Source organism: Dromiciops gliroides, chromosome 6, assembly GCF_019393635.1.
Source record: "Dromiciops gliroides isolate mDroGli1 chromosome 6, mDroGli1.pri, whole genome shotgun sequence".
NCBI lineage: Eukaryota > Metazoa > Chordata > Mammalia > Microbiotheria > Microbiotheriidae > Dromiciops > Dromiciops gliroides.
The window spans coordinates 278,864,210-279,008,388 of record NC_057866.1 but is presented as its reverse complement, the minus strand read 5'-3'; the positions used below and the strand labels follow the sequence as shown (position 1 = coordinate 279,008,388).

General features: G+C 39.5%; 1 protein-coding gene across 1 annotated transcript; it reads right to left on the bottom strand.

Annotated features, from left to right (window-relative positions):
* Window positions 1-39,995: 39,995 nt before the first annotated feature.
* Window positions 39,996-128,280, bottom strand: MSR1 (macrophage scavenger receptor 1). Its single transcript, XM_043969639.1, is given in 11 exon segments — window positions 39,996-40,162; window positions 51,050-51,244; window positions 76,695-76,748; window positions 77,124-77,136; window positions 77,138-77,212; window positions 82,509-82,591; window positions 84,878-85,064; window positions 98,060-98,445; window positions 101,506-101,619; window positions 101,973-102,086; window positions 128,231-128,280. Coding segments are annotated over 10 exon segments (1,353 nt in total). The 5' UTR covers window positions 102,085-102,086; window positions 128,231-128,280; the 3' UTR covers window positions 39,996-40,028.
* Between the last annotated feature and the right edge of the window lie 15,899 nt (window positions 128,281-144,179).

Below are 144,179 nucleotides of genomic sequence, written 5' to 3'. Positions count from 1 at the left end.
TGCACACAAAAACAGTTAGAATAAGATAGTAATTTATTTAGGGCAGGGAAACCACAAGAGAAATCCTTGGACTTCTCATGGGGAGAAGGCATGGCACAGAGTGTGGCTCTGAGATAACAATCTCCTCCAGCAGGAGACAGGCAAGGAGAGGCCCATGGGGGTGATCATCTAAGTGAGGGAGGACCAGTCTCCACTGGTGGTGGCTGGAAGAATTGAGTGAGGGGTGGCTGTAAATCTCTCAAGCCATCTCTCTCCTCAGGACACAAAGGCTGCAGCCACACCTAATCTTATCTCCCCTGGGGTGGAGGAAACTGCAAAGAAGGGTGGGGGTCCTGGAGTTTGCTCTGCTGCAATCCGGTTCTACTTCTCTCTTTAGGTGCTTCTGTCCTCTGGTTTAGTTTCTCAAGGAGAAGGTCCTTTGATGTACCCCAGAGGACTTCTGGGGTGCTCTGGGCCAATAACATATCAATACTTGTAGAAACATTAATGAGAACACTAGGTTTGTGTTTTTACCCAGTAACCTAGAGGGTATTGTCCCTATCAATCCTCAGCATACAACAGAGAAAGTAACCAGGGGCATTAACCATTAATAGCCTTAATATACTATATGATAGGATACCTAGAAACCAGATCTTTTCTTTCTTTCTTTTTTCTTTTTTTGTGGGCAATTGGGGTTAAGTGACTTGCTTAGGGTCACATAGCTAGTAAAGTGTCAAGGGTCTGAGGCGGATTTGAATCAGGTCCTTTCTGGAATCCAGGGCCGGTGCTCTATCCACTGAACACCTAGCTGCCCCTAGAACCCAGATCTTAAGTAAGAGATACCACAAACACATAGACTTTGAGTCTGACAAGTTAAAGCATATCTTTAGGAACATGCACAGGAAATGCCAAATGTGTTCTTAGGTTCATATGTAAACCCCAAAAACACACCTTCAAGCAAAAAGGTACCCACTTCCTGGGTTGTCCAAATTAGGATAAGACCTCCCATGAACCTCCCACAAGGAGGAGATTAAGATAATGAGGAGATAATCAATTTTTTTCTTACTATAAATACAATGTAACCATTTTCCTCTTCCAATTGGAGACCCCTTTCTCCTTTGGGTGCTCTCCCTGTGGTCACTCACAGTGATGTGGGATGGAATTTGGGGCCAAATTGATTGTGAGTTGTCCCAAAAGAATAACAAGACTCAGTGACACAGTTTCCCAAGTTTTATTGCAATACTGTGAGTGACCACAGGGAGAGAACCAGAATAGTGGAAAGGTATCTCTCTCAAATAAGGAAAGGAAAAACAGTTATATTTATAGTATGGATAAATTGATTTATCAGTCTCATTATAATAATCTCCATCTTGGGGAGGTACAAGGGAAGGCCTGTCCTACTCATTATAATATTCTCCACCTAGGGGTGTTACAAGGGAGGGCATACCTAATTTGGTGTTCTAGGGTCCTAAACCAACTCCGAGGTGGGTACCTTTTTCAGTTTGAGGTGTGTTTTGGGGGTTTATATGTCATAAAGTGAATCAGGGGACATATTTGGCCTTTTCTGAACATGTCTCTTTCTGTTTCCCATGGCTAGCTTCAAAACATAATCATTTTTCTTTTATTTCTGGTCTAAATTTCTATAGGTTGTCATTTAATCTAAGGTCATCATGGCTTCTCTCCCTCTGTTCCTGCTATGGGCACTGATTTCTGTGGGTAAGAGAACCTAGCATAAGTTATCCATTAACTGGGGTCTGACTCCCTTTTGGAGCTAATATCTGAATTAAAGCTTGGGTCTTAGGTTTTTCTATTAACCCCTTTTTGCCTCCTACACTAATAGTATTTCAATAAAACTTGGGAAACTGAGTCACTGAGTCTTGTAATTCTTTGGGATGCTTCACAATCAATCTGATCAATTAAATCCACCCCCACTACAGAAGGGATGGGGCTCCAATGACTTTTTCCTTGTTTATTTTTGGACACATTCCTATGTGCTATCAGTGTTCCCTTTATGTGTCTTCTATGCTGGACTGTGCTGACATAGCACCTGAAGTCTTGAAAAGGAGGATCCAAGGGGCATGGCAGTAATGGATCTCTCCCCAGGCCATGATAGCTATATCTGAACCTATTCCTCTTAGGCTTTGCCTGTGTCAGTGCTGGAGGCTGGGGGACCTTGAGAGTCAGAAGCCAGGAAATTATGGGTCCTTTAAGGCATCTGGGCAATGGATCTTAGGGACTGGATAAATCCTTTGGAAGGCATAACCCAGCACTGAATTCAGGATGATTACAACCCCCCCCCCCCCCCCACCCCTCCAACCCTCCCAGCCCCCCCCCCCCTTCTTGAAAGCTTTGTCAGTAAAGTACAATTCAATTCAGCCCCAACTATATGCAAACCACTGCTCTAGGTCCAATGTTTTCAAATTTACCTCTGCCTTCCTTAAGTCTTCAGCTCTGGTGAGGAGGGAGGGCTTTGAGAGCATGGGGTCAGCCTGGAAAAGGATGGATGTGATAAAACCCCATTTAAAATTTCTGGGAATCAGGGTTGGAAAAGTATCAGAGGTCTTTATTTACATACTTGCAAGAATGGGCCATTCCCTAATAGAATGACTTCGACATGCCCGCCCCCCCCCCTTTATCCTTTAACAAGCTGGCCCCTCCCTTCTTCCCCAGTTACAATTTGCATGCCAAGACACAGGTGACAAAAAACTAGCATCAGAAACGCAGTATAGCCAATGGGGGGATGACACCGAGACAGCCCTCTAAGCTCCTCCCCCATGGGACCATCCTTGGGTCTCCCTCATTCTGTGATTCAGTTTACTGGGGAGGGGGAGGGGAGGCAGCCCTTTCTTAGACTGGGAAGAGCCCAGCCTGTTTGTGGACATTAGCATTTTTAACTTTTATGGGGGGGGCACATTTTTCCACAATGGAGATGTTGAATTTGGGGAGCAGGGTGCAGGGCAGTTTGGCTGAACTGTACTCTATGGGAAGTGGAGTAGTACTAAGAAACCAGGGACAAAAGACCTAGGTTTCCAGCTGAAGTAGGTGACCCTTCAGCTGCTGTACTGGGAGCCTCCTCATTGGAAGAGAGGCATTACTTTGTTTGAGAAAAGGCTGAAGCAGCTTCTAGAATTCCACTGACTAGTGGAGTGAGCTGTTGGTGTTACTGCTCTCTAGTGCCATCAGTAGCTGAGAAAAGGGAAAGCAGGGATGTCTGGGTTGTCTTCTACCACTCTGTTTTGAGAAGGAGAAACAGAAGGGGAAAACCAAACTTCATCTATTGTGAAATGTGAGAAGAAGCTTGGAGCAAGTGGACAAAGCAGAATCCCCTGTTACTTTTGGATCTCAGGAACTTGACACTTCTCCAACTTAAGAGAACTTCTTGTTGTTGAAAGAACATAACATTTTCTTGGTGCCTTGTCTAGGATGTCCCTACTTTATCAATACCAGAACAGAAACATTGAGTGGTGGAGCCAAAAGGATGAGATAAAAAGTGATTTTGTATCATGCACATTGATCCAAAGGAACCAAGAGAACATCAAGGCTTAGTTGTGAGTTGTGGGTGAGGCATAGTTGTGAGTTGCCTCAGGCACATAAGTTTTCCCACTCCTGTATCTCACAAATAGGTTTTTAAGAGGGTGTACTCACTTTCCACCGTGGACAGTGTGTGTAATGATGGGAGATAATGACCTAGGTTAGGAGGCAGAAAATGATATTTTGATTATTCTGAATTTTGTCTTCTAAGTAACTGTGATTTAAAAATTTTGCACAAATGTTACAAATATTTCTGTTTTCTTTCTCTTAATGAGTAAATGTTATGAGATTTTTATTTGACCTTATTATTAAGTAAATGTATATTTAAGAGTTCATGGTGTCATGTTTGTTGATATTTTTTTTTGTAAATGGGGATCCTACCAGTTGGGGTTCAATTCTGAGTAATAGGTGTGGATTACCCCCTCTGAAACCCTATACTAGGATTTGTCTCTGCATCTTTAGAGTGGTGAGTTATAGCAGCATAATGTGTCCTTTTCTGGTACCCCCAGGTAACCCCAAAGGTACCTGGTAACCCCAGGATTTCCAATATAAGTATAGGTTCAGTGAGCCAAACCAGACAGGAAAGTAAGGATTCATACCATGGCCTGGGATATATGGGTATTCTTTAATCTTTCATTGAATAGTAGTACGTTCATTCAGAAAACATTTATTAACCTACCCTGTTGTGTAGAGCACTATATTCAGAACTGGCAGAGATAAAAAAGTTTATAGTGTGATAGGAAATTAAAACCCAAATATAAATAATGCAATGTATAATATTTTAAGATTAGGGCATTTGAGAAGGGCAAAACATCAATGGATGAGAGCTTGGGGTACTGGGACAATCCAGAAGGGTTTATAGAAAGAGGTGGCATTTGAGTTGATTGTAAAGGCTGAGTCAGACTTTAAAAGAGCAGCTAGGTGGTGTGCTAGATAGAGGACTGGGCTTGAAATCAGGTAAACATCTTCATGAAGTCAAATCCAGCCTCAAACATTGATTAACTGGGTGAACCTGCGCAAGTCACTTGACCTTGTTTGCCTCAGTTCTTCATCTATAAAATGAGCTAGAGAAAGAAATGGAAAGCCACTCCAGCATTTTTGTTGTTGTGCAGCCATTTTTTAGTCATGTCCAAGTTTTCATGACCCCTTTCTTTGTCAAGATAACCTCAAATTGTTCACAAAGAGTAAAAACCAACTGAACAACAGCAACAAAGAGTTCAATAGTTGAAAAGGGGTGGGGGGGTTAGTTCCATTTTTTTTATTTGGTAAGGAAGTCTAGAAAAATTTTCTAGGCCAGGAGAAAGTGTTAGGCATATTCTATTAGATAAATTGAAATCTTTGCGTGGCCAAATGTAGCCTTGCTTTTTTGGATTTTGGAAATGATTTTCCTTCAGATTTTTTAAATGCTTGACTGTTCCAGTCTTTGTCTGCTCATTTCTTTCCTTGGCAGTTATCTCCCTAAACACTCATTTGCCTAAATAAAAATGATTTGTTTGCACAATGGGCTTTATTTCCTTCAGAGATTTCATGCTGCAGGGTTTGGGAAAATAGATGGTGAACATGCAAATACAAATATACCTAAAGGCCATTGTGTCACTATGTCTCCTGCAGTGATGATTATGACAATTCTACATATTTTAAAGTTGAACTTATGTCCCAAATTGGTTCTGACATTTACTAGGTGGGTGACTGGGATGACACAGCATCAAAGTTTTAGAACTGGAATGGTTTTTCCATTTCCTTCTCCAGCTCATTTTATAGATAAAGAAACTAAGTTTAACAAGATCCAGTGACTTGCCCAGGGTCACACAGCTAGTAAGTGTCTAAAATCACATTTGAACTCAGGAAGATGAAGGTCATATATTTTATTTGAGGGCCATGATATTAAATGGATTGGTACATATACATGCTAATTAGAGGAGAGAGGTGGTGACCCTTAATTACCCATGGACTTAGAAGATGATTTTTGTAGGATGTGGCACTTAGACTAAGTCTTCATAGAAGTTAAAGATTCTAATAGAAGTAATTCAGAAGAGACTGCATTCTAGGCAGGAGCCAGCCTAGGCAAAGGCTTAGAGGCTAGAGTTGGAGAACTGAGGAAGGGGAGGAACAAATAGGGCAATTTGACTAGAACTCAGAGTATGGCAAAGAGATTAATGTGCATTAAGGCAGGTATATCAGAGAAAAAAAGGAAGGACAGTTCTACAGCTTAGAGTTGATGGGGTGATAATAATTGATAATGGAGAAAAAGTAAGACCTCCATTTTTTTCTTCCATTTTTCCAGCAAATTGTCAGACATTCTACTTTGCTTTGTAACCTCTCAGGAAGAGAATAGTTGGGTGGTGAGAGTAAAGAAAGTGATAATAAAGCCAGTTTAGCCCCACAGGAAGAAAAATGTAGGTTAACAGGCTTTACAGGCTCACCACAGGGGGTGTAAGGAGCATCAGAGCAAACTGGGAGGCAGGTGTTTGGGAGAACAGCAGGGACCCTGAGGAAACTGCCAGCTCTTAATTGGCAATCTAAGAGTTCTGCTCATTGGTTTCCACTCTCTCTGCTGTCTTGGATAGCTTTTTTTGCCCAAGGCAGGAGAAGGGAAAAAAATCTTTGGGCAGGCAACGCAACACATCTCAACTCTCAAAGCAAAGGAAGCTGCTACTTGCAAAAGTGACTTTTGTTCCTTAAAAATAAGCTCACAGGGCAGCTAGGTGGCTCAGTGGATAGAGCACTGGCCCTGGAGTCAGGAGTACCTGAGTTCAAATCCAGCCTCAGACACATAACACTTACTAGCTGTGTGACCCTGGGCAAGTCACTTAACCCCAATTTCCTCACTAAAAAAAAAAAAAAGCTCACAAAAAGGGACCAGAATCTTCCCAAGATGATAGAGTTTGTCTTAAAATGTTCTTGACAGTCAGGTTACTGTATTATTCATGTCCACCTTTACCAGAACTGAGCAGTTACAAGGTGAAGTGTAGAGGATGTGTTAAGACAACTAACATGTGTGAAGGCTGAGAATGAGCAATCTCATGACTGTACACACCCCTTCTATGCAGGGAAGAACTCAGAACTCTCTTTACAGCCCCTCAGTTTTAAAGTAGTTAGGCTTTTGATAGTTTTAAGAGCTAATTGAAATTGTCCGTGGCCTTTTCTTTACCTCAGGTATAGTGAGAATGAAGACCTTTCCCACCTTGGTTAATGGACCCACTGGGGGAATGCTGGAGTTTTTAGCATAGACATTTTGTGAAGCAGTTCAGAACATTTGAATAACCCCTTCCAGCTGCCACAGGGAATCTCAGTGCATGCATGGAGAGAAAATGTAGTAGAGCTTGGGAGCTCCTCTGAGCATTGGAGAGAAGGTCCATAGGTAGTAGAAGGAGAACGCCCCACCCCTGCCCCCACTTTGTCAAAGACAAGGGAATCCAGTACTTCTAGGTCTGTGGAATACTTGGCATATTGGGCAGGGGAGAGCAGGCACCACAATGCATGAGCAGTTTAGAAGAATTACAACTATGTCTTAAGATGTAATCAGGGAGGAAGAAATCTTGGAGAAGACCTGGTGCTTTGGGCAGGTGGCTGAGAAGAGAAGGATTTCCAGCCCAGCACCAACAGCCATCATCCAGTGAATGAGCCCTTATGGAAATAGAACTTGGTCATTCCCCTGCAGGTGCTGGACAGTTCCTGGAGATCCAGAAAAGACAGTTCTAGCCACCATATTCCTACACATGGTGCAGCATCAGATACTGACATCATTTTATCAGTGGAGATGGAAGTAAAGAAGACACATTGCCCTCTGCTTTGCTGACATGCCCTGAGGAACTTGGGACTTTTCCATTTGACTTGGAGCTGAAACTTTCCCTAGGTGGTGTCTCTCCTATTAGAATGTGAAGGTTTTATTTTAGAGAAGGGATTGATGGTCTTACTTTTATATTTATATTATTAATGCATAGTAACAAATGCTTTAGAGGTGTTCATTCAAGGACCTAATTTATTGCTTCAGGTATGTACTGGTGTTGACTTTAGCAAATCCAAGGCAACCTCTCTTACATAACAATGTCAATTTTGGTTGCTTGGGGGCAGTCTTGTATCAGAAGAATAGTGGCTATTAGAAACATCACCATTTAGAGACTCATTCATAATAAGATTCAGTAACATCTACAAGTTAAAGTCATTTTCTGAGTTTTCTACTCAAGGTTACTGAGTGAAGGAGTGACTGAATCTCAACTATGTATGAGGAAGATTATCAATGGTTATAATGGAAAATCCTCATGCACAAAATGAAAATGACCAAATTAGTCAGAATATGAAACAGAATTTCCCCCTAAATCTGGTTTGTATGTAACTTGATTTAAAGCTAGAATATGTTTTATCTTTATGTACCTATTTTTTTTTCTTTTGAAGATTTTTTTTTGTGGGGCAATGAGGGTTAAGTGACTTGCCCAGGGTCACACAGCTAGTATGTGTCAAGTGTCTGAGGCTGGATTTGAACTCAGGTCCTCCTGACTCCAGGGCTGGTGCTTTATTCACTGCGCCACCCAGCTGCCCCCGAAGATATCTTAATTTAGGAAAGTAATCTATATTTGGGGGCAGCCTATATTTGGACCAATCACAAAATGAATTTGTTATAGTTCATTGAAATAATTTAAAATCTAATTATCTATAGGAGTTGGCTAAGTGATATATTAAGGGATGATTATCCAAAGATCAACAGTTATGGGGCTAGAATTTATAAGTTCATTAAAAAAAAAAAACTAGATTTGGCACAGCTAGGTGGTGCAGTGGATAAAGTACCAGCCCTGGAGTCAGGAGGACCTGAGTTCAAATCTGACCTCAGACACTTAATACTTACTAGCTGTGTGACCCTGGGCAAGTCACTTAACCCCAATTGCCTCACAAAAAAAATAAATAAAAACAAACAAAAACAAAAACAAATCTGACTTCAGACACTTGACACTTACTAGCTGTGTGACCCTGGGCAAGTCATTTAACTGCAATTGCCTTCCCCCCAAAACAACAGCAAACAAACAAAAAAATCTAGACTTTAATAGCCTATATAAATGATGCTGGTATGCTTTCAACTTTCTTTTTTTTTAAAAATTCATTATTTATTTATTTTTAGCATTAAAATTTTTTTGATCTCCAAATTCCCTCCCTCTTTCCTATCCATTCCCCTCCTACTGAGAAGCCAAGCAACATAATACTCATTGCACATTTGAAATGATGTAAAACATTTCAACTTTAGCCATGTTGCAAAAACAAAAGCAAGAAAAATAAAGAAAGTGAGAAAATTATACTTCAATTTGCACTTAGTATTCATCAACTCACTCTCTCTCTGGAGGTAAATAGCTACTTTCATCATGAGTCCTTCTGAATTGCCTTGGATTATTTTTTTTTAATTTTTTTTTTTTTTTTTGCGGGGCAATGGGGCTTAAGTGACTTGCCCAAGGTCACACGGCTAGTAAGTGTCAAGTGTCTGAGGCCGGATTTGAACTCAGGAACTCCTGAATCCAGGGCCGGTGCTTTATCCACTGCGCCACCTAGCCGCCCCTGCCTTGGATTATTGTATTGCTCAGAGAAGCTACATCTTTTGCAGACTATAAGCATTACTGCATTGCTATTACTGTGTATGGTGATCTCTTGGTTCTGCTCACTTCACTCTGCAATAGTTTATATAGGTTCCCAGGTTTTTTCTGAATCCATCCCCCTCATCATTTCTTATAGCACAATAGCATTCTATCACAATCATAAAGCAGGGCTTGTTCAGACATTCCCTAATTGATGTACATCCCCTCAATTGCCAGTTTTTTGCAACCAGAAAAGAGTTGCTATGATGATTTTTTGCAAATTTGTGTCCTTTTTCTTTGATCTCAAGACATAACAGTGGTACTGCTGGGTATACAGGGTTTTATAGCCCTTTTGGTATTCTTCCATAACTTTCCAGAATGGTTGGACCAGTTCACAACTCTACCAATAGCTCATTGGTGTACCTATTTTCCTTTATTCCCTCCAGCATTTGTCATTTCTGATAGGTGTGAGGTGGTACCTCAGAGTTGTTTTAATTTGCATTTTTCTAGTCAATAATTATTCAGTGTGTTTTTTAAAAATTATTACAGGTAGTTTTGATTTCTTTTTCTGAAAACTACCTGTTTATGCCCCTTGATCATTTATCAATTGGAAGATGACTCTTATTTATTTTTTTTTAAATTTGAGTCAGTTACCTACATATTTGAGAGATAAAGCTTTTACTTAGAAACTTGCTATATATTTTTTATACCTTTAAGCAAAACATAGTTTCCCTGATTGTCTCTATTAATTAGGTCTATTTTAGCCTTTTTCTTTGTCCTAGATCATCTTTGCTACCGCTGCTTTTTCTTTTTACTTCAGCTGAAACATCATAGATTATGCTTTAGACCCTTATTTTAACTCTGTGTGTGTTTCTGTTACATGCATATCTCTTGTAAACAACATAATGTTGGATTCTGGTTTATAATCTATCCTGCTCTCTGCTTCCATTTTACGGGTGAGTTTATATCACTCACATTCACAGTTATGATTACTAACCATGCATTTTCCTCCTTTGTATTTCTTTCTGTTTATCCTTCCCTCTCTTTTTAGCCTGTCAATCTTCGGGTGTCTGTTTTACTTCTGACCCCTGCCTCCTTAAATCATCCTCCCTTAACCCCTCTTTCTTTTAACCCCTTTCCCTCTTATTTTCCTGTTGGGAAAGATAGATGTCTATATCCAACTGAGTGTGTGTGTGTGTGTGTGTGTGTGTGTGTGTGTGTGCACATGCAGGTATTCTTCCCTTTTTGAACCAATTCTAATAAGAGTGAGATTGAAGCTTTCCCCTCCTTCCCCTTACTTTCCTTCTCCTTTCTCTTCTCTTTCCTAATCTCCTCCACTTCCCTCTAGAATTCACCCAACATACTGGAGGCTGTTTCTCCATCATAGGATCAGAGTTCTAGAGCTGGAAGGGGACTTAGAGGACATCCAATTTGATCCCTACATTCTAAAATGAGGAAACTCAGGCAGACAAAAGATAAGTGAGCTGTCCAGGGTCCCACAGCTAGTAAATCTCAAATGCAAAATTTGAATTCAGGTCTTCTTGGTCCAAGTCCAGTGCTCTGTTCTTTGCAGATTATTCAGGGGCCAGTGAGTGCTTGGGGGCTTTTGCTACGTGAGAAACTCACATCCTTTTTGAGTCCTACATGTCTCTGATCAAGTCTCTAGTGCATTCTGTGTGCGTTTTGTCATTGTGGAATGTTATGGTTATTTCTACCAGTGTTTCTTTCCCTCAGTATCTCGGCCACTTTTGATGGCTTGGTCAGAAGTTGGGGAGGTCTCACTCACACCACAGAGATAGCTTGCTACACAATAGATGGTGTCCTCCCCATCACACATTTGACTGAAAGATGCAAGGAATAAGAAATCTCACTGTGTTTGTTGGTCATAAAATAAACAGCATTTGATTCACTTGTGGAAAGTGTGGCCTCAGGCATATCTCCAAGAAGGGATCTCTTTCACACATGTTAAGGTCCTAGAATGTTCCTTGATAAATGTGGCTGCAGAGGCCACTCTGCTCAAAGACCTTCTGATACTTAACGTCAAATAAGGCATTAGTCAGGAAGTTATCTTCCTACCAAAAGGAATTGCTATAGTCCTGAAGGATTGACAGTGTGAGGTCCACCTGAATGATGGATTCCCCATGGATGGTGGGTGAGTTCTTCCATCTAGATACTGCTCTTTGTGGGTGACATTGCTGATTCCTTCCTCAATGAAGCTGGTGATGAGTCAACAGACAATGACCTAATAGTCCCTACAGGAAAATAAAAAGCCAGAAAGTTGGAAAATGTCTCATGTCCAGGCTATGACATGCACTTGGATGTACAGTTACCAGTGGTTATGGAAATGGAGTTGGTCTATCAGTACATGGCTCTAGGACAGTCACTGAAGGTTGGAAATGAGTGGGCTGAAGAAACTAGAGGAAATGGGCTCATTATATTTCTTTTGGAAAATGAGTCTATATGATCTCAAGGTACTTCCTGTCATACAAACCCATCTTTTCTTTTCTTTTTCTTTGTTCTTTTCTCTCTTTTTTTCTTTCTTTTTTTGTGGGGCAATGTGGGTTAAGTGACTTGCCCAGGGTCACACAGTTAGTGTCAAGTGTCTGAGGCTGGATTTGAACTCAGGTCCTCCTGAATCCAGGGCTGGCGCTCTATCCACTGTGCCACCTAGCTGCCCCAAACCCACCTCTTCTAACCAAACATTCTCCCAGTGATTCTGTCTGGTTGTGATTGCTATTCTTGGAACACTATTTCCAAAGCAAAGAAACTTGGATCCATCATATGACTATTTAGGCCACTTGGTGGCATAGCAGAGAAAGACCTGGAAGTCTTTCCAAGTAAATCCCTTCAAGTCAGGAAGATCTGGGTTCAAATCCCACCTCAATTATTTACTAGTTGTGTGGATTAACTAAGATAATAAATATAAATACTAGTCATTATCACTATTATCTTATGTGTCTAAACATCTAGAATTGCAAACCCATTCAGAAAATATTTTCCTTGTGTAGGGACTAAATCTGAAAGCAGAAGTCATCCTGTTTGAAGTTCTTTTAAAAAGGACCTTCCTAAATGCAAAGAAGCTTGAGAGTTTCAAAAGTAATTGAGTTGATAAGAAAAATTAATTTCCTGAGTTTAAAAGCTGTTAGTTTAATAATAGTTCCTATATACTAGGACAATTGTTTTGGAGGCATTTGGTTTTTATTAGTTTCATTTATTTAATAAAACCTTATTAAATTATAAATTAATTCAATTTTTAAAACTTTATTATTAAAAATTCATTAAATGTGGTCTTCATATGCCTCAAGGAGGTTATTGGCAAAGGAAAAGATAGGAAGATAAAGCATTTACTAAGTTCTTTCTATGTGTCAGGCACTGTGCTAAGTATTGGGGATACAAGCATAAGCCAAAAAGATAGGTCCTGCCCTCAAAAAGATAGTTCCTCCCCATTCTAATGGGGAAGTCAACTGAGAAAGGGAGGTTGTAAAGGGTCTAAAGTATAAATATAGTAGCAGGGTTTAGGGCTAGCAGTCTCTAAGTGAGATGGAGTCTATATTAGAACCTATTAGAACCCAGGGGCACAGAGGTAAGGTCTGGGTTAACAGGGGGAGGAGGCAGAAATAAGGGTCTCATTTGAAAAACCATGATGTGGACCTTGTTGGGAAGTAAATGAAGTATAATACATGGCTCTGGCCCTGGCTCCGCAATCCAAATTGCTATATCTACCCCTTGGGTTTCTAGGGCACCTTGTGATCTTTGAAGGGATTTACTTTTTTCTACTTTTATAAATTTGAGGCCCCAACAGCTGTGCCCCCTCTCCATTGCTGGGGGCCAATGGCTATCACCCCCAGTTACACATAACTACTTAATAGAGAATGGAATAAGCATTTTTACAGCATAGACTATGTGTCAGGTACAATTATGCTAAGCACTTTTTTACAAATATTATCTCATTTGATTTTTCCAGTAGCCTTGAGATATGTACTATTATTTCCATTTTACATTTGAGGAAACTGAGGCAAACAAAGGTTAAGTGATCTGCCCATGGTCACAAAACTAGGAAGTATCTTCAGGTCTTCCTCACTCTCCAGGCCCAGCACTCTATCCACTAATACCACCAGATACCTCAATCAATTCACTTTATTAATTAATATGGATTTAATATTCATTAGCTTGTTTTTGTTTTTGTTTTGTTTTGTCATTAGCTTTTACATAGAGATATTTACTTCAAATATATAACAAGAACCAATGCACAAAGATTTCCCTAGTACCACATGGGTATCCTACCAATTTATACCACATGGATCTCTGAAGGGAGTAGGCTCAATTTAGGTCATCTTCTTGGACCCACAATCAGCCTGACTGAAAAATTTAGTCTTTATCTCAACCACCACTGGGCTAAGATCCTGATGGTCACTTCTTGCTCCTCAATCACCAATGCTGCAATATCTCTGGAGTGCAGCCTCTGCAATGCTGGGATGTTAATGGGACTCTGTTGACCTTTGGAAACTCACAAAGCCGGAAACTTGACTCCCTTACTGTAGAAGAGGAAAAACAACCACAACAAGGCCAGGGCCAAAGCTTGAGGCCCAAGGCTTATTTCACGACCTGAGAGGGCCCTTACAGCCCTTCTAAGATGCTGCTGGGAGTTAAGGAGTCCCACCCCAAGGTCAGAACAGCCTAAAGGACTAAGGCAAAAGAAATGTGGCAAAACCATTCCAAAGCTTTCCAAATGTTTCCATAGCCAAAGGGTCTATCATTTGTCACCTGGTTGGTGGATGAAACCAGTTACAAAATACTGACATGTACATGGTCCTCAGTTTCCTTGAAGCAACCTCTGTTAAACCTGATTGCAACTCTCCTGGAAGCAAGTTCTCCTGCACCTTTGGAGGAGGCATTCTGCACATGGGCCAGGCCCCCATTACATGTGCAGTAACAGACATGAGGGAGATCTGGTCAATAAGTCATCATGCATTTATTAAGAGATCATCATAATCAAAATGAAATCATCCTGGTAAGAAATAGAAATGTATGTCAATACAATAGAGGAGACATAAAATTGACAGCAGCAATTAACAAAATAACCTTGCATTTGACAAGTGTAAAGACAACATTTGGGGATAAGAATTCATCATTTGGCAAAAATTGCTGGGAAAACTGGAGAGCAGTATCACAGAAACTGGGCATAGACTAATATCTTACATCACTTACCAAGATAAGGTCAAAATGGATATATGACCTAGATATAAAGAGAGAGATTACAAGAAAATTAGGAGAACATGGAGCATGTTACTTATCAGAACCATGAATAGGTGAAGAATTCATGAATAAACAAGAGATAGAGCAAAGTAAGGTATGAAATGGATAATTTTGATTACATTAAATTAAAAAAGGTTTTGTAAAAATAAAACAAATTCAGCCAATATTATAAGAATAGCAGAAAATTTTGGGAAAAATTATAGACAGATTATCAGATAAATATCTCATATCTAAAATAAATAAAAAACTTTGTCAAATCTTTAGGAATATGAGTCTTTCCCCAGCTGGTAAGTGGTCAAAGGATATCAATGGGCAGTTTTTCAATGAAGAAATCAAAACAATTTATCATCATATAAAAAAATGGTCTAAATCATTATTGATTAGAGAAATGCAAATTAAAGTAACCTTGAGATATCATTTTAACTACCAGATTGGCTAAAATGATTGAAAGGGAAAGTGACAAATGTTGGAGGAGATGTGGGAAAATTGGGACACTAATTCATTGTGAACTGATCCAACCATTTTTGGAGAACAAACTGGAATTATGCCCACAGAGTTATTAAACTACCTATACTCTGACCCAGCAATACTACTACTAGGTCTATTTTCAAAGATCATTAGTGAAAAAGATAAAGAACCTATATGTTCTTAAATGTTTATAGCAGTTCCCTTTGTGGTAACAAAGAACTGGAAATTTCAGAGATGCTCATTAATTGGGAAATAGCTGAACAAGTGGTATATGATTGTTATGGAATACTACTGTGCTATAAGAAATGATGAGCTCAATGATCTTAGAAAAACATGGATACACTTGCACAAAATAATGAAAAATGAAATGAACAGAACCAAGAGAACATTTTATCCAGTAGCAGCAATATTGTTGGTTTTTTAAAAATAATAAACATTTTTATTTATAATTTGGGGTTCCAATTTTTATCACTCTTTCCCTTCCTCCCTTCCCCCTTCTTGAGGCAGCAAACAATCATATATGTGTTATACATGTGGGATTATGTAAAACATGATATTTGTCATTTTGTAAAAGAAAACTTGATTGAAAAAATGAAAAAAAGTAAAATATAGAATGCTTCAGTCCATTCTATCCATATCAGTTCTTCCTTTGAAGTTGGATAGTATGCTTCATGATATTCCTTTGGATCACTGTATTGTTGTAAATAGTCAAATTATTCACAGTTCTTCATCAAACAATATTGCTGTCTCTGTTCACAATGTTCTCTTGGGTCAGCTCACTTCATTATACAACAGTTCATACATGTCTTTCCAGGTCTTCCCAAAGTCATCCTGCTTGTCATTTTTTATAGCACAATAATATTCCATCACCATCATATACCACAGTTTGTTTAGACATTCCCTAATTGATGGGCATTCCTTTGATTTCCAATTCTTAACCACCACAAAAAGAGCTGCTATAAATATTTTTGTACAAATAGGTCTTTTTCTCTTTTTGGGGATGTCTCTGGGATAAAAACCTAGCAATATTGTTTTAAGAACAACTTTGAATGAATAAATTATTTTGACTATTATAGATACCCAAATTAACCATACACAGGACATAGGAAGAAAGATACTCTCTACATCCAGAGAAAGAACTGATAAATAGAAGTACGTACAGAATGATTTTACATATATATGTATATGTGTATATATACATATGTATTTATGTTTATACACACACACACACCTATTTGTATCTAATGGTAGCCATCTCTAAGATGGGGGGCAAGGAAGAAAAGAAGGGGGAAATTATATGATAATTTGGTTGTATATTTGAAAGGAAGAGCAAGTTGTGCACAGTAGACTTGTAGTTACATGTGCTAGCATCTTTTTATTGTACTTTTGTGGAAATGCTCATTTTATTCCATAAATTAAAAACAAAATAAAAAATTTTAAAAAGAGATTATTACATGCTAGGCACCCTGCTAAGTAAGGGGGGTTACAAACACAAGGAGAAAGTAAAACAGGCCCTACTCTCAAGGAGTTTACATTAAAATGGAGGAAGGCAACCTATGAAAGGGAGTTGAAAGTGTGTGTGTGTGTGTGTGTGTGTGTGTGTGTGTTTGTGTGTGTGAAGGTCCCCAGCATGGGAGCATGGCAGAGAATGTCAGAAGAATCTCAGTACAGCTTGCAGAGAAATGAAGACATGGTTGGCCTGTGCTTTCTCCTTATAATGGATATTCCAATAGGACCCAGCCCATCAGAGGGAGAAGATCCAGGGCAGGGCCAGTGGATTCACAAGGACAGGGACTGAGCCTGCAATTTCACTGGTATAGGGAATGTCCAAGTGAGGAAATGTCCTCTATTCCTCATTGTTGGAAAGTTAGGTAGAGTGCTGGTTCTGGAGTCAGGAAGACCTGAATTCAAACCTGGCCTCAGACACTTACTAACTGTGTTACCCTGGGTAAGTCATTGCCCCTCTGTTTCCATCAGTTTCCTCATCTATAAAATGAGGATCATGCCCTCTCTCCCAGGACTGTTGTGCCAAATGAGATAATAATTGTACAGAACAACACCAGGCACACAGTGGGTACTCTATAAATGTTAGCCATTATTTTCTATGAGGGAGCCTCTGAGCGATGCTCTACCAGGCAGCCTCCAGAGGTTACATGCTTTGCCCAATCAGGAGGATGACTTCCTGGCTCTCTGTTCCCTTTCTTTCACTCTCTTTTTGTTGTCACCAAGAGATGGAAAATACAACATCTGCCCAGCAAATGGGATGTTGCTGAACAGATTGTTGTAGGTGTATGTAAATGAATAGTGCTGCGAAGTAAACAATAGTGGCTGTGAGGATGCAAGGAAGCCTGAGAGTGCTCACAGATGCTGCACAGGGTGAGGAGTGGAGCCCTCTCACATGGCGACATCCACAGCCTAGAGGAAGAAAAACCACCCCCAGAAGGATGGAACATAAAAGCTCCAATGTCAGAATGGCCACACTGGGCCCCAGCACCTCCCCTGGCTTCTTTGTCTGGCCAGGCCTGCGGGGGGGGGGGGGGGGGGGGGGACTACAAAGAACCAATTCTTCCCCTATGTTGGTTATTTTTGCTGACCTTTTTTTAACCCTTCTTTTTTCTAAAGACTTTCTTTCTGGGAGGGCCCAGAGAACAGACACATGGGGAAATACAGGTGATGTAAAGACAAAAATCAATAAAATGTATTTTTTAAATGAATAAAAGTGTCCTTGAAGAAATCATTCTTCTTCAAGGGCTATGTGAAGTGTTTTCTGTGCCCACACAGGCCCCAGGGGTTGGTTGTTACATGGGCCAGCTTCTAAGTCAGCCAAGTGAGAGCAGGGGCTCTCTTCACAGTTCTCCTTCAGGACCCAATACAAATGTGGATCAAGCCAATTCTTTCAGTAATCAGAGTAATATGTTAATTTTTCTCCATGGAAGGAGAGAACAAAGATGGGGGGGGGGGGGAGAAAACCCTTTCTTTTCTTTGAATCCCAGATGGAAAGTGGCTGAAACTCAGATTAAACACATCTGCCAGCAGCCAGCCCAGCAGGTGAGGCAAGTTATAAATCAGAACAGGAAAGAGTTGGTGTACAGGAAATAGAAATCAGAAAGCCTATAGAAATCTATCATGGGTAATGGCAGGCTTTCTGAGAAGCACCAGAAACCACTTTGGAGGGACCCTGCTGGAAAGCTGTGCGTCGGGACAATGAAGGCCACCTGACTCCTTGGAGACAGGCATGGGGAATGCTTTACCAAAGCCGGGCTTCTGCAAGACCTTGGCCAGGACAGTGGCGTCTTGAGTTGTGCTGCCTCAAATGAAGAGGCACAATTGGGGGGGCTGGTCCTTGTCCTTCTGACCCCTCCAAAGCTGCCTGAGACATACCAATTGCAGGGTGTCAGTGATCACCCCTCAGGGTCCCTTGGCATTTGGAGACCTCCTCTGACACAATAACAAATCTATATGAAGTGTTGGCTGTGTGCAGACATATTGGGAATCATACAGAAAATGAAATTAAATTCATTGTCCCTTCTCTCATTGAATTTACAGTTCAGGAGAGAGATGGCACACAGAGATAGCAATAATCTACAACTGCACATAGCTGAGGCACTGGAAATATGAGAGAAAGACGTGTCATGGGAAGTCCTAGGGAGGACGTCATTACTTAGCAGAAGGACCAGGGAAGGCCTTCCCAGGAACCGGGTGGCATGTGAGGGAATTAATAATTAGAGTAATTATAATAATGAGGCAGCTAGGAGGTGCCATGGTGCACGGAGCTCTGGGCCTGAAGTCAGGAAGATGTCTCTCTGAGTTTGAATCTGGCCTCTGATGTTTACTAGCTGTGTGACCCTGGGCAAGTCAGTTCACCCTGTTTGTCTCAATTTCCTTATTTATAACATGAGCTGGAGAAGGAAATGACAAACTGCTCCAGTATCTCTGCCAAGCAAACCTCAAATGTGGTCATAAAGAGTCAGATGGTTGGGGGGGGGGGGGCAACTAGGTGGTACAGTGGATAAAGCACGGGCCCTGGATTCCAGAGGATCTGAGTTCAAATCCGGCCTCAGACCCTTGACACTTACTAGCTGTGTGGCCTTGGGCAAGTCACTTAACCCTCATTGCCCCACAAAAAAAACAAACCAAATAAACAAAAAAAGAGTCAGACAGGACTGAAACAACTGAGCAACAACCACTCCTAATATGAAGAGAACAGTAGTTGTTTCTACATCTATAACACTACAATATGGTGTGACCAAGTCAGGCACCATTTCTTCCAAGGAATTGATCTATGATGATAGTATTCAGCAAATCAATAATTTTAAATTAAGTGATAGAAATACAGCATAGCTTTCAGACTCATTTCTTTATAAGTCTAGTCCTCAAAGTTGAAAAGAAAAATGCTTGAGGTGCAATTTCAACATATATGTAGTCTGGAAACATATTAATAACACAAACACATAGTCATGACATGACTGCTGCTTCCTTCAATCTGAGTGGGGGTAGAGGAAACAAAAATTTCATTCCCCATTGTATGAGGCTTCCTCTCTTTCAGTCCGACTCCATGTAATCAATTAGACAAAATCATGTCTGGTGGCCATCTAATTTCTTTGTAGAGGTAGTTATGGTGGTCTGCAAGTTTTTTCGAGCTTCCAAGGTGGTGTGATCATGGGAGTGGTGTGGTCAGTGCTCTCCTCGGTCTGCACTATGGTCTTAACCAGGGGAAAGACTCCTACTCTCATGCAGATGCAAGTGCTAGTGTTCCTATCTGGGCTGTGGAACCCATGGACCAATGCCTCTGGTCTCTGCTAACCACAAGTGCTAGCCACTTTTCTCTGCCTTGGAAATGACCAGGGCACCTGCTCCCTTGTGAGTGACCACAAGCCACACCTCTCTGTCTGGAACTGTGACCCAGAATGCTTGTGGGCCCATATATTTTGTCAATCAGCTCCAGCTGCACCCAGTGCCAGCAAAGGGAACCCTATAATCTCTTTCTGACCAGTTGTCCAACTCCCTTACCCATATCTGTGCTGAAAGCTCTTAAAGCTGCTGCCACCACTATCTTGGCACAGCCGCTACTGGTGCTACTGCCACTACATGTGCTCTACCCCAATGTCATAGACCTCTCCTGCTTAACTTCTAAGTTGTCTTAGGCTGGAAAAATGTCTCACCCAGACCTTCTGTTGTTTCTGCTGCTCCAAAATTTGATTTGAGGCTTTATTTTAAAGTTGTTTGGAAGAGAATATTGGGAAAGCTTGGCTCGAATGCTGCCTCTAATCCCCAATCTTGACTAAAACATTCCATTTTTATTGATGAATTTAACCCATTAAAATTCAAGTGAAGTGAAGACAATGGAAAGATATTTGGCCTTGAAGTTGTAGCAATCTGGATCAAACCCTGCTTCTGACACATACTGTCTATAGGATGCAGGACAAGTCATTTCAGCTCTCAGTCCCCTAGGAAACTTTTAAGGTGATTAGTTTCAGGGCAGTTGCTGATTTGCAAGGTGTTTCTTCATGGGGACCTAACTGTATAAATGAAATCATAAGTCTAGGTACAAAAATAAAATCAAGTTACAATTTAAAGTTTGATTTCCCCTTTACTAGATTTGATTTTATATATCTGTATGTATATCTACATCTCTACATATGTGTGTGTATCTGTAGCTATATATGTAGGTATAGGTACATATATACATAAATATACAGGTGTATGTGTATGTATTGGTTTTTTTGGGGGGGGGGTTGGCACCACAAGATAGGCAATTTCATGTTTTGTATTTAACAGACAAGAGTTGTTCCCTGGGCTAATACACAATCCTTCCTACAACCATCTGTACACAAAACATAGTTAAAACTTGCATTGTTTTGTAACAACCAAATCTTAATCACTTTCTAAAACTATCACTTATATTATAAATATACTTTTACTGATATATTATTTCTATAAAGCTTTCTTTTTCTTCCCATTTTACCCCAAATAAAAACGTGATCATCCTCTCTTACTCACTACCCACCTCCTAGCTTTCACATATGACTTTTAATTTAAGGAAGTAATGTTTTGGTTTTCCTCTTACTATTTTCCTTCAGTCCAGATAATTTGCATGCCTATTTGTTCTTTTCAAAGGTCAATTCTTTCTTATTAGCTATGTGACCCTGGACAAGTCAGTTAATGCTTATTGCCCTGGAAAAAAAAAAAAGTCCATTCCCAGCCTTTAAAATAAAATATCCTTATGCTATTCAATTTTTTTTTTTGGCTGGGCAAAGAGGGTTAAATAACTTAACCAGGGTCACACAACTAGTAAGTGTCAATTGTCTGAGGCCGGATTTGAAATCAGGTACTCCTGAATCCAGGGCCGGTGCTTTATTCATTGCATCACTTAGCTGCCCCTGCTATTCAAGATTTAAAAGCCACAAAAGACTTACCATTTCTTTCTAGCATGTTAACATTGAAAAAGCTTTTACTCCTCATTTGCATTCAGTTCAGGATTATCATGTTCACGATTCCTCTATTCAATTGGTATATTGAAGGCCCTCACTTTCACATAAGGAAGCAGTTAAAGTTACTGATTTTTGGAAAATATTGAAAAATAATCTTTTCCTATGGTATTATGTCCTCAATTATAGAGGTAATCTGAAAATGGAGGCTGATTTCTCTTGCTTTTTAGTATATTCTATACCAGTCTCTTTTTAAATTTATAATCATTATTGCCTAGACTTGTACAATTCAGATTGGTGCTTTGGAGTATGTAAATTGTTCTCTCCTTGACTATGGGGCATATCAAGTTGGCATTTCACTTCTGAGTGACTTACATGCTTGGTTCTTCCCTGCTGTCATCCTGTGAATTATTATTATTTTGTATTCTGCTATCTATTTCCAATACTTCCAGGCAATTTATTGTATCATATCCTTGACTACATTATTAAAACTATTTTCTTGTTTATAATTTTTTTCCTATGGGGGAACTCTTTTTTCTTTAGTTTTTCATGATTGAATTCCATTGCTCTGTTATTTGATATATGGAAATTTGAGTTATCTCAGTTTCATAAAATGTTTTTTGCTGTATATGTTTCTTCTTCTATATCTATTTTTTCCCATTCTGCCCAAAGCCCTTTGCTCCTCAGAAAGAACTACTTCATTGAAATTTTCTTGTAACTTTTCTGTGTTGTCATTTCTCATGTTCATGTTTTTGAATTCTCCCTTTAGCTACCTTATTTCCTAGGTTACACATACCAAAGCTTCCTTTTTATCTCTCAGTATCACTGTAAGACCCTCTCAATTTTTCAGTACATATAATCTCTCTTAGAGGTATTTGTCTTACTGTACTTTCATCATTTTCTCCTGGATATAACTTTTCACTTGTAGTATTTTTCATTATCATAAACTTTATTTTGCTTAGCCTCTCTTTTAGTTTCTCGTAAGTTGCTTCTTCTCACACTTTAAAAAACTGTCTTTATTTTTCCCTTTTCTTTTTTTGGAGGTAATTAGGGTTAAGTGACTTACCCAGGGTCACATAGCTAGTAAATGGTTGAGGCTGAATTTGAACTCAGGTGTTCCTGACTCCAGGGCCAGTGTTCAGTCCATAAAAGTGTTTTTCCATTCTCCTCTTTTCTTTTTTCTTGCTCTTTCATTTTGTTTTGTTTGTTAGTGTTTTGAGGTTGTTCAGGTGAGCATAGATTAAGTCCTGGAAGGGACTTCTGATGCCATCAAATCCAATGTCCAAACTTTAATCTGAGGTGCTTAAACACAACCATTACCTCCACAATCTTACCAGGAGATTAGTGTACCTCACAGGGTGGTACTTTATTCGGCTTGTCAATTTAGATTATTCTTGGGACAAATGCATGCCCCTGCCCTGCTCTGTCTAGCAATGGGAAGAGCATAGGAAGACCATCCTTGAGATGGGAACTAGAGATGAAGCCAAGAGCACTTGTCACCTCCATCCTTCTAATGCTGTCTCAGCCTTCCAAAGGTTCATGTCTATTGGTGTCTGTCCAGGTGTGCATGCAAAGGAGAATCTGTGAGAAAAGTCTTTCTATGTGGTGATCTACACTAGACTCCCTTTTGGTGTTTGGGTTTAAATATATATATATTTATATATATATATTTAATTCATATATATATATTTATATATTATATGTTATTTCATATATATATATATATATATATATATATATATATATATATATATATATATATATATATATATATATATATATATATGAAATAACACATTCACTTCCCCACACCTTCCCTGCCCCTTTAGTTGAGGAGTGAATTCAGGAGGGAGCCCCCCCAAGGAGGGGCAGAGAATCTTTCCACTTTCCAGAGGTTATTTATGGTATTTATGGATGAGGTTTTAATTGAATAGAGGAGTGGCGTCCATTTTTCTCCTCTCTGCTGAGATAGAGGAAATTCTGTTTACTTGCAGCCCTTAAAAAGTTACTGAATGTGCCAGGCCCTCATTTTCCTTTTAGTTACAGAACATAATTGGGTGGCTGAGCTGCTCTTCTCCTCATCTACCTTCCACTTAGCAGGTAAATTGCTTTACATCAGATTTCATTAGCTCAAGCACTATGTGAGGAATCCAAGCATGTTCAGAGAGCCCTGCTCATCTGTCCTGGCACCAGCCCTCGGGAGAAGTTCTGATGACCTCAACAATGCAAATGCTTAAAAATGCAATAAAGAAGGCTGATGCCCAGCTTGAGCTAAGGGCCCTTAACTATTTTAATGGTCTAAGTAAAAATTGATGAGGGCCACAAGGACATAGAGATTCCAGAGGAAAAAGAGCTCATGCTTAGAAAGAACATGTGCCAAAGGGATAACTCATGTCTCCTTGTTGAACAGATATCCTTTTTTTTCTGATAAAAGTATTTTATTTTTTTCCAGTTACATGTAAAAATAGTTCTCACATGTGTTTATACAAGCTTTCCCATTTCAAGATTTTTTCCTCCTCCCTCCCCCCTCCCCCTCCCTAGACAGCAGGTAATCTCATAGAGGTATATATATATATATATAATACCATTAAACATATTTCTGCATTAGGTCATATTATGAGAAGAATCAGAGCAATGAGGGAAAAACCTCAAAATAGAAAAACAACAGTACCAAAAGCAAAGAAATAGTATGGTTCATCAGCATCTCTACTCCACATTCTTTCTTTTTTTTTTTTCTGGATTTGGAGATCCCTTTCTATCATGGTCCCCGGAACTCTTCTGTACCATTGCATTGGTAGAAGAATATAGTCCATCACAGTAGATCAATGCATATGTTGATGATACTGTGTACAATGTTCTTCTGGTTCTGTCTCATCTCACTCATATCAGTTCATGTAAGTCCTTCAGGTTTCTCTGAACTCTCCTGCTCATTGTTTCTTACAGCACAAAGAATTCCATTACATTCATTTACCACAACTTGCTCAGCCATTCCCCAATTGATGGGCAACCCCTCAATTTCCAATTCCTTGCCACCACAAAAAGAGACAGTTATAAATATTTTTGTACATGTGGGTCCTTATCCCTTTTTATGATCTCTGGGGAAAGACCCAAAAGTGGTATTGCTGGGTCCAAAGGGTATGCACAGCTTTTATAGCCCTTTGGGCATAATTCCAGATTGCTCTCCAGAATGGTTAGATCAGTTCACAGCTCCCCAACAATGCATTAGTGTTCCAATTTTCCCACAGCTTCTCCAGCAATTGTTATTTTCCTTTTTTTGTCATATTAGCCAATCTGATAGGTGTCAGGTGGTATCTCAGAGTTGTTTTAATTTGCATCTCTCTAATAGTGATTTAGAGCATTTTTTTTTCATATGGGACTAGATAGTTTTGATTTCTTCATCAGAAAACTGCCCTGTTCATATCCTTTGACCATTTTCTCAATTGGGAATGACTTGGATTCATATAAATTTGATTTAGTTCCCAATATATTTTAGAAATGAGCCCTTTATCAGAAGTACTGGTTATAAAAATTGTTTCGCAGTTTTCTGTTCTCCCTCTAATTTTTGATGCATTGCTTCTGTTTGCACAAAACTTTTAATTTAGTGTAATCAAAATTCTTCTATTTCACATTTCATAATATTCTCTATCTCTTGTTTGGGTCATAAATTGTTCTCCTTTCCAAAGATCTGAAAGGTAGACTATTCCTTCCTCTCCTAATTTACCCTATGGTATCACCTCTTATGTCTAAATCATGTATCCATTTTGACATTATTTTGGTATAATGTGTAAGATGTTGGTCTATTTCTAATTTCTGCCATACTATCTTCCAGTTTTCCCAGTAGTTTTTGTCAAATACTGAGTTCCTATCCCAGAAGCTGGGGTCTCTGGGTTTATCAAACACTGCACTACTAATGTCATTTGCTACTGTGTCTCCTGTGCCTAGCCTATTCCATTGATCCTCCACTCTATTTCTTAGTCAGTACCAGATAGTTTTGACCACCTGCCGCTTTATAGTAAAGATGTAGCACAGCTAACCCACCTTCCTGTGGATTTTTTTTTGTATTCCCTTGATATTCTTGACTTTTTGTTTTCCAGATGAATTTGTTATTACTTTTTCTAGCTCTATTAATAATTTTAGGTAGTCTCGATTGGTATGGTGTTGAATAGGAAATTAATTTAGGTAAAATGCCATTTACAGACATCTATTTTATCCCTTTTTATGGTGTCCTCATGAAGTTTTACCTTCTGCTGGCACCCTTGTTAGATTCTTTATATATGCTTCACTGCAATGTATTAGTTTGTTCTTAACTTCCGATTGCACTAAACCTGCCATCAGTATTTAGAACATCTCCAACATTGATCATGGGAAGTCCAAACTCTTTTGACCTTTCAAAGTTGATGATGTCATTCAGTGGTTGAGTGGGGATGGGAGATAGAACTGTTTTCTTCCCCCAATACATTCACTTTCAGGGACCTGGATAGATCTGTTCTCTCCTCTCTGGCCAGGCCCTTGGGTTCCTGGGTTCTGAAATGTCTCCCTATTTACCACAAGCCCAACACAGGAAGACAGAGTCTGTTCTGTCAATCCCAATCTATTTTCCCTATTTCTCTCTTTCCCAGTCATGTAGGAATTTTTGCACATAGTTTGATGGATTTGATTCATTGATTCAATAGGTGTTCTCAGCTGATCAAGGTATTGAAGAGTAAGATCTCGTTTAGTTTCTTTAAGGTGAGGTATGTGGGTGTATGGATTGATTCAATTGATCCTTACCCTTGCACTTCTCACATTATTTTATATTGGTGTTTAGTGGACCATTTTCCAAGGGGAAAAAGGTGACTGAAGAAAATGAAGGCAAGTAGGGGTTGCCACAGTGGATAGAATGCTGGCCCGGAGTCAGAAAGAACTAAGTTTAAATCTATCCTCAGACACTAGTGTGGGAGCCTGGGCAAATTGCTCAATCTCCCTTTACCTAAGTAAAATGTAAAATAAGGATAATAAAGCCCGCCATGATCATCGCCACCATCATCAGCATCACGACCACAATCACCACCATTATCATATTGTCATGGGGCCCAGAGTTCCCCAGAAGTTCTCTGGGGAACATCAAGGAATCTTCTCCTTGAGAAACTAAACCAGAGGACAGATAGCCTAGAGAGATAAGCGGAACCAGATCGGACATCTGTTAGCTTATAAAGGCTATGGAGTTTCTTGTGAATAATTCTGACCAGCAGATTATCTTTCTCATGTTTGGCAAGTGCTACATTTTGCTGAACATTTCTATGGAAATGTTGCACAGTTTCTAGCATTTCCTTGCACAAATCAGTAAACCCAGGTTCCTTAAGGATGACCTTTCCTTAGTTTCTGGTGGCAATGACTTGGTGCTCTCTCACTATCATCAAACACTTCATTTCCATAAACAAAGCCTCATGACAGCCTGGAGCACAATGCTCAATTCATGATAGTTATTCAATGAAGACTGGGGATTAACAGACAAAGGGATTAATGATTTGAGTGAGGAGGTTGGCTGGAATGATCAAGCAGTGGCCAACTTTGAGTTAATCAAACCTGATCTCTTTCTGAGATAGAGTGAGAGTGTGATAGGAGGAAAAACTCAGAGGAATATAGTTAGAAAGCCACAGACATTAAAGGTGAAAGGACAAATGGGGCCCGAGACAATATTCTTCCATTTTTCAAAATGTTTCATCTCTTTTCATCTTACCTGACCTCATCCCATTCCATCCCATTCTATCCCACATCATTGCATCCCAACCCATCCCATCTCATCCCATCCCATCCCATCCTACCCCACCTCATTATATCCCAATCCTGTTTCAGAAACTTTTGAAAATGCAACTTTTGTAGACAGAACTGTGTTAAGTACTAAGGAGATATGAATTTAGGTAAGGCAGAGGCCTCTCCCTTATGAAGTCTTATAGATGATATGCCATATACACAAAAGATCACAATACAAAATCAAATATCATAATGAATGAAGTACAAGAAGTCATTTAATTGAAAACATGTATGTGAAGTGCATTTGCTGTTGTAATTAATAGATTAATTTGAGGTCCAAGGATGTGCCCTTCAAAATGTCATGGGGTGCAGACAACCCCAGATGTTTTCTGGGGAACATCAAGGAATCTTCTCCTTGAGAAACTAAACCAGAGGACAGATACACCTAGAGAGATAAGAGGAACCAGTTTGGACTGAGCTAGCTTCGACCTCCACCCTTCATTCTGACCTCCCTTACCCCTGAGGAGATAAACTTGGGTGTGGCTTTGGCCTTTGTGTCCTGAAGAGTGACACTCCTCACCCAATTCCTCCAGTCACTGCCAGTGGGGGATGGTCCTCCCTCACTAAAGGAACTTTCCACAGGCAGATGGTCCACCCCCATCAGTCTTCTATAAAAGTACCTGCCATTCTCCTGCTCATGGAGATTGGTACCTCTGAGCCACATGCTTTGTGCCTATCTCCCCATGAGAAGTCCAAGGATTTCTTTCATGGTTTCCTTCCCCCCCCCTTCCCTTCCCTTCCCCCTAAATAAACTACCATTTTATTCTAACTGCTTTTGTGTGCAAGAGGATGTAATTCTTTAAAGAGAAATTCCTAAGAACCCCAACTCCTAACCAACCCATACCCCATTTTCCCCCATTACAAAAATGATTGATTAATTTAATTATTTATTAAGATAAGGCTTTTTTTTTTTTGTCTTTACTTCAGTTATCTCCTAGTGGTAGGGGATGAAAACCCCTTACTCTACCTTCCAAAATGAATCCTACATTATAACAAAGTGACTATCTGATAGTGCATATGCCATTCTACACTAGGAGTTGCTATCCTCTCTCCAATGAGGAACAAGTTGTATATATTCCATTATCATTTCTTTGAGACCATCATTACTTTTTAATTCACTCAAAATTCAACCTTCCTTCAGTAATCTTTTCCCCAACATTGCTGCATCAAGTGCACATATTTCTTTTCAGCACTGATTAGTGATGATGATAATAATAATAATCACATTTATAAAGTGCCTACTATGTGCCAGGCACTGTGCTAACCACTTTATAAATATTCTCTTATTTCTTCTTCACAACTACCCTGGGAGGTAGGTCCTATTATTATTATCCCCATTTTACAGTTGAAGAAACTGAGGCAGACAGAGGTGAAGTGAATTGCTTAGGTTCACACAGATAGTGTCTGAGGTGGGATGTGAGCTCTGATCTTTCTGTCTCCAGGCCCAGTGCTTCTTCCACTGTGGTACTGCCTAGCTTCCCTTAGCAATTGTATAGCACTTGAAGATTTGCAAAGAACATTACTTGTGTTAATGCCTTTGGTCCTCCCAATAGATTCTGCCTATTTTACTCTGAATCAAGTGAAGCCAGTATAGAATCTGTAGATGTTGCTATTGTTGCCTCCCCTCTGACACAGATTATTTAACTTCCCTGCTACATTATTGCCGCAGCATTTCTATAATTATGTTCAAAATAAAGGTGACAATGGGCAGGACAGTTGCATTACCCTTATTCTTACTGGGAGATATTTGAAGATTTCTTTACTAAAAGTCATTCCACTAGGCTCCTTGCCTGCTGCCCACATATGTTTCCATCATATTTAAAAAACAAACAAAACCCCCTCATTTGATCTAATCACTGCTTCCAGACATTGTCCTCCCTTCCATGGCTAATCTCCAGAAGCCTCTTGTCCTCCCTTGCTTCCACCACTTCTCTCACTTTATTCCAACCCCTCTGCTGTCTTATTTCTGACCTTATCATTCAATTCTATATATCCTTTACATTATTTATACATGAAGGATGACACCATAAGCAAATTAAGAGAGCATGGAATCATTTATCTGTCAGATTTATAGGCAGAGGAAGAATTTAGGACCAAAGAAGATATAGAGAGTAAAACGAAATGTAAAATAGGTTATTTTGATTATATAAAGTTTAAAAGTTTTTGCACAAACAAAACTAATGTAACCAAGATTACAAACAAGTAAAGTAGAAAACTTGGAAAGAATCTTTGAAATAAATATCTCTGATAAAAGCGTCATTTCTCTCTTTTTTCCCCTCATTTCTCAATTGCATAGGGAACTAAGTCAAATTTTAAAAAATATGTCATTCTCCAATTGATCAATGGTCAAAGGATATTAACAAGCAGTTTTCAGAAAAAGAAATCAAAGCTATATATAATCATATGAAAAAATGCTCTAGGTCACTATTGATCAGAGAAATGCAAATTAAAACAACTCTGAGGTATCACCTCACACCTATCAGCATGGCAAATATAACAAAAACAGAAAATATTGGATGTTGGAGGGGATATGGGTAAGCTGGAATACTAATTCACTGTTGCTGGAGTTGTGAAAAGATCCATCTATTCTCTAGAGCAATTTGGAACTATGCCCAAAGGTCTATAGAACTGTGCATACCTCTTGATCTGGCAATACCACTGCTAGGTTTGTAGACCAAAGGCATCCCCAAAAAGAGAAAAGGACTTGTTTGTGCAAAAAAAAAATATCTATAACAGCTCTTTTCATGGTGACTAAGAATAGGAAATCAAAGGAATGCCCATGAATTGGGGAATGGCTAAGCAAGCTGTGGTATATGATGGTGATAGAATATTATTGTGTTATAAGACAAACAGAATGATTTCAGAATGTCCTGAAAGACTTGTATGAACTGATATATAGTGAAATGAGAAGAGCCAAGAGAACATTGTGCAGAGAGACAGCAATATTGTTTGATGCAGAACTGTGAATGACTTAACTATTATCAACAATACAATGCTTCAAGACAATCCCAAAGGACTAATGATGAAACATAATATCCACCTCCAAAGAAAGAACTGATATTGATAGAGCAGAGACTGGAGCATGCTATTTTTTTTTCCTTTTATTAACATTTTCTTGTACAAAATGACTAATCTGGTAATATTTTACATAACTATACATGTATAACCCATATTTGATTGCTTACTTCCTCAGGGAGGTGGGAGTGGAGGGTAGGAAGGAGGGATAAAAATGGAATAAAAAACTATAAATAAAAATGTTTATTACTTAAGAAACTATCTACCCTCTTCAAAGTCACTAATAGTTCCTTCCTTAATGATGAATCTAATGACTGTCAATACTAATCCTTTTTTACTTCTGTGAGTCTGACATTATTTACCACCTTCTTCTCCTAGATATTCTTTCCTCTCTAGGTTTTCACAACACTGCTTTCTCCTGTTTCTTCTCCGACTTCTCTGATTGACTTCTTCTCTGTCTCCTTTGCTGCACATTCACCTAGATCATGCCCATTACGGTGGTTATCTCTTCTCTATACTATCTTGTTTGGTGATCTCATCAGCTCTCATGGGTTCTATTGTCATCTCTATACTGATGACTCTCTGATCTACTTAGCCAACCTTAACTTTTTCCTGAGCTCCAGTCTCACATTGTCAACTGCCCACTGAACATCTTGCTGTTCTAGAACCATCTCAAACTCAGTATGAGCAGAATCAAATTTATTATTGGCTCCTCTCCCTAGTGTTCCCTTATTCCCAACTTCCCACCACCACCATCCTCCTAGTTATGCAGGCTCAATATCTCAATGTGGTCCTTAACTCCTCATTTGTATTCATCCACACATAGAATCTATTTAAATTTAAATAATATCTCTTATCTTTGTCTTCTTCCAATCACTCACATAATCTCTGCCTAGTGGTCAGAGTATCATGTCTGGCCTGGACTATTGCAATAGCTGCTGGCAGGTTTGCCTGCCTCAGCTCCCTCCTCACTCCAGTCTATCTTTCCGTCAGTCACCGAAGTGATTTTGCTAACGGGCATGTCAGGCCCTAATACTCCACCCACCACCCCATTCAGTCAACTCAGTGGCTCCCTGTTTGACTCCAGGATCAAAAGAAGAGCCTTTTTGGTGTTCAAAGCCCTTCATTATCTGCCCTTCTCCCTCCTCTCCTACCTTTTCAGTCTTCTTACAACTTACTTGCCTCCACATACTCTGATCCAGTGACACTGATATCTTTGCTGTTTCTCAAGTGACATCTCTCAGCTCTGGGCATTTCCTATGGCTAGCCCCCATGCCTGGAATGTGGTCCCTCTTTAGGCTGCACTGTCTTCCTTCAAATCCCAGCCCAAATCCCACCTGCAAGAAGCCTTTTCTGGTCTCCTTTGCTCTCAGTGCTTCCCCTCTGAGATTTCTCCAGTCTATCCTGCATATGTATCTTGTTTGTACTCAGCTGTGTGCATGTTGTCTTTCTCATCTGACTATGGCCAACCTGTCTATATATTGTTTATACATAATTGTTTACATGTTTCCTTACCATTAGACTGTGAAGTCCCTGGGGGCAGCCACCATCTTTTCCCTGTGTGTGTGTGTGTGTGTGTGTGTGTGTGTGTGTGTGTGTGTGTGTGTGTGAACTCAATACTTTGCATATCTCTTGACAGGGATTATTTTTGCCTTTCTTGGTGTCTCCAGAGTTTAGCACAGTGCTTAGCACATATTAAGCACTCAATAAGCACACAGCAAGTGATTAGCTCTTCATCTTCACTTTTTAATAAATTAAGGATAATTTTTTTTTTCCTATACCTATAATTGTGTGACCTAAATATCTGGGGGAACTTTTTAAGTGAAGGCTTTTTGCATCTCTGATATAGTCATATTACTTTTCTGTTTAGATGATCTGTTCTCTTAATAGTTTTCCTAAGGTTAAGCCTGCTTGCACTTCAGTTACAAATCCAAATTGGTAAAAATTTATGCTTTGTATTAGATGTGCTATTGGCCAGTATCTTAGTGAATATTCATCTCTAGTACTAGCCCAGAGTCATCTTTGTCTGTTGCTCTCTCTTTGCCTACAGTGACAAAAACACACAGGATTTGTCTCATAGAAAGAGGGACAATCTGGTATTGCTCTTAATCCTGAAAATAATTTATCTAGTAGAAAAAGAGATCATTTTTTAAAAAATTACTTGATAGAATTCACTTGGAAATCTTGTTGACCATGATAATCTTTTTTCTTTATAGATTCTTTATGAGGTTTTCAATTTATCTTTCCGAAATAGTTCATTGATGTTATCTCTTTCCTGTTTTGAGTATTTATATTTTTTGTAGCTATTCAATCTTATTTCATTTAGATTTTCAGTTTTTCTGGATTTCAACTCTGTGCAATAATAGCTCTCGATAATTTTCTGTTTCCTTTTAAGTCACTGTCATTTCCCCTTTTTCTCATTTAAAAATGATTTATTATTAAGTTAATATTAAACATTTATATTAACAGTAATTTCATCTTAATATTAATGCTGATATGATGTTAATATCAAACACTTAGTTTTAAACATTTATATAACCAATTGAAATTGCTTTGCATCTACTTATATTCAAACTATGAATTTTCATGCAAAAAAAGTCATAAAACCCATTAATCACCCACTTCCCCAAGTATTCATTAGGATTTCTTGTGTGCCTGTTTATGCCTAATTGTTTCCTTTTTCTTAACATAGAAAAAACCCAACATTTTAAATAACACTTTAAGGTTTGCAATACACACATACATTTACATATACACATATATGTGTATGTATGTATGTGTATATATATATATATATATATATATATACACATACACATATACATATGTGTGTCTTTCTATCTGTCTCTTCATTTGATCCTCACAACAGCTCTGGGAGGTAGGTGCTGTTATCTCTGTTTTACAGATGTGGAAAGATTCCATAATATCCATGGTCACATACCGTGTAAGATTGTGAGGCAAGTTTAAACTCATCTTTCTTCCCCCAAGGCAAGCATTTTTTCCTCACTTCACCACCTGGTTTCCTATAGGTTATGGCAATCCTTTGTGAGTATTTGATCCTTCTGTTTCTACTTTTTATGTCTGAGTATTTCAGAAGATCCTATCACTTTTTAATAGTCATTTTATTAGTCAGTTTAAATCACATTGCAGGATTCCATTACATAAATGGAACACAATTTATTTAACTATTCCCTTATTGTTGCACATTTAGAGGGATGACAGATTTTTTGTAATTACAAACAAATAATACTAGGGAGATCTCATTTTTTATTTTGTTAATTTGGATTTCTCATCTCCAATTTCAATTATCCAATGGTTCATCAACTTTATTGTCTTTTCCTTGTGTTTATTGAAATATTTTAATTTGACACAAGAGATACCTCCCAACAAACATCCAAAAGAATATTCCCCCCAAATACATCCTCTGAAAAGAGTGAAACCAAAGAGCCTAATGGTGTGATTGTGTTAGTTGGTCATTCCTCATGAAAAGGAAGGATGGGGGATATAAATGGGATTATTAGGTACAAGCATCATCTCAGCTTTCATCAAACCTGAGTGTTGTTCTATGTTGACTTTAATAATTTGGCTGTAATCAGTTTATGTCTTGTCCTATTAACTCTACTTTCTTCACTTGGCATCACTTCATAGATCTCTTCCCTTATGTCTCTGAATTCCTTATGGCACAACAATATTCTATTATATTTGTACATTACAATTTTTCTATCCATTCCTCAATCATCAGGTATGTATTTGGTTTCCAGCTTTCTGTTATTGCCATACGCTATTATTATAATATTGCAAATAATAGTAATGTATGTTTTTTTTCTACATGCATCTTTCTTTGTTGTAATTAACCTTAGTATATAATCCTATTAGTGGGTCAATGGGCATGAACAATTTTATATTTTTCCCTCCAGAATTAGAAATTGTTTTCAGGAAACTTTGGACCAATTCATAGCTCCATGAAATAAATTAGTATGTCTGACTTCACAGCCTCACAGACATTTAAGTTTTCCATGTTGTCCTAACTGTCCCAATTTGATTGATATGAGGCAAAACCAAAGAGTTATTATACTTTGGATTTCTCTGATTATTGGCAAATTTGACCAAATTTCCACATGATTACTGAGTTTGCATCATACCCTTTGTTCATGTTCTTAGACTACTTTCTATTTGGAAATGACTTTTAATGTTACAGATTTTTTCCTCTTTCCCTATACATTTATGATATCAAATTTTTACAAGCAAAGTTTAATGCAAATATTTTTTCCAACTAATTCCTTTTCTTTTAATTTCTAGATTTATTAATTTAATTTATATAAAAAATTAATTCTGTATAATTGAGATTTTTTCACACATTATTTGGAATTTCTTCTTTTCTATGTCTGGCTAGAAATTCTTCCTAGAAGAAATTCTGGTTAGAAAGTAATGAACTTCCATTATTTTCCATTTTTTAATAATCGCTTTTAGGGTTTAGGTTATTTCATCCAGTATTTTATTGGAATTCATATATCATGATATGTCTGATCATATTTTTAACTAAATTGTTTTCCATATTTCCTAGCATTTCTTTTTGGTTTTTCTTTTTAAAATATTTCCTTTTCATTTTCATTCAGAATTATCTCCACATTTTCTTTGCTCTTCATTCTAATTCTTACCTCTAAGTCCAATGTGGGCTTTGTCCAGAGGATTTCTGTAATGGGCAGACGGGACTCAGGCTTATGCCCTGCTAGTTTTAGTTTGAATATAGATACCCCCTTTGTCATTCAGCAGGTAACAGAAGCAGGTTCACTTAGCCCTAGAATAGAAAAATGAGGCAGCTCTCTGGACCAATTGAATTTCGCAGACAGATTTGTTGTCTTCTAAGAAAAGCAAAAAAAAACTAGCCTAATCCACAGAACAGAGGGAGAGGAAATCCTGGTACCCTGGAATATAGTGATACTATTACATTTGTTATTCTCCTTTGTGACCAGGAGATCCTACATTAATAACAGGCAACTTAGGCAAAATCCATCATCATATAATTTGGTCAGTCAGAATAATGATGATAATAATAGTAGCATTTATATATCACTTTAAGATTTGTACATCACTATATATGATGTATGAGTGTATCTATCTATGTATATATAACATATGTGCATAGAAACACATATAGATATAGATAAAATTTTGTCCTCACAACAACCCTGTGAGGATAATACCATTATTATCCTCATTTTACAGACAAGGAAACTGAAACTGAGAGGTTCACTGATTTGCCCAGGATTGCATAGCTTATAAGTGTCTTAGCACTCAATCATCAAACTTCCATCATTACTCACAGTTTAGGTCCCCAAAGGTATGCATTGAGAAAGGCAGATAGTCAGGACTTGAACTCAGGTGCTCTGACTCCAAATCTAATACTCTGATTTTTTGGGGGGGAAATTTCCAAAATGCTGATATTGTATAGACTTATTTTGCATCCTGTTGCTTTGCTAAGCTGTTGTTTGTGTTTATTACTCTTCTAAAGATTATCCAAGATTCTCTAATTAAATCATCCAATGAAGTGCAGGTAATTTTATTTTCAAATGCAGGCAATTTCATTTCCTCTTTGCCTGTGCTCATCCTCCTAAATTATTTTTCTTGACTTTTGACCATAGTTAGTCCTTAGGGCACTAAATAAGATAACAGTAGAGGCAGTGATTATGCCTTTATTACCCTTGATTTCACTGGAAAAGCCTCCAATGTTTTCCCAATGCACATAATGCTAATTCTAGCTTTTCAAGAAGCCTTTGACTGTATCCATTAGTTGTTATCATGGAATTTACATAGTAGAATGATTGCTTTTTTAAACTCTTCTATCCTAATATGGACAATGGGGAGGGGATCCTAATTGTTCCAGACCAAGCTATTGGACTCTTGGGAGTGTGTGTGGGGGTAGCCTTTCCTTTTGTCACTACTTCTTCCCTGTCCCTTTCACTTCAGGTCAAGGCTGGAGACTCCTGCTTTCTGATAATCCACAACATCGATAGCAATGATGATCTTGTTTCTAATCTAGGGGCAGATGGATTTGTGCAACTGGGTCACTTTCTCTGCTATTGCAGAGAATTTCATTTAGGACAAAAATATTAATAAAATGATATCACTTGGAGGCCCCATTTAGCAAAAGTTCCTAATGATTAGTCAGAGATTTAAATCTGGTTCTATATAAATTCTGTGTATTTCCAGCCACCAATTTTCTTCTTCCATTTCTGTTTTGTGGAGCACCGACCTCACTATATTGGACAAGCAATACACATTCTTCAAATTGATTATAGATTTTGGGTAATGGGAAAGTTCTTTACATATACAGACTAAATCTGGAGTCATAAAAAGGCTTAAAGGAGAATGAGAAATGAAGGGGCTGGGAGGGAGAGAATCTGAGAGGAGGGAATCTGAGGAGCAAAATTCCCACCAGTTGCATTGGGCATAAAACATAGAGAAAGGGTAATTTTAATCATGTCATCCTGTTCCAGCTAACTCCTCTGTAGGATTCGTTCAAAGGCAAAAGTGGCAACCAGGGCAAATTCCAGTCATATCAACATCCATTACCCATCCCAATGCAAAGTATTTAAAGTGCTACTTTCTGAGTTGTCAGTATCCTGTAAGTCTCTTGCAAATGCTGCAATCTCTCTTTTCCCCATTCTTCTCCCAACTCCAGATAGGTCCCTACCCTTTCCTCTCAATGTGGAGTAATTTCAAAGTGCTCCAATTTCACAGGAATATATTTTCTCCCCCTGAATCCACACCTGCCTCAAAGGCTCTGTTAGCCCCAGACTCCACTAGGCTGTGAAAATCATAATTCTCATGATACCATCTTGATGAGTCAATCCCTAATACCCATGAAAGGTGATCCAAGCATACTTCTACATGGTCATATTAAATTAATATTTTCATTGCTAGGTGTGGTGTTTTTGCTTTTTAGTATTTTTCAATAGATAACCACTATACTTGGTTGAAGGCATTTAGAATATAATCAGATAGGTTTTTTAAATATTATTTATCTAAATTATATTCAATTTTTCCTAATGCTCCCAAGACCTTGTAAACAGAAAGCAGACAGATGGCAGAAGACCCTATGTAAATTGCTTTTCTTTCAATTTTTTAAACAGTAAATTTATTTTTATTTGTTTTTAATATTTTTTACTTTTTAAATTTTAAGTTTTAAATTCTTTCCCTCCCCAACATCCCTTCCCTTCCCAATGAGGAAGCAAATAAAAGTATATCATATGCATGTTAAATCATGAAAAACAAATTTCCAATTTAGCCATATTACCAAAAAAGGCAACAACAACAACAAAGTGAGAGTTATAGTACAATTTTCACTTTGAGTTCATCAGTTCCCTCTTTCAAGAGGATAGCATTTTTCATCATGAGTCTTTTGGGATTGTCTTGGGTCATTGTATTGATCAGAGTAACCAAGTCCTTCAAAACCGATCATCATTACAACATTGCTGTTATTGTGCACAGTATTGGTATGTACAGTTTTATGGTCCTTTGGACATAGTTCCAACTTGTTCTCTAGAATCAATGGGCTAGTTCATATAAGTGTATTAATGCACCAATTTTCCCTCACCTCTTCTGGCATTTGTCCCTTCTGGTAGGTGTGTTGTGGCACCCCAGAGTTGTCTTAATCTTCATTTTTCTAATCAACAGTTATTTGGAACATTTTTTTAATATGACTATAGATGGCTTTGATTTCTTCTTCTAAAAGTTCCCTGTTCAAATCCTTTACTTATATATTAATTGAGGAATTCCTCTTGTTTTTTATAAATTTAACCCAGTTTCCTATATATTTGAAAAATGGGGCCTTTAACAGAGAAATGTGTAAAAAATTATGATATTACTTCAAAGGTACAGTGATACCTTTTAGCAAAATGTAGTTTCCCTGATTATAATTCTAATTTTTAAGGAATTAGTTTCTTCAGTAAGTTTTTATACCTCTTTTTTCTAATTGATCAGATTCTGCTTTTAAAGGAATTCTTTGCTTCAGTGAATTTTTATGCCTCTTTTACCTTTAGGTCAAGTCTCTTATTTTTTGTTGTTTGTTTGTTTGTTTTTTTCATGTTGTTAGTTTCTTTTGTGTGTGTGCGCCTCTTTTTCCTAGCTATTTATTCTCTTTTCATGATTTTCTTGCAACACTCTCATATCTTTCCCCAATTTTTCTACACTACCCAATCTCTAAACATCTCTAGGATTCTTGTTGGGCTTGGGTCCAATTATTATTTTTCTTTGAGGCTTTGATTATAGCTGTTTTCATGTTGTTTTTGCTTTTGCATTTGTGTCTTGGTCTTCCTTGTCACATAGTAGTTTTTATGATAAAATTATCCTCTCTCTCTCTCCTCAGACGATTTCTTGATTTTGAACTACTTGTTAAAATTGGGTTCTGCCTCACCTGGAGGTGGGGAGCCCTATGCCAAGCTTTATGCTTTTCCATGCCACTGTTTTCAGAGCTACTTCTATAAGTCTGCAAGTTTTTGGTGTTTCAGGATGGTGTTCTCCTGGTCTGTGCTCTTATCTTTGTCCAAAAAGGGCTCACAAGCACTAACATTCCTTTGGGCTCTGAACTATGACTAGGTCCCTTGCTCTCCTGCAACTGCAAGTTCTAGTGCTTCTATACATGGAACTATTACCAGGGCTCCTGCTCCCTTGTGACTTATCATAAGTGATTCTCTCTATCCTAGAATTATGACCCCAAACTGCTTATGGGCAATAGATTTTCCAATCAGTAACTGCTATACCCAGAGCCAACAAAGGGTCACCCATAATCTCTTTCTGAGCACTTGTCCAACTCCCTTACCATCTCTGGGCTGAAATCTCCCCAAAGGACCTGCTGCTACATCCAAGGCCTGGTGCTGGTACTGTCACCTTTTACATCTAATCTGGACAGGCTCAAACCCAGCACCACAGGAACTCTCCTGCTAACCTCCTAGGCTACCTTAGGTTGCAAAAATGTCTCTCTTTGATCTTTTGTTGGTTCTGCTACTCCAAACTTTGATTTGAAAATTTATTTTAAAGTCATTTGGAGAGAAATGTTGGAAGAATTCAACTGGGTTGATGCCTGTACTCCATCTTGCCTCTACCCCTTTTCTTTTTAAGATGCATGACTGGGAAGATTTAGTGGAATGGGAATGACCAAAGCTCATCCCAATCTCTTGACTATTCAGGTTAGCAAAACCAGGATAGTGGCTTTGAAGAAGGGCCACAGGATAGTGGCTTTGAAGAAGTGTATGATGCAATGAAAAGATATTTAGAAATGTAGTCCAAGGTCTTGAGTGACAGTCCTACACCTGACACTTACTTGATGTTTTCATGGATGAATCAGTTGCTCTCTTTGTGCCTTGTTTTCCTTAATTATGATATGGAGACAACAATTCTCACAACACCCATTGTGAACAAAGCTCTTTTCCAATGGCCAACAGTGCTAGAGAAATGATAAGGACTCTTTATAAACTAGAGTCTGGTGATGATTTCTATCAGCTCTACTAGTTAGTCAGTTCATCAGTTAATCACCTAATGTTTTCTAAGTACCTACTATGTGCCAAGCACTATGCTAAATGATGAGGATACAAAGAAAGGCTAGAAACAGTCCTCCCCCAGAGGAGTTCATATTTACTGAATGTCTGCAATTTGCAGAGTCCTGTCTTTGGTAGTAGGATAAGAAAGGCAAAACCAAATGAGACCCTGTCCTTAAGGAACTTCCATTCACCATTCCACCAGAAGAGTCAAATTGGCATACCCTTCAAAAAAGAGATGATTCCATTTAAATAATTTTGTCATAGAGTAGTACCAGGGATGTTAAAAGGAGCCAGTGGGCAAAACCATCCACCAGCAGTCTCTAGGGAAAATTTCTTCCGTCAATGTCTTGCACCTCTATGAAATGTGGCTCTGGTGAGACAGATTTTCATACCCAATTGGAAAAAAAAGGAGTGCCTTTGAAGGAGGTCCTTGTGCTCAACTTAGGAGAAAGAGGATCATGTCACACCTTGCAGGTAACCCCAGCATCCTCACTGTGATTGCAGTTGGTCTCACCCCAACCTTTGAACAAGCATTGTTCTAGGGACAGTTCTTTTCCAAAGCAGAGGACTTCATTCATCCATATGACACCAGTACCTGCAATGGCCCAAAACAATGAAATCAGAATAAAATAAATCAGCAGGTCATCCCTGAAAGAAACAAAAGCAGCCAAATGTGTTTATGCCAAGAGGCACCAACTCGCTGTGTGTGTGTGTGTGTGTGTGTGTGTGTGTGTGTGTGTGTGTGCACATGCGCATGCATGCATGCTAGCATGACGGAGACAGTGATGGAAATAGAGACAGAGAGACCAAGAGACAGAAAAATTTGTGGTATATATTCAACTTAATTATAGTGAATAATTAGGTGTATTAATGTACTTTTGGGGAGAGAGGGACAGGGTTTTATTTTATATTTTGGACAAATATTCATTAGCAATACTGATCTATAATTATCTTTCTTTGCTTTATCTTTCCCAGGTTAAGAAGGAAGAAAGGAAAAAAATCTTTTTTAAGTGCTTATTACATGCCAGGCATTGTGCTAAGTTCTAGGGATACAAATACAAATAGGCAAAAAGAGGAACAGTCCTTGTCTTCAAGAAGCTTACAATGTGGGGCGGCTAGGTGGCGCAGTGGATAATGTACCGGCCCTGGAGTCAGGAGTACCTGAGTTCAAATCTGGGCTCAGACACTTGACACTTACTGTGTGACCCTGGGCAAGTCACTCAACCCCCATTGCCCCACAAAAAACAAACAAACAAAGAAGCTTACAATGTAATGGGGGGAAGACAACATTTAAAAGAGAGCTGAAAGGTGGAGTGGGGTTAGGGATAAAGGCAAGTGGCATGAGGGCATTGTTTTTAAATTTGTAATCCTGGAGCAGGGTCCAAAAGAGAATGAAAGCATGCCAGCCTGGGCCCCTTCACAACATGGAGGCCCCAGGAGCACCCTACTGTGATGTTTAAAATCTAAATTGTGGTCGCCTTAAATCAGAAGCTTCAGCACCAGTCTAGCCTAGAGTTCCAGCCTGGTTGGGGGTTCTTCTGAAGGCCTCCTCCAAGAGGCTGCTTTTAATCAGGAACTCTCTAGCAAGCTGATTGTGGAAGCTTTTTATAGGTCTGGAACAGAGGCGGTCCCTTACACACTGCTTCAAGCTGATTGGGTGGCGTCATCCAAATCCATTGGTTTTTGAATGTGTTCTCAAGTTGAGTTCACAGTCTAGCTTCTGAGAAACAATACTTCTTAAGGGAGATCCAGCTGTGATTACAATCCAATTAACTTGAAGTAGGCTGAATCAGCAGTCAATCACTCTCACTTGATTCCAATCAGTATAGATTAATCTCCAGCTGGGTCTTTGAGTATCTGCTAATCCCATTATTTCATCACACTACCAGGGGAGCCAGAGCAGAGGGATATTCTGGGTGATCGTATGTTCCTGGGTGGCTGCTGAGGTATTAGAATGACAGTTATCCCTTCTATATATCCAACTTTCCCCATCACAGTTTTGATATATTGTGGGATGGGTAAGAAAGTTAAAGAGGAGAGACAGCTAGGTGGTGCAGTGGATAAAGCACCAGCCCTGGATTCAGGGAGAACCCTGAGTTCAAATCTGGCCTTAGACACTTGACCTCACTCACCCTGTGTGACCCTTGCCAGTCATTTAATCTTCATTGCCACTCCCCCCCGCCAAAAAATTAATGGGGAATATTGGGGGAAAGTTTTACAAAAACAGAAGACAATGGAGAAAGGCCAGCAGGTGACATAGAAAAAGTTTAGAAGCTCAAAAATTGTAAAATAATTGCTTCTGGTATAAAAGGGAGGGCCATAAAACTTTGACGTGAATTTTCTAGGTTGTGGGGGTGTTGTGCTCCTATCTCCTTAAAGAATTATTGTTATTTGAGATTTTTATACTCCCATGGTGTGGAAGAGATACTGTATATTTATCTTACAAAACAAATTCAGTAGAATATTTTTCTCTCTAACTTTGAGCACAGTTTGCATAGTATAACCACTAACTATTTTTAAAAGTTTTCTATAATTAACATGTAAACCCTTTTGGACAGGGTGTTGCTCTCCTTTATAATTCCTTTATAGCTAACAGGATGTCTTTTTGGTGTAATTCAATAGTTTTCTCAAATTTCATATATCATATTCTGTTAACTTGTGCACTTTATATTTTATACCTATTTTTCCATTTCTTTCAAATCTTTTTTTGATGAATATTAGGTTCTGACAATTATTTTTATTTCATCTCTATTGTGACTTTCTTTGCCCATTTAAAATTTGTTTCTAGAATTTGATTTTTTCTGTTTAATTATGGCTTTATCAATATTTTTAGTCTTTTTCGAAGAAATAGCTTTTAATTTTTACCAGTTCTATAGTATTTTTGTTTTAATTTATCTATTCTCTAATGTTCAACATTTCCTTATCTGTGATTATTTTAAACTTGTCATTTTCAGAATTATAAATTGCATACATAGTGCTTAATCCTTTTTCTTTTATTTTTTAATTTTATTTATTTTATTCTGAACTTGAGATAAAACAGCATTTTCATGACAGAACAAATAGAACAATAGATTTTTGTACATGAAACTAAAAATCTATTATGTATGTATCCTTTTAAATACTAAAAAAGTTATGTATTTGATTTTATTTCTTTCTCCCCCCCCAAGATTGAATGCCATTAGAAACAAATATGTGTGTATACATATATGTACACACACATAAACAATTCTATACATACGTCCATTTGTCTCTTCTTTCTCTCTGGGTACAGATAGTGTCTTCCTTCATATGTCCTTTGTAGTTAATTTGGGTGTTTAAAATAGTCAAAATGACTTAGTCACTCAAAGTTGTTCTTAAAACAATATTATTGTTACTGTATATACAATTCTCTTGGTTCTGCTAATTTCACTCTTTATTATTTCATGCAAGCCTATTCATGCTTTTCTAAGATCATCAAGCTCAGCATTTCTTTTAGCACAGTAGTATTGCATCACGATCATGTGCCACAGCTTGGTTACCCATTCTTCTACAGCCTCACCTACCACCTTGCTGCCCTGAAACTTGCCCCCCACCCCCACTGGGGTCATGTTGTCCTTATTGCCCCTCCCATACCAGTGTTTCAGGAAGACCTCAACCATCAGGCTTTAAACATTCACCTACTTTTCTATTCCTCACAGCTTTACCAATCTCATTGCATGGGGACCCTTCTACCCCTTTGCTGTTCTAGGTTTTCTCTTTCTCTTGGTTCTCCTATCTGCCAAAGCACTCCATCTCAGTCCTCTTTACTAGATCCCATGTAACTTTGTCAGGTAGCCTAAAACAGGATGGCCTCTAAGGCTCTGCTCTAGGACTTCTCTCTGGTCCATTTCCTTTGATAATCTCATCAGTTCCCATGGGCATAGTTATCATCTCCTTGAAGGAAATCCCAGATCTGTACAGCCAACTCTAGTTTGCCTTTGGAGACCCAACCCTATATCTCCAAATGCTTATTGGGCATTTGGACCTGGATGTCCCCCAAGTATCTGAACTCCAAGTGTCCAAAGTGAAATGCTTGATCTTACCCCCAAGTCCTCCCTCTTCCATACTTCTCTATAACTGATGACCTCAGGATTCTTTTGGACTTCTCACTCTCTCACTCCATTTATCTAATGAGTTACTTAATATCATTATTTCTACTTTCCCAACATCTCTCCCAAACAAAGATTTTTCTCCACCTGCATGTTCAAATTCTCATCTTCTCTTACCTAGGTCATATAACTAGGTCTTATCATACCTATATACCTAGCTCTTATCATAACTCCTCCTTGCCTCAAGCCTTGCCCCACCTACTTCCCACTTCAATCCATTCTCAAACAGCTGGCAAAACACTTTTTGTAAAATGTGGGATTAACCACATCACCCTTTTGTTCAATACACTTCAATGGCTGCCCATTACTTATAGAATCAAATATATAGTCCACCTGTTGGCATTTAAGACTATTCCTAACCTGGCCTCTTTCCTACCTTTTCATTCTTTTCACAAGTTAAACTTTTTTATAGAATCTATGGAAGGGAGGAAAGAAACTATGTGCCAGGAACATTACAAATATTATCTCATTTGATCTTTAAAACCACCCTTAGAAGTAGGTGCTATTATTATTCTCATTTGACAGATGAGGAAACTGAACTAATTCAGAGGTTAAGTGACTTCCCAGAGACCAACAACTAATAAGTGTCTGAAGGCCAAATTTGAACTCAGGTCTTTCTGACTTTAAGCCCAGCTCTCTAGCCACTAAGCTACCTAGCTGCTAGTTATATGGAGACTGTATTGGAGAAGAGAGAGCCTGGAATCAAGATGAGCAATTGAGAAGCTATTTTAATATTTCAGGGGAAAGGTGTCAATGACATAAAGTATGACATAGTAGGACATAATAGCCCTGTGTGAATCAAGAGGAAGGAGCCAAACCAAGGAATGCCTTGGAGGTCCAATTAACAAGACGTGGTGACTCATTGAATATGGAGATCATGGGAACATTCCAAATGAAGAAGGCACAGAATGAAGTGAGAAAGCTTAGGTCAGGATCAGACTGGTCCAGCAGCCCAACCAGCTGCTCCACTTTGTAAAGAATAATTGTTATTGAGGGTTTTTATGCCTCAGCTGCACTGGTCTGGGCTCTGCAAACTGCATGGTGCTCCACACCACTGGTTGGTAGCCATAGCCTGGCACTGGCACCTCATGTCATCAGCACTCGGCCATGCCCACCTGGGCCTGGCAAAATTATAATGTTGGAAGCCTAGTGAGGGGCAGTTCATGTGACTGTCAGAGCGGCCAGACAATTGACTGGGGCTGTGTGGGATTTCAGGAAATGGGGGAGAAGTAGCCAGTCTAGCTGGAAAGCTGGAAGCTGGAAGGGGACAGGAGCGGGGCTGTGTATTCTCAGCTGATTCCTGGTCGGTGGTATTTTTTCAGGTTGTATAATTTCCCTTTCCCCATTTTATTTCCTTCCCTTGATCCTACTGACCTGTTTGTGTTTTTTTTTTTAAGTTCGTTCTTGTTAAAATAAATCCTGTTCTGTTTTGAGGGAGGCTGCCGGTCTCTTTCCTTGCCCCAATATTGCAGCGAGCCGCTTAGCTAACATTCCCCAATTAAAAATTGGTCCCCACAACTGCCCTTATCTTGGTCATCTTGTATGAGAATGTGCCAAACTCTGCCAGCTTCCTTCTGACAGAATCCACAATTTGTTGGGTATGTATGAGCTCAGAGATGGTGTGGACTCCATCCAGAAGGAGTCTTGCGATGTGATTAAGAGATCATTGTATGGAGCAAACTGCTTCAGTTTATCCAAATAACTCGAGGAGACCACCAAGCCAAGCAGAGACAGATTTATTACATCCTCATGAGGATGGGCAAAACACAATTACACATTGAAGTCTTGCAAAGATATGCCCAATCCTCTAGGTTTTTATAGTAATCTTGAAAAGGACTGTCCCCAGCTACACCTAGGGTGGATGGAGCTCACAATCTAACATCTAATCCTGTCTCACCCAGGGTGCGTGTTCAGCTCATGATCAATGTATGGAGACATGCATACGTGTGTCCAGGAACAGGGGGAAAAGGGAGGGGGAACAAGGTCAAACAAAGGAAGAGGAAACAGGGGGAGTGACAGTCAGATGTTTCAGATCTCACAGTTCCACTGACTCCCCCTCTCCAGGCCCCTGTCTCTAAAGATATTCAACCTGAATAACAGGAAGAGTTCACTCAGGTGCTTCAGCATTGTTAGGATGACAGGGTTAAAATTTATCTTTGGTTATGTTGGGAAGAAAAGAATAATCCATTGTTGGGACCCCAGGGCCAAGGGGATTCTGCTCTGAGAAAAGAGACAATGTCACTTAACATCTGGGTCTCAACTCAATTGCTGCATCCTGTGCCGAGTCCCGTACCTTCCTTCTTGAGATCCCGAGTATTGAATTGGTGGGCTAACTCCCTGACCCCCTGACTGGGGTTCTGACACATGATGGATTGCAGACAAAACTAATATGTATTGACAAATGGGGAGACTGAGCAGAAGTAAAAATACTGTTAATTGGCAATAAAACTTAAAGGAGACAGTGAGAATTTGACAAGCAATAAACTTCTAAACGAACTATACTGGGGCAGGGCTGGGTACCTTCCAGACCCCATCCTCAGAGTTTAATCTGACTCAAATCCATAGTCATATCATACATCATCTTTCTCTTTTCTCCTGTAAGGCCACTAAATTGGGGTCCCTTTGGGAATCCATGAGAATCTTCATCTTGTCCACAGGACAGTGGTAAATAGGACAAGTAGGGAAGAGTATAGTGTGAGGCCTTATGCCTAAACTTTCAAATGCAACTTTGTCTTCTCTCTCTATTGTAACAGCTTTTCCTGGCCTGAGAAAAGCCACCTTCCCCCCCCCACCCCCCAAGCAAAATTCTGTTTTTGTAAGAAGATGTGTCTGAATCAACCCTCACTGCCTCCCAGATTTGGAGAAATGGAAGAGGGATTTGTATTTCCATGACCTTGGCTGCTGGGGAATTAGGCAAGGTTGGATGTGAACCAGCCAGGGTATAAACCAGAAGTAATCCTGGGACCACCTATTTCTTCCTTCAAGTTCCACCTTCTATAGAAAGCCTTTTCTGGGACAGGTAGGTGGCACAGTAGATAAATCACTGCCCTTGGATTCAGAAGGACCTGAGTTCAAATTCAGCCTCAGGCACTTGACACTTACTAGCTGTGTGACCTTGGGCAAGTCACTTAACCCTCATTGCCCCAGAAGGGAAAAAAAGCCTTTTCTGCTCCCCCTGAATGCAAATGCCTCCCCCTTTACTGATTGGCTCCATTTTATTCTCTGCATGTCTCATTTGTACATGACTGTTTGCATGTTGTCTCTAGCATTAGACTGTGAGCTCGTTGAGAGCAGAGACTGTCGTGTGTGTGTGTGTGTGTGTGTGTGTGTGTGTGTGTATGTGTATCCCTAGCTCCTATCACAGTGCCTGACACAGAATAAGCACTTGTGGACTAATGAATGACATTTTAGTCCAAAGTTTAATATTCTAGAGGAAATTTCTGCCCCAAAGTAAAATGTCATTCCTCCACCTTGAATGCCATCCACTACAGCCCAAGAAGCAATCAGAAACAGGACCCAGGGCAGGGGATAATCCCTAAACTAGATAAACAGGCCTTGCAAATCACTGAGTTGGCAGTGTGGTTTATTTATTCAATTTGGGCTTTCACTGCCCATTTCAGTCTATTTGTTATTCTTGAATCTATGCCCTTGAGCTTGGTTAATTATGCACAACAACCTATTGGAAGAAGCCCCCAGCTTAGAACACTATTTCTTATTTGCATATTTCCAATGATCTTTGTTTTAACCCCTGGGGCTGTCTCTCCTCATCTTTGTCAACAACTTCTGAATAAAATGGTCTGGGCTTTCTTCATCCTCTGGAGCTAGCCTTGTGGTGATGAGTTTCTTTGTGGCTGGGCACATCCTCAGACTATAGGCACCCTGTCCATTGCTAGGCCAGTAATTACACTGTTTTTCACTGGGCAGGACCTGTTAGAGCTTTTCCTTTATTAACCTAGCCCTTGAAAGCCCAGGGTCACCAATGGTCCAAATAAGACTCAAGTTTACACATCTCATTGCTGTGGAGATAGAGCTCAACCCAGCTCAGCACAGAGAAGTCACCCAACATACTGAGTCTTTGATTTCTCTTGGGGAGGATACCAATGGTGTGATCCACTGGTTATCTGTGGCTATCACTATGTGACCAAACCCAACCAAACCAAACCAAACTTGCTTTTCATTCATATATTTCTTTGCTGACATACTTTATACCAGTTTTTCAAACTTTTTTGAAATATATTAGATTCTTCATGCCCACCATGTACCTCACCATTGCCCTTGGGGTAAAACTCAGTTTTAATTCTTTTGAGTCTCACCTCCCTAAAGCACAGTATTCCCTGACTCAAAGCCATACAATAACAATGGAAGGATCATTGTATTAAAAAGATGAGATTGATGTGGGCTGGAATTTGGGGTCAAATTGATCGTGAGTTGTCCCAAAAGAATTACAAGTTTCAGTGACTCAGTTTATCAAGTTTTACTGCAATACTGTGGGTGACCACAAGGAGAGAACCAGAAAAGTGGAAAGGTATCTCTCGAATAAGGAAAGGAAAGACAGTTATATTTATAGTATGGATAAATTAATCAATCAGTCTCATTATAATAATCTCCTCCTTAGGGAGGTACAAGGGAGGGTTTATCCTAATTTGGAGTTCCTGGGGTCCAAAGCCAACCCCCGAAGCTGGTACCTTTTTCTGTGCAGGTGTGTTTTGGGGGTTTGCACGTCATAAGGTGAATCTGGGGACAAATTTGGCCTTTTCTGCACGTCTCTTTCTGATTCCCATGGCTAGTTTCAAAACATCTTCATTTTTCATTTATTTTGAGTCTAAGTTTCTATAGCCTGTCATTTTATCATTGTTATAGTTTCAGGTCTTCATAGCCTCCCTCCCTCTGTTCCTGTTATGGGTACTGATTTATGTGGGTAGGAGAACTTAGCATCCTGACTTCTAAGTTATCCATTAACTGGGGTCTGAATCCCTTTTAGGGCTCATGCTTTGCCTCCAATATCAAGATGTTTAAAGAAGTTTGGGGTCATAATAATAATAATCACTATAAGAATAATTGGCTCTGACTCTGGATTCAGGAGGACCTGAGTTCAAATCCAGCCTCAGACACTTGACACTCACTAGTTGTGTGACCTTGGGCAAGTCACTTAACCCCCATTGCCCCACAAAAGAAAAGAAAAGAAAAAAGAAAAATTGCGACCATTTACATAAATAGCAGCTAGGTGGCACAGTGGATAGAGTGCAGGGCTGGAGTCAGAAAGATGCTTCCTCAGTTCAAATCTGGCTTCAGACACTTATTAGTTGTGTGACCTTGGGCAAGTCACTTAACCAGATTTATCTCAGTTTCCTAATTTGTAAAATGAGCTGGAGAAGGAAATGGCAAACCAGTTCAATATCTTTGCCAAGAAAATTCCAAATGGGGTCATGAAGAGTCAGACATGACTGATAGGGCTGAACAACAGCTTCTATGTGGTGTTTTAACATATTAATTCTTTCATTTAGTCCTCTCAACAACTCATAAAATAGGTTTATACTTTTCACATTTTATAGGTGAGTAAACTCAAGAAGAGGTAAGGTTTGAGTGACTATTTCATGAATTGTTATCCTTATATTTCCTCAGGATGACTTTGCTTGGGTGAGTTTCTTTCCAAGGATTCCACAAGCAAGTGTATATACGAACACAGGGGAATCCTTTAGCTGCCACATCTCTCTGATGGGATCACACTTTGGCAAATAGCCAAGGGTTTGCCTGGCCCACACTATTCTTCCCCTACAAGTTCCTTTCCAGCCACCTTCTTAGGGCTTGCCTTGCCTAATTCCTCACTGTCCTCATGCCTCTCTCTCCCCCAAACCTGTATATCCAATCAGTTGTCATGTCATATGTTATTATTACCTTCACAATTTTTCTCATTTATACTTCCTTTCCTTCTCTGACCCTGCCCCCATCCTGGTGCAAGTCCTCCTCACCTCACACCTGGAATATTGTAATAGCTGCTGGTGGATCTGCCTGCCTCAAGTCGCTCCCCACTCCAGTTTATCCTCCACTCAACTGTCACAGTCATCTTCCTAAAGAATAATTCTGACCATTTCATACCCCATTCCCATTCAATAAACTCCATTGGTTCTCTATCACTTTCCAGGCTCAAATATCATGAATTCCACCAGTTGTCTTTTAAGCCCTTCATAACTTGGCCCCTTCCTATCGTTTCTAATCTTTTTGTACCTTACTCCCTCTGTGGACTCTTTAGTCCAGTAAGACTGGACTTTTTATTATTTATTATTATTGTTATTATTTTATATGATAAATAATTATTTATTACTTATTATTATCTATTCCCAGAACAAGGTATCCCATCATCCAGTTCTATGTCTTTTTTTTTTTAAGGCAATTGGGGTTAAGTGACTTGCCCAGGGTCACATAGCTAGTAAGTGTTAAGTGTCTGAGGCTGGATTTGAACTCAGGTCCTCCTGACTCCAGGGCTGGTGCTCTACCCACTGTGTCACCTAGCTGCCCCTTATTTATTTATTTTTGGGTGGGACAATGAACAGATGAAAAAACAATACAAAGCTAGAAGAAAATTTAATTTAATTTAAAAAAAAGATACAGTATGCAAATGAAGTGATTCCAGCCAGACTTCTGTTAATCCAGGAAGGCAGTGGGAGCAGATAGCAATGTAAGTGACCATAGAAACAAGGATTGGTGCCACGTGATCTCCTCTGCTGAACCTGTTGTGAATGCCAGGACTATGTGTTTTCTGATGTTGTTTGTGTATTTCTCAGGTGGATAGCTCACCTTGCTGGAAACTCTTCTATTAAATAGAATTAAGTGGAATCACTGTTCAGGTGTGGAGAGGCAGGAGAGCCAGGCAGGAAGTGGCCAACGGTTTTTTTCAGGGGGTAAAGCAGGAGAAGGAGACTCTTTCAGCCTCCTTCCCTGGTTTCTGTCAGTCATTAAGAATGATTTTCCTCTAAGATGGAGCTGGCTGGATTCAGGGATGTGCTAAAGACACAGAGGGAATTGTTTCATTTTCATCGTGAGCATTTGCACCTTGTAAATAGGGCAGTGCCATAATTTAGGGCTTGATTTATTGTTTCGTTTATTGTCTAGACTTAAGAGATTGATGCATAAAAAGGTAATAACACAGATTTGATTGAAAAGCATGTCCTGCTTATTCTACCCTCACTGGAGAATCAGTTATACTCATTCATTTATATCTATGTACCTACTATTATCTATCTATCTATCTATCTACCCATCCATCCATCAATGCATCCATCTGTCTCTCTCTGTCTCTGTCTCTCTTTCTCTGCCTCTCTCTCTTAGTTATATGAGATCTTTTGTAAATGGCTTACCACTTCCAAAGTAGGCATCCTTATGCACTTTTTCAACTCCGGAATAGCCCAAACTCTTACAGACAACCAGTCCATTTCGCAATTCCCAACGGTCATCACAGATAGTACCCCAGTGGCCATTATGGAGAATCTCTACTCGGCCCTCATTGGGTTGGCTGCCACCCACAAGTCGGACAGTTTTGATTGGAGCTGTAGCTATGAGAAAAAAAAATATCCCCATCAGACATGCAATTTACTTGGTACCAAGAACATATATTTTAGACAAATTCATTGGTTTCTTATTTGTAGGTAGATGTCAAATTTCCTTATGTCCTCATCCTGGTCAAATTTCAAACTGCAAGCTTTGATCGATTAGAAAATGTTCAATTGTGCAATTAATTTCCTTCTTTGTTTAAATGACTGGAAGAGTCATAAGCAAAGTAAGTCTCCAGCACAAGATAAGAATGAAATTGAATAAAAAAACAATTCAAGGTTTTCCATGAAGAGGTAGATTAGGTTTTGAAAAAGATTCTCTCTCTCTCTCTCTCTCTCTCTCTCTCTCTCTCTCAAGCTGTGGGGGGTGAAAAATGAAATGACTGAGGAAACAAAGGTCTGAGCTTCCAAACTTATCAATTTATTAAGTAATGAATAACAACTGCATAACAAACCAAGACCAGGCCTCCTCAGGTTTGGCACTGGACCCTAAATATAGGTAAAAACAGATTTTTATGCATTAAAAATAATCAATCAAATAAGATCAGATAATTAAAAGAAAATATTTAACCAGGATTACTGGGTAAAATCTTATTTTTAATTGGAGGAAAGATTAGGGACTTTCAAGGTTGGGAGGGAGAGAGCAAACAGGTACAATTCTCTAAAATCAGAAAAAGAGTTGTCCCATTCTCCTCCAGTTGTCTTTATTCAATCAAAGGAACATGAAAACAATAAGTAATTAACCAGCACAGGGCCACTTTTCAGATAAGACATATGCATTGCTGGAGACGTGTAATTGTGAGAGAACTTGTATCAGTCTTAGGTGTAACTGAAGTTTCTGCTCAGCTGTTAAAGGGCTAAAATTCTAGCTAAACTGTCTAAAATATCCAATGAGTGGTCGCCAAGAAATTATAAGCTTTAGCAAGAGTTAGACTTTTAAGCATTTATTAAGGAGAATAAGAATTTGGTAAAGAGAGAGAAAAAGACCTAGATTCCTATCTATTAAAGGGAGAGCACATTTCTAGCTCCGCTCTCCACCAGAGTCCAAAGGAAAGAGAGCGAGACCGAGCGCCAGTCTCTTCCTTCCTCCTCCCACTAGTCCGCGTCACTTCCTGATGCCAAAGAAAAGACTCCTGGTCTTGCCCTCAAAGACCTTTGCTTCATGGGCAGAACTCTTCTACAGTAAGTCTCCAGCAGGTGGAGTTATTCCAATCGTTACACAGCATAATATCAGTCGTTGGTTAAGGGTCTCTAAACAGCAGGGAGAGGCAGACCAGCTTCCCCATCACACTGGGTTAAGCTCAAACAACAAATTTTTCTACCGATTTCCACAAATGAATCAAGTTTTCTCATAAGACAGAAATTGGACTAGACCCATAATTGTATAGAAACTAGGTTAGCTCTAGATCGAGTCACAAGATGGAGTCGGTAGAATTCACTTTCTGTTTTAATTCCCTCAAAACCTTCCTATTCTATTGACTAATCTCTCCACATTCCTCACTCTTTGTGATGGATTGTCCCTACCATCACACCATTGAGTGAAGACCATTCCAAGCCATGCTCCAACGAATGTTCTCCCTTGCTCAAAACCCTTCTTTTCACTGTTGTTCAGCCGTTCCTGATTCCTTGTGACTCTATGGATTATATTAGGGTTTTCTTGGATACTGGAGCAGTTTTTGTGAGGGAAAAATCCATCCTCTTCTCAATAATTCTCAGGAACTCAGCAGCGAAGTGACAAAGGCTTTATTTTCTCCTCATGAGAAGGAGGAACCCTAGTGTGTAGCTAGTGGGTGCCCCAAAAGGGGGCTTGCAGGCCCTGTTTTATATCCTAGTCCCTAATGCAAATGGACCTTCCCCTTTTTCATCACTGGTGGGGTTACAATCTATGCACAATAACTAGCTAATCAGAATGCAGTATGCCCACCCCTCTTCCTTGTATGGGCATGACTCAGGGGTGGACCTTATACTTCCTTATATGGACAGAACTCTGGAGTGGACCTTATTGAGACCAGGGCTCCTTGAACCATGTTACCTTGCTAACCTGAGGGGGAAGAGGGGATCTGAGACCTTTGTCCTACAAACAGGTCAGGGGGAGTATGACTGACTGTTATATCCACATTGAGAGGAGACAACTACCCATTTCTCACAGTTTTCCATTTCCTTCTTCAGTGGATTAAGGCAAACAGGGTTAAGTGAATTGCCCAGAGTCACATAGCTAGTAAGTGTCTGAAGCTGGATTTGAATTCATGTTTTCCTGACTTCAAGGCCCAATGCTTTATCCACTCAGCCACTTAGCTATAGTTATATATCAATTCTTGATACTTTCATGCTTTCATTCAATAGATATTTATTAGACATATACTTTGTGCCAGACACTGTGTTATGTGCTAGGCATACAAAAAAAAAAAAAGACAGTCTCTGCCCTTAAGGAGCTCCTAGTCTAAATGAGCCTGACACATAAGGCCCTCCCTCCACCATGCAGCTTCCAGATGCTTGCTCATTTTGGCTTATTTTAGTTCCCTTTGTGTGGATGTGTAGGGGCAGCTTGGTGGCACAATGGATACAATGCTGGACTTGGAGTCAGGAAGACCTGAGTTCAAATACAGCCTCAGACACTAACTAGATGTGAGGCCATCAGCAGCTCACTTAGCCTCAGTTTCCTTATCTGTCAAGTGGAGATAATAATGCACTAACCTCTCAGGGCTGTTGGGAGAATAAAATGAGATCATGTGTATACATTTTTAAGCCCTCTATAAGTGCTAACTATTATTCTCATGGCTGAGAGGCAGAATAGTAGGTCTAGCTTGCTGTAGACATGGAAGGCCGGGATCCCAGCAGGGAGCTGTAGTTCCCAGTCAGAGGTAGAGACTAGAGTATTGGAACAGGGCATCTTGAGGATCGTTCAATGCTTGTTGAATAATCTAATTAAATTGGAATATTCCACAGCAGCAGAGGGCTTCCCTGGCCACAACATTAGGGTGGCTTTCCCTCAAGTGCCTTTCTTGAAGAGGGGCCCATTTGCCTTGAACCATAACCAAGTGTCTTTGAATTCTTTAGAAAAGTATTTCTTAGCATGTGGGTCTATAATTATCAATTCCAATTGAATACAGCCCAGAAGTGTTCTCTGGGAAGGAGCAAAGATCTTTATATAAGATTTTGTATGTGTTCTAGTCTTCAGAATTAGAAATTCTATGGCTAGAAATTCCCTCGGTTCTTCTCAGGGTGGGCGTTGTCTCCACTTCCTTAGATGATGGAACCTTTGCCCCCTCCTTCTTGTGAGAGCTGTGGCTGGACAAAACAAAACAAAACAAAACAAAACAAAACAAAACAAAATGCCCCCTGGGTGGCAGAGCCTTTGGGAAGGAGCCACCCAGTCCTCAAGCCACAGCAGTGTTTTCATCTGACCAAAGTGTGAGCTTGAGGATTCCACTGCTGTTGTTTTTCCTTCTTTCTTTCTTTTTTGTTGTGTTTTGTTTTGTTTTGTTTTTGGGGGTGAGGCAATTGGGGTTAAGTGACTTGCCTAGGGTCAAACAGCTATTGTCAAGCATCTGAGACAGGATTTGAACTCAGGTTCTCCTGAATCCAGGGCCAGTGCTCTATCCACTGCACCACCTAACTGCCCCCTTTCTTTCTTGAAGAGGACCATTACATGGGGCTGATGTCATGACTTGTACTGAATTGGATTTAAGTGAGTGCAAGGTCACCAGCCTCACTCTCTCCTCCAGAACCATCTGGGTCCAGTGGCAAGACATACATCAGAATGATTGGAGATGTCCTCAGCTGTTTAAGGCAAGTGGGGTTAAGTGACTGGCCCAGAGTCATACAGCTAGTAAGTGTCTGAGGTGAGATTTGAACTCAGATCCTCTTGACTCTAGGGTCAGTGTTCTACCCACTGCACCACCTAGCTGCCCCAGTTACTATGTCAGTCAATGGGGAAAGGAATCAGTTTGGCCTCCCAGAGCTCAATCACTGTCTTGCACAAAGTGAGGTCTACATGTCACAAGAACAATGGCTTCTGTTCCATAAGCGGGTAAAGGGCAGGAAGGGAATTCCCAGTCTACATGGCTTCCTGAGGGGATTTTCAAAGCTCAAGTAATGGAGCATCCTTTACCTCTGGACTGGGCTAGCTTTGGGCACAGACTTGGCCAGTCAAAAATCTCCTGAGCAAGGGAAGCTCACACAACCGGCACTCCCTGACATTAGAGGTGCTTCACTCCTGGGAAGCAGGAAGACCTTTCTGCAGGTTTCTGGATCTGCCATGCAAGGAGGCCCAGCTGGGGGAGGGGGTGGGGGTGGGGGCCTCCCTTAGCTTCTTCAAAAGGGGCTTCCCAAGGCCTGGATTTGGAACCTGGACGCTGATACCTCCCCATGCTAGAAAGTGAGAGCATGACAAATGATGCTGGGTGGGCTGGGGTGGCGGGGCATAAGGAATTGCACCCCTCACCTCCATATTCACTGAGAGGGAGAAATGTTCTGGGATAACTAGGGAGTCAGGCTCAGGGTCAGGAACTGGGGATGGGGAGGGAAGGAGGGAGGGAGAGCAGCTATGATTAGCTCCTCCTTCTAGCCAAGGAAGGTACTGAGGGTGAAGGCAGAGGCTCTTTGTTCCTTCTCTCCCTCCCCAGACCAAAGCTATGCACCAAGGTCCCCAGGGTAAATTCCCTGGCCCCAGGCAGCTTCCCCAGATAGCCTGAAAAGGAATCAAATGGTAATTTATTTGGCTTAACAGGCTTGCCTCTTGCCTGCCTCCTACCCACCATCCTTTTTAGGCTGATTGCACAAGGTCCACCAACATGACCTTATTTACAGAGGATGCAAGAGGGGGAAGAGGGGGAAAATTAAGATATAGAGGCAGAGGACCTGGGCCCAAATCCCTTCTCTTTGACTTTATAACCAACATGACCTTAGACATGGCTCTGGGCCTCATTTTTCTCCTAAGTATAAGTGAGTTGGGCTGATGAGCTCTGAAATCCATGCCAGCACCAGGAACAAGAGGAAGAAACAACCCATAGCCTGAGAACAGAATCGATGAGCTCTCAGCAGAGAAGGGAGGGACTCTCCTGGGGCCATCTAGAAAAGGGTGTGAACACACACCCATAAAACATGGGCTTGTCTTGCCTGGCCATGCTCTAAGGCTGCAGCACACCAGCTGGTCCACATAGGGGACATGTGGGGCAACCTCAGCCTTTGTCAGTTTAATCTGAGAGTGTCAGACATCAAGGTGGGCAATGGCAAGAACTCTGAGGAGACTAGAGAGGGCAATATCAGAGTTCCAATCCCACATATGCCTATATATATATATATATTTACCTCATACATGTATCTTCTCATCTCTTGGCCTCACTTTCTTCATCTGTAACAATGGGGTTATTGGGAAAGAAGACCGCTGAAGTCTTGGCCATCTCTAATCCCCATGAACCTTGTGGTTTTCTTCTCTTGCTGACTCAGGGTAGATATATTTATGACATTCTGGAATGGAGAACTGAGGTAACTCAGGGTCAACTTTTGTTTGTTTTGAATTCCCCTATGCCTCAAAAAGGTGCCTATGTATGATGGTTTGGGATCTTAATTTTCTAGGGTATAGGACTGGTCCTCAGATCTTCCCCATGCCCCTCTGAATTGATATAGCTCAATATTTTTATTTAATTCATTAAACATTCATCAAGTGCATTGTATGGGCCCTCTGGAATACCTCCTCCTTGGTTAAGACACTTTTTGTCTTTGATCTCTTTCCTCAATGTTCCTTCCCTCTCCTGACACAGAGGCCTGTCCCCCCTCAGAAGATAGCACCTCCCTAACTCTTTTTCCTTGCCTAGTCTCATAGTCACCTTCTGTCCAGTACCTGATTCACTGGGGCAGATGTGGCACACTCATATTCTCCATGATGACTTCCATGTCCTCCTTCTGCCATCATCACTGAGTGGCCTTTCCTCCCCTGAGGTTCATCTATCTAGTTCTGCCTCCCAGGCCAGATACTGGTAATTCCTCTATTAGTCCCCAGCTTATTCCCCCTCCTTTCTCAAGGAATTCTTTGTCTGGCTCACAGGCTTCCTCTCTGTCTCAATACCTCTCCTTTTTCTAGCAGGTTTCAATGTGCATGTTGATGTCTCTTCATGCACACCACTTTCCCAGTTCCTCACTCTCACCAAATCTTATGATGTACACTTCAGCCACACACCATTGGTCACTCCCAAATGTTCCAATTCCACTTCAACAATTCTGAATTCCTTTATCTTTTTATATATTCTTTTAAGAAACCTATTCTCATTCTGTCTCTTACATGTCTAATTCTTTCTATCTCAATTCTTAAACCTCACCATTTCCTTTGTCTTTAATCCATCAATAATCTCCTGAGTCATCTGGTACACTGGATAGAGTGTCAGGCCTGGAGACCTGAGTTCAAATCTAGCCTCAGACACTTAGTAGCTGTGTGATACTGGGCAAGTCACTTAACCCCGTTGCCTCAGTTTCCTCATCTTTAAATGCGTAGGAAAAGGAATGGCAAATCACTCCAGTATTTTTGCCAAGAAAACTCCAAATGGGGACACAGTCAGACATGATTGAAACAACTGAACACCAAACCTCAAACTGCTTGATAATTCTTCAGAGATCACACAATGGAATTAGATGGAACCACTACAAAGTGCTCCTCAGCTGGGCCCTCACTGCCACAAATAACTCTTACTCTTTCCTAACTGACCCTCCATTGCACCTCTCACAGTGGTCACATCAGCCTTTTCTTCTTTCCTCAAGTTCTTCATACCATGTCTCCTACCATCTCAACAAAGGACTTTGTCTCCTTTTCATGGGGATCTCTGTCTTCTTCCCAGGTCTTCATTGTTTAGCACATTGATACTACATCTCTCCCTCATTCTCTTCTCTCTCATTCCAGTATCTGATGCTTGATAGATGTTTGTTAATTGACTGACTGATGCAGAGGTTACCCTGTATCTAATTCCTCCCACCTATGACTCCTCTGTCTCCTTTCCTGAAACATAGTTCATATTCTGCCCTTCAAAACTCTGGGTATGCTTCAGAGTTTTGGAAACTCATTTTCCTCTCTAGCTATCTCTAAGTGGTTTAAATCAGAGTCTCCTAGAACTCATTGACTCACCTTTTACTTTAAAACCAACAGCTCATCTTATTTCCCATATGAAATTAACAATCCTATTTGAATATTCCTTAGTCTCCAAAGAGTTATATGATTTCTTTTTCACTTTGTGAGTTTTACTATCCTGTCTTAAAACAGTTATATGCAAGTGAGCCAAGGGACCATTCTGCCCTGTAGCTCTAAGTTCTCAATATGGTACATAATTTCATTCTGGGCCTTTGAAACTGCTTCCTCATGCTCACATTTACCCCCCCGCCCCCAATTTTTAATAGTAGTTCATTCTCTGCCTCTTTAAGTCACAACATCTTTGCACACAAATGAACAATCACTCTACATCTTACTTAAGGTGATATATGTCTCTACATTTATGCTAGTTTATTTTCTGTCTCAAACTGCATATATCCAATCTGAAAACTATGTTTCTTCACACAAATATTTCAGCAATTTTTATTAACCCAAAGATCTTTTTTTTTCCTTTCAAGGCATCAAAATGTTCAACTATGACAAAAGCAATATCTTATGTTCTTTACCAGTCTATGTAACTCTTTCTTTGCACGAAATCACTTTTAATGTTTTAATGTTCAGGATATGAAAAGAAAATGATATATACACAGATAATGAATAAAAAGTAATGTTGTGGGTAGAGAACATTTACAACTGGAGAGATCAAGAAATACCACTTGTAGGAGCTGTCATCTGAGTTCTTTAAAGAAAGTGAGGGAACTCTACAAGGCAGAACTGAGCAGGCAAAACATTCTTGGTGCTGGAGATAACCAATGCAAAAGTGCTGGGGGAATATGCAATGTCATATGTAGGGAATAGGAAATAGGTCACTTTAATTGAAAATAGAGTAAATAAGGAGAACTGTGACAACAGGCCACAGAGATAGGTTGGATATGTAAGGTTGAACAGAGGAGATTGTATTTGATCCTAAAGTATTAAAGGCATGATCAAAGCTTCTTGAGCAGGAGAGTGACAAAGACCTGTGGTTCATGAATGTCACTCTTGCAGTTGTTTAAAGGGTGGCTTGGAGAAAAGGGAGCCTGAAGGAAAGGAGACTGATCAAGAGGCTTTTTGCAATATTCCAGGGTGTTGGCATCGGAAATGGCAAGAAGGGGAAACATAGAAAAGATGTTATGGGAGGGCAGTCTACAAGATGTGGCAGCTAATTAGATGTAGAGGATAAGGGACAGTGAAGAGTCAAGAATGATTATTGTTCATTACATTTCTCTGTGTTGATGTTTTCTCTCTATGGAAATGGGAACTCCATGTGAGCAAAGACTGCATCTTATCTACACTAGCTTTCTCTTCCAGAGCCATGCATGGGGCTCTCACAAAGTAGCATGAGAGGATCCAGGCTTCTGTCCTTGGTCCTCTTCTTCTTTTCTCTCTTTACCCTCTCTTTGTGATCTCATCACTTCCCATGAGTTCAACTTTTTTTCTATGGACAACTGTCAGATAGCATATCTAGTCCTTACCTGTCTCTTGGGAGCTATATCCACATTACCATCTGCCTACTGGTGTGTGGTGCATCTTCCTTCTGACTCCCCTACTTCTGTCCAGAGCACCATCATCCATATAATCACCCTGGTATACAGTCTCTAAATCCTTCTTCACTCTTTTTTCTACTTCTCTTTGCAACTAGCTTGGATTGGTATAAGCCTTGTCACTGATGAGCCCTCTCATTTCTGAGGAGTTTATTAATAGAGTCACCTTAGAGAATTAGCCAAAATAACAAACACTATGTCAGTAGGGAACAGTTCTCAGCCCACATTTTTGGAAGGATATTGACTACCTAGACCAGGTCCAAAAGAGGGCAAGTAGGACAATAAAAGCCATAGAGACAATCCCATATAAGGATCACTGGAATGAATTGAGACTGTTTAACCTGAAGAAAAGACATGGGGCTAGATATGTGCTTGGGGACAACTGTCCTCATCTATTTGAAAGGCTGTGATATGGAACTAATTCAGCTTAGTAAATCCTTATTTAGCTTTTTCTATATGGAAGACACATCAAGCTAGGGAAGCAAAGACACAAGACAATTATCTAAATAGACATTGATGCAAAAGTCTTCCATTATGAGCACTTTTGGTCTAACGAAATCTTATAAACAATCCTAATTAGACAGATTAACCCTCAAATAAGGGACAAGACATGGGCCTGAGCTAAGGCATGTACTTAGACCACAGACAAGGTGAATGGTATTCTTAATTTCCGTTTTCTTTTGTTATTTGCTTTTTCCTTCCATTCTTGAGCTGTGATCTGCCTTTCCTAGTTTTCCAACTCCTAAACAGCTTTGTGTATAATAGATAATTGACCCATCTGCAAGGGCATCCATGAATTCTATGCCATCATTACCCCAGATTTTCCCTTATTTTCTTTACCATCTCATTTAGTTCGATTTCCAAAGATCAAAAAGTTAATATTTTGAAATGGGGACAACAGAAAATCCTGCATCTCTCCAACAGTTAAATGTTCAAAAATTCAAAGTGAGATTATAAACTTGGAAAGTAGCTGCTAACTCCAAAATTTGACATCCTAAGTTGTAAAAGCCCAGAAGCCTTTCATCTCATGTGCTTGCCATCCTCTATATAGATTCTTCACAGACCTGGGAGGAAAATTGAATACAGGCTCTCCCTCATTATTATGAACAAGTAGTCTGTGCTACATACCTCAATAAACCTCTTGAATATGTAAGTTATAAGTGTTATGTTGACCTTTCAGAACCTAGTCAGGATGTAGGCTACTAATCACCTCTAATTGAAAAAGAATTTGCTATTAAAATATTGGGGGATTGTGCAGGAGAGAATGATCAACGAACTCTCCAGCCTCTCTCATTTATCCCATTGAACCCGTTCAGGTCAGATAAGTAGAGGCAGTATCTGCTCTAACTTTGCAGCTTTCTCCTTCTGAGCCTTAGCTGGAGCTTTACTTGAGGTTCTACCCTTTCCACCTAGAAAGAACAGGGTTCTTCCATTCCTATTTTAGGCTTAAAGCACAGAAGCTTAGAGCTCGGCTTTTTCAGTGAGGGTGGGAGGTGCTTTACGATCTCATACCACAGACTAGGAACCAAAGAACCCTTTAATTGCCTTCCCCCTCAGCTTAATGAGAGCACTTTTTCGGTTCCCAGGGTCCTGGCTGCACGCACCTTTTCTCTTCTGGAGTCTTAGTCTCTAGGAAGCAAGGACTTTTGGGAAAGACTAACTGGCTAAGTAGACCTGAGGGCATCGATGCTTGCTTTTGAACCTTTTCCCTTTGCGTGTCAAGAGCAGCTTCTTGGTCCTAAGATCCTGTCTGACTTGGAATTAGAAAGTCCTCTTTGGTTTCCTTCGATTCCTAATGGCCAAACTGTGCCCTTTCAGGGATTCTTTTCAACAAATCACACATTTCCTCATGTCCCTCTTAAGATTCTGTCTTCCATACAAATAAAGGAGACTGGGGTTAAGAAACCTGTGTGAGACATTCCATTCCATCTCAATCCTTTGTTCCAAATGCTATCCTTGGAGCCTACCCAGCTGCCTTTTGTATATACTAATATATATTTCTGTATATACTAGGTATGCAGAGCCCAGCTTTGGGAACTGGATGAAGATGAGCCCTGGTCCTTATCCTCCTGGAACTTACCATCTAGCAGAGCAAGACATCAACAGAGATGATGATAATACTCATTAATACTTAAATATTTCGGAGGTGCAAAAACCAGCTCTGTGAGGTCACATACAGGAGAACAATTGAAGGAAAAGGCCAATCAACCACATTTTACCCCACACCTAAATGCATATAAAAGGGAAAAGTGGGATTTGCACCCCACCAAGAAAACTCAAGGAGATGAAGTCAAAATGACAAAAAAAAAAAAAAACCCTAAAAATTTCTTATCAGCTACTTCCCATTTTGTGGGAAATCCAGGTGAGGAAGTAAACAGACAAAAAGCAAATATTTGTTGAAAGAAGAATTTGTTAGAATGTGTAGTTTGATTTCTATGGTATGAGACAAAATGCTTCCACAAATGTGATTTCTTTTGATCCTTGCCAAGTACCAAGAGAAGAACTTGATCTAGGGGTCACTCTCCTTGTTTTGGCAAGCTAAGTTAATAGTCTGAGAAATGAAGTGCTTCATCCAAGGTCCCACAGTTAGTTCATGGCACAGCTGGATCAGGTTCATGGCTGCTCTTGCCCATGAGGATTTTGTGCTATTGGTTTTATTTTTGTTTGGAAATCTGTGTCTTATCCTGTAATAGACCAGAGCTCTGTGAGGGTAAAGTCTGTTTATGTTTATGTCCTTCTTCCCATTCCCCATCCCACTCTGAGTCTCCAATCCTTGCCTAATGCACTTCCTGTCTGGCCCAACAACCTTATTATCTTTGAGTGGGTGGACTTTGCCAACAGCACACAATGTTCTCGGGCAGGGGCAATGGCATTTACCTGAATAAATTAAAAAACATGAAGAACTGTGCTAACAGAATAATGCTGTATAATTTTTAAAGACACTCTTGAATGTCCCTTAAATAACCAGAGCCTTAGGTTCATTTCAAATATTAATTTTTATATAACAGGGATGATTGAGGGAAGTCCCTGAGGTACCTCCTATGGTGCCTTGAATTTAAGGGTGGGCACCTTACTAAAGGAAATGAAAGACTAGTGGGTCCTGGATGACTCTAGCATGTTTCTGTGATTGGCTACCCAGCTGAGCAAAGCCATTGACTTTCAGGACTTTAAAGTGTGATGCTGGGTGAGTTTCCAATCTCCTGGTCCTGATCTCTTTGTGGATCTCAGCCAATACCAGTTCTTTCTTAGACTTCTAGGGAAGGGGTTTTCTTTACCTTTCTCCCCTCAAATGGCAACCCCACAAACATGATCACAAGAACATGCACTTGCCTAGGAAAGCATGAGATTTTCTGTTTTGTCTCTTTCCCTGAACTTAGGTCACCTGATGGTGATCCTGAGAAATAGATGTTTCTAACCCTTTAAGTTGCCTTATACAACAAGAGGTTGGAACTATTTACCTGGTGGGAGGTGGTTTCCTCAGCAACTTCTCAGAGAAGATGAGGACCACCACCTCCAGGAAGATGCCATAGCTGAAAGAACTAAGAAAATCTATATCTTGTCATGGTTGATCTGGACACCTGGACTTGGGAGCTGATTGGTCAGTGTAGCTCTGAGCTGAATGTAACATATCTTTGGAATAGTCCTAGAAAGTTGGATCATAGGTGCTGAGTTATTATTATGCATTGAGAAGGGGTTTGGTTTGGTTTAGTTTAAGCATTTCTTCTATAATAGAGGGGGAAAAATAACTGTCCCATATCTGCTATCTTCTTTGTTCACAGATTACCTTTTCTAAATGGGGTTCTGTTAACCAACTCTTGGGAGACTCTAATCATGAATTATAGCCAGATTTTATCTAAGAATTTCCCCCAGAGCTCTAGTGTGGGGAAAATGAATCAGCAAGATCAAGGAAAACCTGACTCCACTCTCTTTGGGATTGGGCTCCCTCAGGACTAAATGTAACTGATGTGAATCCAGGGCAGGATCCCCTTTGCGGGAAAAATGGGGATTGACATTTTAAAATCCATTTATACATTAATTCCACATATCTCTGGATGAAGCAGGGAGTGAAAAGAAACCCAAATCTGAATGTTCCCACCTAGGTTCACATCTTGGCTCTGTTACTTTCTACCTATGTGCCCTTGGCAAAGTCCCTTTCCTTTACTAGGCTTACATTACTTCTTCTGTAAAATGAAGGGGTTAGAAGTAAGAATGCATATATAAAAGTAGAGGACATTGGAGACCATCCAATCCAACTCTATAATTCTACAAATTAGAAAACATCAGAGACATTCAATGACTTGCCCATAGTCACATAGCTAGGGGTAGAATTTGAACCCAGGTCTTCCTGACTCTCCAGTTACCCCACTGTGATTCCTCTCTGGCCCAAGACCTTTGTTCTGGAGCATGGCTCTCTTACCTAGATTCACCAGAGTTAAAGGAAAGCCCTATATTGGAAAGGACAGTGCAATTGGGGTTAGAGCACCTGGGTAGAACAGTGCCCTTGGTACCCAGTACCTGTATGACACTGAACGAATGTCTCATAGGATGGCATCCTGGCTACAATACTGGACCTGAAGCCAGGTCAGGCTCAAGGTTAGATTTGCCACATTGAATAATCAGTCAATCAGTCATCAATTACTAAGCACTTGTTTGGTGCCAGGTCTTCTCTGTGCTGGGCACTGGAGAGAAATCAACAGAGATGCAGCAGTCCATTCTGCTCCTCAAGGAGCCTTTGTTTGGGGTGGGGAGGGGCACCCATATGTGGTGTAAATATAAGGTACATACAGGCTGAATATAAAGCAATTGAAGAGAAGTCACTAGAAGTTGGGGGATCAAGAAGGATCATTTGAAGATGACATTTGAGTTGGGAGCTTAGGTGGGCCCTAGGGATTCCCAAGGGCAAAGGTGAAGGGATTGTGGGTTCCAGGTGTGCAGGTGGGGTAGCCTGTACAAAGGAGGTACAATTGATGGAACATCAAGAGGGGCTTTTTGGCTGGACCATCAACTGTCCAAGGCAGGGGTGGGGGTGGGGGTGGGGGTCATGAACAATGATCCTGGAAAGGTGGATGAACCAGGTTGGGAGGACTTTAAATAACAAACAGAGGGGTCTGTAATTTAATCCTAGAGTCAATACAGAATCACTGGGTTTACTGAGAAAGGGTTTGGCATCATCAAACCTGTGCTTTAGGAAAATCATTTTGAATGGAGTGGGGAGAGGCTTGGGGCAGGGAGGCCAATCAGCAGGCTATGGAAAAAGTCCAGGCATGAGGCGATGAGGGCCTCCACCAGGGGGGTGCCTGTGGGGAGAAGAGGACAGAGAGATGTTGGGGAGGTAGAGAAAAGATTTTAACACAGATTGTATATGGGGGATGGGGTGAGGTGAGAGTGAGAAGTTAAAGAAGACTATGAGATTGTAAACACACATGATTGGAAGGATGACGGTGCCCTCTACAGTGATAGGGACATTAGGAGGAGGACAGGGTTTGAGGTGAAAGAAAAATTCTGTTCAGGAAATCTTGAGTTTGAGATACCCATGGGGCCCAAAGACTAAGAGGGAAGAGAGTATTCAGGAAGAGGGTGGTTACTACTGATAAACGCTACAGAGGTCAAGAAGGATGGGGTCATTTCTGTGACCCTGAACAGAGTCTTTCCCCCATCTGTGGGCCTCAGTTTCCTCTTCTATAAACAGTCATCTATGAGTGCTTTTGAACTCTAGGCCCCATAAGCTCATCCCATAATATTTCAGCCAGTTAAGAGAAGGGGAGAGACAGAGATAAGGAATGAGACTGGAGAAAAGAAGATCTTGTAGATTATAAAATCACATGGGAAACCCAGACCCCTATCACACCCACAACAATAGGACACACACTCAAAGCACCTCTCATCCTCCTTATTCCATTTGAGAAGATTTTCTGGGTCATCAGACAAGTTCAAAGGGAAACTGATACAACCTACCTCATTGGAATCTGTTCCAAGATAGAGTAGCCCTTCCAGGCACCTCATCACTGGCCCTGAAATGACCAGAGCACGGGACTTGGTGTCAGGAAAACCTGGTTTCAAATTCTGCCTCAGATATTTGCCAGCTGAAATTCTCTGTGCCTCAGTTTCCTCACATGTTGCCTTGATGACCTCCAAAGCCCCCTCCCACTTTAAATCTTTGAGAATTCGAATCACAAATGTAGCCAAAATTCATAAATGTCACAATATCTGCTTGTGATGGAGTGCATCTCCTGGGAAAGGCTTCATCAAGGTTGGAGCTGAAGTTCAGGATGGAGGTCAGTAGAAATTAAACTGAAGGAAAAGTCATGTAGTTCAAAGGTTAGCCTCTTAGTGACACATGGGAGGTGCCCAAGATGGCACCTACTAGAGACACCTGGCTCTTATGTGCTCTCCAGTGTTCATCCCCCTGGGTCAGAGCTCATTACAGCCCCATGGCTGAGGGTTCTCTGAGCCAGGACAGTTGACACCAGACCAATTTTGTGGCTGGAATAGCTTGTCTAGGATATATCACAGACCCATCCACACCAGGGAGAATGCATTCACCGTGTCCCCCTTGGAAGACACGCTGTTCCTGCTACCCTGGGCCACTTATCACCCCCTGAGCTCATGTCACGGTTTTGTCTCCAGTTCTACTTTCCATAATTCATATTTTTCCTCCAAGTCTAGAACACTTCCCCTTCCCCCACCCTATTTCCATCTCTACTATTTAAAATCCTGGGGGCAGCTAGATAGTGCAATGGATAAAGCACCGGCCCTGGATTCAGGAGTACTTGAGTTCAAATCTGGCCTCAGACACTTGATACTTACTAGCTGTGTGACCCTGGGCAAGTCACTTAACCCCCATTGCCCCGCAAAAAAAAAAAAAACCCTACCCTTCCTTAAAGGCCCAGAAAATATTACCTCACCCAGAGCCCCAGAAATTATCCCTCCCTTCTGGGCATTCTCAGACGATGACTTGATCTTGCTATGAACTTATCACTTTTTCCTTTTTTGGACTTGTGGTATTCTTTCCTCTGGCAACTTGAGGATAGAGGTTGTGTCCCATTTACCTTTGTATGAGCCTGAGGTTTAAATTTGGACTACACTAGGTGACCTTGGGCAAATGGTATTCACGAATCCAGCTGTCCACCCTGTGACATCTTGCAGTCCATGAGGATTCTTTCTCCTCACTTGGAATAGAACCTCAAGAAAAGATGAGTTTAAAAAAAAAGTCCCCCCAACCCTGGGGAAGTTAATCCAGACAGTTTGGGACCTACTGCCCTGGGAAGAATTAACTTGATCAATAAGTGAGTGGTGCAGACTTCACTCCAGTAGGCCCCTCTAGCTAGCTGGCTTTACTAGATCATGACTGACACTCCATCCAAGCGTCCACTCCAGCTATCTTTGTATATTGCCATTGACTACCCCAGGTCCACCCACACTTCCACCTCTAAGTGCACTCAGTAATTCACTCACCACTCCACTTATGGATGCAAAGGGGAGTACCTTTTAACTGCCACATTGAGGGAGGGGGATGTCTAAGAACTCAGGAACCAGGAAAGGCCTAGTGTAGAGGAGGTCTGTGAATTCTGAGCCTTGTAGAGACCTAATGAGGATGAGGAAAGGCAGAAAAGCATACAATGACAGTATGGAAGAAGAAAGTGAGATGCCATGTTTAGGGAAACACGTTTAGGTAGGCCAGTTTGGCTGAAACTTAAGGTGCCTGAAGAACAAAAGGGTACAATAAACCTGGAAAGGTAGACTGTAGCCCTTTGTGAAATGCTCTCTGTGCCTCATCTGTAGAATGGGAGTGATAACATTGCCTTCCTCAGAGGGTGTTTTGTTTTTGTTTTTGTTTGGTTTTGTTTTAATGAGGAAAGCAGTTTTTAAAGGACAACAGGATAAGGGAAGGAGAGCCACGGATGTGTTGACCTACCTTCTGATCTTACTTATAGCAAATACTCAATGACTGCTTGTGGAATGGAGTTACAATTTTGGGAATGTCTTAAGGAGCTACATGAGAATCAAAGTTCCTTGATAGTTGAGATGATTTCTTTTTTGTCTTTTTATCCCTTACTGCCTAAGAGATGTGAAGTAGGTAATTGAGATCTGCTTACTGAATGTGAGAGGTCATCCTTTTCCTGTGAATTTGTTTTTGTTTTTGTTTGTTTGTTTGTTTTTTTAGTGAGGCAATTGGGGTTAAGTGACTTGCCCAGGGTCACACAGCTAGTAAGTGTTAAGTGTCTGAGGCCGGATTTGAACCCAGGTACTCCTGACTCCGGGCCGGTGCTCTATCCACTGTGCCATCTAGTGCCCCTTTCCTGTGAATTTGACTAGAATAGGGATCATAGTGACCCAATTCTTTCCTACCTGTGTTACCAAGGGGTGGTTACTTCTCTGTCATTGATTTCCTTCTCCCTAGAACATGAGGGGCTAGACAGCATTATCATTCAGGCCCCTTCCTATGTCATCCTCTAAAGTTCCTTCCCTCCTTGTCTTCATTATTTCAGTTTCCTTATCTCTAAAATGTCACCTCTAACACACAGAGGGTTCACATTTTTGACAGAGCCAAAAGCCAATCTAGACCCAAGGAAATTTGAGGAACATGACTTGCCAGGGTGTCCAGTTCTGGTCTGGCTGCCAGCAGTGGTGACAGTCAATGTGAATTCAACATGGCCAGTTGAGTTGTTTGCCCCTTCCCTTTTTCTCCAAATGATAGTGATGATGGTGCTTTTGTTGTTGGTGATGATGATAGTCCCAATTCACAGTCCTACTGAACTTTAATATTTACAAAGCAATTAGCCCGTAAGGAAAGGGGTCAGGTTTCATCATCTCCATTTTTCAGATGGGGAAAATGAAGCTCAGGGAGGTCCACAGTATCATGATTACTAGGTGGCAGGGCTGGGATTCAAATTGAGATCTCTTGACTCCTGATCAGGATATTTTTGGCTGCTTTACAGCCCAAGCACCATTCTTGCCAGCCAGATGATCAGACTGTGTCTTCAACTTTCTCCCCAGCAACATGGGCATATGTGTTGTCCCTCACCTCCCCTGGCAGACATTTTATGAGTCTGACCTTTTGTGCTGACCTCTTGAGCACTTCTGCCCTCTGAGGTGCACCTCGTTTAGTCTCTCCCTTGATTTATATCTTATACTCAACAGCTTCACTCAGACTAGCTCTGTGATTTGTGATCTGGTCACACTTCCATTGCCTTATCTACTGCAAAAGCTTGGCTTATTCTCTTGAATCTATTTTTTTTTTCTTCCATGCCTTTTGTTTGGTTTCCACTAGAGTAATTTATTTGTCTTTAATTTTCAGTTTGGCTTGATAGTGATAATTTAATATCAAAACATTCTAATGGTGAAATGGGGGCCTGAGTTCAAATATATTAAGAAGCTTCTCAATGAAGCTTCCCCCTAAAACCCAAATTCAGGATTTGGGGGTTTTGTTGATAAAGGTATTGGGAAGGCAATAGTTTACCAATTATTGAGCGAGTCCAGGTGATGTGGATGCCTAGTCAGGATAATGTTAGTCCCATAGATGATGTTTGAAGGGAAACAAACAAACAAATGTCAAGGCATTCCTTGATTATTTTCTTTCCATTTATAGAACTTAGGGCAACTTATTTTATACTTCCCTCATATTTCTTTTTTTTTTTTAGGGCAATAAGGATTGTGACTTACCCAGGGTCACACAGCTAGTAAGTATCAAGTATCTGAGGCCAGATTTGAACTCAGGTCCTCCTGATTCCACTGTGCCACCTAGCTGCCTCCTTCCTTTATCTTTTGAAAAGCTACCTAGTGTGGAGCTTTGCTTAAAATAATAAGCAGTATCTACCTAAAACTACCAGCAAGCATTATATGTAATGGAGATAAGTTAGAGGCCTTCCCAATAAGATCAGGGGTGAAACAGGGGTGTTCATTATCACCTCTGTTATTTAATATTGTACTAGAAATGTTAGCTTTAGCAATCAGAGAAGAAAAAGGAATGAAAGGAATTAGAATAATAAAGGGGGTAACAAAATTATCACTCTTCACAGATGATATGATGGTATACTTAAAGAATCCTAGAGAATCAACTAAAGAATTACTTGAAACAATTAACAACTTTAGCAAAGTAGCAGTATATAAAAGAAATCCACATAAATCATCAGCATTTCTATACATGACCAACAAAGTGCAGCAACAAGAGATAGAAAGAGAAATTCCATTTAAAGTAATGGTAGACAATATAAAATACTTGAGAGTCTACTTGCCAAGACAAACTCAGGAACTCTATGAACACAATTACAAAACACTTTTCAGACAAATTAAATAAGATCTAAATAATTGGAAAAATATCAATTGCTCATGGATAGGCTGAGCTAATATAATTAAAAATTACAATTCTACCTAAAATAATTTACCTATTCAATGCCATACCAATCAGACTACCTAAAATTATTTTATAGAGCTAGAAAAAATAATAACATTCATCTGGAAAAACAAAAAGTCAATAATATCAAGGGAACTAATAAAAAAGTTTGCACAGAAAGGTGGGCTAGCTGTACCAAATCTGAAGCTTTACTATAAAGTGGCAGTCATCAAAACTATTTGGTACAGGCTAAGAAATTGAGTGGAGGACCAATGGAATAGGTTATGCACGGGAAACACAGTAGTAAATGACTTTAGTAATGTACTCTTTGATAAACCCAAAGATTCCAGCTTCTGGGATAGGAACTCAGTATTTGACAAAAACTGCTGGGAAAACTGGAAGATAGTATGGCAGAAACTAGGCATAGACCAACATCTTACACCTTATACTAAAATAAGATCAAAATGGGTATATGATTAATCATAAAAGGTGATACCATAGGTAAATTAGAAGAGGAAGGAATAGTTTACCTCTCAGATCTTTGGAAAGGAGAACAGTTTATGACCAAACAAGAGATAGAGAATATTATGAAATGCAAAGTGGATGATTTTGATTGCATTAAATTTAAAAGTTTTTGTACAAGCAGAAGCAATGTATCCAAAATTAGAAGGGAGACAGAAAACTGGGAAATAATTTTTATAGTCAGTACTTCTGATAAAGGGCTCATTTCTAAAATATATTGGGAACTAAATCAAATTTATAACAATCCAAGTCATTCCCCAATTGAGAAATGGTCAAAGGATATGAACAGGCAGTTTTCTGATGAAGAAATCAAAATTACATATTGCTATATGAAAAATGCTCTAGATCACTATTGATTAGAGAAATGGAAATTAAAAGAACTCTGAGGTACCACCTGACACCTATCAGATTGGCTAAAATGACAAAAAAGGAAAATAATAAATGTTGGAGAAGCTGAGAAAAAATTGGAACACTAATACATTGTTGGTGGAGCTGTGAACTGATCCAACCATTCTGGAGAGCAGTTTGGAACTAAGCCCAAAGGGCTATAAAGCTGTTCATACCCTTTGACCCAGAAATACCACTATTAGGTCTTTTTCCCAAAGAGATCATAAAAAAGGGAAAAGGACCCACACGTACAAAAATATTTATAGCTGCTTTTTTGCGGTGTCAAGGAATTGGAAATTGAGGGGTTACCCATCAATTGGGGAATGGCTGAACAAGTTGTGGCATATGAATGTAATGGAATTCTATTGTGCTGTAAGAAACAATGAGCAGGAGGAGTTCAGAGAAACCTGGAAGGACTTGCATAAACTGATGCCCAGTGAGATGAGCAGAACCAGGAGAATATTGCACACAGTATCGACAACATTGTGTGTTGATCAACTGTGAAAGACTTGACTCTTCTCAGTAATACAATGGTCCAAGATAGTTCCAAAGGACTCATGATAGAAAATGCTCTCCAAATCCAGAAAAAAAGAACTGTGGAATCTGGATGCAGGTCAAACCATACTATTTTTATTGTTTTTTGTTGTTGTTTTTCTTTTTTGAGATTTTTCCTTTTTGCTCTGATTCTTCTATCATAACATGACTAATGCACAAATACGTTTAATGTGATTGTACATATATAACCTATATCAGATTACTTGCTGTCTTGGGGAGGGGGAGGGAGGAGAGGGAGGGAGAAAAATTTGAAACTAGAAATTTTGTAAAAAAAAAATGTTGAAAGCTATCTCTAAATATAACTGGAAAATAATAAAATATTTATATGAAAAAAAGAATGTACAGAAAAAATATGAAGAGAACAAATACAAATAAATAGAGGGATATTAAATAAAAGAATAGTTTTTATAAAAAAAGGTACACAGTTTTCAAGATATGATATAAATTTGTATCTACTCAAAAACCATAGCTGATGAGCCCCAACCAATGTATTAATTTTTATTAGTCAGACAAAGGATGCAATTAATTCAAAGCAAAGGCATTTAATGAAGTAATATAATAAATGTCATAATAGAATATTCTGCCCAAGAGTGGCACACACTGTCCTACAAATAATATATATATATATATATATATATATATATATATATATATATATGTGTGTGTGTGTGTATGTGTGTGTATGTGTGTGTATGTGTCTGTATGTATATGTATGTGTATATATATTATATATATGTATATGTGTATGTGTGTGTGTAAATACTCTCCCATGAGTGGAGAGAGTAGGTATGACTAGTAATTCAAGGTAGAGGGAACATATGTAGCTAGCACATACACATAGAGGGACAAAAGTGGGGATTGCCTGTGGTTAGCACACATGCATATGGACATGCACACATATAAACACACATGGTATCTGTCACCTCTGACACTGCTGGGCCATCAGTGTCTTCTAGTTGTCATCACATGATATCTGATGTCATCACATCTTTATTATGATGTAGAATGACATCTCAACTGCTCCCTGATGGGTGTGGTACTGTGCTTCAGCTGCTCCATGTTCTTTCTCCCTTTCTCCTAGATTCTGTTTTGCTGCAGCTCATAGTCTTCAGTGTTTCCTCTTCCCATAAGAGAAGGAATTGTCTCTGTGCCATAGTATAGAAGCTAAGCATCAACTCTTATTAGTGAGAAGGAAGGCCCTCTTGCACCCAGTCATTGAACTATAGAAAAGAGACTATCTATGTGAGAAAGGTCTATCCATTCCCAGAGTCTTAGCACTAGCCTTAATCTTTCTCTGAACACAAACCAACTGGCCAGTTTAGGTCCCTCAAACATTTTAGCCATTCAACACCCAAAGTCAAGCTTCTGTTTAACATAGGGTTAGAAAGTTCCCTTTCACTCTAGTCCATTTTAATTTATTAACTTAAATTCTTCCTCAAATAATTAGGCATAGGAGGAAGGGATGCATTTCAGAAACTAAGAAGTAGGGTTGTGTGGTTCTGAAGCATCCCATCTTCCCTCAATACCCTACCCCTTCCCATATCCTCTAAGTCCACCAAAAAGCGAATAGGCAGGATAAAGAATCAAATATCTAGAAGGTATCACTGTAAGGTTTTCCTTTTTTCTAAATGTCTGCCTTTAACTTGCAAATGTGTCTGGGGAAAAAATATCAGACTTTAAGCAATTTTTCAGTTCCTACTTCTTCCTTTCCTTTTTCTTTGCCTTTCTTTATTGCCTTTTTTCTTTTTTTCTTTTTTCCTTCCTGCCTTCCTTCCTCCCTCTCTCCTTCCCTTCTTCCTCCATCCCGCCTTTTTCCTTTTTCATTTCTTTTCTTCCATCTTTCCTTTTTTCCCTCCTTCTTTCCTTCCTTTTTTCCCTCCCTCCCTCCCTCCCTCCCTCCCTTCCTTCCTTCCTTCCTTCCTTCCTTCCTTCCTTCCTTCCTTCCTTCCTTCCTTCCTTCCTTCCTTCCTTCCTCCTCCCTCTTCATTTCTCTCTTTGACTTTGATTCTCTCCCTCTTTCTTCTCTTATTCTTCCCATATACTCAACATCTCAAATTAGAATCTCTCTTTCTTAACTACCTCTGATCTTGGCAAAAGGAAACATCACAAGAGGAATGATCAACATAATTTTGGTCTCTATATGTTTTTGTGTGAAGTATTTGGGCAATCTAAGAAATCATTTTTGTTCTTTATAAATGGTCTGGTTAATTGTCTTAGTACATTGCTTTTGCTAGTGCAGAACTTGCTTCCAGAGCCAGCAATACCAACATTGCAGAAAAGACCAGCTGAGGTGCCTAGTTTCTTGCTCAAGCCTTTGTTCTGTTCCAAAAGGAACCTGTATTGTTTCTGGTCATGTTACTTGTGCCTGTATGAATCATCAGACTTGCATTTGCTATTTGCTCATTATTGGGAGGGTCTATTTCATGTCATAGACCCATGTGGTGGGAATACAGTAAACCCCTCCATCTGCTGTTATTATTAAAACAACATAAAGGACTTCTATGTCCTTCTGCAGGGATTCATCCTTCCTCTCTCTAAAACACTCAAATCCCCTTGTTTCCTTGTCCTCAGAAGATTAATGGGTAATTATGTAACAAAACGACCAGAAGTGAAAACATCTGTAATGAAAGAAATTTCAAGATCTCTTGTGTTTTACCTGAACATTTCAGAAAACAGGTGCCAGTGCTTGCCTTTAAAATCATATATCCCCCCAAATAACAATTAAAAAACAATAAAATCATATACAGATGTGTTAATGTCCATGCAAAGCTTTGAAATAGAACCAACAGCTTGTGGTCAAATTTCCTTCCAAATTAACTGTTTTCAAGCTTTTCCTTTTTGTACCATTAAAAAAACCCAACCTGTTAAACTGAGATGATTTTAGAGTATGATACTATTTTAATGACCTGAGATTTTTATTGTTGTTTTCAAAGTGTGTTGATACAACAGTGCATCTACCTTTCCATGTCAGGATAATAGGACAGCAGCAATTACCAGCAGACAGAAAAGCAGCTCAGGGTACTGGGGAAGTGGGGGGCTGGAGGTTCCAGGAGCATATGTATAAGCTGAATCAGAAGGCCAATGGTTAGAGATGGCAAGGCAGAGGCAAGAGAGATAAGACACTGGGAATCGGTAATTAACCAGGCCAAGACCAGGCCTTGCAACACATAGCAGGGGTAAGGGAGGAGGGGCCTGGGGGTGGAGAGGCAGAGGCAGGGCCTACTGCCAAGCATCAGGGGAGGCGGAGCTGAGCAGAGTGGGACCCTGGTCTGGCCCATGTGACTGACGGGCTCAGCATAGGAGCAGGAGCAGGCATCTTGGACTCAAAGCCGTGGGCATCAGGCATATCCCTGGATCAGAGAAGCAGCTGCTACTTGTCAGGCCCCCGTCTCCTGATATTGGGAAAAAATATACCTTGTAGAATGTGTCCTGTATCCTCCAAGCCCCAAACTAAAGCTAAAAAGTCCATTCTTGTGGCATCAAGTATTGCCAACACCACCCCCTCCTCTCCAGGGGACATCGTTTGGGGCATCGAGCAAGCCTGGTGTGTAGGAGTGTGTGTATGGGGAGAGGCCAAGCTTGGAATTCCTTTAGCCAATGATGGAGCTCTCTTGCTGGGCCCTCCCTCTCTCTGACTGGAAATAGTAAGTGGTCCTGAAGTGGATGCTCATTCATGAGGTGGGGGGTGGCCCCTTCCACTTCTAAAGTATGACCCCAAGGGGCAGCTAGGTGGTGCAGTGGATAGAGCACTGGCCCTGGATTCAGGAGGACCTGAGTTCAAATCCAGCCCTCAGACACTTGTCACTAGCTGTTGTGACTCTGGGCAAGTCACCTTACCCCTCATTGCCCCCCCCCCAAATTAAATTAAACTAAAATTAAAAAAATAATAAAGTGTAACCCCAGAGCCACAATGTTCATGTTCCACAGGGAGCTAGATGGCTCAGTTGATAGAGGACTGGACCAGGAGTCGGGAAGACTTGAGTCCAAACATGACCGCCAACAACTTCCTAGCTATGGGACCCTGGGCAGATCATTTCACCTCTCTCTGGCTCAGTTTCCTCATCTGTAAGATGGGGATGATGATAGGCCCTCCCTCCCCAGGTTGTTGTGATTATCAAATGAGATAATAATTGGAAAGCACTTAGCGTGTAACGTGCCATATAAATGTTTGCTACCATTATTGCTGTGCTTAATGATGATTGTATTGTTCATTATCGTTATGGTGACGACTGGACGTCAGTCATTGCCACAGGAAATCCTAGGGCAGAAGGTCTCAGTCAGTCAACAAACCTTTAATGAATACCTACTGTGTGCAAGGCCCTATGACCAACCCACAATGAGCAATTCTCCCAGCTCTAGTGACCAAAGGGCAGACTTTAAGAGTGTCTTCTGGGCCTAAATGATATCCCTGTCCTGTGGACCAGGATTCCTGACCTGGGGAAGGGGGGAAAAGCTTTCTTTTTCCCACTTCGGTCTGGGAAAATGTTACTTTCTCTACTGGGATTCACCTAGAACATGGGAGCAGAAGTGTGGGAGGACTGAGCCTCCAGAGGCCCATTTGGGGAACTCACACTCCCCTCAATAACCAGGAAAGAGCCAATCTTGTTTCCTCATCCTTCTTTAAGGCTCTTCAAGGGAACATCTCTAGGAACTGGATTTTTTTTTTTCACGAGGCAATCAGGGTAAGGACTTGCCCAAGGGTCACATAGCTAGTAAGTGTCAAGTGTTTGAGGCCAGCAAAATTTAAAAGAAAGTTCAAACCAGAAAATTTCACTGAAGCTGCGGTCAAGCTACCTCATGAATTGTATTTCTTCCAGTCACCCCATGTTAGTTTAGAGATCACTGGCTGATAGGATAGACTTGGGTGGAGCTACACTGAGGTTCAATGCCAGAGTTCAAAGGAGAATTTACCTAAAGTTACCATCCCAGCTCAGCCAATGCCAGAGATGATTGCAGTGAACAAACCCAAGCCAGAGATGGACCCTGCCAGATACTTACAGTAGTATCTTCGATCCCCCTTTTCACCTTTTTGCCCTTTCTGTCCAGGAAAACCTTGAAAATAAATTCATATTTGCTTTAGAGGAATGGGGATGGTGAGGTGGAGTGGGGGTGGTTTTTTTTTACAGGTGGGAAGGTGTTTACAGCACCACCAGAAGGGCAGGGTGTGAGGTTCAACTGAGGAGCCAGATAAAGTGGATTTCTGGGTATATGAGAGGGATAAAGTAAGGCAAGCCCTTAGAAACTTTTAAGTGCCCTAAAACACAGCTAGCATAAGGGGGTACTAATCATACCCTACCTGATCTGTGCCAAAATCATCACTCCAGTTACTTCTCTCCTTCCCTTCTCCTCCCCCTCATTCCTTCCCCCTGCACCAACTCCCACATTATGTTCTATGTGTTTCTAAGGGATGGCTACACATCATGATACCTTGTCTTCCAACTGATCCCTGGGCTTCCTGGATTTCCTCTGCTCCCTTGGGGGCCCATTAGTCCCCTGTCACCTTTTAGACCTGGAAAGACTGAGCAATCCCAAGAAAGAAAAAAGAAAGTGACCAAGGTCAGTAATTTGTTCTGCAGGGGTAGGAGGGCACACATTTCTAAATGATAGGCCATTATCTTGGCTAACACATCACACAGATATGTGTTGACTGGTACATAACATGAGTTCAAATGGAAAGAAACTGAGCATGTAATCCCTGGTCCTCAACCGTCTTTCCAGACTCAGTGGACCATACTCCTGGGTGCACAGTGTTCCATTGAATAAAGTAAGTCTTGTTCTGCTTGGACTCAGATGGTTCTGAAAGAGAGATTTCTGTCCAAGATAAGGAAAAATTTCTAACGCTTAAGGGATGTCCAGGAATGAAAGGGGCTTCATTAGGGACCTGTGGAATGCAAAGGTAATAGTAAGATTTCTCTGGATGACATTTTTCAGTTGGCAACATAGCTACAACCTCCTACCCCCAGATCCCTGATGAGATTTCTAGACATTTTAGCCCCATTTATTGGATTTTTAAGCTGAATGCTAGGAAGGTCAGGCAGGTGCCAAACTCATGCTTTTCATTTAATTTTTTTTAATGAAACCTGGGCTGGTCAATACATTGATTAAGGAGAGCCTTAAAAAAGCAAATAATGGACAGAGAAAATCCCAGGAGATTAAACATATAATTTTAGTTACATAAAGTTAAAAAATGTTGCACAAACAAAATCAATGCAGTTAAAATTAAAAGAGAAAGTTAACTGGGGAAAAAATCTTTCAGCATTTTTTAATAAAGGTCTCATATTACAAGACATATAAGGAATTAGTACAAATATGTAAGAAGAGCCATCTTCAATAGTATAAAAACTGTAAAAGGATATGAAGAGATATTTCTCAAAATAGAAGGCAAGCTCTCACCACAATATGAAACAATTTTCCAATCACTAATAATTAGAGAAATGCAAATTAAAATCATTCTACAGTTCCAACTAATGGCCTTTTCCCACCCCACTTGTGTTCCTCTGGACTTTATCAAGCCCTGTACCAACATACTGCCTCTTCTCCCCTCCCCTCCACTTCCTCTTTGCAGCTTCCTTTTATATGCTCTCTTCTTTCATTAGCTTATGAATTCCTTCAGGGCAAGGATTGGTTGTTTTGGGTCCCCCCCCCCACACCTTTTTGTATCCGTAGTGTCTGACAGTGTAAGTGATTAATAAATCTTAGCTACTACTATTACTAACATATTTATTAACCAACATATTGACAAAGATGACAAAAAAGACAATTGTCAAAGGAGATCTGGGAAAACAGATATACTAATACAGTACATTGTTGGTGGAGCTGAGAAGTGTGAGATTTAAAATTGGATATTAGATCATAAATCTCCCCTACTTAACCTTTCCCTTAATTTATCTCCCAAACTAGTAAATGGAAGAAGCTTTTGGTTTTCTAGATAGACCTTTTTATTTATTGTTATGGTAGTCACAAGGTGATGTTGATTAGAAGGATAGGAAAGTAGAAACACAATACAAATCGTCTTAAGTCAAAGCTTAGTCTATATTCCTTATAAAACCTCACCAAACCGAAAAGGCCACCTTTGGAGTTCTGTAAGTAAAATTGGTAATAAATGAACAGTATCCTCTGGCAATTGTAGGGAGACAGCCCCATCTGGAGCACAAGATATGGTTGCTCTAAGCTTGCAAAGGAGATCACGACCTAATAAATTTACAGGGGCATCAGGCATGAGTAAAAAATGAATGTTCTACTGTTAAGGGCCCCATAGATACCATGCGAGGATTCAATTTTGCCACTCTCTGGCTCTTTCCTGAGACTCTCACTACATTCAAAAAATCCTACAGGTCTACACCCAGCATCTGGTTTGCTTACTAATACTGATTTAGAGGCTCCTGTGTCTAGCAGACAATCGTAATAAGTCTCCCCCATCTATTGCTTCCCTAGACAATGGATACTGTGTGAAACATGTAGATTCATAGGGAATTGTAATTTGGGAAAATAATTTGCTTATCAAAAATAATACTTCTAGAATCAATTTACACTTGCCATGGCAAAGAAGTAATCCAATCATTTTTGGAAAGCAGTTTAAAACTATATTCAAAAATTTGCTATGTTTTCCCTTGCTCCATCATTTCCACTATTAGGGTGATACTCCAAAGAAATCAAGGATAAAAAGTAAAGACCTATATAGAAAAAAATACATATAGCCATTTTGGTATAAAAAAGAACTTGAATTGGGGAAGAGCTGAACCAATAACTATAAATGAATATGATGGGATTTTCTTGTACCATAAGAAATGACAAAAGAGATGGATTCACAAGGACCTTGAAGGACTCATATGAATGGAGAGAAATGAACACAAGTATAACAGTGTGTACAATGGCTATGAATCTGACCATGAACCCTTTGGGAAGGGAAGAAGAATGCTTTGAGGGTCAGTAGATAATAGTCACCCAGAGCTGGATTGGGTGATAGAATGAGCCTTTAAAAGGAGGAGAGGTTGTTTAATGAAAGTGGTAGAGGGAGATTTTGGAAATAGCAATTCAGAGTAAGGCAGTATTCTGACCATTCCACAGTGATCAGTGAGTCAGGGGTTATGAGAGAAGGTGTATCCAGTAATGGAAAGGGTGGCAAGAGATGCCATGTCATAAGGAGGGAATCATGACTCAGTGAGTGCTAGAAGATGAAAGAAGTCTGAAGGAAAGAGTTTTAAGATGAAAGGAAATTTGTTGATTATGTAGCAAGCATTCTAAAGGGCACAGTGGAAAGGAAGACCTGCAATGGATTGGCAGGGATTGGGGGTGGTACAAAGTTGAGATGAATAGGAAAAAGTGAATGAGTAGATGGGGATGAGAAATGAGCTTTGTCCATTCATAACCGAGGGTTCAGAATCATTGGGACAAGGTGAATCTAAGGGGATGGGAGCATGCTAACCATTGAAGAAAGAGTCCAGGAAGAGTATGATTGGATGGAAAGGTCAAGTGAAGGAGGAATTATACCTCCCTCCCTTGATGTGGTGGTGATTTTGTGGCCTGGGAGGCCTGAGGAGGCCCACTGCACAGGAAGCAGCACCAGGCAGAGGCACAGGAGCCTGGTTAGGAGGTGACAGTGCCTTGTTTGTTCTGGAGAAGGTCCCAAAGGTGACAATCTTACCTCCCCTCACTCCAGCCTGGTACTGGAGATGTATCTGGGGCAGGTAGGGCTTGATAGAAACCATTGGGTGTGCAAAGCGTCAGTTTTGCTTGTAACCAGAGAGGGTATAAAGGAGAATAATTTGTAATTATCCTGGGAAGATGTTTTGGAGCCAGATTTGGGTGGGATTTAAATACCAGATGCAGACATGTTTACTTTATTGTAAAAGCAGTAGGGAGACACTCAAGTAGAAGATTGATGTGACCACACCTGTACTTTAGGAATATCAATTTGCCAGGGTTTTAGAGTTTGCAATGGAGAAGGGAGATACTAGAGGCAGGAGGAACAATTAGAAGTCTACTGTCATGACCCAGGTGGCCTGCCCCAGGGTGGAGCCTCTTAGTGGAGAAAAGGAGATGGATGCAAGAGGTGGGGAGGAAGCAGTACTGATAGCACTTGTCAATTAACTGGAAATGGAAGGTGAAAAAGTGAAAAATTGAGGATGCCTTCAAAGGCATGAACTCAGAAAACTATGAGAATGGTGGTTCTCTTAACAAAAGCAAGAAAGATCAATGGTGGTTTTAGGGGAAAGACAGTAAGCTTTGGATGTATAGACTGAGTTTGAGTCACCTAAGGGACATTCAGGTGGAACTATCCAGCAGTCAGTCAGAGAAGTGAGACTGGAGCAATCAAACTTCCACACTCGTCATATCAGCCAGGATTGTGCTGAGTCAAAAAGAATTGGAACACACCTGAGGCAGCCTGAATTACCTTTTCCCCCAGGTGGACTGATCTGAGACCCAATACTAGACCTTTTGGGAAAGGAGCATGAAAAGTCAGTTCCAAAACTCTGGTGGGGAGCTTTGGAGACTGAAAAGAACTTCTGTCCTCATTGTTTTTAGGATCCCATTTTGAATGTAAGCAACTTGAAGGTAGGATCTGTGTAACTGTTATCTGTGTATCTCCCTGTGGCTGACCAAGTGCCTTTCTTGAATTCAGCAGGCACTGAAAAAATGCCAATCAAAATTGAATCCCAAGTCACTCTAATGGGTATTGATGAGAGCCCCCTATACCTCATTCAGAGTGGTTTGGATTCTCCCAAAGCATACCTTCCCAAGATACATACATATACAATGTAAACATATTGTAAAAAAATATGCACACATATGCATATGCATACACCAGACTCTCAAGCTTTCCTCCAAACCCACACCAGTTTAGGGTCATTGGATACTAATCTGGAGTGAAAAGACTTGCATTTTGGGGCAGCTAGGTGGTGCAGTAGATAAAGCAGTGGCCCTGGATTCAGGAGGACCTGAGTTCAAAGCCAGCCTCAGACACTTGACACTTACTAGCTGTGTGACCCCGGGCAAGTCACTTAATCCTCCTTGTCCCACAACAACAACAACAACAAAAAAGAAAAGAAAAGAAAAAAAAGACTTACATTTGAGATTCAGTTCTGCTTTGTGTGACCTTGGAAAGCCATTTCAGCTCTCACATTTCAGTGTGTTTCCTCATTTGTAAAATTCAAGGGATTGGTTTGATAGTACCCAAGACTTCTTTCAGCTCAACATCCTGTCACCCTGTGACCTTAGGGAGATGCTGGGATTGCCCATAAGCGACCCCTCTCCTGGATCAGTCTGCCAATGGTTGTCCAGCCAGTAGGACCAGAAGCACAACTGGATACCAAAGAGGGGATGTTGTGAAAAACCCTGAGCCATTTCCCAGTGTTCCTAGCAGGTATTATACACCTACTCTCAACTTAAAGCAGACCTATATGTCCCCACTGCTTTCTAGGGTCCTCAGGGTTTTACCATTTGAGATAATATTTGTAAAGCACTTGGCACAGTACCTGGCACACACCAGGTGCTTAATAAATATTTATTTTCTTCCCTTCCCCTTCCATAACCCAAGTTTGACCTGGCCTTTCCCAACTGAACTATCCTCCGTGTGTTGTCTCCCTCAGTTAGAGGGTGAACTCCCTGAAAGCAGGAGCTATCTTCTTTTCTATTTCAATTCCCAGGGCAGGAATCCTTTTAAGGCAGCTTGTCCTAGGATACCTTCATCCTTCGCGGAGGATGCAGGTGTAACTGTGATCACAAGACACTTCTCAACAGGCTCACACATTCTCTGCTTCACTGAGTGCAGTATCCAGACAATGTCCAAACACACTCAGTTTACATTCACGTACCTCTTGGGCCAGTAATGCCCGGAGCACCTACTACTCCTTGGGGGCCTCTGTCCCCTCGTTCACCTTTTGGTCCAGGGGGGCCTTGAAAGAAAGGGGTGATCATTGTAATTAGCTCATCCAAACATTTGAGGACTTCTGATAACCTGCACTAAACTTTAATCCACTTTTACCTTGCACCACTACAAACTCCACCATTTTCATTAATATATTTTATCTTACAGATAACATATACTGCTCCTTCTGTCAAGAAGATCTGAGTGCAAATTTGGATTCACACATCTCCAGTCTGTGGGACCCTGAGCAAGTCATTTTAACCTCCATTTGCCTCAGTTTCCTCAATTGTAAAATTAGATTAATAATAACACCTCCCTTAGAGGGTTGTTGTGAAGATCTAAGGAGGTCATATTAGTAAAGTGCTTAGCATAGTGCCTAGTACATAGTAGGTGCTAAATAAATGTTTGTTCCCTTCCCTGCTGTTGTGATGAGCCCAGCTACTCAGCAACTCTGGTAATACCATGTTAACAAAGTGACTCTAGGTGATTTCTAATTATTTGAAATAAGGGGAAGAGAAAGGATAGAATAATTCTCTTTCCCTCCCTCAGCTGCAGTCAGTAAAATAGTACCCAGGAATGAAGGATTTCCCCAAAACCAATTTAAAAAGCAACTTTCTATCCTCTTGTTTCTATATTGGCCTCTTCTTGGAAGAGGGAAGACACAAAGTATTTATCCCATTTTATAGATAAGGTAAAGTCAACATAGGAGCAGGAGAGGGGCAAGGTCAGGATTTGAACCTGGGTCTTCTGTCTTCTATCCAGGTCTCTCTCCATTCCACACAGCTAGATACAGAACCTTGACAGGGTCATGTCTCCTCTCTGGACCTCAGTTTCTTCGACATTAAAGTGCAGGCTCTGAACTAGATGATTTCTGACATCCTTTCTGGCTCTATAACTTATGCCTTGCATTTTCTTCCATAAAATAGACATACCACATTTCCATCTTACCTTTACTACATCAGTAAAGAAATAGAAGACTTCAATTTATAAATATTTTGGGAGGATTTGAATGGCAGTGTAATTCATTGTAAATTTATTTCACCATGGATTCAGATATACCATAGGCTTGATGTATCCATTATTAAGAAATAAGCTTTGGCATTGGACTGAGTTTGGGGATAATAATAATCCTCTGAAAGGATACCACACACCTCCAGGGACAGGAAGCACTAACCTGCATTAGAGTGAGAAGGCTACCTGTCCTATTCTTGGCTCAAGGCCAGTCCAGAAGAATAGCAATGTTCTCTGGGCCCTCTTTTCATGGTCATCCGATTGTTTCTATACCCTCTTGCTTGACTCTTACCCTTATTTACATTTCCCAAAGCCAGCGGAAAAGTATTGGGAAAAGTTTCCTTTTTATTGAATTCCCTACCTACTGCTAAGAATCAATTAGAGTATCTCAAAGTTGAAAGGAACCTGAGATATCATCTACCTCCATCAACGCTGACCCAGTGTTTCTACCGGTCACCACTCCTGCTTATGCCCTCTGGCACCAAGAACAAGGTTGATCCCCTTTCCCCATGGAGACCCATCAAGTCACTTTAATATAGTTATCATGGCATCCTTGACTGTTCTCTAGGTCAAACCTCCATTCAGGTATGCCATCATCTCCAACCTCTTCACTTTGCTGACCACCCTTCTCTGAATTGGGGGCACCTTTCTTCCCATGAGGTTTCTAGAACTGAACTCAGCATTCCACTGATGAACTAAGTAGGGTGGATATATGGGCAAATACTACCCCCACCTTTCTGGCCCCCACCTCTCAGTGCAGGCTAAGACCCTGCCACTTTTTTGGCCATGTGGCAGCAATAGTGATCTTACATCTAACTTAACACCATCCACCCCCGCTACCCCTCCCAAAACTATTGTCTAACCACCACATCCTGGTTACTTGATTGTGAAGTTGACTTTTTGAGCCCAACTGTAAGACATTCCATTTATCCTTATTAAATTCCATTGTATAAGATTTCATCCTTCCTTTTAGCCTCCTGAGACCTGTTGGATCTTTCTCTGTTCTCCAATATGACATCAGAGACTGTTTATCTTTGGATTGTGTCAGATTTCTGCCCTATGTAGATTTCAATTTTGCTAAGTACTAAGCAGAACTACTCAAAAATCTACTTCTCCTTTAAAGATTGTTTCTTATATTATGACATCCCCTCAATGATTTAGATGACTCCATTCCAGCCCATTGGCAAAGGGTCCCTTTTGAACCAGGCAACCCTTTCTTGGGATATAAGTGACTCCAAACTCAGTTGTTCCTAGAGACATCCAAGGTGATATCTGTTGGGGAAGTGAAGCAACTTGATATTACCTTGAATTAATGTTAAGTTTTTCAATGTCATTGAATGCTCCCAGTCCTTTAGTCTAAGGTCATTCGTGATATTAGCCAAAAGTTTCATTTCTTCTTTTATTTCTTGCTTCAGAAGGACTTGCTGCTCTTTCAAGGTCACAATTTCTGCTGACACATTGAACACACTCTCCTCCAGTTTCTCAGTCTCCTGGAAAATATCACAGAGCATCAGCAAAATGAATTCATCAGATGAATAAGTGAACATTTTATCTACTGGGGATTTAAAAAAAAATACTATCCTATGTATAAATAGCTGTCTTTATGTAGCTTATACTCTCTCTAGTTATTTTATATTTTTGTAAAGGGCCTACTATGTCCTGGCACTGAAACTAAGTACTGGTTATAAGCACTTTCTTTACACATAGAAATACAGTTTTATTAATGGAAATGATGCTAGAGTAGATTAAATCATATGCTTTGTGCCCTAAAGACTACTAGGCCTTTTCCATTTGACTTTATCTGCAGCAGCAACAGTATTTATGCACTTAGTGTCTACAGAGGGATTTTTGGCATATATTAAACTCATTCAATCCTCACAATCCCCCTGGGAGGTAGGTGCTATTATTATCTTCATTTTCCATGTGAGGAAACTAAGGCTGAGGAAGTTAATCACACAGCTAGTAAGTGTTTGAGATTGCATTTGAAAGTAGGGCTTCCTAACAAGGCCAGCACTCCATTTACTCCCTGCCCCAAAAAATGGTCTTGACTTACAGTGGAAACTTCTTATTTGTGTCATCTCCCCCATTATCATATGAGCCCTTTGAAGCCAAGGGCTGTCTTGCTTTCCTATTTATCTCCATAACATGTAGCATTTGTATGTAATAGTGCTTAATAAGTTTTTCTTCATTAATTCACTCCTTTCTACTGAGGAAAAGGAAAGAACAAGGAAGATCATGAGAGATGGGGGAAAATGGTACAAGAGCAAAAGGTCCCTTTGAAAGAGAAAATGTTTTAATCTCCCTCTCTTCCTCTGCCTTTTCTACAAATCCTTTCAATAGATGGAGTAATTGTCTATGTTGGCATAAACATTCCCTCTGCTGACAAAGAATCACAGAACTTAAGAAATTAAGGTAGGAGGGGATAGCAGGAGACCCCTATTTGAAGCAACCAAAACCAGGATTTCCTTTACAACCCCATTTCGAGGAGGTCAGAGATTCTCTTTGGAGACATCCAGTGAAGGGGAGCTCATCACTTCTTGTGGAAGCCCATTTTTTAAGGAAACTATGCACAACAAAGAGGGCTTCTGTAGCTAGAGTGGGACAGAAATGGGAGATACAAAAGAAGGGCTAGGATTTCTGCTTGGCATTGATGGGGTAATGATAACTGACAACAATAACAAGAAAGCAGTTTCTCAATTCTACTTTTTCTTTCTGTTCTTTTTTCTACCAAAAAGGATGACCCTTGCATGGGAAATGTCAGAACAAAAGTGACTAACAAGTAATTGATGTCCAAGATAAGAAAGGAGATGTGAGGAGAGCTCTTAGCTTCCTTGAGGAACTCAAGTACTCTTGGATTACATTCCCAGGTTTTGAAAAAATGGCACTTGTCGCTGCTGAGTAACAGTAAATTTGAAAGTGGAAACTGAGAAAGGAGTCACAAAATATGAAGTCCCATGTTCCACCAATTTTCCAAAAGAGAAGAGTGGTCTAAAACTATAGATCACTGAGTTTTATTTCATTCTTTGGACAATTCTCGAACAGATCATTAAAGAGACAGTTGGTGAACATCTAGAAAGAGAAGAAGTTATTACAAAGAGTCAGAATGTTTCTTATAAGAACAGGTCATTATGGATTTACCTCTTTTCCTTTTTTTTTTGTCAGTTTAATAAGATGGGAGATAAGTGGGATTCTGTAGAATTAGCTTGGTTTATCAAAGTACTTGATAAAATGTCTCACAGTCATTGGATTGTGAACTACTTAAGAAAAGGGACTCACTTTTCCTCTTTTTTGTATCCCCAGAACTTAGTATAGTGCCTAGCACATAATAAGTGCTTCATAAATGCTTATTTACTGAAGTAGGACTCAAGAACAACAGGTGAAGTTGTAAAGAGGTCAATTCAGCCTTAAAGTCAGGAAAAAACTTCATAACAAGTAAACTTATCCCAATATGAAATGGGCTGCTTCAATAGGTGATGGATTACAGGCAGAGGTTGCATGACTATTTGCCAACTATGTTATAGTCCTGGCTCCAGGGCAGAGAGGAACACTAGTGCTTGTGGTTTCAGGAAAGACCAGGACAGGAGTGCCCACATCTCTTCCTGGATAACACTACCTTGGAAGAACAAAAAACTCATATACCCCTCAGAACTAGCTCTGAAAATAGTACTAGAAAAAAGTCTAAAACATGGGATGGTGCCTCCTCACACTCAGATGAACAGAAGCCAATTTTAACATAAAGTTCAAAGTTAAGATATAGGCTGGGAAAATGAATAGACAATTAAAAAAGAAACTGAACATACAACTCTGTATGGTGACAGGAAAGATCAAGACACAAACTAAGAAGAAAACAACAATGTAAAACAGTTACAAACAAATACTCAAATAAAAATGGAAGCAGGGGGCATGCAACATAAAAAGCTAGAAAAAAAAATTAGAAATCCCCAATTAGGGGCAGCTAGATGGCACAGTGGTTAAAGCGCAGGCCCTGGATTCAGGAGTACCTGAGTTCAAATCCGGGCCTCAGACACTTGACACTTACTAGCTGTGTGACGTGGGCAAATCACTTAACCCCAATTGCCTCACTAAAAAAAAAAAAAAAGAAGAAGAAAAAAAGAAAGAAACCCCCAATTAAATATTAAATTAGAAATTCTGAAAATTAAAGGAGAAATTAGTAAAATTGAAAGCAAAAAAAGCTATAGAATTAATCAATAAAACTAAGAGCTGGTTTTATGAAAAAAAACCAATAAAATAGATAAACCACTGGTTAATTTGATTTAAAAAAAGAAAGAAAACCAAATTACCAGTATCAAAAATGAAAGGGGTGATATTACCACCAATGAAGTGGAAATTAAAGAAATGATTAGGAACTATTTTGCCCAACTGTATGCCAATAAATTTAACAATCTAAATGAAATGGATAAATATTTACAAAAATACAAACTGGCCAGGTTAACTGAAGAGGAAATAAAATCCTTAAATAAGCCCATATTAGAAAAAGAAATTGAATAAGTCATTAATGAACTCCCTAAGAAAAAATCCCCAGGGCCAGATGGGTTTACAGGTGAATTCTACCAAACATTTAAAGAACAATTATTTCCAATATTATACAAATTATTTGGAAAAATAGGTGAAGGAGTTCTGCCAAATTGGTTTTATGACACAAATATGGTGGTGATACCAAAACCAAGCAGAACAAAAACAGAGAAAGAAAATTATATACCAATTTCCCTAATGAATATTGATGCTAAAATCTTAAACAAGATATTAGCAAGGAGATTACAGAAAGTGATCACCAGGATAATACACTATGACCAGGTAGGATTTATACCAAGAATGCAGGGCTGGTTCAACATTAGGAAAACTATTAACATAATCAACCACATGAATAAGAAAACTAACCAAAATCATATGATTATCTCAATAGATGCAGAGAAAGCTTGTGACGAAGTACAACACCCATTCCTGATAAAAAACACTAGAGGGCTTATAGGTGGAGTTTTCCTTAAAATAATAAGCAATAACTACCTAAAACCACCAGCAAGCATTATATGTAATGGAGATAAGTTAGAGGCCTTCCCAATAAGATCAAGGGTGAAACAGGGATGTCCATTATCCCCTCTATTATTTAATATTGTACTAGAAATGTTAGCTTTAGCAATCAGAGAAGAAAAAGGAATTAAAGGAATTAGAATAGGCAAGGAGGAAACAAAACTATCACTCTTTGCAGATGATATGATGGTATACTTAGAGAATCCTAGAGAATCAGCCGAAAAATTACTTGAAACAACAACTTTAGCAAAGTATCAGGATATAAAAGAAATCCACATAAATCATCAGCATTTCTATGCATGACCAACAAAGTCCAGCAGCAAGAGATAGGAAGAAAAATTCCATTTAAAATAACAGTAGATCATATAAAATACTTGGGAATCTACTTGCCAAGACAAACCCAGGAACTCTATGAACACAATCACCAAACACTTTTCACACAAATCAGATCAGATCTAAAAAAATGGAAAGATATCAATTGCTCATGGATAGGCTGAGCTAATATAATAAAAATGACAATTCTACCTAAATGTACTTATTCAGTGCCATACCAATCAGACTACCTAAAAATTATTTTATCGAGCTAGAAAAAATAATAACAAAATTCATCTGGAAAAACAAAAAGTCAAGAATATCAAGGGAAATAATGAAAAAAAAAATGAACAGGAAGGTGGGTTAGCTGTGCCAAATCTGGAGCTCTGCTATAAAGCAGCAGTCATCAAAACTATCTGGTACTGGCTAAGAAATAGAGTGGAGGATGAATGGAATAGGCTAGGCACAGGAGACACAGTGTAAATGACATTAGCAATGTACTGTTTGATAAGCCCAAAGACCCCAGCTTCTGGGATAGGAATTCAGTATTTGACAAAAATTGCTTGGAAAACTGAAAGAGAGTATGGCAGAAATTAGGCATAGACCAACATCTGACACCTTATACTAAAATAAGGTCAAAATGGGTACATGATTTAGATATAAGAGGTGATACCATAGGTAAATTAGGAGAAGAAGGAATAGTCTACCTTTTAAATCTTTGGAAAAGAGAGCAGTTTATGACCAAACAAGAGATAGAGGATATTATGAAATGGAAAATGGATGATTTTGATTACATTAAATTAAAAAGGTTTTGTACAAACAGAAGCAATGCATCCAAAATTAGAAGGGAGACAGAAAACTGGGAAACAATTTTTATGACCAGTACTTCTGATAAAGGGCTCATTTCTAAAATATATTGGGAACTAAATCAAATTTATAAGAATCCAAGCCATTCCCCAATTGAGAAATGATCAAAGGATATGAACAGGCAGTTTCCTGATGAAGAAATCAAAGCTATCTATTCCCATATGAAAAAAATGCCCTAAATCACTATTGATTAGAGAAATGGAAATTAAACTCTGAGCATGACTAATGCAGAAATATGTTTAATGTTATTATGTATATGTAACCTATATCAGATTACCTGCTCTCTAGGGGAGGGGGGAAGGGAGGGGAGGGAGGGAGAAAAATTTGAAATTGGAAATCTTATATAAATAAATGTTGAAAACTGTTTCTACATGTAACTGGAAAATAATAAAATACTTTATTTAAAAAAAAAAAGATGCAAGTAGGACTCAAGCCCAGTAAGATTCTCTGGAAGAGCTAAAGAAAGATTTAAGAATGGTAGCAGAAAGATTGGGAAAAGAAATGAGAATTTTGTAAGAAAGTTATAAAAATAAAATAAACAGATTGGGAAAAGAGAAACAAAAGTATATTTCTGAAGAACATAACACATTAAAAAACAAAATTGGCCAAATAATAAAAGAGGCACAAAAATTCACTGAAGAACAGAACTCCTATAAAAGTAAAACTAGCTAAATAATGAAACATAAAAATGAAAAAAAGAAACAAGAAAAACTTTAAGAAATTTAATAAGGTTACACTATTTCCAGTTCTGTATGATTAAAATAATATTTGTAATTCTCAATAACTTTGTTGTAAAAGTAATTTTTCATGCAATTAGTAGTATATGCAAAGAGCTTGTGATCATAAGGTAATATTTAAGGTATAATAATATTTTTAAGTCTAAAAAATATAAGTATGATTAGAAAGTATATGTAGACAGAGGGTGTAATCATAAGATGACTGATGATATAACATCACAGAAAATAAAATAAAGGACTAAGAAGAAATTACATGGAAGAAGTAGGAAGGGAGAAACTGAATGGGGTGAACACACACATATACAAAGAAGCATAAAAAATAAAAATAAATAAACAAATAAATAAGCAAGCAAATACATACATACATACACACATACATACATAAATAGACAATAAAATAAACAAATAAATGCATTACCATAGTGGAGTGGAAGATAGGGGACATGTACAAAGATTAAATCTTACTCTCATCAAAGTTGGCACAAAGAGGGAACAACAAATACATTTACTTTGATATAGAAATCTATCTTACCCTATAGAAAAGTTCAGATAGGGATGGTGATAATGGAGGGGAGGGGGGACTGATATGGGGTAGCGGATATTGGGGAAGGCAGTGATTATAGGGAAGGCAGTTGTGGGAAAGGAGAGGGTGGGAGGTCAGAAAGGGAAGGAGGAGCAGATGAAAAATAGCATGGAGAGATATTGACAGTTAGTCATTATAACTATAAATGTGAACACATTTGAGGCCGAGTGATACATGCGGGGTGAACTGGGAAAGTTGGAGTGGGATCTATTATGCTTCAGCTGGAGTAAGGAAAGCAGGGGTAACAATTATGATTTCAGACAGAACAGAGGCAAAAATAGATCTAGTTGGGGGAGATGGGGAGAGAAATTGTATCTTGCTGAGGGGTACTATGGAAATTTATTTTGATTTGGGGACCCTACCTTTGGGCTGAGATTAGAAAGCCTTAGGCTCTCAGGGCCTCTTCTGTGTGGGAGGTGCTGGTGCCCCTCCCACTCTGCTTCAGCTGAGCCAAAAAGCCCCGTGGGCTGAGACGCAAGGTCAGACAGCTGGGGGAGAGTCCCCAGCTCCCCCCGCCCTGAGCGGATCTATCCCAGAGATCCTGGCTCATCCAGGCCAGGCTCTAGTGTAGCCCATGCTGAGGTCCCAGGCATGTAGCAGGGGGCATGGGCCCCTGGAGCCCTGGATATGGTACACACAAGTCACTTGAGCATCCCCATCCCCACAGCTGGAGCCCTGGCTGGTGGATTAGCTTGGTGTGTATGGGGGTGCAAAAAGCCCCAAGATTTGAGTGGAGAAAAGGAAAATATATATAGACCTGGGAGTTAGACTCAGGGGGGCTGACAAGATTTAGAGAGCAGAAAGGCTAGAGCACTAAGAGATGGGGGAAGGAGAAAAAGCTAAGAGCAAGAAGAGGGAGGCCAAAGGAAAAAAAAAAAAGGCTGGCGGACAAGATTGAGAAAGGGGGACTGACAAGATTAGAAGAACAGAGAGGAGACTGACAAGATTAGAAGAACGGAGAAGGACGGGGTGGCAAAGGCAGCAGAGGGCAGACTGACGGAGCAGACAGACAGAATAGGAGGCAGCAGAAAGCACAGATGCCATCAGCACAGGGTACAGGCAGAGTTAGTGAAAGGAGCTGAGCAGTGAAAGTAAAACATACCCTAAGGCAAGAGGCGGCAAAGGCTTTTATTGTATTAAAAAAGTTCCAGGCCCAGCAGGTGGAAGAGACGCCCAGAACACAGTCAGGTTGTACATTTTATTTCCCTGTATTCTTAATTTTAAATAGTATCTCATAAATAAACTCTGCTTTGATTATTTGTTTGAAAGGCTTCTTAATGTTTTGCTTATCAATTTGGGAGCAGTGTGGTGGAAATTTTTAAACGGCCCATATTAAGTTAATAGCAGTCAGATAGCCAGTCAGTCAACAGTCCCAGATTAAATACCCCAGTCATATTAGTCCCCCCAAATTAAGCTAGCCAGTTTAAAATATTTTATCATTTGAATGGTGACCATGAAGGGACTTAGGGCCCAATTGTACTTTTTCTAAATTTATAATTTTTCATAAATCCAATTATATAATTTTTCAGATTAGATTAGGTTAGCTAATAATTATTTTTTTTTACAGTACCATGGGCAATGAAGTCATATCAATACTTAACATGTGTACACCAAGTGGTATAGCATCTGGGTTTTTGAAGAAGTTGAATGAATTGAAAAATTTCTAGGACCAGATGAATTCACAAGTGAATTTCTACCAAACTTTTAAAGAACAGTTAATTCAAATACTATATAAATTATTTGGAAAAAAATAAGAACTTCAAAAAAGCTTGGAAAGACATGTATGAAATGATGTGTTGGGAAGTGAGCAGAACCAAGAAAACATTCTACACAAAGACAGCAGTATAGTTTGATGAAGAACTGTGAATGCAATGCAATGCAATGATCCAAGTCAATCCCAAAGGAATAATGATGAAACATACTATCTATCTCCAGGGAAAGAACTGATATTGATGGAACAGATTGGGGCATGATATTTTTGACATTCTTTCATTAAGTGACAAATATGGTGATGTTTTCCACAATCATATGTGCATTACCCATATCAGATTATTTACCACCTCAGGGAGGGGGAAGGGGAGGGGGCAAGGAAAGAATAGAGAATAGAATAGAAAAATCTAAATAAAAATGTTTAATCTGGAAAGGTGGGGGAGAGATGTGCTGGGAAGGGTACAGGAGGTATGTAATTCACACACATACATATACATCTTGTTCATTTATGAGTTACTTAGGTATTATTTGTATAGTAATTATACTTAAATTTGTCATATAAATTATATAAATTGATATGTATTTGTTATAAAAAAGTTATTTAAGGAATTAAAATACTAAATTATATGTATTAGAATATATCTAGGTATATCTAAATGTAATAATGCAGAAAATTTACATTATATATATCATATATGTATCTGTGTATATTATATCAATGTTTGATATATGTATAAAATATAATTACATATCACAAATAAAATTTAAAACATTTTTTAAAATTAGAATTGGGCAAATGGAAGCTAATCACTCTATGAGACCTCAAGAAACAATAAAACAGGGGCAGCTAGGTGGCGCAGTGGATAAAGCACCAGCCCTGGATTCAGGAGGACCTGAATTCAAATCTGGCCTCAGACACTTGACACTTACTAGTAGTGTGACACTGGGCAAGTCATTTAACCCTCATTGCCCCACAAAAATAAATAAAGAAATAGATAGATAGATAGATAGATAGAGAAAAATAAAAAAAATGACAAAAGAAAATATGAAATATTTCATTGTAAAAATGACTGACAGATAATAAATCTAGGAGAGATAATGTTGTTGTTGTTGTTGTTTGCAGGGCAATGAGGGCTAATGAGAGATAATTTTTTGTGTGGGGGGCAATGAGGGTTGAATGCCTTGCCCAAGGTCACATAGCTTGTAAGTGTCAAGTGTCTGAGGCTGGATTTGAACTCAAGTCCTCCTGAATCCAGGGACAGTGCTTTATCCACTGCGCCACCTAGATGCTCCCTCTTTTTTTTATTCTTTTTTTTTTTTTTGGAATCATTAGACTACCTGAAAGTCTGATTTTTTAAAAAGAAAAAGATCCTGGACTTCATAGTTCAAGAATTATAAAACAAAACTGCCTTTATATCTTAGAACCAGAAGATAAAATAGAAATGGAAAGAACCTACCAATCACCTCCCAAAATTAAAACTCCCAGGAATATTATAGCCAAATCCTGGAGCTAACATACTAAGGAGAAAATATTTCAAGAAGACCAGAAAGAAACTATTCAGATATCATGAAGCTACTGTGGGTATAACACAAAATTTAGTACCTTCCACCTTAAAGTAGCAGAGGGCTTGGAATATATTCCAGAAGGGAGAGGATATAGGATTACAACCAATAATAACCTACCCAAAAAACTGAATATAATCATTCAGGGGGAAAAGTGAATATTTAATGAAATGGAGCACTTTCAAGCATTCCTAATGAAAAGACCAGAGCTAAAGAGAAAATTTGACTTTCAAATACAAAACTCAAGAAAAGTATAAAAAGGTAAGCAGGAAAGAGAAATCATAAAGGATTCAATAAGGTCAAACTGTTCACATTCCTACATGAAAAGATGATGCTTGTAACTCCTAAAAATGTTATTATTATTAGGGTAGTTAGAAGCAGTATACATAAATAGATACATACATACATGGGTATGGTTTGATTATATAGGGTGATTTTTAAAAATGAAGGGGTGAAAAGGTGGGATACACTAGGAGAAGGAGGGAAAGAGAGGAAGAAAGGGGAAATTATCTTACATAAAAGAGGAGTATAAGCTCATACAGGAGGAAAAAGGGAGGATGGGCAATGCTTGAACCTCATAGGAATTTGTTCAAAGAGGGGGGAAATCATATATACGTACACACATACATATATCTAAATATATACACATACACATTCATATACATAGAAAAAGCCATGGAGATATTAAAGAAAAGAAGAAAAACTATAGATCAAGATATGTTATGAATATTTATGCAAAAATATTGAATTAAATTCATGAATTCAGGGTGGGTTCAACATTAGGAAAACTGCAAACAAATACATTTGCATAGTTTTATTATTTCCCAATGCAATGAATTTAACTTCTACTTTAAGAATTTGGATACTAGTTGGGGACCTCAGTTTCCCCCTCTCAGAACTAGATAAAGCTAACCATATAATAAGAAAGAAGTTAAGGAGATAATTAGAATTTTTAAAAAGTTAAATATCACAGACTTCTGGAGAAAATTGAAGGGGAACAGAAAAGAGTAATGTATACCCTTTGTTCAGCTCTACATGGCACCTTCCCAAAAACTGATCATATAAATAGGCCAGAAAAAAACTCACTAATAAATGCAGAAAAGCATCCTTATTATATCTATCTCTTTCAGACCATAATACAATAACATTATATTCAATAAAGAACAGTAGAAGCATAGATTAAAAATTAATTGGAAATTAAATCATGTAATCCTAAAGAATAAATGGGTCAAAGAACAAATCATAGAAATAATAATTTCATTAAAGAGAATGACAACAATAAAACATCATATCAAAATGCAGAGGGTGTAGCCAAAGCAGCATTTAAAGGAAAATTTATGTCACTGCTATATCAGTGAGAGAGAGAGAGAGAGAGAGAGAGAGAGAGAGAGAGAGAGAGAGAGAGAGAGAGATCGAGATCAGGGCGGCTAGGTGGCACAGTTGATAAAGCACTGGCCCTGGATTCAGGAGGACCTGAATTCAAATCCAGGCTCAGATGTTTTACACTTATTAGCTGTGTGACCTTGGGCAAGTCACTTAACCCTCAGTGCCCTGCAAAAAAAAAAAGAAAGAAAGAAAAGAAAGAGAGAAAGAAAGAAAGATGAGATCAATTATTTCAGTATACAATTTTAAAAAACTATAAAAAATGAATATTACCAATTAAATACCAAAATAGAAACCCTGAAAATCAAAGAAGAGATCAATAAACTTGAAAGTTAAAAAAAAAACTATTGAACTAATAAGTGAAAGTAGGGACTGATTTTATGAAAATAAAGTAGATAACAAAATAAAGAAGAATAAAATAAAATAAAGTAGATGAACCATTTGTTAATTTTATTTTTAAAAAGAAAGAAAACCAAATTATCAGTATCAAAACTGAAAAGTGTGTCTCAGTGGATAAAGCACCAGCCCTGGATTCAGGAGGACCTGAATTCAAATCTGACCTCAGACACTTGACACTAGCTGTGTGACCCTGGGCAAGTCACTTAACCCTCATTGCCCTGCAAAAAAAAAAAAAAGAAAAAGAAAAGAAAAGAAAAGTGTGACTGTATCACCAAGGATGATGTAATTAAAACAATTATTGGGATTTATTTTGCCCAATTATATGCCAGTAAAATGGACAATCTAAGTGAAATGGATGAATATTTATGAAAATATAGATGACTCAAATTAACAGAAGAGGAAATAGGATATTTAAGTGACCCTATCTTAGAAAAAGAAATCGAACAAGCCATAAACAAACTCTCTAAGAAGGGAGCGGGCGGGGCGGGGGGGGGGAACCCTGGCCAGCAAGATGGCATAGTGGATAGAGTTCTGGGCCCAGAGCCAGGAAGACTCATCTTCCTGAATTCAGATCTGGCCTCAAACACTTAGAAGCTCTGTGACCCTGGGAAAATCACTTAAGCCTATTTATCTCAGTTTTCTCATCTGTAAAATGAGCTAAAGAAGGAACTAGCAAGTTAATCCAGTATCTTTATCAAGAAAACCCCAAATGGGGTCACAAAAAGTCAGACATGACTCGAAAACAACAGAAGACAATAGCATAACATTTGTTGTTTTTTAGTCACTTTTCAGTCATGTCTCATTCTTTGTGACCCCATTTGGGGCTTTCTTTGCAAAGATATTGGAATTGGGGGCAACTAGATGGCACAGTGGATCAAGCACCAGCTCTGGATTCAGGAGGACCTGAGTTCAAATCTGGTCTCAGACACTTGATACTTACTAGCTGTGTGAACCTGGGCAAGTGACTTAAGACTTATTGCCCCTCAAAAACAAAAACAGAAAACAAAGATACTGGAATGGTTTGCCCTTTTCCTTCTCCAGATCATTTTACAGATGAGGTAACTGAGGCAAACAGGGTTAAGTGACCTGAGCAAGGTCACACAACTAAGCTTCTAAGGCCAAATTTGAACTCAGGAAGATGAATGTTCCTGATTCCAAGTCCAGCACTCTATCCACTGTGCCACCTACCTGCCCCTAGTATAACATACTATAATTCTAACACATAACACATGAATTCAATAAAGTATTATTAATATATGAGTTTTCCTATCCTTTGACAACATGTGATTTCTCAATGCTGGATACTCCCTCCACTGCTGAATCAGACCATAACTCCTCTGACTTAGCTGATGGCTGTCGAGTATAATTGAGACTGAAAACATCCATTCCCTTTCCTGTGACCAAGCTGGGGATGAGCTCCTTAGCTTGAAATCCCCAAGCCAGATATATCTCATCCATTACCAGGCAAGTACCCAAAGCATTTCCAACTTGGCAGCACAGGACATCACAGAACTTCCGTACTGTCAGCACATTATTGAAGAACCCAGGGTCACTTCTAAGTCACAGGGAGATATTTGTGGGACTCCAGTAAAGAAGTAATCACTTGCAATATTCTTCCTTAAAGATGCAGAAAGAGACTGAACTACATAATCCAGCTCTGAAATACTATTAGATGCTAGTCAGTTTGGTGGTTGTATTATTATCTTTCCTCTCGTGCCTTCTTTGGGAAGCTTGAGCAAGCCTTTTAAACATACCAGTAGCTGGTCAAGTAAGCAGACCACAAAAGGAGGAAGGGGACTTTGGAGCCATGGATTTTGAGGGCTTTTTGTAGCTAACGTGGCCTGACTTTCTTCAATGTGACCTTTAATGCACAAACACTTACCTCCTGCTGTTGGCCGATGTTCCTCTGAGAGGTGCCTTTCCAGCTCTCTATATTGAGCTGCATTTCAAGTACTGTGGCGTTCAGGTTTGCTAAAGAGTTGGTGATGGCAGTGATCGCTCCCCTTTGAGTGTGCACAACAGAGATGATGGAGCTCACCTGCAGGAGGAGATCTTCAAACTTTTGCTCACTTCTCATACTGAGGTTCTGGAAAAGGTGTGAATGAAAATTTGCTTTGAAATCAGAGATCTGCTGAATCTCCTTCTCTAAAGTGTCATTGTGATCAGGCATTATTTTCCTCAATCTCACCTTATCTTCCAGGTCCTTTTCTTTACTCAAGAAGGCTGACCCAGAATCTGGATTCTGTACTCTCCCTCTCTGGGCCTGAGCTGAGAAGGCCAGGAAAATGTCAAGGATCACTGCTCATGTCATTAGGTACATAGGGAGAAGTCAATTGCAGTCACTGAATTGAAGATGTTTAGAACCAGTCAACAACATTTCTTTTAGTGCTCACAATTCACCAGGAATTGTGAATATTTGAGGTAAAAATGCAAAAACAGAACAGCTAAGAGGGAGGGTAAGGCATGTGAATAGATAAGTATGCAGACTGCCTTTGGCTGCCCCTGAAGGGGGCAGAGAGACCAACCCACTGAATGAAGAGCAGCCCCCCTCCTCAGCTTCCTGTGAAGTGTTTATGGGTAGACCAGGAAACCAGGCAAGTAGAAGGAAGGAAGAAGCCATTGTACACAGAAAATATGAATTCAGAGCAGTCAGAGATTCTTACACACACACACATGTATACACACACATGCATACACATACATACACACACACACCTCTTTCTGTCTCTTCTTCTGCCCCCTTCTCTTTGTTTCAGTCTTTCTCTCCACATTCCCTCTCTCCTTTCAGTCTCTGTCTCTCTTCCTCCCTTCTCCTCTTTCTTTCTCTGTCTCTCTCTCCTTGTGTCTCTGTCTCTCTCCTCCTGTCTTCTTTTTCTCCCTTCTATTCCTCTTCATCCATCACTGCCTCTCTCTCTCTCTCTCTCTCTCTCTCTCTAATGTCTCTCTGTCTTTCTTCCTTTTTCTGTCTCTGTTTCTCTTTGTCTCTCCATCTCTTTCCATCTTTTTCTTCCTCCCCCTGTCTTTCTCTGTCTCTGTCTCTTTCAGTCTCTGTGTCTCCACCCCCTTTCTGTATCTCTCTGTGTCTCTTTGTTTTTCTCTCTCTGTGTCCTGTCCATCTTCTCTTTTATTCTTTATCTCCCCCCACCATACTCCATGTAGGTGTTTTGGTGTTTCTCTCTCTCTCTCTCTCTCCCTCTCTCTCTCTCCCTCCTTCTCTCTCTTTTTGTCCTTCCTATTTTCTCTTCTTCCTCTACCTGCCCCATCTTTTCTCTCCCTCCCCTCCTGTCTCTCCCTCCATCCTGTCCTATCTCTTCAGGGTGGAAATTGACTGTCTCTAGTTATTCCACACTTTAGACTCACTGCTTCCCTCTGGCTCGGCAGCCTTTGTTATAAATGTATATTTTGGTTTTGAAGGTTTTGACAAATGAAACAAGTGTTGGCCAGTGGAACTTCAATCTGTTTGTCATGTTTGATGCATTGCTCATGGAAGGGAGCAAGAAACTCTCTCTTTTTAAAGTTGAATCTTTGCTTCAGATGAAAAGGTGTGGCTGGACCTAAGATCTGGGGCCATTAGGGAAATGTAGAGACATTGATATGGGACCTTTGCAAACTGGATGAAAGAATCCCAGAACCAGATATTCATAATAAAAAAAAATCCCAAACCAAAATAACATCAGCAGCAAAACCACAAGTTTGATAAAAGGTGCAAGAATACTGAGGGTCAGTCTTTCTGGGGGCAAATAAAGTTTAAAAGGAAGCCACACTTTTGTGAAGGGAAGAGGACTGAGTTACTAGTTAAGCTTCACCCACTTAAAGCCTGAATCTTGGTAAGCACTTATAAAATGTTTATGGATGGATGAATGGATGGATGGATGGATGGATGGATGGATGGATGGAGGGGTGAGTGGGTGGGTAGATAGATAGATAGAAGATTCTATTCCCTGGGCATATTCAGACAAATCCTTTGACTTGGGAAAAATTGAGCACTCATCCTACCTTGCTTACCATGACCATTGGGTAGTTATAAGTACATGTAGTATATATATACAAAATAAATGTACAGTGATTAACAACCTGGCCCAATCATTTTCAGACAGATTCCTATTTCACCATGCATCCTCACTAAGAGATTTGTAAAGACGATTAAAGAAACAAACCTTAAAATTGAGTCCTTACATCCATCATGAATAAATTCCATCTTACTCAATTTCACCCAAAGTTCTAGGCCATGAAAATCTTTGGGATCCATCGTTTTCATAACTTTTCAGGTTTACCATGTTGGGGGTAATTCTGGACTCTTCACTTACCCTGACTGCCCCTTGCACCTCACATTCAAATCCTAGATGAACCTTGCTGATTTGATCCCCATAAAATCTCTTCACTATCTCCTCTTTTCTCCACCCCAGTGGCCACAAGCCTAATTCCATCCCTCATCACCTCTCACTCAGACTCTCTTTATAAAAGCTTCCTAAAGGGTTTTTCTATCTCAAGTTTCTGTGCTTACAAATATAAAGGCCAGCAACAAGCCTAGAGAAGTAGATTGGAGCTAGAGTAGGAAGAGCCAATTCCTTTAAAGAACAGGCAGCCACTTGGTGGCTTTTTTGTTTGTTTGTTTGTTCATCTTGTTCTGTTTTTAGAGGGTAGTAACATGCTCAGTTCTGGAAAACTCAGATGCCAGAGTGATATTCTGAGAGAAGAAGGGGAAAGGAGGGAGAGAAAGAGAGAGAGACACAGTCACAGAGAGGAGGGATAGAAGCAGGACAGAGAACCAGAGACAGAAAGAAAGAGATAGAAACAGAGACAAAGACATAGAGAAATAGTCAGACTGAGACAGAGAGAGAGAGAGAAGAGAGACAGAAATTAAGGAGAGGAAGAGAGAGAGAGAGAGAGAGAAAGAGAGATATTCTCTTCACTAGGGATCCAGTGGAGTCTTCCCACCAATGAGGCAGAAGTCACATGTTAGGACAAAGGAATACTGTCTATACTCCTTCTCTTCCCTCTGACCTTCTTCTTTGTACTTCTGAGAAAGGGGAAGGAGCAGTTTACATACAACCAAGAACTGCAGACATCTTGGGTAGATGTGGCCAGAAGCAGCTGAAGTCTTGGCTACCATGACTCCCATAGACTGAGGGATCCACATAAACACACACACACATACACACACACACACACAAATACACATACACACATACACATGAAATACACCCATGTTTGCAAATGGGACCTGCCTAAGTACAGAGAGACAGTGGCAGGAACATTTAAGAAGTGGCTTTGGCTCTGCTTCCTGTAGTCCATATTGCTAAACTATAGCTCTTATGAATACTTTACCTATAACAAATCCAGTGACAGGGATCAGAACCCCAAACATAAGGAGATAAAGCCCGACCAGTGCAATTTTGTGTGACTTCAGTTTTTCTTGTAAACCAAAGACATTGGGAGAATCTATTTAGAAAGATGCACAATGAAGAAAATTTGTTAGATGGCCCAGAAAACTCAAATTTAACTCTTACTGAACATTAAATATTTAAAATAATTTCATGCTATCATTTTCTCCAAATGTATTCTTCAAATAAAAGACAAGTCTAGAATCAAAGAAAGTCAGCAAGTGGAAGTAAGCTCAGACATCAGACAGGGCATAAAGCTTTGGCCATTGTACCCTATGATGGTATCTTACAGTAGGCAGGGGTCATGGGCTCTGCATGTCAGGGGCAGGGACAATGAGGCTGAGGCTCATGCCATGGAATTCACAGAAGCTGGGCACATTCAAGGCTTCCACCTCATTAAACATGACTCACTTTCTGGAAGCTTCGCAGTCATGGTCCTGGCATCAAAGCTCACTGAATCGGAAGAGGGATCCAGAGTACAGTTCTCCTCCTGCTGATTGGGAAGTCTATCCCACTTTTCCATAACTGCCAAAATAAAAAGGGTGAAAAGTGCATTCCCATATGCAACACAAGCGAAATGTTTACAGAGCAAGCTACCTTGGAGTTCTTTTGGCATAAAATGCTAAATTATGATTTATAATTATGATTCAGTTTTAATGGCTTGTGAAATCTAAAAATTAATGTGCTGGAATTAAGCATATTCATTCTCCTAGCCAACTGTTATATTTATGGTAAAAGGCTGTTTTATTTTCTACATTAAAGAAAATATAGTAAAATCATGTACTCATAGGCTTATAACCCCCATACTGGGGATAGGGAGAAGAATAATTGTCCCACACTTGTAAGAAGACAAAATATTCACCCATTTTGGGGGGACAGGCAGATAGGAAGCACCCCTAGGTTTTCAGACATGTTCAGAGTCTCTGTTGCTTGAATGTATTTGTTTGCTACAAGGAAGGGATTTTTTATGATTGTTACATTAATAACTATATATACATATATGTTTATATATAACAGATATATATGTGTATATATACACACATACATAACACCAATATATACACACGTATTATATATAAAACAAGACAGTGTATTTAAACCAGAGGTGTCAAATTATATCCCAGACAGAATACAACCCAATATGACCTGAACCAGATGAAAATGTAATTGGGAAATAATTAACCAAAAAATTTAAAGAAAACATAGATTATGTCAATTTGTAATTTTCTAAATCAGTCTGTCACCTTATTTGGGATCCAGTAGATGGATGGATGGTCGCTCTCTCAGGTGGGAGGGACAGTGTGTACAAAGGAACCTAGGGGGTCCAGTGGGTGCATGGATGGTCACTCTTTCATTTGGAAGGACAGTGTGCCCAAAGGCACAGTGAAGGCAGAGAGAAGGAAAAGAATGAAGAATCACTGGAAGTGAACTCAGTGACTGTTAGTTGCACACACTTACAAAATGAATCTCCACTATAATATTCCCTGAAAGGGGTCATTCAACTTCTGCATAGAGATGATCAATGAGGGGGAGCCTGTTCCCTTTCATTGCAAATGGTTCCTCTTTGTGACAGCTCTAATTGGTGGCAATTTAGCTGTTTTGTTGTTGTTTTACATGATGTCAAAGTGCTTTTGCCTGCATTGAAGATTTGGATCCTTGATCCAGGTTTTGCCCTCTCAGGCCTAACAGAAAAAGTTAAATCTCTCCTCCATGTGACATCCTTGAAGATATTACTTGATGACAGTTACCATTACCCATCCCATGCTCCCCAGTCTTCTCTTCTCTGGGTGAAATATGCCCAGTGCCTTCAATGCATCATCCTTGGGGATAGATATTCAAGTACTTGCTTGTTCCTCTCTTCAGTTTCTTAAACTGTGGAATCCAGTACTGAACACAGGGCTCCAGATGATATGTGATAAAAGTGGAATACAGAGACACTCTCATCACCTCCCAATTGCCAAAAGCTAAATGTCCTTCTTTCTTTCTTTTTTTGTGGGCAATGAGAGTTAAGTGACTTGCCCAGGGTCACACAGCTAGTGCATGTCAAGTGTCTGAAGCTGGATTTGAACTCAGGTCCTTCTGAATCCAGGGCCGGTGCTTTATCCACTGTGCCACTAAGCTGTAAGCTATGCCCTTCTTAATGCAACCCAAGATCCTTTTTGCTTAAGGGCTGTCATATCCCAGGCTGATAAAACTCCAGATCTTTTTCAGACAAACTGCGGTCTAACCAGACCTCCTTGTGTGTAGAGTAGTCTTTTGAGCCTGGAATGTGAATTACCCAATGTGGAATTGTATGAGATTACATGAGAGGTCAGTGCCAGATGTCAGAGGGCCCTGAATGTCAGGATCAGGGATGTGTGCTCTTTTAGGGAGGCAGTGGGAAATCTCTAAAGTTCCAAAAAGAGGAATGGCTACATCCTCTTTCCTGAAGCAAAGCACGATAATAAAATAATCCATATTATAATAATTACCGTAAATAATTCATACTAACAATAAACCAGCATTTATATGTCTTCCAATGTTCTTTGTCTTTACTATACTGTTGTTTTATAAATTGCTTTCCCAGATCTGTTCACCTTATTCTGCAACCATCCAGAAAAGTCTTTCCGGGTTCCTTTGAAACTATCTCTTTATGGATTTCTTACAACTATTCTATCTCATCCATAGTGCATAATTTAGTTAGGCATTCCCCATTTTATGGGCTCCCTCTTTGTTTCTAGTTCTTTGCTACTGAACAACACCACCACCACCAAATGAAAATCTGCTACAAATCCTGCATGCATGTGGGTTCTTTTTCTTTTTCCTTAAATCCTCCAGACACCTAGACCCAGCAGTGTTATTGCTGAGCCAAAGAGTAAGATCACTTTAGGGACATTTGGACATGATTACATCTTGCTTCCCAGAATGGTTGGACCCATTCCCTGCTCTTCCAACAGGGAGCACATCAATGTGCTTCCCTGCCATCCCTCCAACATTTGTCATTCTCTGTTTTTGTCATCTTTGCCAATCTGATGAGTGTGAGGTGGAACTTCAGATTTGTACTAATATGAATTTCTTTTGTTAGTAGTGATTGGAAGCATTTTCTATATGTCTGTTAATAACTTATATTTCCTTCTTTGGAAACCACCTGTTCAAATTCTTTGACACATTTTTCAATTGGGGAATGACTCTTAGTTTTATCTTTTGAAACAGTTCCTTACATATCTTAGAAATGAGACCTTTATCAGAACAACTTGATGCAAAGGGTTTAGTTTTTCCCTAGTGAAATGTTTCCCTCATGATTTGAGCTGCAGAGATGTTCTCTACATCTTCTAACAGTTGGTAGATTCCTGGGCAGCCCTTCTCCATCCCCACTACCACCCCCACCTCCTTTTCCAGCCATCCCTGCCCTGATGCTGTCCTTCTTGCCCCCAAGTTATTGTGATCAATATGTTGTAAACTTTTGTTTACACACTGTGCCTCTCTCCATTGCTCTTGAAGTAACCAAAAACCATTTTCTTATCCCAGATTCTTGAATGTTGGAACTGGGCAGAAATCATGGAGACCCTTCTGTCTGGTACTCCTCTCCCTCTCCCTCTCTCTCTCTCTTTATCTCTCTCTCTCTCTCTCCCTCTCTCTCTCTCTTTATCTCTCTCTCTCTCTCCCTCTCTCTCTCTCTCTTTATCTCTCTCTCTCTCCCTCTCTCTCTCTTTATCTCTCTCTCTTTATCTCTTTATCTCTCTCTCTCTCTCTCTCTCTCTCTCTCTCTCTCTCTCTCTCTCTCAAATCACAAAACCAAGGCTCTTAGAGGTTCAGTACCAACAAAGCTTGTAAGTGGCAGGAGCAGAATTCCAGCCAAGCTGTTCTGACTCCAAGCCAAGTGAGCTATCCAGTGGATGACACTTTGTAGGGAAAATTGTTAAAACCTTACAATGGCTAAAGTTCAAGTAACCTTGGCATTTTTCTGACCCTTTCTCATGTACTCTCACTGAAATAAGGAAGTGAGCACTTTGGAAAGCTTTAAATGTGAGGAGAGTCAGCTCTGGGAACTAACATCTATAGCCAAGTCCCAAGGCAAAATGTCAGTCCTTCCTTACTCCACCACACTCCAGGCCCTTCAGCTTTGAATTGGCAGAAAGACAGTAAGTCAGTGTAAACTCTGACTAAGTTCTTGTTATTCCTTATTTTCAAAAGTGGTCATGAGGTTCCCACTAATTCAATTTTTGTGAATTACTTTCACTTCCTATAATCATTTGTTGATGAATCCAAAAGAAGCTTTGTTATTTCTCATAGGAACATTGCTTTCAGATCTCTTTTTGGGTAAAGAGAAACCAGATTTCTGTTGAGATTGAGAGACAGAAATAGCCAATATAAATCTTCTTACCAGGCCTCTCCTCTTCTTAGACCATCTGTCATTCATCAATTTTGAAAGCAAAAAGGTTTATCTGAAAGGGAAATAATCCCAGTGCCTGTTTTCAGACATGCCAGGCCTGGGATCATAGGACTGAGAACCTAAAAGGACAAGTCCAACATTTTCATTTTTTTGGTCGGGGGAGCAGCGCAATGAGGGTTAAGTGACTTGCCCAGGGTCACACAGCTAGTAAGTGTCAATTGTCTGAGGCTGGATTTGAACTCAGGTCCTCCTGGATCTAGGGCCAATGCTTTATCCATTGAGCCACTTAGATGCCCCCCAACATTTTCATTATTGAGACATGGAAAACAAGGTCCATGGGTGAGGGAGATGATTGTATAAGGCCATGCAGTGGCAGAGTAAGGGACCCAAGTTCATGTTTTCAAAGCTTCAGATCCAGAGATCTTTCCCTGACCTCACCTACTGGCTTAGACAAAACAGAAACTGCTTGCTATGGACTTCGCTCTTCTTCTTTAGAACCAAACATCAAAGCACCCTATGAGCAGTCTGCTGACATCCAAGTTTTCTCAGGGGGACCGACACATTTCCTTGACTCTCTACTTCCTGTCAAATCTTTACTGACCTGTAAACAAACTTGGATGGTGAGGTAGAAATTTGTGCAAGGTCAGGTCTGATTCAAGCCAATCTAGTGATTGAATTTTAGGGTTGGAGTTAAATGAGATAGTCATAGACCATCCAGAGTTAACAAAAGAAGGTTCCCTTAACTTTTATGTGGAAAGGATACTCAACAAGGATACAGCATTGGTTTACAGTTTCTTTGACATGCCAGCATGCTGTCAGAAGTATGTGTGAAGCCTAAGGAGCTAATGTCTCCTCAGGTGCTGGCTCTTAAACTTAGAAGACTAGGTAGCTTTAACACTATTTCTGGTCTTAGTCTTCTGGACCATTAATAATAGAGAAAGGCGATTTAGTACCATTTAAGGGGGGAAAAACACTAAACTCTCCTTTGTGGAGTAGATGTTGTTCCTTTACCAATATGGAGATTGCAATGGGGACTCACATTCTAAAGACTGTATCCTTTTGCCATGCATCTAATCACACTGAACTTTCCCTTATTTGGTTTAATGTTAAAATATCAGGAGTTCATAAAGCAAGGATAAAGCTAGGGCAGAGAAGGATCCAGAGCAAGTTTATGTCTCCAAATGGTTCACATATGCCTCATTGTTTCCATCTGCACCAGAAGTATACAATTCCTAAATGCCAATCTCAACATTCACACCCCTTACATCACCTAAGTGGTTTCCTAAGAGGTCACCAGCTTTTCTATTGACCTCATCCTCAATAATGTGAACTACATCATTTATAGAATCATAGATTTAGAGATGGAAGGGATCTTGTAAGACATCAAATCCAACACTTTCATTTCATAGAAGAGATATAAAGATAGAGTCATACAGTAAAAGGCAGCATTCAAATTCAGCTCTTCCTGACTCCTAGTTTGGCACCACCCACTATACCATATGGTCTCTCATTCCTTTCTCTAAACCACAACCTTTTGTCCTTTCATCTTTCTTTCTGTCCTACTCCTACTAAACCTACCACAGACTTTCTTAAGCTATCAAAGCTTAAAATTGCACTACGACTTTTGGAACACCCTCTACTAGTGTTTATGTTGACCACTGACTTCTTAACCAATCCATATTTTTCCAGTCCACCTCTCCAAAGTTGAGTTTCTGTACTTCCACACCCACCCATGGTGTAACTTTTTAGGATTTCATTTTCCACCTTTCTACAATCCCTGGAGCCCACTCCTCCCCTCAACAGTAAGTCAACAAGCATTTATTAAGCACCTACTATATGCCAAGAACAGTGCTAAGTACTGAGGAAACAAAGAAAAGCAAAAACAGTCCCCATCCTCAAGGAGCTCTCAATGGGACCTTTGCCCATTTCTGATTAGTCAATCCCAATCCCTTGAGTAGAAGTGGTGCAAAGGATGGCATCAGAGAAATAAATGACTAGAGGAAAAAGTGGCCCAATCACACATGAATGAATGAATGAATGAAAAAACATTTATTATTATTTCTTACTCTGCAGTACTATGTACCAAGCACTGTACTACATGCTGGCTACATGCTTGGTACTTGATAAGCCTTTACTATTTGACTAGATAGGCCCTGAAGTGCCTTCAAGTTTTAAATCTATTTTGCTATGAGTTGGGCTGATTGTTCTCTTCCAGTGTCGGGAAAATTTCTAAGAATGATGGAAGAACAGAAACAACAAAGTTTCCAGGCTGAAGCAAATAGGTTTATTGAGAGAATTTTAGTCCCCCAGTAAAGCCAGTCATCCAGGGGTTGGACCTAAAAGACCCAGAGTTACAAAATCCATGGGTTTATATGCCCTTCCAAAAGTTACACTTATATAACATAGAATTAAACTTAATTAGTTGCACTTCTAAAATTAAAGTATATTCTTAGGAAATATGGGAAACTGCCTATGTGATCATAAATGCCAACATCTTCCAATACTCTTATCAGTCTTATGATGGCAATAGGGTGGGTCATAGTCATGCTGCATGATCCCCTCCTATTATTCAAGCAGGCCACTGGAGAGCTGTGTGAACGCCTTGAGTCAAGTATGTCACTTGTGGTCTCTAAAATATAGTATTGCTGACTACTGTATCTTGTGATATTACTTAATGCTTGACATTAGAAAGTTAGTCAGAAGAGAGACTTAACCTATTGACTTTATATAATTGTAATAAAATAATATCTAAATATAATAAAGGACATTTTTTTCAGTTAATATATTGATTATTATCTTAATTAAATCACTTATAACTATGGTAAATCTCTTATAACTCAAGGATGGGGAAAATCTTACTCACACCAGGTTAGGTCTAGCTAGCATGCATCTGCATGTGGTCTGCATCTCTGACATGTGCTCTTCCCTCTAAAAACAGCACTCAAAGTAAAGGAAATTCTATAGGTGCCACACATTTCTAGACTGTTGGGGAGTCTCTGAGGAACTGACTGGTCAAAGCAAAATACTTTGCTTTGCAAGAAAGGAAAACAGTCTCTGACCCTGGGGAGCTTAGATTCTCCTAAAGGACATTCTCTCAAGAGCAAGGGACAATTAATGGACAGACCACATTCTCTGTTTGTATCTGTGTAGTGTCAATAGAATATGAAGGAAATACTCAGCATGTTGTGTGGTTATGGGAAAACCTGGAGATGAATCTCACAAGTTGAGCAGGCGTGGATGGGTTGTAGCCTCTGCTGGAGGGAAAACACACCCTGATGAGACCACAGGTCCATCAAAACACTGGACTATCCCCAGGTCATCCCCACAATCCCATTTCTCCACTCCTACCCCTATGCTGTGGGTAAACTGCTATGGGTGTTTGGGAAAAAAAAATATTAAAATCAGATTGATCCCAGCCATTACCAACTTGTGGCATGGTACCTCAAACTGGACTTGAATACTTAAATGGATCTATTAGTTTGTCAATGTGGAAATGCCTTCCTTTGGTGCAGATTGCAGCCTATGCAAACACACATCTTCTCATCCTGTACAATTCTTGTCTACATCTTTTTGTTTGTTTGTTTGTTTCAGCCAAATTGGACTATGCTGTCACTGAAAACTTGATAAGGCCTATTATGGGCTGGGCTCTGTACTGAACACTAAGAATTGGGGATAGAGTATGCACTGTGTTTATCCCTTTGTAGCTCTATTCACATGGAAATGGACCTTAAATATGGGAAACCAACTGGTCAAACTTTAGTCCCAAGGAAATAAAATGACTTGCCCAAGATCACTGTAGCAGGAGCAGAATTTGAACTCAGATCCATCCTAAACTATGGAAATATTAAAGCAAAGAAGAAAAACTATAGATCAAGATCTGTAATGAATATTTATGCAAAAATATTGAATTAAATGCAAGAATTCAGGGTTGGTTCAGCCTTAGGAAAACTGTAAACATTATTGACCATATTTACAACAAAATAATAAAAACCACTACCATACCAATAGATGCAGAAGAAAAAAAAAACACTTTGACAAAACCCAGTGCCTGTTTCTTTTTTGTTTGTTTTACTTGTTTTTATTGAAAGGCATAAAGGAATAAATGCACCATTCCTTAATATGGCAAATAATACTGATTTCAAACCAAGCTCTAACATTCACTGTAATGGGAAAACCTAGAAGCTTTTCCAATAACTCTTTTCAGGATAAAGCAAAAATGTTCACTGTCACCATTATTCTCTGATACACTTCTAGACATGTTAGTTATAGCAATAAGACAAGAAAAGGAAATTCAGAGAATAGATAAAAGCAAAGAGAAAACAAAATGACCTTTTGCAGATAACAAGACAGTTTCCTTAAAAAGCTATAGAGTTTGGGGCATCGAGGTGGTGCAGTGGATAAAGCACCAGCCCTGGATTCAGGAGGACCTGAGTTCAAATCTCGCCTCAGACACTTGACACTTACTAGTTGTGTGACCCTGGGCAAGTCATTTAACCCTCATTGCCCAACAAAATAAACAAAGAAACAAAAACCAACAAAACAAAACAAAACAAAAAAGCTGTAGAGTTAACTAAAATTAATTGAAACATTTAATGTTAAAAAAATAGGATATAAAAGAAACCCACATAAATTGGTATCAATCTTTCTGTATATCCTCCTTCCCACCAAAATAAATAAATAAATAAATAAGGGGGGGTAGGAGAGAGAAAAATCTAATCAAGATAACTAAAAAATGTAGAAAATATGGGGAAATCTATCTAACCAGCTAAATGAAACACATCTTGAGTGTTTACCATGTGCTAAGCACTGTCCTAAGTACTGATAATACAAATAAAACCAAGCAAGACCCATCCCTGCACTTGAGGGATTTATATTCCAGTGGGGGAAAGTGATAAATAAAAGGAAACTGGGAAGGTGGCAGGAAAAGGGGAATAGGGAGGCAGCATAGCTGGAAGTGTTCAGAAAAGCTCATTAGAGGCCTTAGCAAGATAAGACCAAACCTGGATTATCAAAACCCAGAGTGGCTCTAGGGGAGGATTCTTATTCTGGAGGGAGAAGAGTGGAAGATTATTGCTTAAGTATAAGTTGGTTGGACTGTGTCAATACAAAAAAAAGACAATACTATTTAAATGAATTTATAGATTCGTTGCCATTCTAAATATCACAAAAGGGTTATTTTACAGCACTAGGGCAAAAAGAACACAAAAATTAATTTGGAGGCAAAAAAAAAGATCAAGAATCTCAAGAATAGTTAGAAAGAAGAAAGACTAAGATGTATGATATCTCAGAGCATGAATCATCAAAACTATCACTGGTTTAAAAATAGAAAAGCTAATCACTAGAAACTGATGATGTAGCTAATATATCGAAGCAAACAAAACAATGGCAGGTTGTAGTTAAGGACCCCAACTACTGGAATAAGAATTCATTATTTCACACACACACACAAACCTACTGGGAAAGCTTGCTGATAGGCAGAAAGTAGGTTAAGATCAACATTTCACACTATGTAACACAATAAACTCCAAACTATTACATAGTTTTCATGCAAAAAGTCATATACTTTTGCAGTTATAAATAGAGAAAGAGTTCATGATTAATGAAAATTCACAGAAAATGAAATTGAACACAAACAAAATCAACACAGAAGTAGAAGGAAAACTCAATTGAGAAAAAAATTTGCAATGAATTTCTCTGATAAAGGTTTTATATATATATATATATATATATGAAACTGATGTAAATGTATAGAAACCAGAATAGATAAATGGCTAAAGGGAAGAAACAGGAAGTCCTCAAAGGAAGAAATGCAATCTCTCAGCAATAGTATGAAAAAATAGTTCAAATCATTAAGAATGAGATACACAACTGCAAATAAGTCTGAGATTCTACCTTCCACCTATTGGGCTGGCAAAGAATGAGAGAGAGAGAGAGAGAGAGAGAGAGAGAGAGAGAGAGAATTGTTGAAAAGGCTGTGGGGGACAGAGACACTAATGTACAATTCATGGAATTGAGAATTGGTCTAATACTTATGTAAAGTAATTTGGTACCATCTAGAAAAATCACTAAATTTAGCATACCTTTGGACCCAGTGACACCACTACTAGGCAAGTGTGAGCCACAAATGTTCCAGTCATCAACAAAGTACAACTGAAGCATGAGCAGTATTTTATTTATTTAGAGGGACCAGGGGGTCTCTAAGAAATTGAAATCCAAGACCTTCATCATGATCATGGACCCTTACTGCTTGAGGTTGGCTGGTATTTATACAGAGTGAGAATGAGATAGGACTATTTCATGACAAGTTAATGTCAGAAGTGGCAAAAAAACCTTATGATTGGTTGAGGAGTTATTAATCACAATCTTGTTGTCAGACAACTTTTAAGTCACTAATACTCTAATATTCCTTGGAAAAATGCATTCTACCTGCCACCTAAGCAGTGGTTTTCCTGAAAAACCAAACATTTGGTGTTTTGGTCAACAGTATCCTAGAAGTTAAGGAAGTGGTAGAAAAGGGGAAATGTCAACAGGGAGTAGTGATAATGACTGGAAGAGGTGGGGGTGCTAATAAACTTCAAAAACAAATGCAATGTGCTTTTCTTTTTCTTTTTTATATTTTATTTTCCCCAATTACATGTAAATACAATTTTTAACATTCATTTTTTAAAAGTTGGGTTCCAAATTTTCCCCCTCACTCCCTCGTGTCCCCTATTCCTAAGATGTTAAGAATTTAATATAAGTTATATGTGTGTAATCATGTAAAAGATATCTACATATCAGTAGTGTTGTGAAAGAAGAAATAGACCAACAAAAGATATGAAAAGGCAGTTTTCTGATGAAGAAATCAAAGCTATCTATTGCCATATGAAAAAATACTCTAAATCACTATTGATTAGAGAAATTAAAATTAAAACAACTCTGAGGTACCACCTCACACATATTAGATTGCTGAATATGACAAAAGAGGAAAATAATAAATGTTGGAGAAGCTGTGGAAAAATTGGAACACTAATGCATTGTTGGTGGAGTTGTGAACTGATCCAACCATTCTGGAGAGCAATTTGGAACTATGCCCAAAGGGCTATGGGACTGTTCATACCCTTTGACCCAGTGGTACCACTGCTAGGTCTATATCCCAAAGAGATCATAGAAGAGGGAAAAGGACCTACATGTACAAAAATGTTTATAACAGCTCTCTTTGTGGTGGCAAAGAATTGGACATCAAGAGAATACCCATCAATTGTGGAATGGCTAAACAAGTTGTGGTATATGAATGTAATGGAATATTATTGTGCTGTAAGAAATGATGAGCAGGAGGATTTCAGAGAACCCTGGAAGGACATACATGAACTGATGCTGACTGAGAGGAGCAGAATCAGGAAAACATTGCATACGGTAACAGCAACATTGTGTGATGAACAATGGTGATAGAATTGGCTCTTCTCAGCAGTGCAACAATCAAAATCAATTCTAAAGAACTCATGACAGAAAATGTTCTCAACATCCAGAAAAAAGAACTGTGGATTATGAGTGCAGATTGAACCATACTGTTTCTACTTTGGGGTTGCTTTTTTTTTCCCTTTTTTGAGGTTTTTCTGTTGTGTTCTGATTCTTCTTTCACAAGATGAGTGATGCAGAAATATGTTTAATGTGATTGCACATATATACCCTTTATCAGATGGCTTTCCGTCTTGGGGAAAAGGGAAGAAAGGGAGAGTGGGAGAGAAATTTGGAACTAAAAATTCTATGAAAACAAATGTTGAAAACTATTCTTATACATAACTGGAAAATAATAAAATACTTTTATTTATTAAAAAAAGAATAAACCAAAAGGAAAAAATCCACGCAAAAATATAAAGTGAAAAATATTATGCTTTGATCTGCATTCAGACTCTATCAGTTCTTTCTCTGGATGTAAATAACAATTTTCTTCATGAATCCTTTGGAATTGTCTTGGATCATTTTATTACTAAAAATAGTTAAATCATTCACACTTGATCATTGTACAACATTGCTGTTATTGTGTACAATGTTCTCCTAGTTCTATTTACTTCACTTTGCATCAGTTCTTATAATCTGCCCAGGTCTTTCTGACAACATCAACCTGTTCATCATTTTTTATAACTCAATAGTATTCCATTACAATCATGTATCTCAACTTGTTCAGTCATTCCCCAATTGATGGGCATCACCTCAATTTCCAATTCTTGGCCAGCCACCACAAAAATCACTGCTATAAATACCCTTGTACATAGAGGTCCTTTTCCTTTTTATTAAACCTCTTTGGGATACAGACTTAGTAGTGGTATTATTGGGTCTAAGGGTATCCAGTTTTATAGCCCTTTTGGCCAATTTCCAAATTGCTCTCCAGAATGGATAGATCAGTTCACAACTCCACCAATAGTGCATTAGTGTCCCAATTGTCCCACATCCCCTCCAACATTTATAATTTTCTTTTTCTGTCATATTAGACAATCTGAAAGGTATAAGGTGGTACCTCAGAGTTATTTTAATATGAATTTCTCTAATCAATAATGATTTAGAGCATTTTTTCATATGAATATAGATAGTTTTGATTTCTTCATCTGAAAAGTGTTCATATCCTTTGATCATTTATCAGTTGGGAAATGACATATTCCAATAAATTTGACTCAGTTCTCTCTATATAGAATGTGCTTTTCTGAACAGTCTACAAATATATGCTATAACCAATAATAATTCCATTCATACATAATATACATTATATCAATAGCAGAAATACATAAGAGGTTATTTGGTCCTAGTTATTATTAATATGCAATTATAACATACAAATATTTAATATTAATATAAATAACTAATGTAAACTTGATCCTTTTCTATTTATTCACTAATAAAATCACTGATGCCAATCAAATCATAATAAACTGAGTAAATTCTGATTAATTTGAGTAAGAGGTATCAAAATTATTATCACATAAGGAAAGAGAGAAAATCATGATAAGTTCAAAGAGAATATTTAAAATAGTGTGTTATATTGACACAAACAACTGGAAACAAAGTGGATGACTGTCAGTTGGGAAATGGTTGAAAAATGTTTTATTATACTGTAATATTTTATGCCACAAAAATTGTGAAAGGAAAAAAAAAAGATTCAAAGAAATCCAGAAACACTTGTTCAAAATAAAATGGAATGAAGTGAAGAAATTTGAGAACAATTTATATGATGACTATAATACTGTAAACTATAATATTTTGAAAGATGTAAGAAAGGTGATCAATGTAACTACTAATCATGATTTCAGAAAAGTGATGCCAAAATATGTTATCAAGCTCTTCACAGAGAAATAGGGAACTAGAGATGTAGAATGAGACATGCATTTTCAGATAGTCTCAATGTGTGGATTCATTTTGTGTGAATACATTTATTTGTTATAAGGAAGTGATTTTTTTGTGGTTTGAGGGTTGGGGGATTGAGGAAAGTATTGAAGACAGTAGTAATAGTGATACTAACAAAAAGGAAGAGGAAACAAAACACTTGGCAGTCAATCATTAAAAACAACAACAAAGGAGAAAAGAAGGAAGTTCTAAAAGGGAAACAGCTAAGCAGAGAAATATTGGCACTGACATATTCAATCTGAAATTTACAGTCAGTAGTACTTATTGAAACATCATAGATTCTTATTCATGTTCTTTGGATCAGGAAACGTTCATGTTTATTGATGTTTGTCAAATTTGTAATTGTGAAAAAAGATGTTGGCATAGGCCAATTTTCTGCCAAAAGATTTTCTTGATTTCCCAGAAGTTTTGGTCAACGTTCTTGCCCCAGTAGCTGGGATCTGAGTTCCCACTCAGTTTGTTATCCAGCACCAAAATATTTTAATGATTTCTGCTTTGTAGTATAGTTCGAGATCTGGTACTGCTAGGTTCCTAGCCTTCATATTTTTTCATTGTCTCCCTTGATATTCTTGACATTTTGTTCCAGAAAAAAAATTAAGTATAAAAGAAATAGATAATTTTTAAAAATAAATTCATCAGTCAATAAGCATTCATTGAGCAGCAAAAGGACATTGGGAACGATGGAAAATCCTCAAGGCACAAACAGAAAAGTGACATGGTTCCTGCCCATAGGGAGTTTAAAGTCCATCTAGGGGACACATGTATATATTTAGTTATATACATATCTACACAAAATTGACAGGAAATAATTTGGGTGGGGAGAGGAACTAGCAACTAGAGGGGAAACCAGAAATAACTTTGTAGAGAAGAAGAGCCTTTAAGGAAACTGAAGATTTTAAGGGATGGAGAGAAGGAAAGATAGCCTTCTTGGTCTGGGGCATGGCCAAGGTCCAGAGATTGGGTTTTGAAAGTCATGGATAGAGATCGGCAAGTGAGATTGTAGAGTCTGAAAAAGGGAAATGTAGAATAAGTTCTGATAAGTAGGATAGGACCAGCTGGTGAAGGTCCTTAAAACCAAACCAAGGAATTCCCATTTTATCCCAGAGGAAATATGGAACCATTGAAATATATGGAGTAGGAGAGTGAAATGGCCTAGATCAGTATGTAAGGAATATACTTTCAGCAGTAGTGTTGAAGATTGATTTGGAGCCGGGAGATACTTAAGGTAGGATGGAAAATTGGGAAGCGATAAAAAGAGATTAAATAAGAAGTGATTAGGCCCTAAACTAGGGTGGTGACTGTTTGAGTAGATAAAAGACTGGATACAAGGGAAAATTCCAAGGTTTGACAGTTGAATGCATTGGATGGGGGCCTGAGGAACCAAGGATAATTACAAAATAATGGGGCCACTAAAAGAAAAAGTGGAGGAAGGGAAGGCTCAGAAGAGGTCCTAGGACAGATCCTTGCTGAGAACCCATCACCAACAGTTGTGGCATGGGAGACAGTCCAGAAAAGGAGACTAAGAAGGAGGAGTCTGGCAGGTGAGAAGAGAAGAGAGGGCATTGCCATGAAAACTAGAGAAAAGAGAATGACTGGAGGGGAAGTTGGGTCACAATTTCCAATATTACAGAGAGGCCAAGAAGGAGGAAGACTAAGAATATATCATAAGCCTTGACAATGAGGAGTTCAGATAAAATCCCTAAATTCCTGGAACATGGAGTAGAGATCTTAAATAATTCACGCTCAAAAACATGAAATTGCACTAGATATAAAGGAAATGGAGAAAAGCAACATTGGTTCCAGATGCATTTTCCAGTGAACTGCATCAGGCTTTTTTTTATCATGAATAGATATTATTCTAGAAAAAAATGAAAATGAAAATGCCCTCCCTGGCTCCACTTATAAGACAAATATAGCCCCAATACCTAAATCAGTGAAGGCTAAAGCAAGAAAAGGGAACATTCTCCCTAATGGACATTAATCCAAACATTTTGAATAAAACTCTGTTCAAAAGGCAGCAAGAATATGGCCCAAACATTATTCACTAAGATCAAGTGGCATTTAAACCAAGGATAAGAGAATAATTCAATATTAGGAAAACAATTAATGTAATCAATTATAATCAAAACAAAAACGGCAACACTAGAAAAACAATTAACAGAATTAATCACATTCAATACAAAACAAAACAAAAAAGCACTGTGATTACATCAATAGAAGAAGAAAAGCCGTTGAAAAGGTATAACATTTATTTTTCTTTAAAAAAAACAACTATGAAGTGCAATCAGAAAAGGACAGTTTTGTAATGGGTGGGGGAGGCACCCCAGTTGAATTTCAGTCAAAGATGAAGAGATAGGAAACTTCAATGCCTCAATTCCATATGAACAAGCCAGTAAAACAAATGGACTCGTTTCTAGCCACTCACTTCTGTAGGATTCCCATAGGAAGAGGGGAATCATCGTCATCGCCAGCAGCAGCAGCAGCATCACCATTATCATCATCACAGTAACAGCAACAATAATGATAGGTAATATCCATATAGCCCTTAGTATATGGTGGGGTGCTATGATTTTCCCCATTTTACAGATGAAGAAACTGAGGGAAATGGGGGGGGGCGGTAAATGATTTGCCTAGGGTCACACAGCTAGTTAGTGTCTAAGACTGGATTTTAACTCAGGTATTCCTTACTCCAGGTCCAGAGCACTGTGCATCAATGGGGTCACCTAATACCTCATTATTTCTACTTTAATTCAAGGTAAGGTGAGGCAGGTGATTGAAAAAAGATTTGGAGCCAGAAGAGATTTGTAAAATTGGAAGGTAGGGCTATTTCATCTCCTGCCCAGAGGTGACAAACAACCCCAGATCTAAGACTTCTGCTGACCCTAACTAAGCTGAGGGTTAGGCCCTAACTCAAAGAACTCGGTAGCACTACTGTGGGCACAGTAATGCTCCAGCTGATGAAAGTGCAGTACCACCCAGCTAAACCAATGGCTGAAGGTGGGAAAAGACTGAAACTCCACACAGGATAGTGAGGCCTACTCATCAGTCTGAGACTTTCTGCTCAGAAAAGAGCCCAACTACTGACGACCTGCCCTGCCCTGACTGGCAGCAGCTTCCCAAAGGAAGAGTGGTCCCTGGCACCAGCAGGCAGCCCTTGTCTAGTAGCAGAGCTGCTGACCTGCTGGAAACTATCCAGCAGCTGCTACTTAGAAGCAAGGCAGCTTGCCTGGTCCTGACCAGCACATGCTGCCCAGCAACTGCCTGGCCCAGTCTGGCAGTCCAGTCTGCGAAGGAGTCAGCAGAGACAGTCTTGAGACTGTCATTCCTAGAAGGTGTCAGGCCAGCTGAGCAGACAGTGTGTCAGAGATACATTTTCTTGCAAAAATAACAGTCCAACTGGACAGTCAGTAGTTTGGCCATCATGCACCACACCCTCAGGAGGACCAGCCACAGAAAGGACCTCAAGATGCTTTAGTTCTACAGCTTTGACTTCCCTTGGTTATATGTCTTCCCTATACCACCTTTGTACTTTCAATTTAGGGTCAGTCTTCCTCCCTCCTGGACTCTGGGTTTATTTGGTTTTTTGATGGGCAAATGTGTCCCTGATTTTAGAAATTCTGTGTAACTACTGTTCTTGAGATGAATGTCTTTACTAGAGAATTTGTTAAGTTTCCTGGCTTGTTGCTATGATGAAGCACACCAGGGGTTGGTTGGGATCTGTAAGCTATGGTTGAGAAGAATAGCCACCCACTTCTAGGGTTACACCTAGAACTTTGACAGTTAGGCAGCCCCTCTTTTTCTGGGGACATAACCTTCCAGTGGCAGTGAGTTGCACAAGTGAGCCCTGCAGGAGTCATTACATCAATATGATAAGAAAACAGTAAGGATCTAAACCTAAAAGGTAGCAGTTTTTTTCCAATGGAAAATGTTAAAAGCTTTCCCTGAGTCATTCTAGTAGCAAAGCAAAGATGACCCCATTATTCTTTGACATGGTTTAAGAAATGCATATGGTAGCAATAAGAGAAGAAAAAGATATCACAGGCATAAACATTGTCAAAGAAGAGAAACAATTATCCCCATTTGCTGATGACATGAAGATTTATTGAGGAAACTGCAGAGAATCAGCAAAGAAACTAACTGAGATCATCAGTACACAAAATACATCCACTGAATTGCTAGCATTTCTATATATCCAAATATTCAAAGGGATTTATGATCTCATAGCTACAGAGGTTCCTGTCAGGGATGCCCAGTGGAATCTATCTAAGCTTGCCCATCCTGTGGGACTCTTTTCTATGCTCCCCCCACCCCATACCACTGGGAGTCTACCCAAATGGCTAAGGTTCTTTCTCCCAATGCTAAGTGGGTCCTGCTCATGCACTCTGATTGTCCCCCAGTCTCTCCTAGTTATTGCCATATGACCAGCCCATCTTCTCCTCTTATTGATCATTGATGGAATCTCAAATTCTGACTCTTCAAAGTGTCACAGCCTGCCACCCACTGCCTGCCTTTCCATTGCCTTTCATGATTATTGCCATGTCTCAGCAGCATACAGAAACACTAGTAGTGTGTTCCCATGAAAAAGAAGAGCATTTGCTTGCATAAGAAGCTGAGGGTAAGTAGAGGAGCTTTGCCCCTCCGCAAAGCAGTCCAGCCCACTCCCCTGTTGGCCAAGTCCAGGCTTCATCACTTATCCATCTGCACAGATGATGGCCAAGCTCTATAGGGGCTCATTCCAAATGCATGTTGAAATCTGGGCAGTAAGCATTCAATCCATTTCTACCAAGCAGTGGCAAAATTCATGAGAAAATAACTGAAAAGGAAATCCCATTCATAATAACTACAAATGCATAAATATCTAAAAGTCAATTTACAAAGGCACACTCAAGCCATGTAATTAGGAAACATTCTTTCATTTTTTAAATGGGAAGATTAATTTGCTAGTGGTTGAGATATAGAAATATAAGAAATACAATGATATATAAATTAATTTACCTATTTCATGAGAAATCAATCAAACGTAGTCCTCAATGCTAGTGCCCTCCTTCTAGAATAGCCTGCAATTTGTCCTCTCTGTAGTTTGAATAAAGGAAACAAGAAACCTGAACTTGGACAGAATTCAAGGGATAATGGAGGATAGAAGGGCTTGGCATGCCATGGTCCACAGGGTCACCAAGAGTTGGACACAACTGAACAACTAAACAGCAACAATACTCTGTTTAGACATACTTAATTTAACATTGTTTCCCCCATTTGATTGTGAGTCCTTTGAAGGCAGGGGTTGTTTTTGCCTCTCTTTGCATCCCCAGTGGTTAGCACAGTGCCTTGCACATAGTAAATGCTTAATACATGTTTTTTTTTAATTGACTTCATAAGGTTTTGACATGCAAGATATATAGGGAATTAACACAATTATATGAGACCAACATACACTCTCCAATGGATAAGAGGTCAAACTGAACAGTTTCCAACAGAACTATAAACTACTAACAACCATTAAAAGATCACTCTAAATCTGTAATGATCAGAGAAATGCAAATCAAAACAACAGTGAGATTGTAGCTTGCACTTAGCGGGTTGGAAAAGATGATAAAAGAGAGAGAGGCTATGGGAGGGCAGGTACACAAGTACATTCTTGGTGTAGTTGTGAATTAGTCTAGCCATTCTGGAAAGAAACTTGGAATTGTGAATTTAAAAAATGATTTAATTGGTAGCACAATGGATAGGACACTGGGTCTGGAATCAGGAAGACTTGAGAGCAAATCAAACCTCAAAGCCATACTAACTGTGTGATTCTGGCAAGTCACTTAATATCTGCTTGCCTCAGTTTCTTCAACTATAAAATGGGAATAATAATACTACCTACTTTTCAGGGTTTTGAGGAAGATCAAATGAGATAATATTTGGAGGGAAAAAGAGCTTAGTATAGCACTCATTAGGCATACAAATGTTTATTCCCTTCCCCTTCCCTCTCTGATCCAGAGATCCCAGTGCTTGCCACATTCTCCCAAGGTGGTTTTTCATAGTAAAAACAAAAATGGAAATAGGACAGATGGACATCAATTGGGAAATGACTAAAGAAGTAAAGGTACAGGGATATAATGTAATGTAATTTTTCCATCAGAAAAAAATGTCTTGAGTAGCTGGGGCAGTGACAGTGGCAGAGCTGTCTCATACCATTTTCTTAGTACACCTACCTAGAGGCCAGAAGGCCGAACTTATGCTGATTATGAATCAGTGAATGAATGCATGGAAGGAGTTTGTAAAATGCATGAAGAGCATCTGAAGAGAAGGAATCCCAACAGTACCTCCATCACATATGACATTGGTCAGTTGTTTGATTTCATTGATGACCTGGCAGATCTTAGCTGCCCTGTGTACCAAGCAGACACTCAGACACTCAGACATATCAACCCTATGACAAAGATTGGATCAAAGAGGAGATCTATGTCCTTCTCTGTTGACAGGCTAAACAAGCTGGCAAATAATCCAAGTGGCAGCCTTGGGGGGCCAAGGGGAGGGCTTGGAAAACAGGTATATACAGCATTCTGTAGTGGAAGCTTTGTATTATTTGTATTATAGAAGTCCTGTTTCCATTTTGTTACAATCTAACCAAGGTCAAATGTATTAGGATATTTTTGTTTTGTTTTGTTCAATCTGAAGCCCCTGTCCCTCCCTACTTTCTTTTTCTTTTTTACTAAGAAGTAACTGAAAATTTCTCTTTGGTCAGTTAGGACTTGATTACAATTCTTCCTGCTATTCATATCTGCTTCATAATGTTCAATGTACTTACCCTTCTGTGTGAGGGTTTTCCAGAATTTAGTTGTCTTCAAAACTCAAAGGCTTAGTAGAGAATAGAATAAATGATCTTCAGTTAAAAAAAAAGAAAAGAAAGAAAAGAAAAATGTATTTTTGCAAGAATTTGCAAAAATGTGAGAATTGTATGAACTGATGTAAAGTGACATGAGCAGGACCAAGGAAGAATCCACTAAATGACTATAAATAGAAAGCATAACATAAATAAAATGAGCACTATGTAATTATGACGAAGTTGATTGTCATCTTAGTGAGAGGCAGGTTAGTGATATGAATAGAGTTGTGGATATAACATTGGAAAGATCTGGGCTCATATCCTACCTCATGTACTTATTAGCTCTATGATCCTTTGTGAGTCACAACCTTTTGGCCTCAGTTTCCTCAGCTATAAAATGGAGACAATATCATCCCTTACCATCACAGGAGTCTTATGAGCATCAAATGGGATTACCTATCTAGATAAAGGGTTTTGCCAATCTTAACAACCTATTAAAGCTTAGCAACTACTATTGCAGCTGCTGCTGCTTGTTATCACCATAACCCTAACTCTAAACTATTACTACTACTCTTAGAATGATCACTATTATCATGGTTGCTGTTTGCTGTCCTTGAAAAATAGATGTGATTCTTGATTTTCATTGAAGAAGTGGAGAAGTGTGGATGTGAAACACTGCATATGCTGTCAGACTTGGCTAATGTATTGGTTAATTTTGTGAAATTGCCTTTTCCCTCTTTCATTATTCTTTTTTACATGGGATGGCTCACTGGGTAGAGGATGTTCTATAACTTGTTTGAAAATGAAGATAATAGCAAAAAATATATATCAATAACAAGCAGAAAAGTAATGAAGCATGACAAGCAACTGGAGGGACATTCATTGATCACACTAATATAATAAAAGTGATCATATAACCTAAATTAATTTGGGGCTTTCATGCTATATCAAACTACCAAGGAGAGATAGAGCTTTATAAACAAACAAAAAATTATTTGAAGGAATAGAAATGTCTGGAATCTCAGGGAAAATAATGGAAGAGGGGAAAGGAGGAATGAAGGGAGACTTATATTTTCAGCACTGTCATTATATAATAAAGCAAAAGTCATCAAAACTTTTTGGTATTGATTAGGAAACAGAAAAGGCCAATGAAATAGATCAGATAAGGAAGAATTGGGAAAAACTCAACTCAGCCACCCAGTGCTCAATGATTCTGAAAACATAAAGTGTTTGGAGGAAGGATTCCCTAATTGTCAAGAACTTATGGGAGAAATGAAAAGCAATTTTGTAGACCTCTTTATTTAACTAGTATCTTATATCATATCACTATAACCTTACAATGGATACACAAGTATATGAAAGTTCCAAAAGAATGAGATCAGGTGCCTTTCCCAACTCTAGTTGGGGGAGAATTCTTAACCAAGCAGGAGTTAGAGAAGACCACAAGACAGGACAAAGATTATTTTAGTTGCATAGAATTGTAAAGCTTCACATGAACAAAATCACTGCAACTCAGAAGAAATAACATGGTTCTGAGGCCAGTATGAGGCATTAGAGGGAATGCTGGGTCTGGAATTAGACCTCTGAGTTTGTAAGGCCAGGTTGTCCACTTAGTTAAAGAGCACATTTGAATGCTGACTGTATGTCAGGTATTATGAGACATGTTGGGAACGTGGGTGGGTGCTGGGTGTGCTCAGCAATACCCTATTGCAGGGGTGCCCTGGAGCCAGCTCTAACTGGCTCTTGAGAACTGATTGTTAAACATTCAATGTGACCTTGAAAATCAGCACACTCTATTAATCAATTATTTTGTGGATTGTCTAAACTTAAGGAAGTGACAGAGAAAACATTAATAATGCATATTCAACTTGAAAGTGGGATCTGGGGGGGCAGCTAGGTGGCACAGTGGATAGAGCACCAGCCCTGGAGTCAGGAGGACCCGAGTTCAAATTCAGCCTCAGACACTTGACACTTACACTTGACCCTGGGCAAGTCACTTAACCCCCATTGCCCCACCAAAAAAAAAAAAAAAAAAAGAGAGAGAGAAAGTTGGATCTGGGCATATTTTAAGTGGAGGGGAAATCTAGTTGTTAAACATTTGGCACCACACTGATGTCCTCATAGAGTTGCATTTTGGTTTGTATTTTAAAAGGAAATTTTTGTTATCAATTTAAAAAATAAGTTTAGCTCAGTTTTAGTTTATTTATTTTGATGAATAAAATTAAGCTCTTTATTATGGAGTTTTTGATAAATGTATTTAAAATATATATTTTTTTAAATAAAATATCCTGGGTGCACATTGTTGTTTGTCCTTCATTCTTTGTTTTTTTTGTTTTTTTTTTAGTGAGGCAATTGGGGTTAAGTGACTTGCCCAGGGTCACACAGCTAGTAAGTGTTAAGTGTCTGAGGTCAAATTTGAACTCAGGTACTCCTGACTCCAGGGCCGGTGCTCTATCCACTGCACCACCTAGCTTCCCCTTGTCCTTCATTCTTGAAGAGGACCATGACATTGGGAGGTGATGTCATGACTTGCATGAACTGGGATTGAGGGAGGGTTATGCAAGGTCACCAACCTCCTCTCTTCTCCAGAGCCATCTGGGTCCAGTGGCAAGATATACATCAGAACAACTGGAGATGCCCTGGGATGTTTGAGGCAATTGAGGTTAAGTGACTTGCCCAAGGTCACACAGCTAGTAAGTATCTGAGATGAAATTTGAATTCAGGTCTTCCCAATGTCAGGGCCAGTGCTCTATCCACTGTGCCACCTAGCTGCCCCAAGGGTGCATATTCAAGTGATGTGGGCTGTAAGTAGAACTATAAATAAGGGATTTTAAGACAAAAGGGAAATAGTCATTTCTCTCCAGGAGCTGACATTCTACTAGGGGAAATAATGTGAACAAAATAAAAATGGCAATGATAGTCATTATTATTAAAATTATAAATTATTAACAATTATCATTTACATACTGCTTTTAGGGTGTGCAAAACACTTTGCAAATATCTCATTTCATCATCACAACAACCCTGGGAAAGTAGATTTTGTTATTATCCCTATTTTACAGATGAGGAAACTGAGAGGTAAAGTGATTTGCCTAGAGTTACCTAGCTAAAAAATGTCTGAGTCAGGATTTGGCCCAAGTCTTACTGATTCCTTGACCAGTGATCTGTCCACTACACTACCCAGCTGCTCCCTTTGTGTGTAAATATGTTGGTATATTTAAAGTAGATAAAAATGAATACAGGAATATAGGGAAGCATAGAAAGATTTCTATGAACTGATGTAGAGTGAACTCAGCAGAACCAGGAAACAATACACAAAGTAACCACAATGTAAATGGAAAAAACAACCAAACACCAAAAATAATTAAATAAATAAATAAAAATAAAAGTAAATATAACAAAGTTATAAAGATCCTTTTTTGCTTAGTCATTTTTGACTCTCCCATGATCCCATTTAGGGTTTATTGGCAAAGATACTGGAGTGATTTGCCATTCCCTTCTCTGCCTTATTCTCCAGTTTACAGATGAGGAAACTGAGGAGAACAAGGTTCAGTGACTTGCCCAGAGTCACCCAGCTATTAAGTATCTGAGGTCATATTTCAACTCAAGTCCTCTTGACTTAAGGCCTAGCACTCTATGCACTATAGTACCACCTAGCTGCCTCTATAAAGATATGGTAAGATTCAAATGAAGACATATAAGAAAACATCCCCAATCCACCTCCTCTGTGCATATGGGGGTTCACAGGATTGCACATTGCACAGGATTGGGAACTTTTTCAATGTACAGGTCACTTGTGTTTTTTTCTCTCTCTCTAGAAATACTATTTGTTATATGAAATGGTTCTTTGGAGGGGGGAAGGATACTTGGGATAATTATGGTGATTTAAGAAATAGGTCAACAGAAGAAAAGGCCATCTGGCTCAAGGAAATGAGTACTGATCTAAGCAAAGAGTAAGCTAGCATTTCTAGGAAAGATCTGTCAAGAAATGTGAATGTCAGGATAGAGTCTGTTGGGAGAAGAAATAAAGGAAATGGGAGAAGACATAGTGCCCAAGGTCACACAAGTAGCAGCTACCAGAGATGGGGCTTATAATCTGGTCCTTTGACTCCAAAATTGTGGATCCCTCTGAGTGGCCAGTCATCCTGGGATTGAGGATCTGGCTCCCTTGAGAATCCATGGCTAAAGTAGAAGCTGGGGTCCTCAGGTCTCCTCATATTTCACTGTCTCTGGTTCGGGACTTGTCTTATGGATGCCTGTCTTTTTCCTGTTACTGACTCCTTTGCCACCTGCCTTTATAACCACAGGGTACAGTGGACATTAATGTGCCCCCCGCCCCCACAAGCTTACCGGGGCAGGAAAAAAAATGTGTCCAGGACAGGAAAGGGGGCATGGAAAGAATGCTTATAAAAACTGAAGATGTAGCCCAACTTACCCCCAGGGCTGATGTTGGCCCACAGAGGCCTTGCTCAAAAGATGCCTCATGAATCTGGTGAAAATCAATTATTGTTATTGTTATTATTGTTCATGAGGTTAATTTTTAGTGTTTGACCTCATTCCATTGTTAAGTCTCTTTCCTGCTGCCATTGGGGCATAGCCCTGTGATTACATCAATGGCGCCATCAGGAGAGAAATTAATTTGAAGGAACTTGAAAACAAAGACAACAGCTGAATTAGGACCAGAATTAAACTGAACGACCTGTCATCTACAAATGACGGAAACAGAAATTCAGAGCACAAAGTGAAACCTATAGACCATCCAAGGCAATCCCCAATGGACCAAGGCTCCCTTAAACAAACTGTCAATTGCAAGAAACTCACTAACTTCTGAGGCATTTATGTCTTTGTAAAACATTGAAAACAAGAAAAAGGATACACTCCCTTTTATCTCAATTTGGAGAATTGGCTAGACTTTGTAGAGATTAAAGCCTCATTGAGAAACAAAGGCTGAGAGCAGCTAGGTGGGGCAGTGAATGAAGCACTGGCCCTAGATTCAGGAGGACCTGAGTTCAAATCTGGACTCAAACACTTGACACTTACTAGCTGTGTGACCCTGGGCAAGTCACTTAACCCTCATTGCCCTGCAAAAAAAAAAAAAAGAAGGAAAAGAAACAAAGACTACAAATAATATGGACTGAGCCAGTGGGAAAGTCACCAACCATGGGTTTCCATTTCCATTGTAACTAATGGGGATATCTTGAACAAATATGATAATGCTGGAGCATCAGGCTTTGGAAAACAGTTACAAGGGAAGAAAAGAAATCTAGTAGATGATTATTTGTAGGCTAGAAAGCTAGAAAGCGATTGGGCTGGCAAACATTTAACAATTGTCTCTCTGAAATAAAATGAATGTATGACACATTTTCAAGTCAATTCTGCATCATAAACACTTTCTCTGTTGTCTTCTTAAGTCTAGGCAATTGACAGAACAATAAATCAAGTCCTGATTTGTAATATTTGCTGATTTTCAAGGTATAAATGCTCACACTAAAAATTTAACAATCAGTTCTGGAGCTGGTAAGAGCTGGCTCCAGCACTCTCTTGTCCTGACAGGACCTTAGAGGTATCTCCAAATTCAGGAGGAATCTCAATGTTTGCTAAATTGAATTGAACACATTTCCCCACTGGCATACTTTCTATCTTGCAAACATTTCTTTTGTCTTTCTTGATGGAAACAAGTGAGGCAGCATGAGACTGGATTTGGAGGCGTGAAGTCCTGAGTTCAAATCCTGCCTTAGATCCTGGCTAGCTTTGTCACCCTCAGCAAATCACTTCAGGCTCAGTACCTCAGTTTCCTCATCATAAAAAGAAAGGGTTGTATTTAATAGCCCCTAGTTTTTCCTTCATCTGTAAATCTTTGATCCTAGGAGCCTAAAACACAAAGGACACAACAACTAGTTACAACACAACATCCTGAGAGAAAGTAGCAACTTACTTAATGCTATTCAACCTTTTTGAGCATTTACTACATGCCAGGAAATAGGGTGAAGACACCAGTGAGGACACCAAATAAAAATACCCCTCCATCTGCTGAACCTACTATGTGTAACACATCTGTGCACATGCCATCCCTGCCTGAATGCATCAAGAAAGCTAATGAAGGTTTACCTGTTTTGAAGTCTGTCCCAAAGGTCCCTCCTCAGATGGATCCTCTCTTTTCACTTTAGTAATGAAACTCAGCATCTCAGCCCCATATATTTCAGCTGGAGGCATGTGAAGGACGGAAGTGACAAATGTAGCCCCATTAGCAGAGGTCTGCTGACACACAGGGAAACTGTCAGAACAGAATTTCTCAATCATGCACATACCCAAGGGACAAGAAGAAAATCAAAGTTGAATCTGACTCTTGCCTCATTCTGTCTTGAGCATGGATGTTTCTTTATGGTGGTAGGTGACTTCCAAAGCCCAGCTCTCTCCTTGAATTTGTCAGAATGATGGATGACCACTTTAGTTCACTGATTGCTTCCAAGTCAGACAAAAACTAGAAGGAGAAGAGGAAGGTAAGTTTTATCTGAATGGTACTATTGCTGAAGATCACTCAATTTTACCTATACTTACCCATTCTCACCCATAACATTTATCTGCCCACCTACCTATCCATCCATCTATCTATCTACCCACCCACTTATCTATTCATCCACCCACCCACTTCTTCATCCATCTATCTACCCATTCACCCACTTCTCCATCCATCTATCTACCCATTCACCTACTTCTCCATCCATCTATCTACCCATTCACCCACTTCTCCATCCATCTATCTACCCATTCACCTACTTCTCCATCCATCTAAGCATCTACCCATTAACTTACCCACCCACCTTCCCATTCATCCAATAACATTTGTAAACTATACTCTCTATACAAAGTACTGTGTTTGGAGCTGGAAGAGATTCAATGTTTAGAGAAAACAGTCCTTCATGGAGCTTATCAAGTATGATAGCAAGGTTCTTAACATTTTTAGTGTCATGGCCCCTTTTGGTAATTGAGGGAAGCCTTTGAATCCCTTTCCAGCATCATGTTTTTAAGTGCATAAAATAAAATACATAGGATTACAAAGACAAATGATTATATTGAAATAGTTATCTATATATAATATATATAATATATGTACATATGTATATATTTTAATTGGCTGACTCAGATTAGAAAACTCTACCATAGAGGGATTGTACGTATACATCAAGATAGATATATACATATGTAATTAATATAACTATAGCACACCATTATATGACCAGAGCTTTGGAATGAAGCAAGAGATATATTCTAGGAAACCAGAGGAGACAACTTGTCACTAGGAAAGCTTCCTGGAGGATATTGGTCTCTAAATGATAGAGGAGTCAAGGAGGAGCCTGTAAGGCATTTCAGATGTAGGGAAAGGTGTGAGTCAATGGAGTCCCCATCAGCACCATTGCCATCATTGTGACAGTTGTCATCCTTGTCATCAGCATGATCATATGCAGTAAATATTCACCAGGGGTGACCTTGCATTGGAAATGCAGGATTCCATCCATGCCTGTACTGCTTCAGAACCAAGTAACCCCCTGTGTTCTCTCTCCACCACCAGATCCAGGTTGGACCATACATGAACACTGGGTACATCAGTGCCAGTTCCAAAGCACCAAAGCTATGAAAAGATTGCTGACTTCATGCAAAGGGCTATCCTTGGGCCCTGGAAGCCCAAAACACAACTGTTGTATTCAAGGAGGCCATATAGAATATTGGGAAGCACACTGATCTTGGAACCAAGAGGCCCTCAACCTTCCATGGCTTATTAATAATAATAGCTAGCAGAACTTTTAGGCTTGCAAAGCTTTTTATGGATGTTATCTCACTTGATCCTCACAAAAATCCTGGGAGGTAGGTGTCATCATTATCCCCATCTTACAGGTATGGAAATGGAGGCAGATAGAGGTAAGGGCTTGGCCCTGGTGACAAAGTTAGTGCCTGAGGCTGGATCTGACTCCAGGCCCAGTGCTCTCCCCACTGTCCCACCAAGTTGCCCAAGTTACACATTAATGAGTTAACATGCAGGATATTGCTTAATTTCTCCAGATATCAGTTCCTTCATCATCAGTTCAATGCCAGTTAATTGGGGAATGGATGAACAAGTTGTGGTATATGATTGTAATGGAATACTATTGTGCTGTAAGGAATGACAAGTAGGATTATTTCAGAAAAACCTGGAAAGATTTATATGAACTGATGCAAAGTAAAGTGAGCAGAGCCAGGAGAGAACTTTGTACCCAGGAGCTTATCTATTTTTCAGCAGTACAATGATCCAAGAGAGTTCAAAAGGCTCATGATGAAAAACACTCTCCAGAGAGAGAATTTAGGGAGTCTAAATGCAGATTGAAGTAGACTATTTTTACCTTTTTTTTTTGTGGTTTTGTCATTGGATTCTTTTCTACAACATGACTAATATGAAAATTTGGCATTTTGCATGATTGTACATGTATAACCCATATTAAATTGTTTACTGTCTCAGGGAGGGAGGGAGCAAATTTGGAACTCAAAAATTTTTTTAAAAATAATGTTAAAGATTGTTTTCATGTGCAATTTGGAAAAAGTATTTTTTTTACAAAAGAGATAAAAGTGGGCCCCCTCTCCACAATGATTTCTTCCCTCAATCATGACTATGGGGCTGGGCTAGAAGCAATTCTGGCTCTATTATTCCCCTTCCCCAACCTCATCCAACAAACTCCAGTGGCTTCCTGTCCTCTCAAGAATCACATACAAAGTGCTGTGCTTGGCATTCAAAGTCCTTCCTAACCTACCCCCTCCTACCTTTCCAGTCTCCTTTTGCTTCCCTTGCCCTCAGATACATTTTCTGTGATGCAGTGATAGGACCTTCTTTCTGGTCCTCCCAGATGCTGCTCCATCTCCAAACTCTAATGTGTGTCTGTTTCCCATGTCCAGATTTCTCTCACTTCTCCTTTGCACTTCCTGCCTTCCCTGGCCTTCTTCAAGACTTTCCTCAAATCCCACCTTCTGTAGGAAGGTTTTCCTTATCCACTCCCTCCATAGCTTCTCCCCTTTGCCCAGTGTCCCTTCTGAGATTATCTTGTTTGCACCGTGTTTTACACACACACACACACACACACACACACACACACACACACACACGGTTATTTACATGTTGTCTGCTCCACTAGAATGCAAATCCCATGAAGTAAGGGACTTCAAAGCATCTAGGTGGCCCAGTGGATAGAGCACCAGGCTTGGAGTTAGCAAGACCTGAGTTCAAATTCAACCCCAAATACTTCCTATATATGTGATTCTGAACAAGTTCCTTAACTTCTGCCTGTCTCAGTTTCTTCATCTGTGAAATGGGAGTAATAATAGCAACCTTTAAGGGTTGTTATGTATCTTAAATGAGATAAGCATATGTAAAGTGCTTGGGGCAGTGAGGTGGCACAGTGGATAGAATGCTATTTCTGGAGGCAGGAGGACAGGCATGAATCGAAATCCAGCCTCAGATACTTCTTAGCTGTGTGACCCTGGGCTCAATTCTCAATTCTGTTTGCCTCAATTTCTTCATCTGTAAAATGAACTGGGGAAAGAAATGGCAAACCATTCTAGTAGTGTGACCTGTTAGAAGGTCCATAATGGCAATGTTATTCTGTTCTGTAGAGGTCAGCTATCTGGAAGGTTTTCTGAGTGCATTTGTCCTTGTGTCCCCCTCGGCACCTGATGTGATTACAAGCTGGTGATGGCTACTCAAGTCACAGAGAGCTGCTGAGGACCAGGCTGCGATGATTCTGTGCTGGATGAAGGATGGGCAGCAGCAGCCTCTGAGGTCTGGGGCTCTCCCAGGCCTGCCTGGGCCAGAAGTTGCTAGAGCCTGAGAGAGAGAGGTCCCAAGACCCTAGTGCCTGACAGTCTACTTGCTCCTAAGGAGGTCATCAAAGGTGTGTTTAAATATCCAAACATGTATGACTGAAGGCTGTTACATCATTTCTACATTTTTCTTTGTAGGATGGTGTCAGTAGTGGAGGAAATCAGTTGTGAATCCATTGAGATGCCAGACATACACCGCAGGGAAGTGTTGCGATAATGAGAGACCAGTAGAACAGACAGTGCTTCACACTTTCCAATATGCCGAGGGATCTCTTGTATCTGTGTGAAGAGGCAGCAACTATGCTCATGAGTGGAGGGACTGCAGGTGGCCCTTGGTCTTCTACCTGCAAAGATTGGGCCTGAGTGGGATCTGTGGTGCTGGTCCTATAACAGCTAACATTTATTGTACAATTTAAAGTTTGTGAAGCATTTTGTTGTTGTTGTTGTTGTTGATCAGCTATTTGAGTCATGTCTGACTTAAGGAAGTAATGGAGAAAATGCTAATGATGCAGATTAAACTTGAAAATGTGTCATGTATACAATTTTGCTTTTCATAGAGCCCTTCAGTGAACATTTACCTTCCTATGGGCTGCTTCTCAGAATGTTTTTGGGCTTTTTTGCAGGGCAATGAGGGTTAAGTGACTTGCCCAGGCTCACGCAGCTAGTGTCAAGTGCCTGAGGCTGGGTTTGAACTCAGGTACACCTGAGTCCAAGGCCAGTGCTTTATCCACTGCGCCACCTAGCTGTCCCTTAGAATGTTTTTAAATGAATAAATAAAATACAGAGAATTATGAAGGAAACAAATTATACTGAAATATAGAGAATAATATTTTTAAATCATAAAAGTATTTTATTATCTTCTAGTTGCATGTAAAGATGGTTTTCAACATTTATTTTCACAAGATTTTTAGTTCCAAATTTTCCCCCTCCCTCCCTTCCCACCCCCCCTCCCCAAGACAGAAAGCAATCTGATATTGGCTATATATGTACAATCACATTAAACATATTTCTGTATTAGTCATATTGTGAAAGAAGAAACAGAACAAAATGGAAAAACCTTTTTAAAAAAGTAGAAACAGTATGGTTCAATCTGCATTCAAAATCCATAGTTCTTTTTTCTGGATGTGGAGAACATTTTCCATCATGAGTCCTTTGGAGTTGTCTTGGATCATTGTATTTCTGAGAAGAGTTAAGTCTATCTCAGTTGATCATCACACAATGTTTCTGTTACTGTTTACAATTTTCTCTTGGTTCTGCTCACTTCACTCAGCATCAGTCTACTTAAGTCTCCATGTTTTTTCTAAAATCTGCCTGCTCATCATTTCTTTTTTAAAATTTTTTAAAATTTACGTTTTTTTTGTTTTTATAAAAGTCACTCTTCTTTTGCAGGGCAATGAGGGTTAAGTGGCTTGCCCAGTGTCACACAGCTACTAAGTGTCAAGTGTCTGAGGCCAGATTTGAACTCAGGTCCTCCTGAATTCAAGGCCAGTGCTTTATCCACTGCACCACCTAGCTGCCCCCTGCTCATCATTTCTTACAGCACAATCGTATTCCATTACATTCATATACCACAACTTGTTCAACAATTCCCCAATTGATGGGCATTCTCTCAATTTCCAATTCTTTGGCACTGCAAAGAAAGCTGCTATAAATATTTTTATACATCCTTTCCCCTTTTTTATTATATCTTTGTGATACAGACCTAGTAGTGGTATTGCTGGGTCAAAGGGTATGCACAATATCATAGCCCTGTGGGCATAGTTCCAAATTGTTTTCCAGAATGGCTAGATCAGTTCACAACTCCACCAACAATCTAATTTTTCCACAGCTTCTCCAACATTTATTATTTTCCTTTTTGGTCATATTAGCCAATATGATAGGTGTGGGGTGGTACCTCAGAGTTGTTTCAATTTGCATTTCTCTAATCAATAGTGATTTAGAACATTTTTTCATATGGCAATAGATAGCTTTGATTTCTTCATCTGAAAATGGCTTATTTATATCCTTCAACCATTTCTCAATTGCGGAATGACTTACATTCTTATAAATTTGATTTAGTTCCCTCTATATTTTAGAAATGAGGCCTTTATCAGAAATGCTGTCTATAAAAATTATTTCCCAGGTTGCTGCTTCCCTTTTTTTTCTGATAAAAGTATTTTATTTTTTTCCAGTTACATATAAAAATAGTTCTCAACATTTGTTTATAGAAGCTTTCCAATTTCAGATTTTTCTCCCTCTCTCCCCTCCCTCCCCCCTCCCCTAGACAGCAGGTAATCTGATATGTTATATATATACATAACATTAAACATATTTCTGCATTAGTCATGTTATAAGAGAAGAATCAGAGCAATGAGGAAAACCCTCAAAATAGAAAAACAACAGCACCAAAAGCAAAAGAAATAGTATGGTTCAATCAGCATCTCTACTCCACAGTTCTTTTTTTTTTTTTTTTCTGGATTCGGAGATCCCCTTCCATCATGCTGCTTCCCTTTTAATTTTGGCTGTATTGACTCTGTTTGTACAAAACCTTTTAAGTTTAATGTAAATAATAATATTTTTAAAAGAAAGTCAGGGGTGCAGCTAGGTGGTACAGTGGATAAAGCACCAGCTCTGGAATCAGGAGGACCTGAGTTTAAATCTGGCCTAAGACATTTGACACTTCCCAGCTGTGTGACCCTGGGCAAGTCACTTAACCCTGATTGCCCCACCCCAAAAAAACTTTTAAAAAAAAAGAAAGTCTCACAATCTGGGTGTGGAGTGAGAGGGAGGGAGACAGAGATGGGAAGTGTGGGGGTTTAAGGGATAGAGATAGAGAGGCAAAGAGGCAGACAGAAAGATAGAGACACAAAGAGAAGGTAGTAGAAAGAGGGAGGAGGAGACACAGATGAGAGACTGAGGCACAGAGAGGGAATGGAGAGACAAACAGAAAACTGAAGAGGAAAAAAAGAGAGACAGAGAGAAGGGAGACAAAAGAGAGGCAGAGAGGTAAGGAGAGAAACTGGAAGAGAGAGACTGAAAGACAGGAGGGAGAGAGATAGAAAAAGAGAAGGGGAACAAACACAGAGAGAAAGACAGAGAGGGAGAGAGGTGAAGAGAGACTGAAAGGCAGAAGGGAGAGAGACAGAAAAAGAGAAGGGGAACAGAGAGACACAGAGAGACAGAGGGGGAGGGAGAGAAAAGGAAAGGGAGAGGGAAAGGAGAAGAGGGGGAGGAGAGAGGGGGGGAGAGTGGGAGAGAGCATCTGGGACCCTCATTAGAGTGACTTGCAGTAGTTCAGCAGCTGCTTCCTTCTACCTCCACAGAAAATTGCCTTGTCATCCAGGTGATTGAGCCACTAATAGTCAGGTGTGCATTTATTGGGAAGACGTGCTAACTTTAATTTAAGAACAATGGTCTACTGGCAGTGTTTAATGGAGAAGGGGATGTTCCCTCAGACCCCCCCATCTCCCAGATGTGGATGGGCTCAGCAAGCACTCATGGAATGTCATTGCTGGCTCAGCTATTTTCCAAAAAACAAATTCATAAGTTAATTTAAAAGAGAAAAGGTCACTAATATGAACATTTTCTCCATGTGTCCTTATAACCTCTTATCACTGAAAGGAAAGGTGAGGAAAGATTGGCTCAACTAGCAGTTTTGAGCCTGAGGTCCTTAGTCCCCCAACATGTCTGGAGATAAATTTCAGGGAAGTCATGAATTTGGATGAAAAAAATGAGCCTTTATTTTCATTAACCTCTAGTTGAAATTTAGCATTTTCTTCAGTTAGTTAAAAATGTCACTCTGGGGGCAGCTAGATGGCACAGTGGTAAAGCACCGGCCCTGGATTCAGGAGTACCTGAGTTCAAATCTGGCCTCAGACACTTGACGCTTACTAGCTGTGTGACCCTGGGCAAGTCACTTAACCCTCATTGCCCTGCAAAAAAACCAAAAACAAAACAAAAAACAAAAATGTCACTCTGAGAAGGGGGCTCCAAGCTTCACCAGACTGATAGAAGAGGGGGCCTGTACCCCACAAAGGCCAAGAAACTTGACAGGAACTAGGAAGACCTGCCAGTGCATAGGCCTCTCTCTAAGAAGTATCTTTAAAATATGGACAAAGACTGGAGAGAAATAAGAGAAGGAAGTTTAGAGAGGGGAAGGGAGGGTTTAATCACACATGGTTATCTCCAATTTATCTCATAAATATCTTTTAGTGAGCTCATCCAAGGCAGGAATCATCTATCTCTTGCCTTTCTTCATCTCCCCAGTGCTTAGCCCAGTGCCTGACACATAGTAGGTGCTTCCTAAATTTTACCAGACTGAACTGATGGAACTTACATAAATGTGAATATGGTAGCTCTCAGTGGGAGGTAACCTTGGTGACCCAGCTCTCACCCATCACAGAGCCTTGCAGTTCACATGGACAAGACATGCTTTGTCACATACAGTACTTCCTCATAATTTTTATTTTCACAGCAGATCTTATGAGACCGGGAAATTTGTGATCACCATTCTACCAACTAGAGTAAGTCACTTGTCCATGTTTCCTAGTAAGATCATGGGAAAGGGTGGCAGAGAACCCCAATGCTCTAGTGTTTAGCTTGGTGCTTTATCTTCCCTTTCATAAAAGTGCTCCTCTGACTCCTCATGGTGGCAGCAGAGGGACCGTGTTTTGCCACTAGAATGCCAACTCTGGCAAGCCCCAGTAAGCTGGGAAGGCTTTGGGTACACAGACCTGGCAACACATGAGGTATCTCATCACCTTGAGATGGGAGAAGTTGAGGAGAAGCCAACCTAATTATAAAGAAAATTAATGACAATGGGTACCTCAGATCTAGGTCGTAATTTCCGCACCCCAAAATGGGAGCTAGGCTTAATTTCTAACAAGGAAGAAAGTAAATCAGAATCATTAATGATAGATGTAGCTATGGATAGATGATAGATGAATGGATGGATGGATGAATAGAGAGATAGTAGATAGAGATAAATAAATGGATGGAGGAATGGATGGAGTCATGGTTGAATAGATGGATAGAGAGTAGATAGTGATGATGGATGGATGGATGGATGTTGTTTGATCCTCACAACAACCCTCAGAGGTAGTTTTATCCCCATACAGGTAAGGAAAATGAGGCAGAGATTAAGTGACTTGCCCAAGGTCACACAGTGTCTTGAGATGGCTTTGATTTCTGGTCTTCCTGACTCCAGGTTCAATGTTCTAACCACTGCACCACCTAGCTCTCTCTGTGTCTTTCAAGCTCCCTCAACCTTAGTTGCCCTAGTGCCCTTGAACTGACTCTTAAACTGCTGGACATGTGCTTCTGGAAAAGTCAATACACTGTTAGACCCCATGACTGGTGAATGAAATGGAAAAGTTCTTCCTCCCCCATGCAGGGATTCCCTCTCCAGATCAGAGTGGCTGTGGCTGGTGACTGATATACCAGTGACTCCCCAGATGGCACCTGTGTGGTCTAGTGCCTTCATCCAAAGGCCAAGGAGATGTAAGCCTGACTGCTCTGGGCAGTCTCATTTACTGACCACGGAGGTGCCCTGATTGGCCACCAAGGCCATTTCTAGGGCTGCAGGACCTTCCTTGTATTCACAACTAGAACCTTTAAAGCTGACAACATTAAGCCAGCCTCAATTTCCCTTTCTCCACCACTCTCTCTCCAGTTCACTTTTTCTATGTCTGGACAGTGAAGGTCTCAGTTTAGCCACAGCAAGGACTCCATGAACCAAACTGGTGAGAGGGGAAGGAACCCCTGCTCTCTGCCTTTTACCCCAGCCCCAAGAAATGGGCCTGGAGGCATTTGTTTTTATTTAGTGGTTGTTGTCCTCCACAGTATGAAGTGACAGCAGTGATTACACTGGACTGAGAGGGCCCCCCCCCCACCATAGTCTGTCACAGATGTAATGAGGACTACCCTGGCCCTCCACCATCTGAAGGTCCTGTATGTCAGGCTTCTCCAGCACCCTTAGTGGTGCATCTAGGCACTCTGCCAATGTCTCTTGCCCTGACCGATGTTGTACCCACAAGTGTAGGGAGGACTGCCCTGTACCTCAGTTCCACTTAATCACTAATAGTTTCATTAACTTTGAAAAAGAAAGATTTACTTCAGAAGGTATAATCACAAATATACAAACTTACTCCCTTCCTCCCCCTGCCCTGCACCACCCCAGTGTATGGGGAGAAGAAAGGAATTAAGTTCATAACTTAGTTTATTTCCTGTAGAGTACAAACACTATTCCGAGTCCACAACCCATTTTGGACTCAAGTCCCAGACACCCTGACATCCCAGGGCTTCAGTGCCTGGCTGGTTGGCTGGCTACACCATCCCTCCTGCAACCTTAACTTCAAGGTTGCAATGGCTCCAGCTCCCAATGGGGATCACCTTTGGCGCTTGAAAATGGGAAGGATGGATGACACTGAATAGAAACAAATACCCCCAAGCCTATTCCTGGATAATTGGGGTAGAAGAAAGAGCAGGAACAGGAAAATCCTTCCCCTCTTGCCAGTACAATTTATGGAATCTCTGCTGTGGGCTAACTGGGATCAGACTCTGGATAAAGAAAAGAGTGAAGCTGAGGGTGGTAGAAAAAGAAAAGGAAGGTTGGCTCAATCTCACCAGTTTTAAAGAGACAGATAGTCAACCTACCTGGTAGGTAATGCAAAGACGACCATGATAGGCAATCCAGACGTACTCTATGGCCCCTCTGAGCATCTCCACATTAGGTAAACTGTACCCAGCCAGACATAGCCAGCATATTGGTTTGGAATGGCAGAAAAAATCATTACACATTCTTTATGCTAGGAAACTAAGAATTTAATAGAAATAGAAGATTGTGTGTGTTTTTTTAAATTTTAGAATAGCCTACATGTTGCTGCATTAAACAAAAAAATTTCAGAGGATGAAATTGAATAAGCCCTAAATGAAGTCCCAAAGGCTTTTTTTGTTTGTTAATTTGTTTGTTTTTAAAGCACCTTTCATATAGATGGATTTACAAATGAACTCTAGCAAACTTTTAGGCACCAATTAATACATATGCTACCCAAATTACTTTAAAAATTGATGAATGAACATTCTACCAAACAACTTATGAGATAAATATATTCCTGATATGTAAACCAGAGAAAGATAAAACAAAGAAACAAAAGCATTGGGCAGTATCACTGATGAATACTGATGAATTTTTTAAAAGAAATCTAGAAGATCCAACCATTATGGAGAGCAATTTGGAACTATACCCAAAGGGCTATAGAACTGTGCATACCCATTGATCCAGCAATACCATTGCTAGTTTGATATCCCAAAAACTTCCCCCAAAAGAAAAAAAAGGTCTATTTGTACAACAATATTTATAGAAAAGAAATCTGGCAAAAAGATTAGAGCAATACATCCAAATAATTATTTTTTACCAAATTGGACTTGCTAAATAGATGTGCACAAATCATTCAGCACTAGAAAAATCAACATCACAATTAATAATTCTGAAAATAAAACTTAAAATGATAAGATTATATGGACAATGAGTTGGCACAGTGGATGGAGTGCTGGCACCTGGAGTCAGGAAGATTCATCTTTCTGAATTCAAATCTAGTCTGACACTACTAGCTGTGTGACCCTGGGTAAGTCACTTTGCCCTGTTTGCCTTAGTTTCCCCAGCTGTAAAATGAGCTGAAGAAAGAAATGGCAAACCACTCCAGTATCTCTGCCAAGAAAACCCCAAATAGGGTCATGAAAAATTGGACATAACTGACAAATAACTGAACAACAGAAAAATGAATCAATTAAACTATAATATTTATAATAATATGCTATCTTTCCAGTCACATAATCTTTATCAGAAGATAATGTAATTTGTTTCTCTTTGACTGTTTATCATTTTATTATTGAGGCATTTTAATCCCTCTAGGACCAATTAGAGTTGAGATTCCAAGCTAGGTCCTCTGTTTCCTAAGCCAATGTTCTTGCTATGACACCACATTAACTCTAATGATAAACAGATAATGCTCCCCTGGGATCTAAAGGAAAATCCCTTAACCCTATAAGCCAGGTTATGGGCCTGGGAGCTGGGAACTGTGTGCTGGTCTTCTTATTCCACTCTCCATCTCCAAGGTTATAGCATACCAAGGCACCTCTGCCATGGTTGCAGAGAACAATGTGATCATGTAATAGCACAATGCCCCATCTCCTCTTGTTCCCTCAAAAGACTCCTTGAATTATGGCCCATGCCAAAGCTATATAAAATTGCTTGCCTTCTCAATGAGGGAGGAGGAGAGGAAGGGAAGGAGAGAATTTGGCACTCAAAATTTTAGAAAATGAATATCACAAAATTTTACATGTAATTGGAAAAATTTAAATATTTTAATAAAAATAAAAGGATACTTGTTTTAAATGAAAAAAGTAAAATTCTTGATTTTCTCATAGATTATTTACATGCCCAGACTCTTGAGAGGGTTCACACACACACACACACACACACACACACACACACACACACACACACACATATATATTGCCATGCCATCCAACACCTCTGCTCATTTGGAGGGATAGATGTTCACCTTAGAACATTCACTTGGTTCAACCCCTATTTTGCTGGGCTTGCAGAATGGATTTATTCAAATTCCAACATAGGATGATAAAAATGATCACTGTCTAAAACAAGATGATAAACAACCATCTAGAGCCCTATTTCATGAAAGCAAAGCTAATTCACAATCCATCTCACTTTCTATGCAGAATTCAGGAAATGATATAGCAACCACCATATGGAGAATACAGTTAGTTGCACAGTCAGCTCAGCTCTCCTCAGCTCACCAATGCATCTTTTTGGCAAAGGAATAGAAAAACCCTCCTCTCATACACATAGCCCCTCTTCAGAAATCTAATCCTGGTCCTGTCCTGTCAGCATAGAATCAGGGATGGAGACAGCCTGTATCAGTTATTGGACAAGGAGTTAAGATCCACTGATGCACTTATTGGCTCACTGAGAGTCACAGCAGGATTTGGGACAAATTCAGAAACCAAGTACCCATGCTGGGAATCCTTAGAAGATAATCGAGACTGGTAAAATTACTAATATCTAATTAGGTCATATTAGGGCTACATCAGGGGATGGGATGGAACCAACTCTCAATGTGAGGACAGGTGAAGGAGACAAAGATGGACAGAAGTCAGCACCCACAGTGAACTATCCTAAGATTGAGATGAAAGCTAGGGATTTAAGAGGGCATGTCCTTAATAACATCCACTGTATCCAGAAAGACCCCAGCAGAGGTATCTAGAATACAGAGAAGACAGTGACAAACAGGGTATACCCAAGAGAAGATGGGTTCTGGCCCTTAACACAAATCCAAATCCAAGAACAGAGATTAATAATATGAACAAACATAAAATAAAACTGAATGTAATAAAATACAATGAATGAGAGAAGCTCGAGAGGTAAATACAGAAGAAAAGCATAACTCCTCTAATATAAGAAAAAACAGAGATGGGGAAAAAAGGCTTAATCACAGGAGTTATTGGAAGAAAAAAATTCATGATGTCCAACATCTAGACCTTCCAAATAAATGAAAATATATTTTCAGTAGCCAAAAAGAAAGAGTCCTCATACCAAGGAAACACAGGAAAATATAAGACAATATCACAAGTACTTTAAAGGAAAGAAAAATCTTGAAATATAATATCCCCAAAAGATTAGGATAAGATTTATAAGAAGGAAGAACTTACCCTGTAAAAATATAATCCTACATGGGAAAAATAGATTGCTAATAAATTTCTTTTATATATGGTCAATGAATATATTGGAGGCAAGTATAGGCTATGAGATGTAAATAGAAGAGTCAACAGAAACTTAGAAAGGTAAACATATTTGAGCATTTGGAAGAGGCTAATTGGTGATGAAATGCTAACATGCTAATAGAAGGAGAATAAACCTGTATCCCTTTAGATTTCTGTCTTTGAAAGAGACTTAAGTAGCATAAAAACACAGTGCCTATGTGTGGCTTCACTCTGTTATGTTGGCTTTAAGAGCAGACAATAAAAGGGAGAGCAAAAGTAATACACTATGAAAGAAAAGGGGAAGAAATAGGTGGAATTTTCTATTTTACATTACTGAGGTGCATGAGCAGAGTACATAGACATGGAGAAAAGAGTGAGGTCATATATGAACCTCTTCCTTAACAAATAAAGGAGAGTTGTAAACATGCACACAAAGGAATATATTGTAGAAATATATGAAAACCCACAGGAAATTAGGTAGGAATAGAGAAAGGGGACATAGAAGTTGAGTGGGGGGGGGGCAGGGGAATAGAGTCAATATGGTAGAGTAGAAGGAAGTAATGCAGCTCCTCAAATAGACTGATAAAATGCAACAGACAATCCAATTGGAAAAAATACAGAAAAAGACATAGTGAGTACTTTATCCAGCCTAGGTCAACATAGAGAGATCTTTGGACACTTGGGCCAGAGACAGAGCATGAGGATGAAGCACATAGAGCACTGCAGCACCCACAGCAAGGCTGGGCAACAGACCAATGGGAACAGGTGCCAACTGGCAGCTTTGTCACCCACTACCCAATCTTAGGTCATAGATATGTGATGAAGTGAGGATACCTCTGCACAGCACATGTACTGTGACCAACAGAAGAGTCTAGACATCCTATTTCAAGAAATCTTAAGAGAAATTTGTCCACATCTCTTAGAAGCAGAGAGCTAAGTGGAAACAAGGTGAAAATTCCAGTTACCTCCTGAAAGAAACCTCAGAAATCAAAACTCCAGGAAAATTATAGCCAAAATTCATAGCTTCCAGGTAAAAGAAAAGACTGTAAGCAGACAAAAGGAAGGAATTCAGTACTAAGAAACCAGTTGGGATCACACAGGTATTAGTAACCATCACTATAAAGGAGGTGGTAGCTAGGTGGTACAGTGGATAGAGTACTGGCCCTGGAGTCAATAGGGCCTGAGTTCAAATCTGGCCTCAGACACTTACTAGCTGTGTGACACTGGGCAAGTCACCTAACCCTATATGCCTCAGTTTCCTCATTTGCAAAGTGAACTGAAAAAGGAAATAGCAAATCTCTCCAGGATCTTTGCCAAGAAAAGCTAAAATTGTGTCACAGAGTTAGACATGACTGAAATGAATAAACAACAAATATAAAGGAGAGGAAAGCTTAGAATACAATATTCCATAAGGCAAAGGGTATGGTCTTACAATCAAAATAACTTACCCAGCAAAACTGAGTATATTGCTATAGCATTAGATAGATAGATAGATAGATAGATAGATAGATAGATAGATAGATAGATAGATAGATAGATAGATAGATAGATAGATAAATAGATAGATAGATAAATAGATAGATAGATAAATAGATAGATAGAGATAGATAGATAATTATATGATACTACAGCAGAAAAACAAACTTTTAGTGAAATAAAGGACTTGTAAGTATTCCTGATTTAAAGAAAAAAGAGCAGAGCTGTGAAGAAACTTTGAAGTTCAAACACAGGGATTAAGATAAGCATAAAAAGACAAACAGGAATAAACAATGATAAAAGATTAAGAATAAACTGCTTACATCCAAATATGAAGAGATGACAGATTTGTCTCCTCTCAATCCTATCATCATCAGGGTTTATAAAGGGAGTCCAGTTAGACAAGGTGTGGGTGTGGTTACTGTGGTAAAAAATACTTTTGGTAAAGATTAATATCAAAAGTTTTAGCTGAATCATTTGGGAGGGGCCACACCTGGCCCACCCTGAGATTACGTATGCTTCTGAGAAAGACCTCCCCATTTGGGGGAGGAAAAAACTGAATTGCACTGGAAGGGAGACAACTTCTGGTAGGTGGGGCGTGTTCAAGAGTTCGCATTCTTTCAGCCTGGCAAGCAGTCTGGTGGCATCCTGGACCTGGCGGAGGCATGTGTTTTGCTCTGTTTCAGGCAACTGCATTTCTGAAGAGTAACTGTAGACTGACTGGGGTTGGTGAGTTTTTTTTTTTATTTTATTTTTTTATTTTTGGCAGGGCAATGAGGGTTAAGTGACTTGCCCAGGGTCACACAGCTAATAAGTGTCAAGTGTCTGAGGCCGGATTTGAACTCAGGTCCTCCTGAATCCGGGGCCAGTGCTTTATCCTCTGTACCACCTAGCTGTCCCGGGGTTGATGGGTTTAATAAGGAAAACCCTAAATTCCTTCAAACTAGTTTAATTGTGAGCACTCTGGGATTGCAGA